We start from the raw sequence: 143031 nt of genomic DNA, 5'->3' as shown, positions 1-143031 counted from the left end.
GGGTATAGAAGGCTGAGCGGGGAGGGGGTCTGGGTGTTAGGGGAGTGGAGCTTGGTAGGGTGGGGATCTGAGTGTACCCAGTTGGGACTCAGGAGGTGGGGGTCCAGGTACAGGGGACTTCTCAGGGTGTTCCAGATGTAGGGGGTGTGGGGCTCATTGGGGTGGTGGTTTGAGTGCAGGGTGGTGGTCTGGGTGCAGGGGGAGGGGCTCAGTAGGGGGTTTGGGTGCAGGGTGTGTGGCTTGGTGGGGATTCTGGGTATGGGGGGGTCTGGATGTACGGTAGTTGGGCAGATGGGAGAGCAGCTCCCCATAGATTGGCTCCTCCCCCTGCAGCTGGGGAGTGATGGGGGCAGGAAGCAGGGGAGATATGCAGTGGGGGGGAAGATTCTGGGGGTGGGTCTGACCTTGCCCACATTGCTCCTTGCAGAGGAAGAAGTCCCATCCTCCCCTGCCCCCAGCCCAGCCCAGCCCAGCCGGCCAGGACTAGCAGCTGAGGGGACATGAATTCTGTGCACACGCAGTGGTGCAGAATTCCCCCAGGAGTAAATATCTTTTATATGTTGGACCAATAAAAGATATTACCTTGTCTCTCTAATATCCTGCAACCAACACGGCTATAACCCTGCAAACATAAATTATAGACGAATGCATCCGATGAAGTGAGCTGTAGCTCACGAAAGCTCATGCTCAAATAAATTGGTTAGTCTCTAAGGTGCCACAAGTCCTCCTTTTCTTTTTGCGAATACAGACTCACACGGCTGCTACTCTGAAACCTGTCATGAATTATAGAGACAGCCATGAAGAGTACAAATATTTGAACAGATCCACAACCCTAGTTCATGTCTTGTTTTATCAAGCTCAGGGGTTCCCATACTTGCTCAGTCTGGACTGCACTGCAATAGATTGTCTCATGGACGTTTCATCTCCCCTCCCCTTCAGAATCACATCCATCCCTGTGCTGGCTACAGCAATTACTTAAGTGCAAAAGCAATCTTCTTCTTCTCCTATGAATTTCTTTGGCAAAGTTTGACAGCTGGCTATCAAGCCTGATGTCAACCCCCCTCCTTTTTCAACTGGTGTTGGTACTAGCCATGATGAAGTTAACTGTGTGTGGTGGAAGCAATAACGTTATTAATGTATTTGGGCTTGAATTTTCAAAGGTGAAGGAGGAAGTCAGGTACCCAATTCTCATTGGCACCTTGCTCCTTGCTGATTTCCAGCCCAAATATCTTTAGCTATCCCTACAGAAGAAGCAACGTCAGCTTTCCATAGACTGCAGCTTGGGAACCATTGATCTTCCTGGTCTGTCTTAATAAATAATACAGTGTGGTTGATAGTAAAGAGGCTAGATGAACAATTTACCAATCATATTATTGACTGGAAATGACCTTACTGCCAACTTCAAAGTAGTTATCTATAGTATTTATAGAAGTGCCAGTCACTGTAATATCTAGGCATGGATTAATAACAATACTTCTCTCGTGCTTTCCATCTGGTGAGCTCGAAGCACCCTGTAACTATTAGTGAATTAAAGCCACACCATCAGAAAATGTACCTACTATTGTTACAAGAAGCCTCAAGGTAACTAGAACAGAAAGAGATCAGAGACAAGAATTATTTCACACAAACACCCCCCATCTCCATAGTTTACATATTCTGTGCATTTGACACACTTGATATATAGTCAGTATCACTCTCTTGTTGATGGTCAGTTGCACTTCCTGTCTCTTTTGCTAGCCTGATGACCTTGCTCCCATACTCTGCACTTGGAGTGAGTTCACATTCATACTCTTCTCCGAGAATATTTCCCACTAACAGCAGCAGGCAGCTGTGTGCACAGAGTAAGAGAAGTGGGGAGAAAGGACGAATCAAAGAATGGCCCTGCAGAGAAGGGCCCATCTTTTAAAGTGTTTGCAGGGTTGAGGCCTGTTTTGGTGGTGGTAAGCTCAGGGCCAGCCAGAAGAGCTTCACACTTCAACGGAGGAGGGGAAACCCCCCCCCCCCCCCGGAATTTGTTAAATTACTTTAAAAAATGTTATAAGACTACACTCATTAAAGAAAGCACTATCAGAAATTAAATTATCAGAAATAGAATTATTTCAGCTTAGTCTGTAATGATGCCTCTGGGTGGGTCATCTACGAGGATTGAATGCAGGATCTTTGGATCTAAGATCAAAAGCATCCATTGCGTGAGCTGAAGAACTAGGTCTGCTAGCCCAGAGGCAGTCACAGGATCATAAACTGCAGCGTGCTGTCATCCACTAGGAGACAAAGAGCTATGCTGTGTCAGCATGAGTTGCAAGTCCAAAATTCAAGATGACAACGTCCCTTTGAGGTTCACAGTTGTACTGGTGAGGCTCAGAGAAACTGAGGGTTTTGTCCCAGGCCACAGGACAAGAGTGTGGCTGGGCTGGAATGTCATATTGCTCATCCTAAGCATATAAAGAATATGAAATCTAATAATAATAATGATGATGATGAATAATAATTTCCATGGGATTTTTTTTGCCATCCTCCTGAGTTTTGAGTTTATTAAGTGGAAACCACCTGCCCCCAATTTGGGTCTGACCATTTTAGCCTTCAATACGCACAAAATGTGGGCTGCTCAGAGAGGATTCATCCCCTCCCACTAAGGCCATGTCTACGCTACCATTTTTGTCAGTATAACTTATGTCGCTCGGGGGGGGGTGTGAAAAAAACCACACCCCTGCGGGACATAAGTTCTCCTGACAGAAGCACTGGTGTGGAAGCTCTGCCGCCGACATAGCTACTGCCACTAGTGGAGGTGGTTTATTATGTCGATGGGGGACATAGAGCAGCTACCTGAGTGACCTCACGGTGATGCAGCTGCATCGGGACAGCCGTGCTGCCATAAGCTCACTAGTGTAGACTTGGTCTAAAACCCCTCTCTTTCCCCTTCTGCCCTTCTCCTCCTCAGCCTCCTCTGTGTCACACCCACTTTCCAGCTGCACTCAAATTCTTGCTCCAGTAATCTCCTGTTGCAGACTTGCCCCATTCTCTTCAGTCACCTGCCAGTCCCTGTCCCATTCTACTCCATCTCAACAGCCTGCCTTCTGGGCCCCCACATTTCCTTGCCCCTATTCTCTGCACTTCCTGTCCGACTCCTTCCTGTTCCCCATCTGCCTCGCAGTTTCCAAACCACGGAGTCCAAGGGGCAGCCTGGCTTCAGTCCCACAAGAAGCAGGGAGAAATGGTGGGCAGCTGCAGTAGGATATAAGCCCAGGCCTGCTTGGCAAAGGAGGTATGGAAGCAGCAGCCGCCTTAACTGAGGACACGATGGATGTGAGGTCATCATGCTAGCGAATGCCCTTAGTATGAGGGTAGCTTGGGCCTCCAGTCCCCTTGAAAGTAATGGAGCCTGTGGCCATTGTGAATCACCTGTGTAGGGAAGAGATCCCTCCCCCCAAAAAAGAGAGACAAGAGGAGAAACAGAAATCTGTGACCCAGCAGGAGACAGACGGCCAGGAAGAGGAGTAGAGGCCGGGCAGGGGTCTGTGGCCCAGCAGCAGAGGAGATAAGAGTGGGGGAGAAGAGACCTGGGGGGGGAGAAGAGACCTGTGGCTCAGCAAGGAAGAAGCACTAGAGTGGAGTAGAGGCCTGGGGTCTCAGGGGGATGGGGAGGGGGGGAAACAAAGGCTGTGGGGGGATTTGGAGGGGGGAAGTAGAGGTCGGGGTGGGATATAGAGGGTGGAAGTAGAGGCCTGGGGAGGTATGGAGGAGGGAAGTAGAGGCATGTGGGAGGGATATGGAGGGGGAGAGTAGAGCTTGTGATTGGGGGTGGGGGGAGAATATAGAGGGGTGAAGTAGAGGCCTGTGGGGGGGAATTTGGAGGGGGGAAGTAGAGCCTGGGGGGCAGGGAATATAGAGGGGGGAAGTAGAGGCATGGGGAGTGTCAAGTTTCCTTTCCCACTCTGAACTCTAGGGACCTGCATGAAAACCTCCTAAGCTTATTTTTACCAGCTAAGGTTAAAACTTCCCCAAGGTACAAACTATTTTCCCTTTTGCCCTTGGACTTTATTGCTGCCACCACCAAGCATCTAACAAATATATAACAGGGAAAGAGCCCTCTTGGAAATGTCTTTCCCCCCAAAATCCTCCCCAAACTCTACACCCCCTTTCCTGGGGAAGGCTTGATAAAAATCCTCACCAATTTGCATAGGTGAACACAGACCCAAACCCTTGGATCTTAAGAACAATGAAAAAGCAATCAGGTTCTTAAAAGAAGAATTTTAATTGAAGTAAAAGAATCACCTCTGTAAAATCAGGATGGTAAATACCTTACAGGGTAATCGGATTCAAAACATAGAGAATCCCTCTAGGCAAAACCTTAAGTTACAAAAAGACACAAAAGCAGGAATATCCATTCCATTCAGTACAGCTTATTTTCTCAGCCATTTAAACAAAACAGAATCTAACGCATATCTAGCTAGATTACTTACTAAGTTCTAAGACTCTATTCCTTTTCTGTTCCCGGCAAAAGCATCACACAGGTAGAGAGAGCCTTTGTTTCTCCCCCCTCCAGCTTTGAAAGTATCTTGTCTCCTCATTGGTCATTCTGGTCAGGTGCCAGCGAGGTTATCCTAGCTTCTTAACCCTTTACAGGTGAAAGGGTTTTTCCTTTGGCCAGGAGGGATTTTAAAGGTGTTTACCCTTCCCTTTATATTTATGACAGGGAGGTATGGAGGAGGGAAATAGAGGCCCGTGGGGGGGATTTGGAGGGAGAAGTAGAGCCTGTCTGAGGGTGGGGGAATATAGAGAGGAGAAGTAGAGACCTATAGGGGGGATTTGGAGGGGGGGAATAGAGCCTATGGTCTGTGGGGGGGAATATAGAGCGGGGAAGTAGAGGACTGGGGAGGGGATATGGAAGGGGGAAGTAGAGACTGTGGGAGGATATGAAGAGGGGGAGTAGAGCCTGTGGTCTGGGAGGGGTGGGAAGTAGGGTCCTGGGGAGGTAGGGAGGAGGAAAGTAGAGGCCTGTGGGGGAGATATAGAAGGGGAAAGTAGAGACTGTAGTCTGGGGTGGGGGGGAGTAGCTCCCTTTGATGGACACCCAGCTGGCCAGTTAGCTCTAAAATCCCTCGTGGTCTTTTCTCTGCTTGCTTTACCTGTAAAGGGTTAACAAGCCCACAGGTAAAAGAAAAGGAGTGGGCACCTGACCAAAAGAGCCAATGGGAAGGTAGAACTTTTTAAAATTGGGAAAGAAACTTTCCTTTTGTCTGTTGCTCTCCTGGCTGAAGAGAGAGGGCAGCAGGAATGCTGTGTAAAGTTTGAACCAGATATGAAAATCATCAGATCATATCTAGAACTACTTTTAACAACCCAAAGGTGTAAGTAGATCAGAATGTTTAGCTAGACGTGATCAGGTTTATTTCTGTGTATTTTTTAAGGCTTGTGGATCTCCTCTGTGCTAACCCCAGATGCTTTTGTTTGCTTGTAACCTTTAAGCTGAACCCCCAAGAAAGCTATTTTGGGTACTTGCTTTTTGGAATTGCTCTTTTAAAATCTAGGAAAAGCCTAAGTTCCAGATGTATTTTCTTTGTTTTTAAAAAAAATTACTTTTTTTTTAAGAACAGGATTGGATTTTTGGTGTCCTAAGAGGTTTGTGCATATGTTGTTTGATTAGCTGGTAGCCACAGCTAATTTCCTTTGTTTCTTTCTCAGCTCTTCCCTGGAGGGGTGGTGAAAGGGCTTGAGGGTACCCCACAGGGAGGAATTCCCAAGTGCTCTTTCCTGGGTTCAAAGGGTTTTTTTGCCTTTGGGTGGTGGCAGTGTTTACCACAACAAGGTCAGAGAGAAGCTGTAACCTTAGAAGTTTAATACAAGCCTGGAGTGGCAAGTATTAATTTTTAAAATCCTTGTGGGTCCCTACTTCCTGAACTCGGAGTGACAGAGTGGGGATTGAGCCTTGACATGGTGGCAGAGCAGTGGGATCATTTTGAACCAGAAGCACAGGCCTCAGGATTTTTTAAGGACACATTTTTCCTTTTGTCTGCTTGAAAGCCAGGGAGGTTTTTGCTTTGCTTTGCTCTGCTTCCTGTGGGGGAACAGGCACACCAAAGGAGCGAGGGAGTCCAACAAGCAGTTATTTTGTCTGTTTTCCAACTTTGTGGCAACGAAATAATTAGGCTAGAGTAGGGCAGTCTGTGCATGAGGTTGAGGTTAGGTACTGAAACCCTAGAGAAACCAGTCTTCCCAAAGCGGCACGCCACAGAGAAGACAGACCCAGCTCAAGCCCAGACATCCAGCCCCATGTCAGAAATGAAGGGTGGGGATGGGGGACTGGGAACTTCCGATGAGGGAAGGGTCAGCCCTCCCCCGACCAAGATCCAGGTGCCAAGCTGGAGGGATGCCCCTAACCCAGACCAAGTTCTGACTGTGGAAGACCGGGATTTCTTCCTACAGATGATGCGCTTAGAAGCGGAGGACAAAAGAGTGGCGAAGCGCTTGGAGTTGGAAGTGGAGGAGAGGAGAGAGGCAAAACGCTTGGAGGCGGAAATGCAGGCGAAGTGCTTGGAGGTGGAGTTAGAGATGACGCGCTTAGAGCTGGAAAAGGCTAAGCTGGGTCCACTAGGTAACTCTAACAGTCCTTCAACAGGTACCGCTCCCCATTCCAAGGTAGGCCATGATACAGAGGCCTTCTTAGAAAATTTAGAAAGGACCTGCCTTGGGTACAACACCCTTATAGATCAGTATATGGTGGAGCTGAGGTCGCAACTCAGTGGCCCCTTCGCAGGACACATGAACGTGTACGAACTTGTTAAACAAGAGGCCAGAATTAGAATGGGGCTAACACCCGAGCATGCCCGTCGGCGGTTTGGAGCCCTAAGGTGGAAACCAGACGTGGCATTTTCCCGACACGCTGACCACATTGTAAAAAATTGGGATGCCTGGATATCAGGAGCAAGCGTTAAATCTTGGGAAGATCTGTCTCTCCTAATGCAAATGGAGCAGTTCTCAGAGGGTGTCCCTGAGGAAATAGAAAGGTACATCCTAGATGGGAAGCCCAAAACTGTATTTGAGGCAGGGGAGATCGGACCCAAATGGGTGGAGGTGGCGGAGAATAAGAAAGCTAGTAGCAGTTGGAGTGGATACCAGAAGGGGCAACCTGAGACAACACCCCACCATTGGGCTCATCCCAAAGCACCACTTCGCAAGGAGGAGGCCTCCACACAGCCATGGAGACCCCAGATGCTCTCTCGTCCCACCACCCCACTCTCCAGCCACCCACCTCGCCACAGTCAGCTGGGCGATGCTTTAAATGTAATGAGCTGGGGCATGTGAAGGCCAACTGCCCCAAGAGCGCCAGCTGACTACAGCTCATTGCCTCGGAGTCCCACCAAGAGCCTTCAGGCCCAGATGTCTCGCAAATACCCCAGAGTGAAGGGAAACTGTGAATGTCGGTAGGAGGGAGATTACTGCTTGGAGAGGCATTGGGCACAGGTGTCAGCTATCCACCAATCCCTGGTGGACCCCAAATTCATTGATCCAGAGGCCCAAGTGATGGTGCAACCCGTTAAGTCCAACTCTTTTAATGTGCCTACAGCCAAGTTGCCTGTCCAGTACAGGGGCTGGTCAGGGATATGGACTTTTGCAGTCTATAATGATTATCCCATTCCCATGCTGCTGGGAGAAGACTTAGCCAACCATGTGAGGCTAACAAAAAGGGTGGGGTTGGTCACCTGCAGCCAGGCTAAACAGGCCTCCACACCGAACTCCATTCCTGAGCCTCCTACAGAAACCCAGCCAGAGGTGGTGGAATGAGACTCCACACCAGAGTCTATGGCAGCAGTTGTAGATCCAGTTCCTAGAACCCAGCCAGAACCAGCCCAAGGATCAGAACTGGTGGAGCAGTCAGCACCAGAGCCCATGCTTGCAACTCCACCAGAGTCAAGGGAGCCAGCACCAAAGGGCGCCACAGAGCCTGCACCTGCAGCAGCAGCTAGACTGGTGCAAAAGGCTTAGCTGGAGCCTGAAATACCACCTAGTGTACCAGCGGAGAGTGGTTCACAGTCAACAGAAACAACCCCATCACCTGCATCACTTCCAGTGGGACCAAGCCCAAGTCCACAATCCAACGAGGAACTAATGTCCCCAGCATCGAGGGAGAAGTTCCAGGCAGAGCAGGAAGTGGATGAGAGACTCAAGGGAGCTTGGATGGCAGCACAGAAGGACCCACCACCTCTCAGGTCTTCTAACAGGTCCAGGTTTGTTATAGAAGGAGGACTCTTATACAAGGAGACTCTTTCTGGTGGGCACAAGGAGGACTGGCATCCTCAGAGACACTTGGTAGTTCCAACTAAGTATAGGGAAAAGCTCTTGAGCTTAGCCCACGATCGCCCTAGTGGCCATGCTGGGGTGAACAGGACGAAGGACCGTTTGGGGAAGTCATTCCACTGGGAGGGGATGGGCAAGGACGTTTCTACCTATGTCCTGTGTCCAGTCTATCATTTTTGCCAGGGTAGGTTGGCCCTCCAACATCCTTACAGATTTGGGAACTAAATGCCTGGCAGGGACCATTAAAAGTCTTTGGGAAGCTCATGGGGTGAACCATTTGGTTGCCACCCCTTACCACCATCAAACAAATGGCCTAGTGGAAAAGTTTATTGGGACTTTGAGGGCCATGATATGCAAATTTGTGAATGAGCACTCCAGTGATTGGGACCTAGTGTTGCAGCAGTTGCTCTTTGCCTATGGGGCTGTACCACGTCCCAGTTTGGGATTTTCACCCTTTGAACTCATTTATGGCCACGAAGTTAAGGGGCCATTACAGTTGATGAAGCAGCAATGGGAGGGGGTTACATCTTCTCCAGGAACTAACATTTTGGACTTTGTAACCAACCTGCAAAAAACTCTCTAGCCCTTGCTCGAGAAAACCTACAGGATGCTCAACAAGAGCAAAAGGCCTAGTATGATAAACATGCTAGAGAGCATTCCTTCAGAGTAGGTGACCAAGTCATGGTCCTGAAAGCACTCCAGGCGAATAAGATGGAAGCATTGTGGGAGGGGCCATTTACGGTCCAAGAGCTCCTGGGAGCTGTTAATTACCTCATAGTGTTCCCAGACCCTACCCTCAAATCAAAAGCATACCATGTTAATTCTCTAAAGCAGTGTTTCCCAAACTTGAGACGCCACTTGTTCAAGGAAAGCCCCTGGCAGGTCAGGCCGGTTTGTTTACCTGTCGCATCCGCAGGTTCAGCCGATTGCGGCTCCCACTGGCTGCAGTTCGCCGCTCCTGGCCAATGGGGGCTGTGGGAAGCGGCGGCTGGTACGTCCCTCAGCCCGCACCACTTCCCTCAGCCCCCATTGGCCTGCAGCGGCGAACCGCGGCCAGTGGGAGCCGCGATCGGCCGAACCTGCAGATGCAGCAGGTAAACAAACTGGCCTGGCCCGCCAGGGGCTTTCCCTGAACAAGCGGCATCCCAAGTTTGGGAAACACTGCTCTAAAGCCCTTTTATTCCTGAGAAATCAAAGTTCTCCAGTTTACAGCCCAGGAGAGAGACGACGCTGAGTGGCCTGAAGGGGTCTACTATGATGGAAAAAGCAGTGGTGGCTTGGAAGAGGTGAGCTTTTCCGTGACTCTTGGGTGTAAGCACTGACAGCAAATTCAGGAGCTGTGCACCAGCTTTGCACCAATGTTTCCAGCCACCTCAGGATGGACAGAACAGGCATACCACTCCATTGACACAGGTGATGCTCGCCCAATTAGAGCCCAACCCTACCGGATGGCTCCTCAAGTATGGCAACACCCATTTTTTTCATGTTCTGTTTGTGTGTGTGTATATATCTATATCTATCTATCTTCCTCCTGTATTTTCCACTGCATGCATCCGATGAAGTGGGTTTTAGCTCACAAAAGCTTATGCCCAAATAAATTTGTTTGTCTCTAAGGTGCCACAAGTACTCCTTGTTCTTTTTGCTGATACAGACTAACTAGGCTACCACTCTGAAAAGGGAAGGTAGAACTTTTTAAAACTGGGGAAAAAAAAACTTTCCTTTTGTCTGTCTGTTGCTCTCCTGGCTGAAGAGATAGGGCAGCAGGAATACTGTGTAAAGTTTGAACCAGATATGAATATCATCAGATCATATCTAGAACTACTTTTAACAACCCAAAGGTGTAAGTAGATCAGAATGTTTAGCTAGACGCGATCAGGTTTATTTCTGTGTATTTTTTTAAGGCTTGTGGATCTCCTCTGTGCTAACCCCAGATGCTTTTGTTTGCTTGCAACCTTTAAGCTGATACCCAAGAAAGCTATTTTGGATGCTTGCTTTTTGGAATTACTCTTTTAAAATCTAGGAAAAGCCTAAGTTCCAGATGTATTTTCTTTGTTTTTAAAAAAAATTACTTTTTTTTTAAGAACAGGATTGGATTTTTGGTGTCCTAAGAGGTTTGTGCATATGTTTGATTAGCAAAAAGAAAAGGAGGACTTGTGGCACCTTAGAGACTAACCAATTTATTTGATCATGAGCTTTCGTGAGCTACAGCTCACTTCATCGGATGCATACCGTGGAAACTGCAGCAGACTTTATATATACACAGAGAATATGAAACAATACCTCCTCCCACCCCACTGTCCTGCTGGTAATCACTTTAGATAAGCTATTACCAGCAGGACAGTGGGGTGGGAGGAGGTATTGTTTCATATTCTCTGTGTATATATAAAGTCTGCTGCAGTTTCCACGGTATGCATCCGATGAAGTGAGCTGTAGCTCACGAAAGCTTATGCTCAAATAAATTGGTTAGTCTCTAAGGTGCCACAAGTACTCCTTTTCTTTTTGCGAATACAGACTAACACGGCTGTTACTCTGAAACATGTTTGCTTAGCTGGTAGCCACAGCTAATTTCCTTTGTTTCTTTCTCAGCTCTTCCCCAGAGGGCGGTTGCAAGGGCTTGAGGGTACCCCACAGGGAGGAATTCCCAAATGCTCTTTCCTGGGTTCAAAGGGGTTTTTTTGCCTTTGGGTGGTGGCAGCATTTACCACGCCAAGGTCAGAAAGAAGCTGTAACCTTGGGAGTTTAATACAAGCCTGGAGTGGTAAGTATTAATTTTTAAAATCCTTGTGGGTCCCTACTTCCTGAACTCAGAGTGACAGAGTGGGGATTCAGCCTCAAGGGGGAGGAATATAGAGGGGGAAAGTAGAGGCCTGGGGAGGCATGGAGGAGGGAAGTAGAGGCCTTGGGTGGGAGGGATATAGAGGGGGGGAAGTAGAGACTGTGGTTTGGGTGGGGATATAGAAGGGGGACATAGAGGACTGGGGAGGTATGGAGAGGGGGAAGTAGAGCTAGAGGGGGGATGTAGAGGCCTGGGGAGGTCTGGATGGGGGGAAGTAGAGCCTGTGGGGGGGAGGGGGATATGGAAGGGGGGAAGTAGAGCCTGTGTTCTGGGGGGGTGACGGGGATGTAGAGGCCTGGGGGGGGGATATGGAGGGGGGGACGTAGAGGCCAGGGGGGATATGGAAGGGGGAAAGCAGAGCCTGTGTTCTGGGGGGTGACGGGGATGTAGAGGCCTGGGGGGGGGATATGGAGGGGGGGACGTAGAGGCCGGGGGGGATATGGAAGGGGGAAAGCAGAGCCTGTGTTCTGGGGGGCTGACGGGGTTGTAGAGGCCTGGGGGGGATATGGAGGGGGGGACGTAGAGGCCAGGGGGGATATGGAAGGGGGAAAGCAGAGCCTGTGTTCTGGGGGCTGACGGGGATGTAGAGGCCTGGGGGGGGATATGGAGGGGGGGACGTAGAGGCCAGGGGGGATATGGAAGGGGGAAAGCAGAGCCTGTGTTCTGGGGGGTGACGGGGATGTAGAGGCCTGGGGGGGGGGGGATATGGAGGGGGGGACGTAGAGGCCGGGGGGGATATGGAAGGGGGAAAGCAGAGCCTGTGTTCTGGGGGGGTGACGGGGATGTAGAGGCCTGGGGGGGGGATATGGAGGGGGGGACGTAGAGGCCGGGGGGGATATGGAAGGGGGAAAGCAGAGCCTGTGTTCTGGGGGGGTGACGGGGATGTAGAGGCCTGGGGGGGGGATATGGAGGGGGGGACGTAGAGGCCGGGGGGGATATGGAAGGGGGAAAGCAGAGCCTGTGTTCTGGGGGCTGACGGGGATGTAGAGGCCTGGGGGGGATATGGAGGGGGGGACGTAGAGGCCGGGGGGGATATGGAAGGGGGAAAGCAGAGCCTGTGTTCTGGGGGCTGACGGGGATGTAGAGGCCTGGGGGGGATATGGAGGGGGGGACGTAGAGGCCAGGGGGGATATGGAAGGGGGAAAGCAGAGCCTGTGTTCTGGGGGCTGACGGGGATGTAGAGGCCTGGGGGGGGGATATGGAGGGAGGGACGTAGAGGCCAGGGGGGATATGGAAGGGGGAAAGCAGAGCCTGTGTTCTGGGGGGTGACGGGGATGTAGAGGCCTGGGGGGGGATATGGAGGGGGGGACGTAGAGGCCAGGGGGGATATGGAAGGGGGAAAGCAGAGCCTGTGTTCTGGGGGCTGACGGGGATGTAGAGGCCTGGGGGGGGATATGGAGGGGGGGACGTAGAGGCCAGGGGGGATATGGAAGGGGGAAAGCAGAGCCTGTGTTCTGGGGGGGTGACGGGGATGTAGAGGCCTGGGGGGGATATGGAGGGGGGGACGTAGAGGCCAGGGGGGATATGGAAGGGGGAAAGCAGAGCCTGTGTTCTGGGGGGTGACGGGGATGTAGAGGCCTGGGGGGGGGATATGGAGGGGGGGACGTAGAGGCCAGGGGGGATATGGAAGGGGGAAAGCAGAGCCTGTGTTCTGGGGGCTGACGGGGATGTAGAGGCCTGGGGGGGATATGGAGGGGGGGACGTAGAGGCCAGGGGGGATATGGAAGGGGGAAAGCAGAGCCTGTGTTCTGGGGGGTGACGGGGATGTAGAGGCCTGGGGGGGGGATATGGAGGGAGGGACGTAGAGGCCAGGGGGGATATGGAAGGGGGAAAGCAGAGCCTGTGTTCTGGGGGGTGACGGGGATGTAGAGGCCTGGGGGGGGGATATGGAGGGGGGGACGTAGAGGCCAGGGGGGATATGGAAGGGGGAAAGCAGAGCCTGTGTTCTGGGGGGTGACGGGGATGTAGAGGCCTGGGGGGGATATGGAGGGGGGGACGTAGAGGCCAGGGGGGATATGGAAGGGGGAAAGCAGAGCCTGTGTTCTGGGGGGTGACGGGGATGTAGAGGCCTGGGGGGGGATATGGAGGGGGGGACGTAGAGGCCAGGGGGGATATGGAAGGGGGAAAGCAGAGCCTGTGTTCTGGGGGGTGACGGGGATGTAGAGGCCTGGGGGGGGGATATGGAGGGGGGGACGTAGAGGCCTGGGGGGATATGGAAGGGGGAAAGCAGAGCCTGTGTTCTGGGGGGTGACGGGGATGTAGAGGCCTGGGGGGGGGGATATGGAGGGGGAAAGCAGAGCCGGGGGGGGGGAGATGGAAGGGGAAGCCGAGCCTGTGTTCTGGGGGGTGACGGGGATGTAGAGGCCTGGGGGGGGATATGGAGGGGGAAAGCAGAGCCGGGGGGGGGGAGATGGAAGGGGAAGCCGAGCCTGTGGTCCAGCAGGGGGAAGCCTTGAGGGGGGAGTAAGGGCCAGGGCTACAGCGGAGGAGGCGAGGGGAAGTGAATCGTGGCCGGTGGCCCAGGTCGAGGGGCCCCTGGGCCAGGAGGGAGGCGCGAGTCGAGGGCCTGTGGCCTTGCAGCGGGAGGGGGAGCAGGGGCCTGGCGGAGACCAGGAGGGGGCGTAGGGGATGAGGAGGGGCGGGGTCACTGCAGGCGAAGGGTGTCGGCCAAACGCGCTTTGCGCCTCCCCTTTAAGGGCCGGCGGTGACGTCACCGCCGCGGGCTCGGGGCGGGCAGTTGCTCCCGGAGCCCGGGTGCCGGACGGCGGCTGAGGTGCTGAACGGGCGCCCCGGGCACCTGCACCAGGAGCCCCCCCCCCCTTCTCCGCGCGCCCCGCTGCGCCTCGCGCCGCGCCCGGGGCTGTCGGGCTCCCGCCCCGAGCGGCTCTCGCTGCAGCGCTGCGCGGAGCCCGGCCGGCCGCGATGCCGTCGGACCGGCCCTTCAAGCAGCGGCGGAGCTTCGGTGAGTGCGGCGGGGGGCGCGGCCGCGGGGGGGACCGAGCCCCGGGGCCCCTCGGTCCGAGCCCCGCGCGGCTGCCCGCGCCGCGCCGCGCCCCGGCCCGCCGGTGGGAGCAGGGGGTGGATGAGGGGGCTCAGCCGCCGCTCGCCCGGGGAGCGACCCGCGCCAGGGGCGCTGGGACAGTTTGTGGGAGGGGCTGAGAGCCACTGACCCAAACTGTACCCCCGGGATAGGCTGGAAACCGCTTCAGCCCCCCAGGCCCAGCACCTGTGCGCCGCGACCCCCGCCCCTGCCGGTCCGGCCTGGGGCAAGATCCGCCCCCCCGGCCATGGGGCCGTCCGTGGGACCCAGAGCAGGGGCCCGAGAGCCAGCCAGCCAAGCTCCTGGGGTGCCCTGCCAGTGCGCGGGGGTGCGGGCGAGACCCTGCGCTGATCTGCCTCTACGGTGCAGCCCTGGTGTCGCTGAGTTTTCCACTTCGAAACCCGTGCAGAGCCGGTGCTCCATGGGCAGCCTGTCGCCTGTCCTAAGGGACCACCCTGTTCTCTCCCCCGCATCCCAGGCAGCTCCTCTCCACCTTTATTGTTATTAGAAGGCCACCTCCGATGAGCAGCCATTTATTTATAATTTTTTCTGGGCTGGTTCCTGCAGTGGTGGTTTAAGACAGGTTTTATTGTCTGTTTATCCTTTAAGAGCGCTGTGCGTTCAGGGGTTCAGCTCTTGGGGGGGCTGGGAGCTTGGCTGCGGCGTGGCTGTAGCAAGGTGGTGTGCCTCTTTGTTTTGTTTTCAAATTGAAGTTCAGTTGTGCAGAGAAGGGGATGAGAAGGGAGGAAGGAAGCCAGAGGTAATTAGCAGCTGCAGCCGTGCCCTAGTGGTGATGTAATCCCTGCAACAACAACAAAAAAAATGTTGATTTGCTCAAGTCACTGCAATGGTGGGGCATGGAGTGCCGGCTCCGAGTGCCAAGTTCATGAAGCAAGGAACCTAGAAGGAGCCAATATTTAATGGGTGGTCTCCAGCACATTTTTTCAGGGGAGGTAGTAATGATGCTATAAGCGGTTTGCTTTTCCTTCAGTGATAATCTTCCTGTTCCTGTTGGATCAGGGGGAGCAAACGTGGTTCCTTTTACTGTTTGTCATTTTTAAAGACTCTATGCTTTCCTTGATGTGCACTTAGAAATCTGTGTGCAGTGTAGGGAGTAATGTTTTTTTTTTTAAAATCCATTGTATTGTGTAGCTATTCCAGTTGTTGCTTCTTTTTAGAGGCTCACAAAAATACCCACAAATCTGCAGCAGTTATCTCTCTTAACAGTCGCTCTTGATGGATAATACTGTTCCTACGTCCTTAATACAGCACACGAGTATTGCTACATGTCCAGTAACTTGTTTTTTTTTTTCTCTGCCACCTCCTTTCAGAAAGAGAGGTTTTCTTAAGCAAAGATGATGTCAAGACCCCAGCCCATCTATTTATGATGTATTCCGAAAGCTTCCTTTCTAATCCCAGAAGGCAATCAGTTAAGGTCTAAAACAAGCTTTCCAAATCATGGAGTCTGTCCTATTCAAAAAAGAAGGGGATTGCTGCCTTGCGGTCTGTTGTGTCACTGATGTGGTTGGCAAAATGCGTGAGAAGCAGTAATACGTTCTTATGTTCCCTTGTGCACCATGTAATAAGTATAGGAAACAAATCTGTGATGTAAATGAGTATGCTGTAAATATATTGACAGTAATGGAAGGCATGCTTGGTTTTACATTTGAGTGAAATTTAACTTCATGTAACTTAGTGTTGTATTGTAAGAAATAAGTGATAGTCCTGATCTTATATTTCCATTCTTTTGAGGAAAATACTGATAAGGCGGGCTTACATTTCATCCTGTTTTCTCTGCTAGGGGATAAAGAATTGCTGATGTCAGATCAGTAATTTTTCTTTTACCTTAAATGTTCTGCTTCAGGGAGGAGAGAGTTAATAATTGCTGTACGTAGAGTTTTCATAAACCTCCATTTATGACCTTGTATTTCCCAATTCTGACAGATAAATGGAACCCAGGAATTTTGATGATGGGCACTTTAAAATGCAAGTAATAAATACAATGAGAGTATATGAAATGTAGGCCATGGTGAATGTACCAGGCCCCAACTGGCATAGTGAACGAGGCTTGAGAACACACTGGCCTGGAAAAATTTAGTTTTAAGATGGGCCTTAGTTGTAATTTTCAGCTCCAGCTCTTACTTAGCTCATGGGAGTTGTTCTGGCTTGGGGCCCATCGCTAATATATAAACAAGCCTTGGAGGACCAGACTTACAAAAATGTTGTGCAGAAATGCATTTTGGTACAATTATGACAGTTACGTGTGCAGAACAGGTATCTGCAAAAACAGATGACAACTGTGTGTTTGAAATTACACACATGCACCTACCTTATGTGTGAATATGGTGGGGGTAATTGCATGTGCAAATTAATCACACCCACATTCTTGTATACATGTTTTAAATGTGTGCCACTATTTTTAAATATCTGTTCCAAAAGGGTAAAGGTGGTTCTCTCTTTATGCAATATCTACGTATATATTTTATTTGAACTTAGCTCTTTGTATTTGTCCTTTTGAAAAACTTTACCATGCAAGTCCCAAATCGGGGGCTTGGGCGTGGTTTACCATGAGAAAAAGAGTCCTGTCTTGAAGTGTGTTCTAGTGGATAAGGCACTGGATTGGGACCTGAGACTTGCATTCTGTATTCAGCTGTACCAGCAACTTGCTGCATGACTTTTTCTTCAGTGCCTCAGTTTCCCAGTTGGCAAAATAGGACTAATGCTGCTTACTCCTCTTTATAAGGTTTTTTGAAATTTTTCCATCACTTTTCATCAATACATTTAGCCTTTATGACCTGGGTGCCTTTTCCAACCGTTCAACCCTAGTGAGATGAACAGAGCCTTCCCTTTACTTTTAGAGATCCTGTTGGTACTGTTCTTCCTGAAAATATTTTTGAAGTTCAGAATGTATATTGCTCAAACCATACAGCTGTTTTTTGTAACAATGCACAGAAGGCGCTGTGATGATGCAGATATTCAATAATAATAAGAAAATTAAAATAAAGCGATAGGCAGACTGAAGGAAGGCAGAAAGCAAGAGAACAGTAAAACTGCTATAAACGTGTAATGTTTGACCAGAATGTTATTTATGGGTATCAGTGGAAGCTGTTGAAACTGTCTCAAACGTCTTTTTCTTCAGCCTTTTTCCATAGGCAGAAATTTGTCATGCTGTAGGTTCACGGAAGTTTTCCATGCTGGCGTGCAATATCGACTGTTTGTTTTTATATTTTTATTATGATAATAGAGGCCTCTGTCAGGAGTCTTGTGCTAGGCACTGCAGAAACATGCATGAGGAGACAGCCCCACCTCATAGTTTACACAATAAACTCCCCCCTGCCCCCAGTCAAAATGCTGATCTGACTCTCAAATCACCAGACTCTTGGGAACTATAATTTTTTAAAAATAGCTTGTTATCACAAAACCTTATGTTCTTGGACACTTGCCTGCTCTTTGTATAATGCAGCTAATCAAAGGTGACTCTAAACAAACAAGAATAGCATACATGATATGTGCTTGGTTGGGCTGTTGCTGTATTTTATACTCTTTCTTTAATTGCATATCAAAAGCTGATAAAGTCCTTCAGAAAAACATGTTGATTCCTTTAGCAAATGCCTGCTTGTAATGTGTTGGGGGCAGCTGCTTATGCTTCAGAAACCATGGACAGACCTGATAACTATAGTTTGCTCAGCCTTAATGAAGGCCCCCCCAAAAAGGCTCCTTGTGTTTGAAAGAAAACAGGATTAAAATAGCCGGGTAGGGGTAGGGGTGGGGTAGGGAGGTTGGATCAGGCAGCTTCAAGTGCTGCTTGTTTCTGTGTACTTTCCATTTGCCCTTTTGCTCCCTCAGCTGACTGGCTGACTGAGCACTTTGGGAGAGGAGGATCGGGTGGCCCATGCATCTGCATTGGTTCAGGGCTGGAAGTGTCTGTTGGAGAAAGTAAATACAGCATGTTTTCTTCTTGGAATCCTTGCACAACTGGAGCAGGAAGCGATTGTTTACAGTGTAGGGGGGGAGGATGTTATGGAAAACATCTCCACCCAAGCTATATTCCCAGCATGTCTCTCTTCAGAAGACTCAAAGTTACAGAAGTCTACCAGTCTCAAAAAGTGAGGAGCAAAGTTATGAAAATAACTGATTACTAAACACACACACACTGTCCTTCTAATCTAGTGCTTTGCATGTGATTTTGCTTTTTGTGACATATCGCCCTTGCTTGTTGACATTGGTTGTATGATTCCTGGATGCGATCTTGTGGAGTATTCCACCGCCCCTTGGGTCATATACCGCTTTTCCTATAATTTATTTTCCCCCTTTTTAGTGTTCTTAAGATTAAGGTTTAATTTTTCCACAAATTTCCTCTTGTTCCTAACAGCTTGCCAGACTGTTTTCAACTATAACCCTGGGAGTGATTCTGCAGTTCTGGACTGATGGATTATGATGGGGAATCTTGAGTGACTGGACAGAGGTCCCCAAAGCCATTTTGGGGTAACCCTGAGAGACTTTTGGAAACTAACAGACGTTACATCTCTGCTATCAACTGGACTTACAAAGGCTGACTCACCTGTTATATACTTTACCTTCTCATATTTTTCTTAGCTAATAAATCTTTAGTTTAGTTTACTAGAGAAATTGGCTGTCAGCATTGTCTTTGGTGTGTGTGATCTGGAGCATCTGTTGATCTGGGGTGAGTGACTGAACCTTTGGGGTTGGAAGAACCTGAGGTGAGGTGATTTTTAGTTTTAGTAACCTTTTATAAAGAAGTCCAGTTTGTCTGAATGGCAAGATGTGCTGGAACGCCAAAGAGGACCCTCTGTGGTAAGGCTAATGTAGTAATCCAGGAGTGCATGCTTTTTACTGGTTTGATAAAATCTAATTATCGAATATACCACCAGTTTGGCTGTCTGCCGTTTTCTGCCAGCCTGACCTGAGTCTGGCATCTCAGTTCTGAGTCACATATCTGACTGCATGACAGAGGTAATGGACTAACTTCTCTTGGTGAGAGAGACAAGCTTTCAAGTTTACACAGAACTCTTCTTCAGGTCTGGAAAATGTACTCAGAGTGTCACAGCTAAATATAAGGTAGAACAGATTGTTTAGCATAAGTAGTTAAAACGTAAAAAGTGAAGTGGCCAGTTAACACCGTTCTAGTCATAGTAGGAGTGGCAGTTCATGGTATATCAGATCTTTCCTTTAGACTTACTTTTCTTTCCAGCTAGCAAATTCTTTAAGATATACACTCAGCTATTTTAATAAAATAAATTTAGTATTTTCTTTTCTTTCTGCCATTCTGCCTCCCTGCTATTCCTGCCTTCCTCCTGGAAGCTTGAAAACATCACTTTTTCTTATTTAGTTCATCAGTTTCCCTTTGGATGGCTGTGTCTTGAACAGAATGGCTCCCACTTAGAAAAGTGTTGAACTTGTCCCTGTATGCAGGCCTGGTCCTGCATGCCCTTTCACAGACTCCAGCAGGGTGTCTGCAGGTACAGGACTTGCAGAGCCAGGCCCTGAGAATTGTTTGCTTTGCTGGTGAAAGGTATTGGCGTCTGAAGGCCTCCAAGCCAAGGTACAGCAGCTGTGCAAGCTTCTCCCACTCCCACTGGCAGGGCAGCCTCAATCCTGGTCTGGAGGGACTATCCTTTGAATACTTTTGTCATTAATCTCCTTAGCCCATTGACTCCTTGGTACATCTGCTGAAGCAGCCAATGTAGGTGCCCTACAGGACCAGCTCTAGGCACTAGCAAAGCAAGCATGTGCTTGGGGTGGCACGATTCCAGGGGCGGCGTTCTGGCCATCCTTTTTTTTTTTTTTTTTGCTTGGGCAGTTGCGCTCTTGGAGCGGCAAATTTTTTGCTTGGGGTGGCAAAAAACCTAGAGGCGGCCCTGGTGCCATACGTAGGTGAGGTGGACGCTTGGAAGAAGGACCTGAAACTAGTCCGCCAAATTCAGTGTAGTAGTTTGGCCCAAACTTTGGTTACTTTTATTAGTTGTGTGGTTCTCTTATGTATGTAGCATAGTTGTAGCCGTGTTGGTCCCAGGATATTAACGACAAGGTGGGTGAAGTAATATATCTTTTATTGGACCAACTTTCAAGCATTCCAGCCGCACAGAGCTCTTCTTCAGGTCTGGAAAAGGTACTTCCAGTATCACCGCAAAATGCAAGATGGACAGATTGTTTATCACAAGTAGTTAGCACATATTGTAAGGGACCATTCAAGGTAGAGTGGCTCGTTAACGTCTCTGGACACAAAAAACGCATCACAGATAGTGAAATATGATCCCTCTCCCTCCCACCCCCGTAAAATCTACTCTTCTGTGTGTTTTTACCCTATACTGTACAAATTTCATGGGGGAGACCAGGGTTTATCAAATTGGGGGTCCTGACCCAACGGGGAGTTGCAAGGGGGGGTGTCGCAAATTTATTTTAGGGGGGTTGTGGTATTGCAACCCTTACTTCTGTGCTACCTTCAGGCCTGGGCAACTGGAGAGTGGCAGCTGTTGGCTGGGTGCCCAGCTCTGAAGGCAGCGCCCTGCCAGCAGCAGAGCAGAAGTAAGGGCGGCATTGCCATATGATGCCATCCTTACTGCCGCACTGTTACCTTCAGAGCTGGGTAGCTGGAGAGTGTCGGCTGCTGACTGGGCCCAGCTCTGCAGGCAGCAGCACAGAAGTAAAGGTGGCAATACCATACCATGTCATCCATACTTCTGTGCTGCTGGTGGTGGAAGCTCTGCCTTCATAGCTGGGCTCCTGGCCAGCAGTCGCCGCTCTCCAGTTGCCCAGCTCTGAAGGCAGCGCCGCCGCCAGCAGCAGCCCAGAAGTAAGGGTAGCAGTACCACAAAACTCTCCTACAACAACCTTGCAATGCCCCCCCCTCTCCCCCACACCTCTTTTTTGGGTCAGGACCCCTACAATTACAACACTGAAATTTCAGATTTAAATACCTATGACCATGAAATTGACCAAAAAGGACTGTGAATTTGGTAGGCCCCTAGTCATAGGACAAAAAGGGGGTGTTTGGGTGACAGATTGTTGAAATGGATTTATGGTTTATTACATCACATCCATTATTGCAACGATCTGTTGGTCTAATAAAAGATATTACCTCACCCACATCCTGCAGGGGGTAACCAGAGCAAGGTGATAGCCACATCAGCAAATCACATCAGACTACCTTAGCCATATTCCAGGCTGTGGGTCACATGTTCCCATCCCAGATCCATTTCTCTGGCTGATCATCAGCCTTTAGCACTGGGAATCCAAACCCTTCTTTTATTTTTGTTTGGTGAAAAGGTGGTAGTTGATACAGAAAACATGTAGGGTCAAATTCTGCCCTGTGTGGAGTGGTAAGGATCCTGCTAACTGGGACAGGTTTTCCCATGGTGAGGTTGAAGGAGGTGGCTGGGAGGAATGGTGAGAACTAAATGTAGCTCCCTGTCTTTGAATTAGCTTTCCCTTGCTTTATATGTTGCACATGCGCGCACACACTGAAAACTCTGCTATAGAGAAATAGCTTGATTAGTTGGAGCAAGGCTCACTGTTATTTTCAGTTTAGGCAGGACTTTAGTTGAGTGCAGAATTTTAAAGCCATGCTTGTTTATATAGATCTGTTAATAGCAATGACGATAGAGGTTATCTCCACCACAGTTTTATGTTGTATGATGCAAGGTTGATGATTAATGATGCTAAGAAAATACTGAGTACAAGAAAAACTAAACACATCTCTCTCGTTCCAGTTAAATCAATATCCATGTTCCAGAAGTCTGTCTGATAACAAGAGCACAGGACACAAACTACAAACTTGACAGACATTCAAGCCTTATTTTTCCTTGCAGTCATTTGTTCTTTGGAGGCGTATGTTGCGGTCAGACAGATCTATTGCTCCAGTGACTCAGCAACAGGAAAAGGGTGATCCAATGAATGGGGCTCCAGGCTAGGAGGCAGGAGACTTGGGAGCTGTTCCTGCCTCTGCTACTGGCTTTGTGTGCCATAGGGGAAGTGGCATCACTTCCTGTCTGTTTCTCCATCTTGGAGACACATTCCCACTTCTGAAAAGCATGGTCCGTGGATGAATGGTGCTGTATAAGGGTACTGATGATCATCAGTTGTGCAGAAATTATTTGATGCCTTTTGTGCTCAGTTAGATGGCTTGGAGATATGTTGGCAAAGGCAAAAAAGAAGAGTAAACTTGAGACTTTAAAGGCTGGATTTTTCAATAGGTTTACCCAGAACAGGCCCTGAAAATGTGAGCATGCAGTCTGGCATGTTTGTGTGCAAAGCAAATAGTTCAGATCCTCTCTAGTAATTACTAAATGTGAGTTTTTGCACATATGGATTTGAGCTGGTCTGTGCTTAAAATATTGCCCTAGAAATGAAACAGTTTCTTTGTCCATTAGGTTAGAAGCTGTCCTGGGCACTGGGCCTCTGTGCTACTGTTTGTTTTGCTCTTGATATTGGTAAGTTTTAAAGCTGTCTGTTTGGAAGTGGTTTTCTGCTTTGAAGAAGTAACCTTTAAGTTTATAAATATCTTGAAAATAAAGAGACAGAGGAGCAGTCCAGCAAAAGCTACAGAGAGGCACTTGCAGATGACAACCTTTTGTCTGTTTTTCAGGGAGGGAACTTGCTCTTCCCCTGTCTTTGAAATAGGAACAATGATATCGACTGAGTTAAAGCCCAGCTAATCTGTATCCAGAGCACTTTTGTAAATTATCCAAACCCAGTTCAAACACTGCAGAGACCATTAGCTCTTGCCATCCCTGCTTAGCAAGATGGGCTGGAGATAGTGCGTTCCAACTTTGGTTTTCCACACGTTTGTCGTCTTGTTCCACAGCCCATCCATGTCTTAAACTTCCTTTGCTCCCCACTTTTCATGAGAAAAGTCTGTGTTTGCCACGCAGATTAGTTCCATGCTGTCTCTTGTACTGAGGCATGTGGGGATTTGGTGAGAGGAATGAACATATATATTAGGAAAAATCATTTCTGGTTGAGAATCTAGTGGTTTTTTAACGTATCTGAGCACCACACACCCATCCTTTTCCTAGCATGAGCCTAGATGCTGCCAGCTCCACTTACCTAGAGTGGCTCCAGGGTGGCAGCAATATGCACCGAGGCCAGGGCAGACTCCCTGCCTGCTCTGGCCATGCTCCGCTCCAGGAAGCAGCCGGAACCAGATCCCAGGGGGAGGGGGCAGAGGGCTCCATGTTGCTCTCACTTCCAGGTACCTCCCCCGAAGCTCCCATTGGCCAAGGTTAACCGTTCCTGGCCAATGGGAGCTGCAGTTGGCGGTGCCTGGAAGCAAGAGCAATGCATGGAGTCCTCTGCACACCCCACCCCCCCCCCCGGTTGCAGGGACATGATTCCACACGGGGGTGATCCCATGGCTGGATTCGGCCCGTGGGCTGTAGTTTGCCCACCCCTGGCCTGGAGGTAGGCAGAGGAGCACTGGGAGGGGTGGGGGGCAGAGGGAGCTTGGCGGGCCGCACGAAAGAACCCTTTGGGCCGCATGTTTGAGACCCCTGATTTATTTCATTGCTGAGAATCCGGACTCGTGATGCTCCCACTACCACCACATGCCCTCCTGTTGTCTTCTGCTCTTTTACTCTTTCCTCTCCTTTCTACTTGCAGTCTAATCACTTTCCACTGAGAAAGGTAATAGCTACAAGACGATGATGGATTCAGTTCCAGTCTGTATCTGCTTCCCTTCATTCATCCCTCCTGATTTCAGGCTGCCTGACTCATGTGGCAGCATTTTGTAAATTGCCTTCTGCAAAGAGGCAGGTGAGCGTTTTCCTCTGCTCTCCAGTAACTTATGTAGGTTAAGCTTTTATATGGTCGTGTGAGAAAAATGGAGCAGTAAAGCTTCAACTACATTGAGCAGATGTCACTTAACCACAACTTGGTGCAGAACCCCCGAGGGATAGATTAAGAATCCTTTTCAGAGGTATATTAATAATGACTGATGTTTCTGTAATTCCTCACATCTAAATGGATCCAGAAGTGCTTTTCAGAATGTACTGTCTCGGTTCATATTTTAAAATGCATACTGGAACATACAATATTTATGTGGCTATAAATTAGTTATAGGGGTTCTGTGACACGCATACAGTAGTGTGTAGAACAACTATGTGAATTGTGTTGGTGTAAAAACACATACATGTATAGTGCCTGTGTGTATTCTCTATATAATGTTAGGGAGAATACGTGATGGAATGGTGTGGTACAATGGTTACAGTGACATGAGTTTGGGTTGCACGACTTATTTGTGAACTGGCTCATTATTTATGAGCAAAGCCACCAATGTAGGTTTGCCAATTCTAAACATTCAAAAATCATGTCTGGCCCCCAAAATAACAAGATTGGCTTAAAGTCCATGAGACTGTAAGACAGGGGTAGGCAACCTATGGCACACGTGCCAAAGGCGGCACGTGAGGTGATTTTCAGTGGCACTCATGCTGCCCGGGTCCTGGCCACCAGTCCAGGGGCTCTGCATTTTAATTGAGTTTTAAATGAAGCTTTTTAAACATTTTAAAAAACCTTATTTACTTTGCATACAACAATAGTTTAGTTATATATTAAAGTCTTATAGAAAGAGACCTTCTAAAAACATTGAAATGTATTACTGGCATGCGAAACCTTAAATTAGAGTGAATAAATGAAGACTCGGCACACCACTTGTGAAAGGTTGCCGACCCCTGCTCTAAGAAAATAATAAATTGGGGGTTCTTTATTTACATTCTGGTTTTTGAGCTCTTGGGGCACACACAAGTCATCTTTTTTTCCTCAGGCTTTTCTCCACAGCCTTGAGGGCTAGAAAGTTACCTATGTGTAAAAATGAAATTGCATGAGAATCTCAGTTCGCTTGACTCCAGGAGCTGATTTGACCAGTAACATGACACCCACTCTCTAAGTGCTTTTGCATTGATTGCGGGTGACAGAGACAGTCTGTGCATCCCATTGTAGCAATAGCTTTAAAATACTCACAGCTTAAAAATATCTGACCTCTTCCCAGTGTTTCTGACAGCCGTCAGCAAATTAAAATGGAAAGAAATTAAACAACCAGATTTGATGCTCCCTATTTCTGGATGGAGTGTTTACTTTTTTATTTTATACCTCAGTCAGTTTAGACAATGGAAGTACAGGTCACTTTAAACATTTGTTTTAGAATCAGTCTCCCTTCCCTTCCGTTAGCACAACGCAGCTGCTTTGGGATTCTCTGCAGAGGGAGCAACCTGCACTTTTTTCATTGAAATACAATCATTCCTTGAAAACTAACGCTTTTGTACTACCCCTGAATTCCAGCCCTGCCCTAAGTTGTCATTGTCCCCTTGCTTGTTCTCTGAATTACTTCATTTTGTGCACTCTGTAAATGCTGCTGTAGTGGCTGTAAACGCCCTAGTAGCTGAAGTGGCAGTTGGAAGAGAAATAAGCCGTTTTCCTTGTTTATGTAATGTTACAAGAATATTCCTGGCTTCCAAAGGGGTTTAGCAATAAAGTCTCACCTGGCAGAACCAATCAGAAGCTTATGTGTTCTTCTTGTTGCCATGTTGAACTCTTACACCATGGAGAGCTATCCGAAGGTCTAATCTCCTAATTATTAATGTATGTGTGAGCAAGGAAACAGGCTGCTTTCACTCAGCCTGTGTGCTCAGGATCTTACTGTTTCACTCAGGAGTCTCAGTGACATCTGAGTTTGGTGCTCCTCTTTGGTGGTCCCAGGAGCATTCCTGAGCTGCTGACATGCCCCTTCAGTGAGCAGGCCTCGGGAAGTGTGTGTAGCTGCAGCTCTGATAATGTAAAGGTTTCTGGTTTTGTGACATGTAGGTCAAGGATAAATTGTCTGGGATCCTTGCATTAATTAACTGCAATTAACAAACACTGCCACCTGTCTACAGAGGTCTGATGGCACTTGCTGCTTTTGCCCAGTAGCTGCTGTCCTTAGCATGCAGATCTTTCCACTATGCCATGTGAAAACTCATCCAAACGCCTGTTAAACAGATGTGTTTTATACTGTGCCCTGAAGCCGAGTGAATTTTCAGAAGAAAGGGTGCTGCACTGCACAGACCCTGAAGCGATCGGTCCCAGGAACTGACAGCAGTCAGGACGTGATGGGACACAAAGATAGAGGTGACTTCTTAACTAATCTGCAGCTAGACCTTGCAGACTCTGACCACCAGCCCTTGGAATTTCACCCCAAGGTGAAGGGACATCCAGAAAAGCCCAGCATGAGCGCGACGCAGAAGTCTGCTTGCTTAGTTGGAATGGGCAGCAGCTCCCAGTGCTAGCTGAAGCCTCTGTGTGGTGCCTGATGGGTAGCCCTTGGTATAGTGTATTATAGAGTGACAAAGGCAGGGCTGTGACAGATCTGGATTGGAGAGGAAAGGCTGCAGCCTCTTAGCCAGCTCTGTAATGTAGGTACTTACATGGTCCCCATCACCACAGTAGCTGAGCTTCTCATGGTCTTCGATGTTCTTATCCTCACAATACCCCTGGGAGGGAGGGCAGAGCTGTTGTTCCAATTCTGCAGATAGGATACTAAGGCAAAGAAAGACCCAGTGACTTGGCCAAGGTGCCATGCACAGTCTGTTGCGGAGTGGAGAATTGAACTTGAGTCTCCGATGGCCCAGGTTAGCACCCTAACCACTAGGCCATCCTTCTCTCTGGGCCACATGCAGAGAGAGCATCACTGTGGCATGCTGTTGCTACCTGATAAGAGCAGCAGCTGAGACACATCTTGGCAAAGGAAGGGCACTGCCCCCCTTCCCCGCTGCCAGGTAGAAGGGGCAGCCATAACACCTGCCTGCTTCTAGGGATAGGGTTCTCTGCCAATTAGCATTGCTTCAGGATTGAGTTGAAAGAGACTTTATTGTCTCCAGCCAATAAAGAGGGGGTCTGAAGTGCTCAGAAGACATGGTGTATGTGCTGAAGTTTCTGATGGACTTGGCGGTGGGAGCACCTATGTGCACTAGTCTGACACCATAATGAAATTATTTACATTGCTAGTCCTAAGGAATAATAAAATGCCGGTGTTCAGAATCTGCCGTAACAGAATGTTTCTCCTTCTGACTCTCTGATGATCTCTTAGCAACTGATTTCAAAGGGGGACTTAAGTCTTGCTAAATCGGCATATGCAGCTGCCTGGGGTTGTATGTAATTATCTGAATCTCACATTGAAATAGTGGCGGCTGTGGCACAAATACACTTCGGACTTGATCCTGTATGTTGACTTAGAGTGTGGCCAACAACTCTTGCTGGTGGCTGCTCTGAGAATTTTTCCTAAAATACTTTAGGAAAAACAAACAAATATGCACATATATATACCTGTCCATATCATTTAAATTTATTTAGGTAGGTTTTTTTGCAGACTCAATAATAAAAATAATGTACAGTTTCTCTATTCATTACTGGACCTACCCAGAATAGAAACAAAAATACGGTGCTTGCATGTTTTGATTTTTTTTTTTTTAGATTGCTAGTTAGTAAGTCTGCTACTGTGAAAAGTGATACTTGTTTAGTATCACTTTTCACAGCAGGCTTACTCGGCCCTGGCATGCTGGGGGACAAATTAAGCCTTGGATGAGAAGGAGGGGGGGGGCAGGGGCAATGGGGGTCTGGAGGAGGCAGCAGGGGTCAAGGTGATGGCTCCCAAAACCTTGCGGCTGGGGGACAGAGCCCTCTGCCACATGGCTAGAGTCTGCCGCCCACCACCCCAGGGCAGAAGCCTGAGCCACACCACCCCGGGAAGGTGGGGAACTCTCACTGGTTTCCTGCTCCTTTGTGTTTGTTTGTGGCTTCGGAAGGGAGCAGGGACCAACCCCTGAAGGCAGCCCCAGGGGAGGAGCTGCGGCTTTGCCAACACCGCCCCCCGCCCCTCCCCCCAGCTCAGGCGGCTGTGGCTGCAAGAAAAGCCCCTGGTGGCCGCATTTGAGAAACACTGCTCTAGGGTCTATGGAATGGGTGTGTTGCTAGGGTTGTGTCTTAGTGTTTGGATAAACATGAATAAACCCAAATATCTTGGTATTAACATTTGGCTTTTATGGATATAAAAGGGCTATTTTCCCCAAGGAGAGGCACTTTTGGGGTGAAATATCATGAGATCTGGTTGTCTTGTGATATTTTCACCATCCAGGAACTGGAATACCACCCTGCTTTATTTGGCCCCATAAATGGCTCTCAGAAGCATTAATAAAAGCTCCAAAAGATGAAAAACATAAAACAAACATTAGAAACATAACTGCTTTATCTTGTGCATACCTGCTGATTGGTATAGGATGGGCTGTTTAGCCTTTCCTAAGAATGGAGCAGGTGGTCACTCTGTTTTCTAAACTGATCGAGAGTCTGTGTTCTCCATTGATCGCTCCCCGCATTGTCCAGCAATGTGTTTGGTGGCTGTGTCTGGGGCATCCATTTTGGTAGTCCCATTGTTTCTAAAGGTACTGAAGGAATGGGGAACGTCCTGAGCCAAAGGCGGCTCTGAAATTCTCAAATAAATATGGAAAATCTGAATTTTTGCATGTTGCTTTCACTGGAATAAGAGCCACGCCTTGTGGGAAATCAGATTTTGAAGAGCACAGAACTGAAATGGAGAAGATGTTTGTGCAAAAATTTCCTCTCCTTCACCTCTTTCTCTCTCTCTGTTATGTCCTGCTTCAGTGGTAAGATTGGGAGTGAATTCTCTCATGGCCAACAGAAGGTGCTCGTAGCTGTAAATTGGTGATGGTGAGCCAAGTGGTTCTTGCCAAGAAGCATCATTTAGGATGCCAGATTGGGCTGTAAGTAGGCTGTGGCATCTAAAACCCTGCTAGCGGGTATCAAAGTTGAGGCCAGTTCTTCATTTGGGGAAGCAACATGGGTGTGTAGATGGAATGTGGGCCTGGGAGCCAGGAAGTTGAGGGTTGAAACCTTCATAAATTAGGACCCAGAAGTTTGGGCTGTTGCCTGACTTGGAAAAGGACTCGATGTTGGGTGCTCAGCACTCTTGGAAATCAGAGTGGTTGCTAGGTCTGGATTTAGGAGACTGACTTTATATTCCTGCTCCTGAAAATCCAGGTGCCCTGTGGAATATTTTAAATCACTTCACCTAGCTGTCTCTCCCCATTTTATGCAATGGGATAATGCGTCCCCATCTCTCAGAGGTGTTCAGTATTGTAGAAAGTTTTGGAGCTATGAAGGGCTGTGGAAGTGCTAAGTGGTCTTCTGTACATTTGGAGCTTGTCTGTCTGCCTGTCTTATGGTTCCGCTTGTTTGATCCCAGTATTAATAAATATTGCTTCCATTTCTGCTTCTGTCTGCAACATGTCCCTCTCTTTCGAGTTCAGCTCTTATGGATATTGTTTTGTTTTGGTCTGAAACACCCATCTGTGCTGGTTCAAACTCCCTTCTCAAAGCTTTGTTCTCTTTCCTTCCCAGCGGATCGTTCGAAAGAGGTGCAGCAGATCCGAGAGCAACATCCAAGCAAAATCCCGGTAAGTGCCAGACCGCCTCTTGTGTTTCTTGTTCAATTATTTTGACTGGGTATCTGAGCAGAGCTGTCTCTTAGACAGTGCTGGGTAGGGCACAGCCCTTGCAGCCAGTAGCTAAGGTTATAATGATTTGGCCCCCAAAGCCAACGCTCAACTGTTTAAATGACTTTTCTCTCGTCTTTTTTGTGTACATGAGCTGCTCAGTGCTAGAGAACCTCATTGTGAACAGAACAAACCAATGGCCATTACTGTTTCTGCTTCCTGCACCAGCCTTACTAAGGGATCTGATCTACAAACTATCTGAGAACAAGACTTTAAAATGCCCTGCTTGATTATTGCAGTAACTGACCCTTTAACCTGTCCTGGGTAATTTGGCCCCTCCTTTCAGCCTGATCAACTGAGGACAGGGGGAGGGTATCTTCTATTTAAGAGTTTTGTCTGGATAATTCTTTGCATCCTCTGCCCCCCATCAATTGCATAATTGGACATAACATGGCCTAATAGAACATACAGATGACACCCAGGATTGAATGGCATCGAAGCGAAGTGCTGGCCAAAAGCCTTGCTATTGACACACCAGAAGGTGTTCAAGAGCCTCCGTTGCTTTTTGACTGTCTAGACTTGTCCCTGTTAGATTATGTCCTGGCTTCCCGCACGTTTCTTAGGATATTGTCAGCAATTGAAGGATTCATGTGCACTCTCACTCCCTCACTTCCTTTTCTCTCTGGCCTGTCTGAACTTGTTCTAGCCCCTCAGTGGGAGGAATAGTCTCTGCTCAGGAGCTGCTTGCTTTTTGAACTCCACTAAAACAGGCCCAGGACTGGCTTGAATTGGCATGCGTGATGCTGTGGCACATGCCACATGAAAGTATAGGGTCTGCTTCTTGTCTGGTTGGCATCTGTCTTTGGACGGCCTCAGACTTGTGGTTCCATCTCATCTGGGTTCAGTTCCCAGCTCAGACTCTTTATGTGACCTTAGGCAAAGTCACTGAATCGCTGTCTCGGTTGGGGATACTACTGCTTCCCTCCTCCCACACGTTGTCTGTCTTGTCTACTTGCATGGTAAGCTCTTTAAGGCAGGAACTGCTTCTTGTTCTGTGTGTCCCATGCCTCCTGCCATGGGCAATTTCACCCCATTATTAATACAGGGATGGTACTTAGCTCATAGGCATAGCACCTTACGCTCAAGGATCTCCAAGTCAAAGCACTTCACAAATACTAATTTGTCCATCCTGCAAATAGGTAACTATCCGTTGTAGTGAGACTGATGTATAGGGAGGTTATGTGACTTGCCCAATGCCACAAAGTGGCAGAGCCAGGAATAGAGTCTGGGAAACCTTAATTGTCAATCTTGTGCTCTTGCCTTGAGTGAAAAAATCCATCTCTACAGTTAGAGTGCTTTGGGACCCATGTTATTGTAATTTGTATTACACTATCAACTGAAATCTTCAGCTGAAATGAGGGTCTCAGTTTCAAGTGGACAGGAGTTACTTGACATGGCAGGAAATCGAAGTACGTTTGCCTCAGCAAAACTTTTTGCTAATGGAAAGAATTAACAATATGATTCTCTATGAAGAGGAGAGTTAGGTTTGTATTAGCGTTGCTCCTGAAGGTCTAACCAAAACTAAAGGTAGGTAACACATCATGCAGATGGTTCCGATTTACCCTATCTAGTGAAGTGCTTGTAGGTTACTATGTGTTGTGTTTAGCCCTTGTAGAAGAAACCTTGGCATAGTGAGTGAACAGGCAGGGTGCTAGGGTCCCCCCCATCCACATTCAGTCCAAGATCTGGCTAAGACCCTTGTCACAAGTGGAGAGCGCTATTTACTGAATGGTCTGCTTCCCCAGAAAAGCATTTGAGATGAGCAAGGAGGATCAAATCCACTACCCTGGGAAATTTTCCTACCTCTTCCCGTGACTGCTTTGAACGACATCCCTCTTGCTGGAGTAGTTAAGATGATGTGATTTTCACTATCTGATAGTTGCTATCCTTCTCTAATTCCCCGTCTGAGATCTCTCTGGTAAAGTCGCCTTGGTATTTCCTTTTGCTTTTTAACAGCACCTGAAGGAGATGATGGAGCGTGTTTGATTTGTGGTTATACTCCTGGGACGATTCTGCACCAAAAAATTAAAAACTCTGCAAATTTTATTTGTCAAAATAGTGCAATATAATCACACCAGTTTTAATTGTTTTGGTAAGTTATTTAAACTACAATACAGAAAAAAGTCACAATAACTGTTCAGCATTTCCTAAACATATGGAAGTTTAGTTACAAACATTTGGTAACTAATACCCTGCATTCCGGTTATAATCCTGGATTTTCATTTAAATTACATTACAGAACAGTGCCAAAAAGAAAAAGTAGAATGTCATTTTAAATTGCTCAGACTTTTAAACATAAGTCATACAGTTTTGCTAATCATTGTCCTGGACCTGGCTGGGTACTTTGGGAAGTGCTTGGTCCTGATTGTCCTGACATTTTATTGACTGCTTGGTAAATGTTTTATTTGCCTTCAGTCTTTTTTTCAAATGGGTTAGTAAAACAAATCCTGAGCTTAATCTAACCCATTGTGCCACTTTGGCACAGAAAAAAAGTGAGAAAGCACATAAATCTTCCTAGTTGATTCCCTTACTGTCATTTTTAAGGCTTTACATCATTCTGACAATGTAGGGGCCTTAAAACTTTTACAGGTTTTATGCTCCTGGGGGAATAGACTGAGAATGGGAACAGTTAACTAACAATAGAAACATTAAAAATGTTACTGTGCAGGCAGGCTGCTACATTTCGGCCTCTGGAATGAGATTAATTAACCATTGACAGCAACGTTAACAAAATGTGGGGGTTATTTTACGAAAGCAATTTTTCTTTAATTTAAAAACAAACAATTTTCAGTAACATGATACTAATATTTAATTAAGTGTGTTTTTGATTCTCAAGAAGTAACAGACGTTACTAGGCAAGCAGGCTGCTATATTTCTGCCTCAGAGAATGATCAATTAGCTAGTAGGCAGGCTGCTACATTTCTGCCTCAGGGACAGAGCATTTCTTGTGCATAATAAATAGACCTCCCGCCCTCCATGCCCGGCGAGCTGCAGTAGCAAGCAAGAGTCCCCCTCGCTTGTTGGCCAGCCCCACCCCCTGACAGTGATCAATGTCTCCCCCACAGGCACGCACGCCCAGCCCCTTTCCCCCACAGTGATTTGCCTGTCTTAGGCTGCTCCAGGCACACTGGAACAGACGCGCTGACTGGGCTGCCAGGGAAGAGGCATGTATCCCCCGGCAGCTTTATTTTGCATTTTTCTGTGTTCCCCCCGCAGAAAATATGTAGTACATATGAATTCTGTCAGGAGTAGTGGTTTCAGGAAAGGTATTTCTCTCCTCCACACAGAGATTTCCCTGTGAGATGGGGAGGATTTTAGGTGTGTATTTCACTTGCTCTGCATTGTCTGATTGACGCTACTTCCTAGTTTGCAGGTCTGAGTTTCAAAGAATGCATTTTAATCACGCAGTTAAGGGCAATGACATTCTAAAATGTAGCTCTGCACAGATACTGAAGATCCCTTGGCACTTCTGATAAAAAGAGGCTTGAGCCAGGGTCTTTAGGCAATATTTTTCTTTCCCCTCACTCTTAATGTTGTGCCGGTTGGCTGTCTTGCTCCTCCCCAGAGGACTCTTCAGGTCCGCGACGAAAGTTCCATCTCTGACTATGTGAATGTAAAGGATATATGAATAAAGCAATAGAATTATTCTCAGAAATGCAGTTGGCATACTTAGTAAACTGAAAATAAATCCTAAATTGGCAATCCCAGTTAACTGTCTGATCACTGCTTATCAGATCTGCATGGAAAATGCAGAGTACAAAAGCATTTTGCATCCTTCGGACCTGGGAATCTCTTATCTAGCTCCTGAAGTATATCCTCCTTCAGTATGGAATACAATGACCTTTAAACAGTGTGCACCAGTGCTACACAACTGTTCCTAAAAGGGCAATTAACCCCTAGAACAGGGCTGTGGTGGATTCTCTGGCAATTTTAAAATCAGATTGGATCTTTTGCTATAAGACCTTGCTCTAGTGAGACTGGAATCAATTCAGGGAGGCCTATGATATACAGCAGTTCAAATGCAACCATCCATTCTGGCTTTATAATCTGTGGATGAAGTGTCCTATCGAAATTGCTGGCTGGAATTTAATTCCCTAAACAAAACTTGGTGGGACACTGAGGTTAGCAGTTAAGGTGCTAGGGGATCTTTCTGGGCAATAAGTTGTCAGCATGTCAACTTTTCTCATCCAGGAGCTGGTACCAGCCGCAAAGGCTCTCTCAACAGACCTGTGGAGAAGAGTGCCCGCCCCGAGTCACCAAACCCATTTCTTGCAGCTGCTTTTCTTTGGGCTCCCATCCAAATTCCGATAAGAAAACTCTACAGCCATGCATCTCTTCATGGCTGAGCCCCAGTTCCATCTCTGACTGTGCTTCCAGGCTGCTTATCTGTCCAAACTCTACTGCCAACCCAAAACATACTTCAGCACTTCTACTGATTGGGTAGAATCTTCTTCCTCTGGTCTCCTCCAATACTTTCCACATCAGGCTGCTCACTTACCCTGTCTTTCCTTTCCTTCTGGTTTTCCATACCCCCAGCGCCATCGCTACTTGCTGAACTGGCCATGGTTGCCGGCTTCCAAATATATAACCACGTGGAATTCTCTTGTGTAAATTCCCTGCAGTCTCATGGAGTCATGGCATGAAGGTAATCAGTGGCGGTTGACTTGAGTCCATCTCCCCTCCCTCCAGCTCCCCTGTGCACAGCTGGGTTCTAGTACCTGATTTATAGGCATAGTGTGGGGTGCTAATGGGATAGGATATCTTTCCTGCCGTTCCCAGAGAAATGTGAGCTGGTCACATGCTGCTTTCTCAGAAACAGCACAGAGAGCCCTTGTGGCTAGTGAACTCCAAAGACGCGTTAATGTGTTTTAACAAAGTACTGCCCGTTCACCGTTCAACTTTATCTGCGTGGCTCTTAGTGCAGTATGCAGGGAAATGACTAGCAAAGCTGAAAGTTGCTCTTGTTGTTTTTGAGGGGTGCTTAACATCAATTGTTCAAGTTTTTTTTAATGCCTGTAGTCACATCACTCTGGGCTGTGATCTTGTCACATCTCAAAAGCAAAGCATACTAAGGTCATTGTTTAGATGGGAAACCCAAGGAAATCCCCGATTTCTAAGCGGCTACCATCCTACTGGGCTCCTGCCCCAGTTTGGTATTAGGCAGTGCTTTTGTTGGGAAGTGCCAGTTCAGATGTAAGACAGAGCTCCTGTTCACACTGAGCCTGATTTTTAACTAGGCCTCAGCCCTTCTGCTATTGCACATGTTTTTTTTGTGCTTGCAAGTAGATTCAGGTGCAGTTATGTCGTCCAGTTTCTAAATGGGAGTGATTGTGGGCCCAGTTGATTCCAGTTTTTCACCTGCATTTAATTGTGGATACAAAATTGCTCCAGTAATGTTGGGGGGGGGTCTCTGAAAATTTAGGCATGTATCGATAATACTGCATCAACGCTATTGTAAGGTAGTGTTTGGGACCATTTAACTGATGATTCCTTGTGCCGAGTCCTTTTGCACTGCAGTGAACCTGGTACTTGAGCTTTGTGAGGTTTTGACTTCCTTGGGGGAGTACAACAGGCTTGTTTTCTGTCCAGCCTGAGCAGTAGATGGCTTCTAAGGAGTTGGCCAAGCTACTCTCCCTCTGCTCCAATTCATTGTTTTTCTCCATAGGCTCTTCCCTTGAGTCTGAGTCCATGCTCTTTAGGCAGCCACTCCAGATTCTAAGCCTGTTCATGGGAGGCTTGTGCGGCTTAAAATATCTTCTGAGCGAGCTGCTGTATTCCGCTCAGCATGCAAGTCTGTGGCTACAGTAGGAAACCTGCCTCCCAAAGGAATGTGATGTATATGCCCTGCATAATACACTGTCTTCATACAATGTATTTATGTGCTTCTGAGGGGTGCTCAGAGACTTGGGGGAAAAGGGCAATATCTGAACTGGAGTAGAGTGAAATAGGATGTTTACCCCTCTTCAGTACAGAGTGGGCTGGGACAAACCACCGTTAGAACAGAGAGGCCAAGGATTGGATGGGCCATGAAAATATTGGGTTTGTTTAGCCTGGAAAAGAAAAGGCTGAAAGGGGACATAAGTTTTCAAGTTTGTTACAAGGAGGAGGGAGAAAAATCTTTGTTCTTAACCTCTGAGGATAGGACAAGAAGCAATAGGCTTAAATTGCAGCCAGGGAGGTTTAGGTTGGCCATTAGGAAAAACTTCCTAACTGTTGGGGGGGGTTAAGCACTGGAATAAATTGCCTAGCGTGGTTGTGGAATCTCTTTCATTGGAGATTTTTAAGAGCAGGTTAGACAAACATCTGTCATGGATGATCCTGCCATGAGTGCAGTGGACTGGACTAGATGACCTCTCGAGGTCCCTTCCAGTCCTATGATTCTATGAAGATGGCAATATCCCCTCTTGCCCCCAAAACCAGGGCGAGGAGGTGTGAGGCTGCACCTGTTATTTGTAGTGTTGGCTCAGGGCTCTGCCCTTCAGGGGCTCTGTTCAGGGCCTTTCACCTGCACTTCATTCCCATTATTTCTAAGGTAACACCCCGATGCCTTGATCAGGATCTGGGCTGCTTTGTGCTAAGCACTATACAGAGTAGACACTGAGAAACGTGAAATCTAAGATGATGAGCAACGTGCAAAAGGAGGAAGGAGGCACTTTTATATGCTTCTTTTGTGGTCCTTTTAGGGTGTAAACTTTGGCTTTATAATTCCATCCGTAGCTGGTAAGGCATGTTCCAGTCGCCTCCCTTGAAACAAAATCCCTAGAAGTTGTTGCTTGTCATGTAAAACGACAGACCATAAGCTGGAGGCACTAACCAGCTGCTGCCCCAGCAGCCAGGCATCTTTCTCAGGCTGGTGTCATTGTAATCGAGATGCCAGTCTGTATCGGATGTAGTGGCTGATAATTAGAGATGTCTGACTCCATTCCAGTTGGACATGATTGAGAACCAAGCCACAGCCAGATGGATGGACCATGTCCATAAAGAAAAGTAATGCAGGCACTAGAGAGTGCAGAGTTGTGCTATTGTTCTCTGGTCTGTAGTCCTAGCATATGAATTACCTATGCCTGCAGGATCTGCTGCTGTTTGCATCTATTTGAATCCCAGACAATAACTAGAGCAGCATCCATACATGCAGATCCTCTTATTTTGGCTGCCACTTTCTAATAGCTTCTTCCCTGCAGTCAAAGAACTTGGCTGCCAAAGTCAAGTGCAGATGGAAAGGAAGGGAGGGAGCAGCCATAAAAAAGGGACCATTCTTTAGAGCCCACCCCCCTTTGCAATTCCAAGATTCTCCCTAAATTCTCTATTGGTTTGTCACAGAAAATCAGCCCATCAGAAAATCTTGTAACCTCAAGGGGACCCCAGGCCTGTCTTATGTAAGGGTCAGTGCTGTCATCAGACCTTGTAATAGAGCAGTCCTCTGCTAGATTCAGCATTCTGTTCAGCACCATAGTTCTGCCCCTCTATCCGTTATGGAGAGGCTCTGTGACGAGGGTGGAAATTGACTTGTCTCAGGGCTCATGTGGGAGGTTAGAGCCTATGACATGCCTGGTGAATAGTCAGTGATTGTCTCATGACCTATAACTTCACTCCCTTGGACACACTGATCTGGGGAATGTTTTCAAAGGTACAGAGGGCAGTCGGGCATGCAACTTCCTCTGGAAGCCTCTGAAAATCATCTCTGTTATTCAGATGTAAGCTCAGTCCACCCAGTGTGTGTCTGAGTGGAAGGTGGTGATGAAGTTCCAGTTGACCTGCTGGAGGGTTGGAGGCGGCCTGGCTGGCCAAGATGCTAGGTAGAAGTTACCAGCATGTTTGTAGTATTATAGTTTCATAATGAATTTGAGATGAGCCAGTTTTAGTGAGAACGGGGAGCAGTGCACCCAGTGGGACCCGAATGCATCCCACGATCATGCATGTGTCCTGTTCAGCTGAGTGTTGGTGGAGCAGGGGCTCTCAACCTTTTTCATATTGGGATCTGCCTAGCACCCTCCTCCCACTCCAGACTACATCTGTCTGGGGTCTGGCCAAGACCACCTCATCCTTTAGCAACCTCAGATGGGCAGGGTGGTTCTGACACCTGTCTGCACCTGCAGGTTCAGGACCCCAATCTAGAGTAACAGCAGGGTACGTGACGAACAGGCACAGGGTGAGAGAATGCCTTGATCTGGAGGCTGTACTGTCCTCTTGCCCAGGTATGGTACAGCTGGAAAAGTCCAGCCAGGATCTAAAGGCTCAGACAAGTCCGGAAGTGTAGAGAGTTCCAGACTCTACTGCCAACCATGTCTTCCATAGAGATGAGCTTGCGTGGGCTGTGCTGTGTGGGGGATTGGAGCCAGGATTGTCTTTTTGTTCTGTGTTTGTACAGTGCCTAACACACTGATCCTGATTCAGATCAGCACTCTTGCATGCTACAATAATGCAGATAACTAATAATCCTCCCACAGGCAGATAAGAACGGACGGACGGCCATACTGGATCAGACCAGTGGTCCATCTAGCCCAGTATCCTGTCTCTGGCAGTGACTGGTGATGGATGATTCAGAGGGAATGAACAGATCAAGGCAATTTACTGAGTGATCTATCCCGTCGTCCAGTCCCAGTTTCTGGCAATCAGAGACTTAGGGACACCCAGAGCATGGGGTTGCGTTGTTAAGTGAGGTGAACAGGAGTATTCCTGTGCACAGCGGTGTTCGGAAAGTTGCAATAAAGCTGTGGGTTAAGCTAAAAAGAGGGAAGCTTCAATCCCAGCTGAATGACTTCTCGGCCCTTGCTGAGGAGAAGTGAGTCGGACTCCGCTCTAGATTATCCAAAGTCCATCCTCTCCCTCTCGACCGGCCGTTCTGACTGACTGGTTTCGAGACTGTAATGCCCTGCACCCTCGTAGGACACTACAGCTGGCTGTCAGTAGGCATTATCTGAAAGATGCACACTGCTCTTTGTAACCTTTCCTCACAAAGCCCCTTAGCTGTTGCTACTGTCTGAATCCCTTCAAACTAAGGGGCACCCCTGAGCTGGGGTGAGTAGTCCTAGCTCCACTGACTTACACAGAGCTGTGACAATCTAGAACATAGTGAATTCCCTGGAGACTTGTCTTGCATGTCATGATCAGGAAGTCCTAGAATCCCACCAGTCAGGGATGGGAAAGACCCCGTTCGCTTCTCGTGTCTCTCACTTCAGGCCCGGATTTATTCCCTGGTGCAATGACTTGAGTGACAGGGATTCCTTCCATGATGGCCTTTGCGGGATTATTCCCCAGTTGAGTAAATCTCTTTCATGGCAAGTGTTCCCTGCTAGTCTGCTTTTTGCTCCATTTTCATCCCCTCTTGCTCCTAATTACATTTGAACTCCCCCAGGTTTTTGTACCATACATGTTGCTAGCGGGGTGTCTGAGTGCCTTTCTCTCCTGTATCAGCAAGGACAGCACGGGAAGCATGTCAGCGAGGCCCAGCCCGTGGGAGGGGGGAGCAGAGACCCTTTCTCAGCTTGCTGGATCTTGATCAGAGGTTCCAGGGAGTTTGTCTGCTTCCCTCTTCACTACATGTTAAGCTCAGCCAAAACCATCCTTCTGAACAGACCGAGAACAGTCACTTCTGCTGCACTAGTGTGTCTCTGTCCCTGTGCAGCTGTTATCTGCCTGTTTCCCTATACTGCTGACCCAATGACAAGAATGATGAAAGAGGGACCAGACCCTTGTGCTCCCCAAACATGGAGTGAGAGCTGATCCCCCCCCTTCATGAGCTAAAGGAACGAATGGCGAGGGGGTCAAACAGTCTTCTGTAAGATGAAACAAGTTAGTGTCTTTCTTTAGTCTTTCTGAATTGATGTTCATATTGAGCTAGTGCCATGCTGTCCTTGCATATTGCAGGATTACACAGATCATGCAACAAGGGGTAATAACTGTAAATGTTTTATTTCAGATTATTATAATGGGTGGCTTTACAAAAGCAGAATATAGTGTATGAATTAAAGTGCGTGTATCCTGGAGGGTGGGGGCAGAATTAAGGTGGTTGAAATTCTAAGGTGAATGTTAACGTATCAGTATTGTTAACTGAGAGTCTGGAGCTGTAGTGGTAATGGAATATTTATTTAAGTTACCTTGACTGGCTACAGCCATACTTCTTAAGGCCTAGGGTATTTGAATTATAAAGTTCTTGTTATGTGTGTTGTACAAGGGTCATATGTAGCATAGCAATCTCCGTTGTCAGCTAACCTGTATAATAATTAAAACCCCTTTGTTAAACATTTGACTGTAACTTGCAGTAAGTTTTAAAAAATAAACAATAAAATTAAAGGGACAAGATAGGTGAGGTAATATCTTTTATTGGAACAACTTCTGTTGATGAGAGACAAGCTTTCGAGCTACACAGAGCTCTTCAGGTCTGGGAAATGTACTCAGTGTTGCAGCTAAATACAAACTGGAACACATAGTTTAGAATAAGCAGTTAACACATTTCAAGGGATCACTCAAAGGTAAGTGGCCAGTTAACATCCCTCTGGGTGTGTGGTGGGGGAAGGGGAGGGAGATGTCAGTGGGTTATAGATGATTGTAATAAGCCATAAATCCAGTGTCTCTATTCAGTCCATGAGTTTTAGCGTCTAGCAAAATTAAGCTTTCGAGCCTGGGAGCTTAAATTCATTTCTCTCACCAACAGAAGTTGGTCCAATAAAAGATACTGCCTCCCCCACCTTGTGTGTCTAATATCCTGGGACCAACACTGCATGTTTGGTTTGATCACCATTAATTTTATTACAAGTTTGGGCTAGATGAGAACTTTTCCAAAATCGGGGTCTGTTGCATCCTGAGGGCTCGATAGGTTTGGACTCCTGTCTCAGTCATGCTATTATGAAGTAATTTCCTATCATGCAAAGGGAGTGGTTACTGAATGAACAAGCACTCTGCAAAACTGTCGTTGGGTTTTTGTGGAGGAATCTCTGCTAGGCAGCATGTTCTGTTTGTTGCATTTGTAATTAGCCAGAGGAATCTACCCCTAAACATTCATGACAACTTTTGTGGAGAACAAGAGTCTTCAGTTAAATTCAAAACTAATTTTTACTGCACAGACTATAAACATCTCATAAGAGATTTATAGCAGTAAGTAAAAACCGTGCTGTGGACACAACCCTAAGTAAGTTCTCCTGCACCCTCTAAATCTAGCCTTTCCCCCTGTGGCATGCCCCAGGAGCTTCAGAAGTGTCTCTTCAGAGCCCTCCTTGACACTATTTTGTGTGGCCCCAGTGGCCTAATGGATAAAGCATTGGCCTCCTAAGCCAGAGATTGTTGGTTTAAGTCCCATGTGGGGTGAACAGCTACTTTCTTTCTCTTTATTGCCACTCATCTTCCCTTTCATTTTTCTCTCTTCCTCAGAAGTGGGGATAAAGACTTATCCAGCCACACATTCATTTCCCCTTTGGATTGGGGATGAATGGGGAGGAGGGAATGACCAGCTCCTATCTGCCCAGGGGACTTAAGGAAGAATCTCCAGCTTCATTTTTGCTTTCGTTTGAGATACTGTGATGTGATTTTATTTTGAAATGCATGCAAAAAATTACTACTACAAAACAGCCTCTTACCACCAGCACCCTCCCCTTGCTTGCATCCTGTATCTGATCCCAGTTTTCCTCATCGTTTCTCTTTCTACAGTATTCATTTTCTTCCATGGTTTTATTTTTAAAGACATTTTGAAGTTGCTATTCTTGTGGATTTTTAAGTACATTTTTTTTTCTGGTGTGTGTTTCTGGCTACCTCATTTTAATTTATTTTTTCCTCAAAAGTCCTGGAATTCTTACAAGAGAGAGATTTTGAGACTAAAACATTTTTGTGCCTAGATGGAAAGATGCCCATTGGTTTGTAATTTTGTTGTTGTTTTGTTTTCCCTAATGTGCCCCACCTTCACATTCTCACTGTGCCTCTCCACTGGGGCTTGAGGATCCAACTGTGATTCTGCAATTTTATTCCTCTAGCACAAACGTATAACATGTGAGAATCCATACTGAGGATTGAGGTATTGAAATGCATGTTCAGTTTCATATAATATATGTAATCTAATATGCAAATATTCCCCTCTCGTTCCCAAATCACCTTTATGCATCCGATGAAGTGAGCTGTAGCTCACGAAAGCTTATGCTCAAATAAATTGGTTAGTCTCTAAGGTGCCACAAGTACTCTTTTTCTTTTTGCAGATACAGACTAACACGGCTGCTACTCTGAAACCTACAATAAAAGGTTACTGTGTGAGGCTTCCTGTTTGTAAGTGGGGAGAGGAGCAGAGGCCTGAGGCTGCAATGTGAAGGGGAGGAAACTGAAATTCTTCTCTTACCTCTGTTCTGTCAGTAAAATGGAGCTGGTTCTTTAGATTTCTTTAATTATTTTAAAGAGGAAGAATAAGTGATGAAGTTTTAAAGAAACAAATCTTGGCCTTTTTTCTTTACTGTTTTTTTGTTTGTTTGTTTATTTCAAAAATCTCTGTCTATAGTCTGTGATGCTTTAGAGGAAGCAGCTTTCATATAACTCTCTAAACTGAAATTAAGGTTTGTAGCATGACAGGGTGGAGGGAAATCGATGAATACTAACAGGGAAACACCCTGACGCTAGTTGCTGGGAAGAGGATCCATGAAAATATCAGCATGAACTTCCAAATACTTTCCTTCTTTTTAATAAACACCCTGCATGGTCCTAGCACTGAAAGGTGGGAGGAGACCTCAAGAAGGCAGCCAGTGCAGCCCCCTGTGCTGAAGCAGGATTTGGGAATTGCTGCAACATCAACAGGCATCAAAGACTCTTGGTGGCCTCTGCATCTTCTGGCCTTGGGAGATGGTACTAGGCTGGGGCAGTAGAAGGGAAGGGTCGCTTATATACACACTCTACTCTCAGACCACTGGGAAAAATTCCTGCTTCTCCTGGCTGCCTAAGCTACTTCCGGCTTTCCATCCTGGCCTTCTCCACCTCAGACGCTCTCCTCTGTGCTGCCATTTGCTGACTAGTTGGAATCCAGTGGCCCACTTCCAGTTTGCGGATGGAAATACTGAAACCAGGCCAGAAGGGAAAGAGTCCAGATGGCTGTACAAGGAGTGAGGAGACTATTGCAGAGATTTTGTGCCTGGAACGCTCTTGTATTATGCCCTTGCGGGGTCAGAAACCGTGACTCGCCCTTCAGGGTTTCAGCAGCATGGGCCCTGGTCCTAAATGCAGTGCTGGACAGAGCAACTCCCCACTGCCCATTTCTTAGTGCTCTCTGAACATCGCTGATCACTTGCATCTCAAACCACTCTTCTTCTGTGCACTGCATCCCTACTCTGTTCTCTTCCCATTGCCTGGCAGTTGTGGCTGGTGTCATCTGAAAGCGGGCAGGCACCCTACAGGTGGCTAGTCCTAGATCCTACTGTCTGCCTTGATAGAGGGTAAGCTAAAATCCCCACTTTGGCCCGGGGAGGCGTTTCTAGTGGGATATTTAATGCAGAGTTTGGTTGCTCCACGCCCGTTTGCTTGTTTTGCCCCATTGGGATGTGGGTACTGCTCTGTTCAGTAGGGAGTGAGGCTCCATGGGAAACGATACAGGTTGGGGCCTTCAGTCAGTTTTCCGTCTGCCCCAAGCCCCTTCCAGCTGCGTGCTGTAATATTTTACCTGTGCTCTTCCTGCCTGCTGACTGCAGGCTGCTAAACTCCGGTGTTCCCCATGGCTCTGCCAGGTGTGATGCTTGCTCTGCTCCCATGGAGGGGCCAGGAATGCCCCTCTGGGATTTGCAAAACAAAGTAACCTCATCAGAGAGTCAGGAAACTGATAGCAGGGATCAGACCAGAAAATAACGGGGTAGTACTTGATCTCTTCCTAAATCCCAGGCCCTGCCCTCAGGCCCAGAGTAGCTGGGTATTCTGCTAAAACAGTCAGTGAAATAGTTGTGTGGTGACATGTAGTCATTAGTAGCTTTCAGTATCAACCACACCCCATTTGTATAACTAGGGTAGCCAATGTCTGGTGTGCAGCTGTTTTTCCAGGCTATTTGCAGAGTCAGGAAAACAGCACTGCATTGCTTCACATTAGGGAGGGTTCCTTCACAGCCCTGTGAGCTAAAATCTTGCCTAACAGAAGCTCAGATTCTTCAGAAACTCTGGATCCTCCTTGAGCCGAGTGCTGGTTGCCCTAGAGCCAGTCCAGTCCAGCCCAGCCTGGGCTGCAGTGTGCTCTTTAGGGGAGAGATTTTTGTCTGAGCGTGATGGTAGACGGTCATCAGTCCATTGCATGGTTTGTATGCAGTGGGAAGGGCATGCCACAGATTCCCTGTAACTGGATTGTGTGATAAGAGACTAATAAGTCTCTAAACGGGGGGGCGTGTCCAGCTCTGTGCCTGGTGTGCCTTTTCTGCATCTCTTTGATTTCTAAGCTCTCTTCCATCTGCAGAACCGACAGCTGGTTGTGTTCATTCCAGTGCACACTCAACTGGGAGCCCCATCACATGCTCTCAGAGCAAATGTAAAGTTGCCACTTCTTGGTATTGATCTAAAATAAGTCATTCAGTGGAGGGGCGCTGGGGGGAGATTCTCAGTACCGTGGGGCTCAGGGACAAAACGTTCGGGAGGGAAACTTGCTGAAAAACTTTGTTGCTGGAGGAGCTGCTGCTCTTCTCCGGCTTTCAGAGGGTTAATGCAGGCACTTACCTTCATGGAGATGGTAGCACCCGTTATAGTGGCCTTTTGGCAGCTGCAGGTTGGGCCTGACTCTGCCCTTTTCTCTCACCAGGTCATCATTGAAAGATACAAGGGGGAAAAGCAGCTGCCTGTGCTGGATAAGACCAAATTTCTAGTCCCCGACCACGTCAATATGAGTGAATTGGTAAAAATTATCCGGTAAGTGAAACAGCCCAAAGTGAATGTGCCATGAACCCTCCTGTCCCGCCTTGGCAGTGTGACCTGTGCAGGATGGGGCGGCTGTGCTGGGTGGGGAAAACAGGTACTGGCTAGTAATGTTGGGGAAGGGAGCAATGGACAAGCTGGCTGGCTGTCACTAAGTGGTGGATGGATTCTAGGGCCTGGGAGGGGTTCAGAACCGAGGCCCTGCAGCCATCTCCTTACAAAAGGAAGCAATGTGTCTGCTGCCTGGTGTGATGGGCTTGGGCTATACTAAAGCACCAGCATCCTCCTCCCTCCATCCCCATCCTCCTGCTATGGGTGCCTGTGCTGAGCTTCCAATAGCTGAGCTAGGAGCAAAGCCACCTCCTCCTCTCCAATTCCTTGCCCTTTGCCGTGCACTGGGAGGCCAGAGTGTGATAGTCGTCATTCTTCTGGCTGGCAAGAGAGGGGTTCTTGGGAGGGCAGCATGGGGGTGGGAGAGCCTTATTCTGCAGCATGCCCTGCATTGATGGCACATGAGTTGGCTCCCTGGTAACGGAGGTGGGAGCAGAAAGGGAGGGCTGTGCCCCAGGCCACAGAGCGGGTTGATTTCCAAGCCAGGATTGGAGCTCGGGAGTTGCCGATTCCCCTTCCAGCGCTCAGATCCCTTGATGCTGCCTTGCTTGGAAAGCCCATTCAGCGAGCGTAGCTCTGAGGCCATAAGCATTGTGTGAGGATGCTGCTAGTCTCGTGGAGCTGCCCAGGGGAAGGGGTACAATGGGACAGGGTGCAGCAGGCTGGGATGGAGAGTCTTTCAGGAGGCAGTAAGGGCTGGCACCACAAAAGGACTTAGGCACCTAAGTTCCACTTTAGTGGGCAGGGAGTGCTCTGACCACGAGCTCAGCGTTGCTCTCTCTGGCCCAGGAATTGTATCCGCAGTGGAACAGCTTCAACACGGGGCCACAGAGAGAGTGAGCAGGAGAGTGACTGAATAGTCTGGTGGTTAGAGCCCTCACCTGGGAAGTGGGAGATCCCGGATCCACTTCCCCTGCTCCAGTAATTCTTTTCATGATCCACCATGAAGCGATTGAGGGAGTCCACATCACAATAGCCCAGGTGGCAGATCCCGCTTCAAATCCTTCCTGCCGTCCGGTGGAGGGGAGACTTGAACCAGACCTCTCCCACGGGCCAGGTCTGTGCCTGAACCACTGGGCTGAAAGGGAGATGTTCCTTTCAGAGCAGGGCGGGACACCCCCTTGATTTGGCATCTCCCATTGGCTAGCTGAGGTGAGGCACCCTGTTGCTCCCCGTTAGTTGTACTGGGAGGCCGGGCACCCGGCTCAGGCTTCGGGGATCCTTTGTGAATGCTGCCCTAAATACTGCATTACCAGGAGCCCTGGGAACGCGATGGGGCTGAGCGTGATGGCTCAAACCTGGAGAGAGCTCGGCCTGAGAGGGCAGCTGGTACCTTCCTGCCCCATGCCCTGCCAGAAGCTGTGGTGCTTGTGGGACCATGGCAGAAGGGGTCCCGAGTCCCTCGGTTGCACCAGCACCAGAGCAGCTCAGCCCTTCTCCCCCAGAAGCACGGGGAGCGCCATGTATCTGAGCAAGAGCCTTGGTAGAAGGTGGCCCTGGCTGGGCAAGCTGGAATGGGCCCAGCTTAGTGGGAAAAGGTTCCCTTCCCACAAGGGCAGTTCTGGGTCACACCAGGGAGGCTGAGTGCCCGGGCCTGGCCTTGTTGAACAGATGGGGGGCCTCCAGCCCGCCAGCTCCCCTGGGAGGTCACTGCTCCGTTGCCTTCCCTGCCATTCCTCGTTTGGTCTAACCACCCCTCCCTTGTCTGTCGCCCTCAGGCGCCGCCTGCAGCTGAACCCTACCCAGGCCTTCTTCCTGCTGGTGAACCAGCACAGCATGGTGAGTGTCTCCACCCCCATCTCGGAGATCTACGAGCAGGAGAAGGACGAGGACGGTTTCCTCTACATGGTCTATGCCTCGCAGGAGACCTTCGGCTACTGAGACAGATGCACAGCACGCGGGGACAAACTGAAACTGTTGCACACGGCCCCCACCCCCTCACCCTGGGAAGATGACGTGGCCAGAGGCTCACGGCGCAGGAGCTGTGCAGACACCCCTCTCCCCGCCCCCATTAACTTCACCCCTGTAGAGGCACAGACAAAGCTAGTGCGGTGTGTTTGACTCATGCCTCCCCTCCCTTTGTGTAGTTTGGCCCTATCCCCCTGCCCCATGTACAGCACTAATCCCTCACCTCCCCATCCCACCTCCTCCTCAGCAGGAACTTCAGCTGCTCTCACTGTGCTGTGTGTGTGTAATTGTTCTTAGTCTAATGCCAAATCAGCTGGGGCTGGTGATGGGGAGTTGAAGGAGGGGGCCCATCTCCTTGACCTGTAGTGCGGGGAGGGGCTTGTCCTCTGAAAATCTAATAAAGGACAGGAAGTCTGCAAAAAAAACAAGCCAACAAACAAACAAAATCATTGCTCTTGAGTTTTGATTGATTTTAATTACACGCATATCAAATTCTTGGTGCTACCGAGTAGGTGTAGGCGTCTGTAGGACTGTGGATAATGTATATCTGTTAGATTTATTTTATTATTGTTTTTTATTTTTTAACCAGGGGGTGGGAGGGAATAATTTGCCTGTATTCTGTAGATAAATAAACTGAGCTTCTTTGCACTTTAAAATGTAGCAGAGTGGAGTTAGCCTAATTTATACAGCTCTGACACATACAGCACTGCTTCTCTGGCAACTTTTGGACCTTGATTTCCTTTGTTCTTCTTTGAATAGTTCAAAAAAAAAAACAACCCTTCCCCTTCTCTCCATTGCATGGGGTGTTTTGGTCCCGTTGTGGCAGAGACCCTTTACTTGAGGAATGTACTGATTTACATTTTTTCCTTTTTTCATGTATTCTTCCAAAAGAAATGTATATGAAAAAACCCCACCCAGTTAAAGCGATACAAAAGTCTATATACATATACATACAAATAAATATGAATTCAAGTTGTGTCTTGCAGGAATGTTCTTTTCCCGTCTCATTCATTTTCACTGTGAGCATCCCCCAGCAGTTGGGGAGGGGGAGATCCAAAGCCCATGGTGATAGCTGAGCCATGCCAGCTGCACCTGGGTTTAAACAAGGCCTGTGTGGCCAAGGGCGGCAGTGTTGCCTAGGGGACAGAACACAGTGCTGGCATGCAGGAGTCCTGGATTCTATTCCTGACTCTGCCACTGCCATGCTGGATGACCTTGGACCAGACACTTCACCGGCTTGTGCCTCTGTTTCCCCATATATAAAATGGGATAATGATCCTGCCCTACTTTGTAAAGCGCCGACTTCTATTGCTGAAAAGTGCTCTGTAAACACTAAGGATTACATACTTCTCCTGTGCTCAGTTCTAGGGAGTCCACTTCTGAACCAAGCCATTAAGCTGCATTGGCATCTGCAGACCAGAGAAGGCCTGTGTGCAGTGGGGGAGGGAAATGAGGCTGCTCGCTTGCTAACTCATACTTTGTTTAAACCTGCTGGCAGATTCATGTAGGATCCCTGCTAATGACCTGACTTCCTCTACAACAAAGGGGCCTGATTCTTCTCTCCCACTGGTCTCAGGCAGAAGTAACCCCCCTGAATTCACTGGAATTACCCTAGTGCCAGAGGAAGATTGGGCCTAGGGGAGGAAGCCATTAGAATCCCCCACTTTTCTCCCAGGCAGGATTGGTCCTTATTCATATTCTTGTGCTCAATCACATGCTAGTTTTAGATGGGTCCCCCAAGCCAAGGGGTTTGCGTCCCTTGGCCAGCAGTTTCAGGTCGTGCTGCAGCTCACTGCTCAGAAGCCTCGCTTAATGCTGAGCCTAACTTATCCCCCTTTTTAAAAAATCTTCATCCAACCCCTGCTACTCCTCCCACTCCAAAGTCTGTGCTTGGAAAAGTTACCAGGTGTCTCCTCACTCCAAGCCAATAGGGAAGCTAAGGGCCAGGGAGAAGCTGGGGTAAGAATCTCCCATCCCCGGGGGGCTAAAATTCCTCTGAAGATGCTTCCCCTTGCTGCCATTCAGTCGCTTTGATGTAAGCTACTGGCTAGTGGGTGTCTGGTACGTTTGAAGCCTTACTCAGTCCTGGCTTCTGGAACAGAGAAGGCGCTTTATTCATGGCTCTTCCTTCAGAGCAGCTGTAAGGAGGAACAGGGGTGGAGGGGATCACACTGCTTTACTGGAGCTGTTCCCCCAACCTTTAATTTCTGGTCCCCTTTCCCTGTGACTAACGCCTGCCTTCCGTTGCTGCTGCTCCTACCTTCCATTGCAATGTCAGAGTAAAACCAACCCACGTCTTGTTCCTTTCACTGCTGGCTACAGCATTGCCTCAGTGCACTAAGTGGCGTTTTGTCCCAAAGCTCCAGGAGTCATATGATTATGTGAGAATCTCAATGGAAAATCAAAGTGTGTTTCTAGCCCTTGGGGCAGTGGAGAAAAACTTGGGGGGGGGGAGGGATGTGAGTTAGGCCCAAAGCAGAAGGCCAAGAACAGATGTGAGGTTCTGTCTGGCTTAGAAATCATGAGATTTTAAAGAACAATCTCATGCTTGTTCAGTGCTCAGGCCTGGCAACATTCACCTGGGGTCCTGCATGGTGGCACAGAGTAGCTGGGTGAGGGGGTGACTCTTACAATTGCACTGTGCTGTTAAGGGAAGCCCTGAGCAGGAGCAGTTGCCTTGTATCGGGGTTGTAGTTTGGAAAGTTTCCTCAAAACCACGTGGGCTAGCCACTTAAAACTGGAAGCTTAAATGCTGCCTACGCCACTGCTCTGGGCATGATTTCTCACCCGTTTGACCCCTCTCCTCCAGTGTTTTTCAAGCCCTGGCTTATATCAACCTAAATAATTCCTCTCCTGCCATCCTACTGTTAATATATTTGTAGAGACTGTCCTCACTGTCACTGCTTCACCCTGCTATACAGTCTTTTAAAAGGTACAGCCAGGCCCACGGCCACTTGAAAATACTGCAGCCGCACTGACCTTTTCACCGAGCCCTCAGCCCGCCCGCCCACACACTCTGTGTCTTGCTGAGAACCAGCAGCTCGTGATGGAGCATAGCATTGCAGCATAGGCCACTCTACCTGTGCAACCCCAAACTGTACTGGCCTCTTGCCACCATCTTGCATTACGGTGTCACGTAGGAGTTACCAGCAGACCCCCCCATGGGCTAGGTCTCACAACGCTGGTTATTCTTCCCCTCACATGTGGACCTGCAGCTTCCCAAACCAAATCATAGTTGTCTCTTGCTCCCTTGTGTTCTGTCTCTCCTCACGGGCACGTTGAGCCCTCTGCAGTCCATGTGGGCTTAGTGGTTCATTACCTTGCTGCTTATGCTCGCTGCCACATCTTTAATGATGACGTTAAAAAATCCTGGTCCTAACACCAATCCCTGCCATTCATATACGCACCTACTTTCCCCTCCCGCTCGCTCCCAGCCCCCGGGCCAATAGATCCACTGGCTTGCTTGTGCCCCGCTGTTTTGTGGCCTTCAGCCTCTTTTCAATTTATACCGGACTATGAGCCATACCAAACCCATCTGAACTGGCGTAAGGTTGCAATCTGGTGTAGCGTATGACTGCTCTACTGAGTTTAGTGTTTAGAGTTGTTGTAGCCATGGCCCCAAGGTATGAGGGACTGTTTATTGCACCAGCTGCTGTTGGTGCCAGGTCCAAGTGTTCAAACTCACAATGATGGGCAGCAGAGTGCTGTGTAAGCTTGAAAGGTGGGCCAATAACAATTATTACCTCACCCAGCCACTCTCTGCTCCAGCAGGGGCATTTACAGGCGACCCATCACCAGGCTCAGGCCGCGGTAGACCCGGCCGGTCCATTATCGCTGACCCTTTCATGGCCCTCGTCTTAATCAGTTCATGCACCAACCCCTAAAAGCAGCTTATTTGTTGGGCAAGCTGGTTACCCACCATCATGCACAGTTCAAGCTGCCATGCCCGAGTAAATCGCGCTGGGTGAAAAATTTGTATAGGGCCTTGTACATTTGCCTCCCTTGCCCCCTACAAAAAAAATGTGTGTGTGGGGGGGGGGGGTGTGCGTGCGTGCGTGCGTGCACAACTATTTGCATGATTGGGTCAAATTTGGTGACAAAGTTTGAAACAAAAATTTCAGAAGTGGCAAAAAAAACCGGTTGCGTGACTGTTACTTTGCTGGTGTAGCAGTCACACAAAAAATTGTTGGCTCATAGTCATGCAGCTCAATTGTCACACTTGCGCTCTCACAGACACCCCCCCACCCTGCCATTTGTTACCAAAGGGGTCGGCCTTGCCAGGCGCATGTTGTGTGCCACTTTGACACAGCCCTACCCATTTGCTGGCCTCTTTTCCTGTGCATGTCTGTCATTCTTCGTGAGCTCATTCTGGTAGCCCTCAAGGGTGCACCGGGGATACCCTGCTTGCTTCAGTCCCACTTCCGTATGCTGGACATAGCAGGCAGGTGAGCCCTTGGAGCATGGCTCCTGCTGGATAAGGGCTGAGCTCACGTTTTGTGGGAGGCGGGGGACAGGACGACACACACTTTGTGGCAGGTGCATGAGGCGAGTGCGGGCCCCGGAATTGGAAACCTGCTTGTGCCCATTGTGCTAAGCCATTGGGTCACACAGTACAGCCTGATCTGCAAGTTCAGCTCTGGCAGCCACCAGCCACAAAGCCCCGCCCGACCCCCGGCCCAACTCACCATCTGAGGGCACTGGGGGTGCAGCTCCGTGCACCACAGCCAGGGAACTGGCCAGCCAGGTGTGGTAGGGCGCTGCCCTTGTCCTGACACAGCCCCATCCACGACTCCCTGGCATAGTACAATCGCCCCTGCCTTGCTCTCCCCCGCCTGGCCAAGGAGCCTCCTGAGGGATTTTCCCACACTCTTACTTTTTGTTGTGTAGATTATTTTAGTGGTTTACTGTGACATTTAGTATTTTCTGCCCAATTGGCACCATTGAGTAAAATGGCTGGCCAGGGCCTCACCCTGCCTCATGCTTGGGCATCCGCCTTGGTGCTCTGCATCATGCCTGGCATGTGTGAAGGCCTGAGTGGCTCCTGCTAGCAGCCACCTCTGCCCCCAGGCCTGCCCCTTGAGTTGCCAGCACTTCTCCCATCCGACTCCTTGTGCCAGGGCAGTTGCTTCACACTTCTTTTTTTTTTTTTTTTTTGGGCGGGGGGCGGCAAGTTCCAGTAAAGCTCTATATTGTGAAAGCATCCAAAGGGCCCAGTCAGAGCCCTCCCCCAAGAGTGTCAGGTGCTGTATAAATACAGCACGGAACACAATCCCTGCTGTGACGGGCTCCACAGTCTAAAGCAGGGGTCGGCAACCTTTGAGAAGTGGCGTGCCAAGTCTTCATTTATTTACTGTAATTTAAGGTTTCGCGTGCCTGTAATACATTTACAGGGGGTGGCGGACGGAACCCCAGCCTGGCTGCTTTTATGAAGGGAGTTTGTCACTTTAGACCAGGGGTCAGCAACCTGCGGCACACGTGCGGCCCTCTGCCGGTCTCGGGTTCCATGTGCCGGCCCCTGCCAGCCGGGGTCCCGGCCGCCGGCCCCGCTCAGCCCGCTGCCAGGCTGGGGTTCTGTCCACTGGCCCCTGCCAGCCGGGGTCCCGGCCGCCGGCCCCGCTCAGCCCGCTGCCAGGCTGGGGTTCTGTCCACTGGCCCCTGCCAGCCGGGGTCCCGGCCGCCGGCCCCGCTCAGCCCGCTGCCAGGCTGGGGTTCTGTCCACTGGCCCCTGCCAGCCGGGGTCCCGGCCGCCGGCCCCGCTCAGCCCGCTGCCAGGCTGGGGTTCTGTCCACTGGCCCCTGCCAGCCGGGGTCCCGGCCGCCGGCCCCGCTCAGCCCGCTGCCAGGCTGGGGTTCTGTCCACTGGCCCCTGCCAGCCGGGGTCCCGCCCGCCGGCCCCGCTCAGCCCGCTGCCAGGCTGGGGTTCTGTCCACTGGCCCCTGCCAGCCGGGGTCCCGCCCGCCGGCCCCGCTCAGCCCGCTGCCAGGCTGGGGTTCTGTCCACTGGCCCCTGCCAGCCGGGGTCCCGCCTGCCGGCCCCGCTCAGCCCGCTGCCAGGCTGGGGTTCTGTCCACTGGCCCCTGCCAGCCGGGGTCCCGCCCGCCGGCCCCGCTCAGCCTGGGGTTCCGTTCATCGCAGTGGGCTGAGCGGGGCCAGCGGCCGGGACCCCAGCTGGCAGCAGAGAGCCACTAAAAATCAGCTCACGTGCTGCCTTGCGCATGTGTGCCGTAGGTTGCCGACCCCTGCTCTAAAGTGACAAACTCCCTTCATGGGAGCAGCCGATGGAGGCACCCTTCACCCAGGCCTGCGCCTCACTGAGCCTGAATGAGCTGCCAGGCAGCCCACATGGGGCATGCTTCTGGCCCCGCTAGGTTTCAGTGGAGGAAGAGCTCCTAGTGGGCGAGTAAAAGTCCCTGCCCCGAGCGGCCTGGGAAGCTGTGAAGGGAAATAAGCTTTAAGAACAGCAAGCCCCACGCGACCCTAGGAGCATTTAGACCACCCCCCGATAATGCACCTCTTTATTCCCAGCTGCCTAATGCTGCCCAGCTGACCTTTTCGCAGGGCCTAGTCCCCCTACGAGCTGTTTCGATGTGCCCCCCCCTGCTGTCTCCTCATTAAAACAACACAGTCCCACTAGTTAAGGGGTGCTGGGGGGAGAGGCAGAGAGTTTTACAGCAGTTTTTACAAAGGAGCATGTGTAGACCCTAAATGAGGGGGATTTACAGACTCTAATAGGAATAATGCTTTCATGCATTATTCCTATTAGAAACATACAGGTGTCAGCTAGGCAATCGCTTTCTGTTCAGACTCTCCCAGAAGAGCTGGAAACCTGAACATAAGAACAGCCATGCTGGGTCAGACCCAAGGTCCATTTAGCCCAGCGTCCTGTCTTCCGCCAGTGACCAATGTTAGGTGCTTCAGAAGAAACAAACAGAACAGGTAATCACTCAGTGTCCCATCCTGTCGGCCATGCCCTGGGGTTGCATCCCTGACCATCTTGGCAACAGCCAGTCATGGACCCATCCTCCGTTAACTGACCTAGTTCTTTTTTTAACCCAGTTATAGGTTTGGCCTTTACAGCATGCCCTGGCAACAAGTTCCACAGGTTGACTGCAGTGTGTGAAGAAATACTTCTTTTTGTGTATTTTAAATCTGCTGTCTATGAATTTTATCAGGTGACCCATGGCTCTTGTATTATGTGAACAAATAAACACCACTTCCCTAGTCACTTTTTTGTCACCAATCACGATTTTATAGCTCTCTATCATACACCCCCTTAGTTGTCTCTTTTCCAAGCTGAAAAGTCCCCATCTTTTTAATCTCTCTTCCGACAGAAGCTGGTCCACACTCTTAATAATTTTTGTTGCCCTTCTATGATGCATGGCTAGAAAGGGTTAAACATCCTGAAAAATAAAGAACCTTCAAAAGACATGGGGGAAGATGATGTTTGTGGTTTTGTGTATTTAAATATGTATGAGTAGGGTCAACAGTGTAATTAACAGTTCCTGCCTATGCTGTATTCTGATCATTCAGAGATCAAAAGAACATCCTAGCATTTAAATGAATTGTAAACACGGGATATCTCTGTGTTCATCTCTCTTTGAGATGTATAGCAAATAATCTGTGAATGGTGGAGGAACAAGCAAATTGCCTTATGTTAATTCTATAGCTAAGTACTGGTGATGGACCTCCTTCAAAGTCATCCTAATTACCTTTTGTTCCAAATGGAACTCCCAACTTGTCAAAGAGGACATGAAATTGTATAAAAGATCCTGGGGCCCTGATTCTGTCATCTCAAATCTGCTTAAGCTTCATCAGGGGAAGTCTGAGTGGCAAGGCTGAGGTCCCAGTTATGCTGTTACACCCTTGTCATAAATATAAAGGGAAGGGTAAACACCTTTAAAATCTCTCCTGGCCCGAGGAAAAACCCTTTCACTTGTAAAGGGTTAAGAAGTTAGGATAACCTCGCTGGCACCTGACCAAAATGACCAATGAGGAGACAAGATATTTTAAAAGCTGGAGGGGGGAGAAACGAAGGCTCTCTCTGTCTGTGTGATGCTTTTTGAGGATGATACTAAACTGGGAGGAGTGGTAGATACGCTGGAGGGCAGGGATAGGATACAGAGGGACCTAGACAAATTGGAGGATTGGGCCAAAAGAAATCTGATGAGGTTCAATAAGGATAAGTGCAGGGTCCTGCACTTAGGACGCAAGAACCTAATGCACAGCTACAGACTAGGGACCGAATGGCTAGGCAGCAGTTCTGTGGAAAAGGACCTAGGAGTGACAGTGGACGAGAGGCTGGATATGAGTCAGCAGTGTGCCCTTGTTGCCAAGAAGGCCAACGGCATTTTGGGATGTATAAGTAGGGGCATAGTGAGCAGATCGAGGGACGTGATCGTCCCCCTCTATTCGACATTGGTGAGGCCTCATCTGGAGTACTGTGTCCAGTTTTGGGCCCCGCACTACAAGAAGGATGTGGATAAATTGGAGAGAGTCCAGCGAAGGGCAACAAAAATGATTAGGGGTCTGGAACACATGACTTATGAGGAGAGGCTGAGGGAACTGGGATTGTTTAGTCTGCAGAAGAGAAGAATGAGGGGGGATTTGATAGCTGCTTTCAACTACCTGAGAGGTGGTTCCAGAGAGGATGGTTCTAGACTATTCTCAGTGGTAGAAGAGGACAGGACAAGGAGTAATGGTCTCAAGTTGCAGTGGGGGAGGTTTAGGTTGGATATTAGGAAAAACTTGTTCACTAGGAGGGTGGTGAAACACTGGAATGCGTTGCCTAGGGAGGTGGTGGAATCTCCTTCCTTAGAAGTTTTTAAGGTCAGGCTTGACAAAGCCCTGGCTGGGATGATTTAATTGGGGATTGGTCCTGCTTTTGAGCAGGGGATTGGACTAGATGACCTCCTGAGGTCCCTTCCAACCCTGATATTCTAGGATTCTATGATTTTGCTGGGAACAGAAAAGGAATGGAGTCTTAGAACTTAGTAAGTAATCTAGCTAGATATGCGTTAGATTCTGTTTTGTTTAAATGGCTGATAAAATAGCTGTGCTGAATGGAATGGATATTCCTGTTTTTGTGTCTTTTTGTAACTTAAGGTTTTGCCTAGAGGGATTCTCTATGTTTTGAATCCGATTACCCTGTAAGATATTTACCATCCTGCTTTTACAGAGGTGATTCTTTTACTTTTTCTTCTATTAAAATTCTTCTTTTAAGAACCTGATTGCTTTTTCATTTTTCTTAAGATCCAAGGGTTTGGGTCTGTGTTCACCTATGCAAATTGGTGAGGATTTTTATCAAGCCTTCCCCAGGAAAGGGGGTGTAGGGTTTGGGGAGGATTTTTCGGGGGAAGGACGTTTCCAAGTGGGCTTTCTCCCTGTTATATATTTGTTGGACTTTATTGCTGCCACCACCAAGTGTCTAAGGGGAAAAGGTAAAATAGTTTGTACCTTGGGGAAGTTTTAACCTAAGCTGGTAAAAATAAGCTTAGGGGGTTTTCATGCAGATCCCCCCCCCACATCTGTACCCTAGAGTTCAGAGAGGTGAAGGAACCTTGACAGCCATGAATATGATATTTGGACATTGGACTATAACCTATGAACTGAATTCTAAAGGCACTCTTTGCAACTACAAAGCTCACCATCTCTATGAATCTAAACCTCAATTAACTGAACTCTTGTCTGTATGTATATTGATCTTTTAACCATTCTCTCTCTCTTTTGTTGTTTAATAAATTTTAGTTTAGTTAATAAGAATTGGCTGCAGTGTGGTATTTTGGGTAAGATCCAAACCTATACTGATCTGGTGACATGGCTGACCCTTTGGGGTCAGAAGAACATTTTGTAGATGTGAGCAGAGTTTAAAATAACTTCTCAGTGTACTGGACCTAGGTGCTGATTGGGAGCCAGAGACTGGAAGGCAATAAAGGGGACGAGGTGGGTTTTTTTTTTTTTTTTTTGCTTTTGGATAACCAGTGTGGGGGATCAGAAGCAGTTTGTGACTGATTGGGAGGTTTAACTTCAGTGTTACCCACCAGCCTTGGGAGTATCTGCTCCCCCTTTTGCAGCCTGCCCTGACCTTGACATTACCAGTAAGGGCTGCCCAGGGCACCCCCAGTCACATTGGCATAGTCGGCAGGATCTACAAAACCAGATCACTTGGGTTTTGGATCAGAACCCCAAGTTATTCCAAATTTTAAATTTAAAACAGAGAGGGTTAAAGGTTAAAGTTAGTCACAATGAGTGATCCACAATCATATGAAGCTATGAATACAAAAGACCTTAAAACAACTGCAAGCCCCAGAAGATTTGTGCTCACAGAAGGCTTTATCCTTTAAGAAGAAAGCCACTGATCAAGAACTGAAAAATCTGCTAATGGACCTTGACCAGAAAGAGGTCAACCAAATATACCCCAACACTGCCACCTTTTATGTAAATGCTGTTACTGTGAGCTCAGGAGGAGGTAACCCCATAAATGGTGCCAATCCTATGTATGGGGGCGGTAATAGGAAATTCCTAAAGAGTGTAAAAATCAATGGTAAAAGCTTCTAACATCACTCTAGTTAAAGCAGATTTTGTCAGAGAGGACGATTATTTACCAGATAAGAGTGTGAATATTGTAATCCTCTACGAGTTTACTGCGAGTGTGCCTTTAGCCGAAATCCACATTGAATGGAATGGAATTAGTTATAGTTGGTGTAAGGAAGCTATTGCCTACAGATCTTTTTATTGGGAATGACATTAAAGTGATGTTTAATCAGAGTAAGGTCATAACCGAGTCCCAGAAAAAGTATAAATGTGAATCCTCTGTATTGTCTGTAACAGACAGGGAAATTTGTGAAAGGGGCGGGGGGAGGGGGGGTTTGACTCTAAGAAGTTGCATATGTTTAACCAGGTATGCTATAACTAGGAAGAGTTTCTCTAGCCTTGGGATTGTGGAAAATAGCTGTTTGTCCAGTCAGAAAAGCAGTTTATATGGTGAAGAAATTTCTGAATGTCTGTCTAGTGTCTCAGAAGTGAGTCTAGGACTAGATGATGCGCAGAAAGAATCTCCGGGAAACACTTCTTTGGAGCACATTAATGTTGATGGTCAGTTTGAAGCCCTAACTGAGGAAGGTAAGGGTAGATTTCTGGCAGGTGATGGATTGCTGGCAAGTGAAGTTTGTAAAAGTGAGCCTGAACCAGGTAAAAGTGATGTACTTAAAGTAGCTCTGTCTGATGAGCTACTGTTTGTGGAAAGCAAGAATTTATTTGTTGAAGGAAAAACTGTTTCCAATTGTGTGCCTAATGAAGGAGAATGCACCTCCAGCCCTTTGTCTGTGGAGCAGACAGAAGGTGCCTCAGCCTATGAAGGCTGAGGATATTTCAGTTGTCCCAGAGGTGGTTCTGGACTTAACTGAAACTGAGGAAGAAAGCGTTCCTAAGCTTGTATGTGGTAACCTGGTAATATTGCCAGTGAGGAAAGATTGGGTTACTGTTTTTTCAGAGCAGAACAGCCTTATAACTGAACCCACAAGGATGCAGGGGAGAGCAGGCAAACTCTCAGCTCTAGCTACTTTGGATATGACTTGTAGTTTCCTAGTGGACTTGACATCTGATCGCGGCTCCCACTGACCGCGGTTTGCTGCTCCAGGCCAATGGGGGCTGCGGGAAGGGCGGCCAGCATAATTCCTCAGCCCATGCTGCTTCCCACAGCCCCCCTTGGCCTGGAACGGAGAACTGCGGCCAGTGGGAGCCGCGATCAGCCGAACGTGCGGACACGGCAGGTAAACAAACCGTCCGGCCCACCAGGGGGCTTACCCCAGCGGGCCGCGTACCCAAGGTTGCCGATCCCTGGTTTAATAGGTTATTGATTTAACACAGAAGATGCCCAGAGATTATAGTGATGGGCATCAGTATAAAGCTCCAAGCTAGAAGGCAAATAGTGCCATGCCCCAAGCCAGCTCTCTGCAGGCCACTGGTGATCCCTAGAGCAGTTTGGGACCCTCAAGCACCAATGTTAAATCACTCACTTTCTGAAATTACACAAGATGTAGATGTGAGGACCAGATTACAAGTGAGATTCAAAATCCACCCTCCAATGCTGGAAGCTAATGTAGCTGCCCAGAATAAGACCTGCTAGTATAAGGCCATGGAGCTGAAAGCAGCAAAAATGTCATTGCAAGAGAAAATCCATTACACGTTCCATGATGGGGGAGTCCCAGCCAGAGGGCAGTTTGTGCCCCACACATTGGAGCTGCCACTCAAACATTCAGCTGGCCAGCTCCAGCATCCGACAGGCTGCATAGAGCCTTTTCTGCAACATGGTGGGGGTTTAAAGCAATCAAGCCAAGGCTGCGAAAACGTGACCCCAGCCGCAGGCCTGGAGAGATCTCAGTTAAGATTTCAGCCATTCTGAGGGGAAAAAGGTGGGTGTTTCTGATTTTGACCCCAATAGACACACATGTAAGCTCTGTTTCATACCCACAACTCACCCCTCCCTCCAGCCCAGATGGGGCCCAGTTCTTGGAGGAAACATGCCCATTCTGGGTAATCCGACAGAAAGAGATCGAGGCTGCTGGGCTTCCCTGTGTGTCTAATTCTGCAAACCTCAAGGATGTCCAAGATGGGCAGAAATGTTTTCTAAAAAAGCATCAACAAAGGGTCAGCCAATTACCCTAGGTTTTATATAATCCGCCAGAGCAGCTGGGTCTGAACTCAGGATCCTGCCTTCCACAGGTCAGGGGGAGGTGCCTCATGAGAAGAAGCCTGTGCCAGGCAATCCGCTTTGGAACAAAACAAACCTCCTTTATCCCACACTGAGACCCTGTAACACATGGGAGAGAAAGTGGCTGCTGCCATGACAACTGCCCATGGCAGGACACTGCAGCTCCAGGGCTCCCGTGTGCCAGCCGAGATTAGGATTAAGAGGATGAAAGGGGGAAGGGGGGGGAAGAGGGAGACCCATGGTAAAACTGGGACACATTTCAACTAGGCAGGGAAGCCAGACTGTCAGTTACATTAACGATTGGCTTTAGCAGAGCTCTGTGTGGCTTGAAAGCTTGTCTCCCCCTCCCCAGCAGAACTTGCTCCAATAAAGGCTATCCCCTCACTCAACTTGTCATTCTAATAGTGCCCAAGTCTCACCCCCAAAGAGCACTCTGGGACACCTTTTGCCACGGCAGTATCTCCTGCCGTCACTTGCTCTGACTTGGCCTTTGGAGGCTGCCATTTGGGCAGGACTAACCAGCTCGCCCTCGCAGAGCAGGAAAAGCTGATGACTTGGAAGGCCGAGTTTCAGACAACTTTCAAGGGTGCAAATTCAGTTGGCCTAAGCACCTGTGCTGGGACCATACCAGCCGGGAATCTAGCCCAAAGCCACCTGCTTGCCCCACTCCTGGAAGTTGGTCCTGCTCCCTTCCTGCCAGATAGGGCAGCCTCTGGGCTCCTTACCTAGAATTACATTAAGCACAATTTAAGGCAATTCAGACCTTGGAACAAGAAGAGTCCTGGATTTATTTAAACCGCGGGACCCTGAGGTTTCCTCCAAGCACAAGCCCAAAACAATGGCCTGGGGCAGAGGGTAAGGAGCCCCTCGTCCCCGCAGCATCACTGCTGCACAGAGCACTCGGGAAGCATTTGAAACTTGCATGATTTATTATCCACTTTGTGATGTGTCCCAAACACCTGAGAGCCGAGGGGAGAGCTGGTTCTGAGCGCCCTTCTGCAGCTGGGGCCAGGAGCCGGTCTCTTCCGGGGGAATTCCCACGCGGGAGTGGCTGGGTGTTGTGTACAGCAGGTTGGACTCGGCCCAAAACCGCCTACCCAAGTGCCAACAGTAGTGCAGTAAGGCAAGAGTTTGTAGTTTTCTTACAAAAAGCCATTTGAACACCGGCCTGACGAGACAGCAAATGTAGGAGAAAGGGCACCACGGCCAGCGGAGTGACTCTGTAAAAGGGGCCTGGGCAGGGGTGTGCATGACCATGTCTCAATCGTTCTCCGCTTAACGTGCTCGGTGTAAAACCAAAACGATGAAAGGGGGTTTCGAATGAGCAGCCCTTCGCGCCCCCTTGGGTTCTGAGAGGTGAGCTGGGTTCTCTCTGGCTTGTGTTGCCGGCACCAGTGCCAAGGACCCTGGCTCGGATCCTGCTTGGTTTCTTGGAGCTGTGTCAGGTCTGAAGAGTTAAGAGCAGCAGCAAAACTTATCTTGGTCCCTACAGCGGGTGGCTCTGGCACACAGGGACCAGCGCTGGGGAGTGAGATGCCGTTTTTGCATAGTCACTTTTCTGAGAGTAGCCCCATTTTAATGCTGCTCTAGGTGCGAGGGAATAACACTTTGGGTAAATGGCTCTCCTTGCTAAGAGGCTGCAGCCCATTTGGAGCCCAGGCACCCCAAAGTACTAAGAGGCGCCTTCTGGTTTGGATTTGTATTTCTAGAGAGAGGAATTCTCCCTCCTGGCCTCTCTCCCAAAATCCCAGAGCGGGGCAGCTCAAGGATCTAAACACAAGCCCCAAATAATAAAAGAGGGGGTGGGGTGACACTCTGTATTCCACATGCAGCCACGCTCTGCATGGATTCAATAAGTGATGTTATTTCTATTATTTTGTCTGTTCCCCTGAAACCTCCCAGTGCTGCTGTCCAGCTTCCAAAGGGATGGTCTCTCTTTTCCCTTAAAGGGAAACCCCCAGACTATCCCCAACCCTCCCTCTCCCTGCATTCACTTCCCTTCCCCCTCTTCCTGGTGGTTTGTGTTTCAGTTTGGTGATTTTACTGTAAATCCCTCCCAGATGGTTCATGCTATCACTTTCTCTCTGCTATGGAAAGCCAATAGGTTGTCCCCTGGATCCTCTATTCACTGCAGGAGCTGTCCACTGTTTAAGAGACACACTGATTTCCAGATGCAACGACAGAATGAAGAAACAAGTGTCTAAGTCAGTCAAAGCCAAGTCCCCAGAGCTTGCTGCACGCCAAGCAGGAGCATTACTGAGGAAAGCAATGAAGGAGGAGGAACAAAAGCAGTCTATGAAGAGATTTCCAGTGGCATTCAGTTCCAGAAAGAGAAACATACATCTCCAGTGACTTTCCCCACAAGTGATGATAATAAATTAAAGGGTTTATGGCCTTAACTCTCTGGGCCTGAGATGCAGCCCTGGGACTGCCCAGGACTGATGGTTGGTGTAGTAGCAGAAAGCACAGCTGAAGGAGGAAGGGAGGTGCTTCAACAGAGGCCACGTGGCCCTAGCAGCGCAGGTTTTGGCCAGTTATTATGGTCTTGGCTCTGAACTCAACGTCACTGCCAAAGAGGGTAATCCCATCCAAACCTCAGCCCTTTCTTCCTCCGCAGTAGGTAACATCCCACCAGTCAGACCACTCTCAGGGAACCCTCCCCACCCACCCCAAGCTTTGCGTGTTTTGTATAGAGGTCCATCCCCCAAGTCATGCAGGGCAGGGTGATTATTTCAGAACCAGCATGGCCTCCGTCCCGTCTTTCCTTGTCAAGTACAGGCCGTGAGTGAGGTAGTACTCTCGCCGGAGGAAGGCGTAGAAATAATCAGAGATGAGCAGGATCTGCAGAAGTGAAATGTACAGGGTGTAAGTGACACTTCATACCAAAGACTAGCTAGTTTTACAGACCACTGATGCAAAGCTCTCTTTCCCATATCATTCCCAACCTTGTCTCTCATTCAGGAGAGCAGTGACGACCCAATCCGACCTCTCCCAACTCAGAACCCCACGCTGATTACTTCTAATGGTCTTTAGTTTAAGGTCTGATCACTTCTGAGTTACTGTTTTATTCAGAGAGGACAAGAGCCTAGGAAGGACTAGAAGAAAAGCCACAAATGCTCAGGGTCTAATACAAAATGAAACGAGATAGAGGCTTTTGGAACTTCAATGTTTCCAATACACATTGTACTGACGGGTAAATTACAGGAAGACTAAGGCCCAGCTTTTTAAAGGTATTTAGGTGTCGCATACTGAGCAAAGCAATGCCTATACACCTTTCAAAATTTGGGCCTAAGTGACTTGCCCAGGTTAGTATAGCAAGTCAGTGGCAGAGTGGGAAAGAGACCACAGGAGTCCCAGCCACTAACAACTACCCTCTCTCCCCAATGAATCTATATTTTGCAGTGAGGCCCCATTGTGCTGGGTCCTGTACAAGTGTACTTTACAAGGCACCGTTGTTTGTGAAAACTCAAGAGCTGACTCAATGAACAGTTCCATGGGGAAGGCCTGAACTCCAGCATTTAGGGAGGGCTTGTTTTCTGTAACTGCCAACCCGGGCAGCTCCCACAACAGGGACTGGCTTTCGGTGAGTGCCAAAGTTTGGTCATTCTTAAAACACTATTTATTATTTACCCACTTGCCATTCATCCACTGATACCATTGTCCCCATATCTGCCCATCAGCGCTTGGATGCAGTCTGCCTGGGAACAAAGCAGTCACATTCACCAGTGACCCTGACCCATTCTGGAGCTGGAGGCCTTTATAGCACTGTACAGGGGTAGTAATCACTGTAACCACCGAACAACAGCGTGTCACAGCTGCAAAGCACTTCCCGAGCATTCATTATGCTACTCAGTGAATTCATTCAAGATGGAATTTCACCTGACAGCCCTTCTGGGTGCTGACTGGATCAAGGGAATGGGGTGATGGGCTGGGTGTGAGAGGTACGAAGGGAGCTGCACTGTCAGCAGGTGGCAGCTTGGTGGTGGGGCAGGTCATGTGGCTGCAGATGGGCGGGCTGGGGCGGGTCTGATGGAGTGGGAAGTGCAGGGGATTGCGGAAGTTTGGGTGGTCAGTGGGGCTGGCGGAGACGGAAGGGGAAAGCACAAGGCAGCAGAGAGCTAGGGCAAGGCTGGGAGAGAAGGAGCTGGGAGGCAGTGCCTGAAGTGGGGTGTGGAAGAAGGCTGGAGAAGGCTGGCTGTGCCCAAGGAGAAGAGAAAGCAGGAGCCAGGTGCAGCTGCTGTCAGACTGCAGTGCCAACAGGAGCACAGCTACTCTTTGATCCGAGGCCCTCAGCAGCCCCTCGCTGCAACGACATGTTGCAATCATGGACTTAACATTCCCCACACACCTACGGGAGGTGCATACTTTACACACGGCTGTATTTGAGGCACAGATGGCTTGTGTGTCTTGCCTATAGCCACAGACAGAAGCTGTGTCAAAGCTGCGTTCAGGAGTCTGTCAACAGCATTCACCCATCGCCATGGTATTTGAGCACAAGTTCCTGGCTTCTGGTCACAGGCTCAGATCTCCCACTCTCTCCCGCAGTGCTCACTTCACTAAGATGAGTCAACACTTCCCCGGAAGGCTGTAAAAGCCTTTTGATCTGAAAAAACAATTCGGCTTCTAGCTCCTACATCTCCTGCATCCCCTTCCCCACCCTGACTCTTTATCCCTGAAGAGATCTGCAGCTTAAGGATCTCATCTCTAACACCCTGCGACAACACAGCGGCTTGCTGACAAGGATGACGCTGCTCCCAGCCAAGGCCGATTCCTTCAAGCAGGGGCTAGGGCACGGCTCGTTGGACAGGCCGCTCTCACTAGTGAACAGCCACACAGGAGGTGTCAACAGCCTCAAGCAAAAGAGGTTCTAAGTCCCATGCGCGGCAGTGGCAAAGACACCCGTAGTTAATGTTATCTGCTTCCAGGGGAAATCAGTGTTCCCTTGCATGAAGGATGCTGACAACAGGTGATCCCCCAGGGCTGCAACACCTTCCAGGAAGGTAATCTACTCATTAGCTGCACCAGCACAAAGCTTCCACTAATCTTCCCTTCGACTGGCAGCCTTGCTTATGCATGGACATGCCAAGACACAAGCCCGGACCTTATGTGTAGTAAATACACACCCTCTTTCCAAGGGTTTCTTCCTGGAATATTTATTTTCTCTAGCACAGATGGGGAAATAATTCCCATCCATTGTCACCACAAACGACTCCAGCTGTATGGAACTTTTAGGAGCCCCATGTAGCTAACTAATTAAGTAATGAGTAATTAACTCCTGGAAGGAGGACTCATTTCTTGGAGGACAGAATTAAGGAGGTAAACGGATCATTAGGTTGAAACACACACTATGTCTGAGCCAGCGAAGATAAGAGGGAGAACACCCAGGGAACCATTTACTAACAATGGACAAGATTAGTTATGGATGTAAAGATGAGGTAAGGAGTAGGTCGAATGTGGACATGCATGGACAGACCATGCTGCACAGGGACTGGTTCCTGCAAAGTAAACACGCCAGTCCAAAAATGTATGATGTAATATATAGTAAATGCAATGAGATGTGTAAATGTATATGAAGGGAAAGGATTTCTGTGTAACTTTGGGTGTGTGGTACACTCTATACCCATTGATGGATAGGTCCATCAATGGCTATTAGCAGAATGGGCAGGGATGGTGTCCCTAGCCTTTGTTTGCCAGAAGCTGGGAATGGGCAACAGGGGATTGATCACTTGATGATTACCTGTTCTGATCATTCCCTCTGGGGCACCTGGCATTGGCCACTGTCAGAAGACAGGATACTGGGCTAGATGGACAATTGATCTGACGCAGCATGGCCGTTCTTATGTACTCATTATGCTTGAGTCTGATCATCTCAGAGCAGTTTTGCTGTATGCCAAATAAAGACACCTGAGTGATGAAATCTGGAGTCAAACTGAGTTTTTTTGGATCCCAGAGAACTGGATGAAGTTTTCTCCCGGTACTGGACAAGGTGTCTGAATAAGCTGAAAAAGATCTCGGAGGGAATCCCAACACGCCAGACTCGCTGCAGTGGAAGAAGCTAATGCTCCGTCTCATGTGGCATCCCATCTCTAATAATGGGCAAAGCTGGATGCTTCAGAAGAAAGTGTAAAACCCAAAATACCACCCTTCGCTCTGCAATGTCTTATGGGGGGGGAGTTTCTGTCAAACTCCACTTGTTTAAGCCTTGAGAGCTGGCGATTTTCAATTGGTTAAAGTCCTGAGCAGGGAAGCTACACGTGTTTAATTTAGGCCATTTCCCTCTCCTAGCATCTTGCTAAGAAATACCTGGGCAGAGGAAGGAAGAAAAGTGACTCAGGAAGGGTTTGCAGTCGTACTGGCCACAAGGGTGACCTGTCAGACACTGCAATATTCTAGTAAAAGAGAGACGCACACGACAGCTGGTCCCACTCTCTCCAGAGCTGCCAGTAACAGCCACCTCAGGTTTTCCCCACAGGGTAATTTCAGTGATGACAGGAATGCCTAGCACTTACATGATACTCTTCTTTTGCAGGGTGCTGTACAGACATTAATGAAGCCTCAGAACAGTCCCATTTCACAGTTGGGGAAACAGAAGTTAAGTGGCTTTCTCCAGACCCCACACCAAGCCATGGCAGTGCCAGGACTAGAACTCAGAACCTAGGCAAGTCACAGCCCCTGCGTTCCCCAGATTCTCCATATGAGGTTAAATCACCTCAGCCATGAGATTGTGAGGCTCAACTCATTAACATCTGGAAAACGCTTCAACAGCCTCATACAGAGGCACCACAGAAATGTATAATATTGTCTATAAATCTGCCTTGTCCTGAACTACCAGGTTAGTCCACAAATCACTCATTTGCTGCAAGACTTGTTTTGGCCCGTGACTGAAATATTCACATCTTCCAACTGTTAAAAGCACGAGCGCTCCTGTGAACACACAGCTCTGCTGCAGCCAAACAACTCTGAGAGCGGCATCATATGTGCAATGAGAAAACATCTCCGTGCTAGAGAGCTGAGAGTCCCTGGATGGCATTTCTACCTCTCAGCTATCCTTGGAAGTGTAACATGGGGCTCTATGGGGCAATACACCTCTCTGCCTGCAGCATCCTCTTGCTATTAATGACAGGGCAGACCGACTGTAAGGGCCAGTCTACACTGCGAAACAGAACGGGGACAATTGTGTTGTAACTGGTTTCCATCACAGGTTGTATGTGTAATTTTGCTGGCGCCCTAAGGAGTCCCAGAGGTGTGGCAGAATTGTTGGTGAGGGAGGCAGTGTTGCCTAGTGGCCAGAACTCTGGTCTGGGACTCAGGAGGCCTAGGATCTATTCCTGCCTCTGCCAAAGGGCAGTTGGGTGACCTCGGGCAAGTCATTTCACTGCTCTGTGCCTCAGTTTCCCCATCTGTAAAATACGGATAAGGAAACTGACCTCATTTGTAAAATGCTTTGCGATCTACTAACAAAAAGCGATACATCAGAGCTAGGTACTGTTACTAGTGACAGTGCATTTTAATGTGCACCAACCAGGCTGTCTGCTGAAATAAATACACAAGTGAGTGGGTGCTCTGATGAGCACACATTAAGTTCAAGGTCAGATTGTTCCGGGGCTGAATCTCCCATGTGTGACAGCACAGCGAATAGGCTGCCAGCCCCAAGGAGGGACTGGCACTGCAAAGCTCAGATGGGAGGGTGGGGGGGCACATGGCCACAGGGTGGGTAATCTTTCCCTCCAATAGCACAGTCCCCTATCACACAGGCACTTCTCACCTGCCTCCCTTCAGATTTCACCCCCTCATGGAGCATGCAGGGATACTTCCCACAGGAACAGCACAGCTATATTAAAAGCCCTAGAGTCACCACTACCTAGAATACAAATTTTATACAATGGCCATCTTAGAAAGTCGATAATCAGTTACCACACAGCAGTATACTTAGAACAGGAGGTAAGCGGGGTATCTTAGACACCATGGTACGGTGGGAAGTGTTGATTTTAATGGAACCTTTTTAATGCACAGAAGGGGTCTGAGTTATGACTGCTGCAGGGAACATAACTTTGATTTCTTGATTTCTGTGCCTTTATAATCTAAGCCACAGTGTTATATTAATACAGCTTTTTGCATGCAACAATAGCGCTAATCTGGCATTGATTAGCATGTGAGTAACGGTTAAAACAATACTGCTGCCCTGACAGAAGGACAGAACAGGTAGAGTCCCAGGGTGGACCAACTCCCTGCAACCCTCAACCCCAAGTAGGGGGGAGGGCTTCTCCCTGGAAAAGGCAGGCCCAAGAGGGGACTGAAGCTCACAAAATAATGGTAAAAGTAATCCAAGACCATGGCCAAGGCGCTGTCGGAATATCAGCCCTCACCATTCTCCAGTGAGGTGGGTGAGTGTTGTTATCCATCGTCTACAGATGAAGACTCTAAGGCACAAAGAGATGAAGCGATTTGGCTACAGTAACTCCTCAGTACACTGTGACTGTACAATGCCCTGACTGGGGCCGTTACATGTTGCTCTCACATAAATTCTTAAAAACGCCCATGACAGAGCCAAGGCTAGATCTCAGGGCTTCCTGAATCCCAACCTTTTGCTCCTTTGCCATTCCTCACAGCCCTTCGCCTTTCTGAGAAGCGAGGCCAGTCACTTCAGATAACCAGCTCTGGCCAAGTCAAGCTGCAGATGCCCTGGCTTCCCTGCCAGTGTGAATGAAGACATCACAAATGCCAAAAACAAAGGCACAAGAAACAACCCTTTGGGAATCCCTATTTTCATTCCTTCCCTTTATGGACCTCGGTGACATGTCGCTCTCACGGACAGTAACCAAAGCGCTAGTCACAGCTCCTTTTTGGGAAGGCTCCCAAAGAAGTCCGCCTGTGACATTACAGCAACATGTTAGCTCTTGTTAAAACAGCCAAGAGTTATGGGATCTTACAAAGAGGTGGTTTATTTCCCATACCCTTTAAACTTTGTGCTGATACGCTGCAGCTTGTGAAAAACTGCTGCACGCACCTTACACTAAAAGCCCACGGGTTAAAAGAGGACAGCACCCCGGGGAACAGATGTGATGTGAACGTGGGTAACAGGCAACTTCTAATGTATCTTGAGCAGGACAGCAAAAGCTTTAAACTGCTTCCTGTGTTTTGTTTGAATTTAGCCTTAGGGTTTTTGCTTAGAGATTGCTCTTGTTCTTCCTTTAGAAAATGAGTACAATCCAGTAGAGGTTTTAGGAGCCCGTATGATTCTGAGACACACAGCAACCAACCATTGCTCCTTCAACTAGACAGAGCGTGAGAGGCTGCTACTTGTGGGGAAGGTTCCAATCTCCCCCACATCCCAACTTTAGCCTAAAACTTGCTCTGGATATAAATAAATAATAATAAAAAAAATCCCGCCATCTTTTCTGGCTTCTCCTCAAAACTGAAATCTCCAAGCAATCTGCAGAGTTTGGATTAAAGTGGTCTAAGCCCTACTGTATTTCACTTTAAGGCATAAAATGCATTCAACTGATTGAAGAACCGTTAAAGAAATACAAACATAACTAAAGGAAAGTTGTGCAAATCTTGTCTTTACACAATCTTGCCACTGTTGACACAAGAGCCTTCTCCTGTGCAGCCCTTGGAGTCCTGTATCTGAACGTCTCATCCACTTATACTCTAACATAACTCATAACTCCTCCACTTTCATAACCTACCTGAAAATGGATCTTTTCTCCTTGTTTAATATATCTGATTTCTCTCTGTCTTTACTTGTTATTTACACTCTGAAAAGCATTTTAAGACACAGATGAAAGAATTTTCACAAAACAAAGGTTAACTTTGTATTCTATTTTGAATAATTTTGTGTTAAAATGCATTTGATCAATGGATTTAATGCAATATAAACTGAAGATCCTCCTTTGTTAAGGAAATAACTTTGTGAGATAGATGATTCTCATATGACAAACACATACTTCCTGGGTGATGAGATGACTAAGGAAACATTTTCAAAAGCGCCCAAGTCCTGTTGATCTTCTCTGAGACTCTGGCTCTTAAGTAACTTAGGTGCTTTTGAAATTGTACTTAAGTCTCATAAGGCCTGTACAAAAGTCTCATAATGGCCCTTTTGCCATTGACCTCAATGGATGCAGATATGTAGTATTTATAGCTTTATGACCACCCTAGGTATTATTTTTTATGTAACTGCTGTTATTCTTGGTAATGCATCTTGCTGAGGAGGGGGAAGTTACAAATGCAGCTGGCCAGTTTGGAAAGTCTACATGAAAACAACTCAAGATAACTGTTAAATGACAGAAAACCACTGCTCCCCCCAGACCACATCAGTGGGCAAATAATTAGTTGCCTTCAACTCAAGCTTTGCTGGCTTGCTGTATCACTGGCTAGGAAATCTGTGCACAAGGATCTCAAGAAAGGTTTACACAGCAACACTCTGGAGGGGTAAAAGGGTTTTTGGCAGTTCAGCAAACAAAGGTCGCACACAGACAATTCATGCTCTTGCATTACTATCACGTTATTTTTCACCCTGTTGGCTCCCCAGGCATGCTGCAAACTGAAATGGAGATGGAGACTATATACAAGGGAGAACTCCATCCACTAGTGAAGTGATGATAAGATGCAGGGTGAAACAAGGAAGCTGTTTAACAACATGCAGCAAAGCTATACAACCGGTTAGCAAGTGAAGAAGAATTCTTTGTCTTGCTGAAACTGCAAGGGAATTAAAGAGAGCAGAACATAATTACCCATGCTGGAATGTGGCCAAGTCACTTTTACGACCGTTCCCTCTCCAAAGATTTCCATGCAAACTTTAATGATCACAAGTGGCCAGGACCTCAACAGCACCTGCAACAGCCTAGTACCATGCCGATGTATTGGTTCTGCACTCACTCAGAAAGAAGCAGTGTCACCATGGCACACATCTCTAGCATCACTACCTGCAGCACCTAGGCATCCCTTGGAGGTCTCCTATTCAAGCACTGACCTGGCCTGACCTTCTAACAACATCACAGCACAAAGTGATATTGTCTGCTGCCTGACCCTACACAGTCACTTAATCAAACTGAAGGTGCCAGGCAGAAAAACGGATTCCAATTTGTTTTCTTGAATGTAATAGCAAAATAATTCTAGATACCTTGCAGACACAGCACCCTCCCAAAAATAAATAAAAGGATAGATGTCCAAGGAACTGCTCATTTCAGGAGAGCAATTATTTCTGTTTAAAGCTTTAATGGGTATTGTGTGTTTGTGTTTTGGAACTTTAAGATGATGGCTGGCCAGAATGCAGCTTGGTCAGTCATTAACAGCCCTCTGATGACTGCAACATACTATCTGCAGGACAGCACTGAAGGCCAGAATTATTAAAGCCCAGGGACGCGCCAGTTTTGAGAACCTGAAAGTCAAGACAGGAAGGGAATCCTTAAAAAGCCAACAGGAATGCTGAGGTCACAGACAAGACTGCTTTGGTGCTACCCTTCCTGCCTTTTAAAGCAGACCTGACAAGAAAAGCTGAGAGAGTAACTAATTTTTCAATTCGCTGTCAATTCCAGGAATAGGGTTGAACTCAAAACAAACTTTTTCAGAATTTTCAGAGAATTGAAAAAGTCAGAAAAATTCCATTTTGGATCAGACAAAAACGTTTTGGGTATTTTAAACTTTGTTTTTATAAAGGGAAAGGAAATGAAGGCCTAGATGGTGGTGACATCCCTTATGCCCAATAGCCCAGTAGGATTGGCACTCACTTGGGATGGGAGAGGGTACTCCCCTAGGGGAGTACCCTAACCACCAGGATATGGAGTCACTCTCTCCCCCTGTCTGGCACATTAGCCATTCAAGAATTTTATACAAAGTGGAACAGCTTCAACAGGACAGCCAGAGAGAATCCCACCCCAGGATACCCTAGAGTCTAGGGGTTAGGGCACTAACCTGGGGGAAGCCTGGGTTCAAGTCCCTACAACTCCAGAGCAGGTTTCAAACGTGGGTCTCCCACATCCCCAGTGAGAGCCCTAACTACAGGGCTAGTGGTAGGGGGGAAGTGATGGCAGCTCCTCCCCTCCTCCATTTTGTGAATAGCACCTTATTCCTCTTGTGAATCTAGCCCCACAAAATGAAATGTTTTGTTTTGATACAATTTGTTCTGACATTTCTGGAATTTTTCTTTTTTTAATTTCAGCTGAAACGAGCTGCCAATCTGACCTGAAACTGCATTCTTTGGGGAAAAAACAAGTTTTGTCTGAAGCATTTCACTCAGCTCTATTGAAAAGTGACAAGACTGAGGATGAGCACTGCAGAGGGTCTTCTGTTGACTGAGTCTCCCACCAGACTCTGCCAACAGGGAAAGAATCACAGAAAGGGGTGATGGTCATGCGAAGGGATACAACATTCAGGGATCTATGTGGGAGAAGGACTATGTGCCAATATGTGGCATGTGACACTGGGCAGTTCTCGCTAACAGCGGGGAAGCTGGTCTCTGTAGCTCTTATGCTATCTGCAACAGAAAATCCCCGCTCTTGATGTCAAGTCATAAAAGCAGCCAAGACTGTGGATGCCTCTCTAACAAGTTAGGGATGCTACACATCACATCACATTCTGCTGAACAGAATGCCAAGTGAAGATTCAAGGTACCCGACTGGTGAATGTTGTTGACTTGTAGGCAAGGCTCTCCCAGAGGCTTTATAGCATGTTTGTAAGCAAGAGTCTTATGATGCGTTGTAGTAACGTTAAGAGTGGAAAAGTACTGGCTTATGACAACCTTTGTCATATTTCCTAAGACTAATATGTATTTTTAAACATACTAACCACAATAACAGAGGTATGAGTTAGCCAAATGTGAAGGACAAATCACAGATGTTCAGTCATGTAGTTAGACATTTATAAATGTAATGAGTTAGGAAATATACTAAAATAAAATATTTGCAGGCTGGGGGAAAAAAACCTACAGTAATGAAACTTAAACAAGTTGGGTATAATAGACAAAACCAAGACAGTATTTAAAAAAATTGTCATCAGGTTGCAAGGCATGGTTCTACAAACTTGGTAATATATACTTCTCTTTTGTGTTAACCATCGCTTAATAAATCAAATCAAGCTAAGTTACTTAAGGTCCCCTTAATTATATTCAAACCTGTAATACTTAATTAAATTGATTAAAAATGTATAGGGCATTTATTATCTAGTAATACTCTATACATTCCAACTGAACCAACGTCATCAGTAAAGAGATCCCTGCTTTCAGCTTGCAATACTCATGCTATTGCATGGCAATTCCTGGAGATTAATGACCTGAGGGGAGCAGTTCACGTGACTATTAACCCCAGAAAAACCCTGAAGTTACTGCCAAGTCAGCATATTCCTGTCCCAAAAAGGGAGACATTGCAGCATTTCTTGAAGATTTCTAGGATGAACGGTTCACAGTGGCAGAAAGCTCAGCAAGCCCCACTGTGGATACCTTCCAGCTGCATGAGTAATACAGTGTAAAGAACCCAACGTTTAGAACCAAGAATAAAAATGGAAAAGTTACTGAGAGAATGAGAGTGAACTGAAAAGGGAAGCGAGCGTGCCTTTGCCATTATAAATAAGGCGACAGAGACAGGAAGGTACAACTCTCACTGGGGCAACTCCTACCCTATCATGAGTGCTTAGGGCTTGGGTGCAATGGAACTGATGTGGCTCTGTCTGCATGGAGGATCAGGGAGTTCACATACAGGGTTCCACACATTCTACCTTCCACTAAGCACAGAGGGTCCCTGGAGATTGCGGGGTAAGGTAGGTCAAATCAGATGGGGAGACTACAGGGATCCACTGGACATAAACATGTGTGGGAGGGGAAAAAAGGGAGGCACGCAGTAGGAGTGCCTACAGAACTCCGTCTGCAGCTCTGAGGGCTTAGTGACAGCTAGAGAACCACTCTATCATCTGTTTGTGACCTGAAGGGCAAAAGAAACATCTTGCTTTTAGAAAAGGAGTACTTGTGGCACCTTAGAGACTAACAAATTTATCTGAGCATGCTTGGGGGTCGCAAAGTTATGCGACCCCCGAGCATGCTCAAATAAATTTATTAGTCTCTAAGGTGCCACAAGTACTCCTTTTCTTTTTGTGAATACAGACTAACACAGCTGCTACTCTGAAATCTTGCTTTTAGTGAGTCATCACTTTTAATAATGCGCTAACTTGCTATGTCAGGTATTGGGAACATTGTTGAGGCAATCCAACTCCCTGACTCCAGCAGAGATATGGGTCTTTCCACAAACTAAACCCATCCCTTCCAGCAATAGGGACAATTTCTCTCATGGTGCTGTGTTACAAACAAGCAGAATCTCACTGGATGTGAGAAGATTGCTGCCTACCATTGTTTCATTGGAGGTCCCACTGGACCTGTAGGCTATACTTCAACAGCAGGAATGGTGGGCATGTTAACGTGCGCAGCTGGAGTCTGCCACTCAGCAGACAAATGTGCTTCCTACAGTGATCATCAGTCAACTGTTAATTTTCAGTCCCAGCTGGGACCGTTAAGACATCAGCACGATTAAATCACCATCCTTAGCATCACTAAGTGCTATCCACGTCTAACAGCAGTAAGTGGACACTGGTGCTGACTCAGACCACACACCTGTGTTTGGGCTTGTTTTTGGACAGAAGCACTAGTGGGAGCATAAGAAGGAGGCCTGCCAACCCTTCTGTTGTGTCTCCCCAGCCCACCAGAAAGAAAGATACATTAGTCAATGTGGGCCACTGATTCCTGTCTTAAACCTGATGATCCTTCCAGCTAGCAGGCAAATACTCCTGCTCTGTATGTCCACATCAACTTTCATCCAGGATCACAAAGTGCTTTCCAACTGTTAATTTAAGTCAGTCCCCGCAACACCCCTGTGAGACAGGTAAGTATTATTCCCATTTTACAGAGGGAGAAACGGAGGCAGAAAGAATGGAAATGACTTGCCTAAAGTTACAGACAGAGGAAGAATTGGGAACAAAATTCAGGAATTCATGACTTTCAACCTTGTGGTCCTCTCTCCAGACCAATCATCTCTGCTGATTTGGACAGCCTTTCCTTGCACACCTACTCCTCTGCACAAGAGGTGAAACTGCTTACTGCACTAGGGATTGGTTGTTTCTGACAGGTGTTCAGAAAAGTGTTTGGGAGAACAGACAGCCAAAATTTCTGAGCATAGAAATTGCACAAGAAACTATGGAAGTCTGAAGTGATCCAGTAAGACTGAGAACACAACCCTCTATGCATTCTCTTTCCATTTACAAAGCTACATGAAATTGCAATTTTACTGCTCCCCTCATACATTAGCAACGTGCATATTTAGAGGGCTAAAGAACCACCATCTGCCCCTGATTTCTCCTATGACCCACTGATTATGCTATTTTGATCAGTATCTTTATAGCCATTACCCCCACTCTTACCACTGTTTGCTTTCAGGTTTCAGAACTTTCACCCTTTATAAATCTACTGTGTTTCAACTGCACAAAAGGCTCATTTCTGGCCTCTCAGTAAGCTTGCCTGTCTAGTACAAGGTGACGCACACACACCCAGAGTGCCAAAATGTTAGAGGTGGTCTAATTTTTAACATGAAAAGAACATTCAGTTTCTTCAAAGGAGGAACAAAGTCTAATTGTTCTGCATGTGAAATTGACGCAAGGCTCGGTGAAGATCAGCAATATGAAATGGCTTAGTTACTCCTTTAAGTTTTCTGCACACAAGCTGTAAATGGGAGAAGTGTGGACGAAGTTTGGGGGATCTGTCTATTGCCGGCAAATACTAGTTTACAAAGAGGAAAAAGAAATTAGCAGGTTGCCGAAATTGTGGACAAGGGTCTCAATCCCATGAGGTGCTGAGCATGTTCAATCTCAGTGAAGTCAATGGGAACTGGGGATGACCAGCACCTTGCAGAACTTGAGCTCAAGAGGAGGAAAGAAGATTATCTGGGTGCTTTTGGGTATGAACTTTCCTTTTTAGGACGTTAACTTAAATAGAAGCTTTTACTGCTGTTTTACAAATCTGCCAGCTTCCAAACCAGGCACCTGGGATCCTTCCTCTGTTTCCAAGCTACAGGCTGTATATTTTGCAGCATAAACTGCACAGAACATTAAGATATGGTTCAAGTAATCAGACAGAACAGTTCTGCTTCTTCTTAATGTGTTAGAGCCTCGTGACTAAGCTCTTGGCAGTGACGATCTCAGCTTGACAAGAGAGCCAGGATGCTTGCTACAATCAGTGCAGGATGCACAAAATGGACCATATTCTGTAACAAAGGAGTTCTCAACCTTTTTCTTTCTGAGGCCCGCCCGCCCCCCAGCACGCTATAAAAGCCTCCATGGCCCACCTCTACCACAACTGTTTTTATGCATATACAGTAGATTAAAAGCCAGGGCTGGCACTAGAGGGTATCAAGCAGAGCAACACCCTGTGGCCCTGCACCACAGGACGCCCTGCAAAGCAGAGTTGCTCGGGCTTTGGCTTCAGCCCCCCACAGCTTGGGCTTCGGCTTTCTGCCCCGAGCCCCAGTGAGTCTAATGCTGGCCCTGTTTCTGGTTTATTTTGGAGGATCCCTTGAAACCTGCTCATGGCCCCCCAGGGGGCCCCGGACCCCTAGTTGAGAGCCAGATATCGCTTATTTGACAGTCACGTAACCAGGCACCCAGCTGTGCTGCACAAGTGTTGCCAATTGCCTCATTTTACTAACCTGCCCTACATTGAACGTCAACGTGATGGCATAATAAAAATTGGAATTGGCACTTCCTGCGTAAATCCAGAGATGCCAGAGCACTGGGAACAGCAGGGAGCAGACAATGAGCACGCAGGAGAGGATAAAGATGTTCCGAAGGACTGTAAGAAAAAACAAGGATATTATAACAGTGTAGTTGAGATACTAACAAGCAGCTGACCTCATGTCATCTGAGGATGGTGCTTAGCATGTCTACAGCACCACCCAGCAACTTGGAGGCACTAATTAGAGGGTGTTTCTCTCCACCAGCACAACCTTTCATAATGATAAATATTTGCTATAATAATCCCGCTATTGCGGATAATAAAACAACTGGGATTTTTCTTTAAAAGAAAATAATTTTGCCTGTTTAATTTTAGATTGAATCCCCCCTTTTGAGGCTCTTGCTTCTACTTCCTGGTTTCCAGCAAGTGCTGCTCTGATGACAGCAAAAGCGAGAGACCCCTCAACAGCAGCAGGGGCAGTGAGCCCCTGCTCACTGTTTAATGAGCCATTAAAGCTCATTCTCTGAGAGGGATATTACACCTCACCCCAGCATCCAATCAGGTTACTGTGCTTACCTACAGGAGAGCCGAAGTGATCAATTATTGAAGGTACCCAAATCACTTTGGATTAGCCTGGAACCCAGGGGAGCTTTCCAACTGGCTGCCAATGTTGTCATAAAGGATGCAGACTATTCTCCCCTTAATATATGAATTCCCTTTTCATAACTATAATAGGACATTGCAGGATAATAGAATCATAGAAGTGTAGGACTGGAAAAGACTTCAACAGGCCATGTAATCCACCCTTCTGCACTTAAGGCAGGACTACGTAATAACTAGACCATTCCTGACCAGTGTTTGTCTAACCTGTTCTTAAAAGCCTCCAGTGAGGTACTGAACCATGATTGTCCTTCTCGGGTAGCCATGGTCCCTTGGCTGTATGTGCCTGGAGCTCCCAGCTCACCCACGCTGAACCAAGATGTTTTGGAAACGTGCTGCCTTGGTCTATCAGGCCTGGCTGCCTAAGGGATCAAGTCTAACTGATGGAGTTACTGGGCTATATTATCAAGGCTGTTTTATCCTCTGCTATAGTAATTCCAAGACTGGAGGAGCAGCTGTCCTCAAAGGAGGTAAAAAGCCCCACCTACTAGTAGCTAGTGCTGCTACAGAGAACCAGCCATGGGTCACTATAATGAAGCCCTGACTACATAACCTTTCAATCCTCTTCATTCTTCTTCTTGTTCCTTTTTGAGGTTTTAGGATTAGCTTGGATTTTCAAACAACATGTAATGATTTCAAAAGCTTCATAGAAATAACCGGAGCGGAGAGGCGAGGGTGTGAGTCTTGTGAACCAAACCCCCCGTTTTGGATTACAAAAGCCAAAGGGAAACAAAGATGGGAGGTTTCACATTTCCAGGCCTAACTAGGCCCCTTTGTCTTAAGGCTGAAATTGCTTATTAAGGAGATTGAGGTCATGTTTGGGTTAGCAATGGATTGACACAATCCAAAGAACAGCCAGGCAGGGTTGGCTGGTACTGACTGCCATAGCCACCCCAAACCAGTCACTCCAGGAAGCAACACAAATTTTCCTGGAATGTTACACTGCCAGGCTCATTAGCTGCTGAAACATTATCTCAGCAGACATTGAAAGTCATCCTGAGGTGGTACGTCATGGAATAGGAGCCTGTGAAAATGAGCTGTAAGCTACCTGACAGTTATACCAAGTCCAATGCTCAGGGGCTAGAAACGGTCTTTGTGGTCTAAGAGAGGCCAATGGCTTGGCTAAATGGGGTGATCCAGTCAGCACACATTTTGAGTGTGATCTCTCTCACACAACAAACTGACAACTGTGAATTATCATTTGTATTACTGTAGCACCTAGGAGCCCTCATCCTGGACCAGGACACCAATGTTCCAGGCACTGTACAAAACACAGAACTAAGTGTTAGAATGGAGAGTTTAGTGACTGGATTAACTGTGGGACTGGTGCTCAGATTACCAGAGCCAGAAACTGAGATTAGAGACACTCCCAACCCAATTCAAAGGGTGCCTGTACTTTATATCAATGATATGATGATAAATACTTTGCACTCATGAAGCATCCTTCATGCAAGGATCTCAAAGAACTTTACAGACAAGCAATTAATCCTCAGAACAACCTGGGCAAGGAAGGAGGGAAAGTTGCTCACAGAAGTCAGAAACTCTCCCCACAAAGTTCATGGTTTGTATTGATCAGACTTGTTTCCTTCCAAGCAATGAACAGTCCAAGAGGGACAGTGCCCCCTGTGGCATGCAGTTGTATTGCATAGCCCCAGGCCTCTTCTGGTTTTCCTATCTTCATCCTGCAATGAAGAGTTTTGGGGCAGGTCTACTCTTAAAACACTTCACTGGCGCAGTTGCACTGCTGTAGCGCTTAAGTGAAGATGCTTCTACTCTGATGGGAGAGCTTCTCCCGTCGGCGTAGTTAACTCACCTCCATGAGAGCAGTAGTTATGTCAATGGGAGAAGCTCTCCTGCCGACATAGCACTCTCAACCCTGGGGGTTAGGTCGGTATAACTACATTGCTCAGGAGTGTGGATTTTGCATACTCCTGAGCAATGCTGTTATACCGATGTAAGTCTGGAGTGTAGAGCTGACCTAAGCCCCTCACCTCAGCCATGTCAACAAACCAAGGTTTGGATTGAGAGTGCCGCAGGGACTGTGGAAGAATGGAGGGAGGGAAGAATCAAACACAAAGAACTTACATCTGTAAAGGTGGCTCCAGAGCGGAAGGAAGGCCATGTATAGCGCTACGTCTCCCACGGTTGGGTAGGACTTGAAGATAGAAATGATGGCAAGCTGAACGAACAAGAAGAAGATGGGGTGCTCCCTAGAGAAAGGAAAAAGGCAGTGACTGGATATGACAGGTACTGGAGGAGCAGCAGCATTTGTCTCTGAAAGCTGGTGCCCAGGATTGGCAGGACACATGAACATACACGCTCTTGATCTGTTTCCCCAGCAAATCTCCCAGTGCGCTGGGCTGCAAGCATTGAGTCAACTTGCAGAGGAGTATTCCAAGGGCATTTGTGTACCTACACATGGATACTTTGGGCACACACATTGCACACATTTACACAATCATCCTGTTGTGTCCAGGCCTTTCAAGTGCTGCCTTCTGTTGTGGTAGGAAGAGCAACCAATGCTACTTCACTCGGAGATGCTTTTGCCCCACAAGGACTGTTTTGAGAAGCTCCCTGCCTGACAGATTCACCCTATGGCATATGAGAACAGCAGCTGAATACATTCCAAGTCATCATATAACAGTACCATCTGAAATCCAGACAGTTACTGGGCTGCTTTCAAACAGAATGGCACAGTTCTTATCACAACCCTTTAGTAACTTTCCTGAACCTTTTACTTTACTTTTGCAATGAAGGACTTTACAGAACTGGCTTTGAGTGTCCTGATGTCCAATCCACAGCATGATCCATCTTAACTGCCAGCTGTGATCAAGCATCCCCTCCAGCTGCCCCCCCACTCCCAAGTCCATGTTTTTGACTACTGTATGACATAACCCTACCTATGGGTCAATATGTATTAGGGTAAGAATTCAGCATCTCCTCAATCAGAAATATTCAGCCAGCTTCCTGCATAACTACTCCAACACAAGCATATGCATGGGTATTTTACAATTCACATTCCACAGATAGACCTCTTCCTCCAGGAATGAAAGTATGTGTCACAGACAAAGGCTGTAGGTGAAAATAATGACCTATATATTGAATTTATGACAGTGCAAGCATTTGGTACATGTGTAAGAGACATATTTACAAGGATCTCCACAGTGCAGCATTCTGCCTGTTTTACAAGCATAAGTAGTTGTAGCCGTGTCGGACCTGAAGAAGAGCACTGCGTGGTTCAAAAGCTTTTCTCTCTCATCAACAGCTTGTTCCAATAAGAGATATTACCTCACTCACCTGGTCTCCCTTACAAGCATGAGACAGAGGGCCAGAGTATGTAGAAAGCATCAGGCTCTAAAGCACAGTTTGTTTTTAATTAGGGCTGTTGATTAACTGCAGTTAACTCACATGATTAAAAATTAATCATGATTAATCGCTGTTTTAATCACACTGTTAAAACAACAGAATACCAATTGAAATTATTTAAATATTTTGCATATTATTCTACATACTTTATATATATTCTATTCTGTGTTGTAATTGAAATTAGTGTATATTATTTTTTAATACAAATATTTGCATTGTAAAAATGATAAACAAAAGAAACAGTATTTTTCAATTCACCTCATACAAGTTCTGTAGTGCAATCTCTTTGTCGTGAAAGTGGAACTTAAAAATGCAGATTTTTTTGTTGTTACATAACTGCACTCAAAAACAAAACAATGTAAAACTTCAGAGCCTACAAGTCCACTCAGTCCTACTTCTGTTCATCCAATCGCTCAGACAAAAGTTTGTTTACATTTACAGGCGAAAATGTTGCCCTCGTCTTATTTACAAATAAGTCACCACAAAGTGAGAACAGACATTTGGCATGGCACATTTGTAGCCAGCATTCCAAGGTATTTATGTGCCAGATATGCTAAACATTCATATGCTCCTTCATGCTTCGGCCACCATTCCAGAGGACATGTTTCCATGCTGATGATGCTCATTAAAAAAAAAAATAGCGTTAATGAAATTTGTGACTGAACTCCTTGAGGGAGAATTGTACGTCCCCTGTTCTGTTTTACCTGCATTTTGCCATACAGTTCATGTTACAGCAGTCTCGGATGATGACCCAGCACATGTTCGTTTTAAGAACATGTTCACAGCAGAGTTGACAAAACGCAAAGAAGGTACCAATGTGAGATTTCTAAGGATAGACACAGCACTTGACACAAGGTTTAAGAATCTGAAGTGCCTTTCAAAATCTGAGAGGGACAAGGTGTGGAGCTTGCTTTCAGAAGTCTTAAAAGAGCAACACTCCGATGTGGAAACTACAGAACCCGAACCACCAAAAAAGAAAATCAACCTTCTACTGGTGGCATCTGACTCAGATAATGAAAATGAACATGCGTTGGTCCACACTGCTTTGGACTGTTATCCAGCAAAACCCGTCACCAGCATGGATACATGTCCTCTGGAATGGTTGTTGAAGCAGGAAGGGATATGAATATTTAGTGCATCTGGCAAGTAAATATCTTACAATGCTGGCTACAACAGTGCCATGAGAATGCCTGTTCTCACTTTCAGGTGACACTGTAAACAAGACCTGGGCAGCATTATCTCCTGCAAATGTAAACAATCTTGTTTGTCTGAGCAATTGGCTGAACAAGAAATAGGACTGAGTGGGTTTGCAGGCTCTAAAATTTTACATCGTTTTATTTTTGAATGCAGTTTTTTTTTGGTACACAATTCTACATTTGTAAGTTCAACTTTCATGATAAAGAGATTGCACTACAGTACTTGTATTAGGTGAATTGAAAAAATACTATTTCTTTTGTTTTTTTACAGTGCAAATACTTGTAATAAAAAAATATAAAGTGAGCACTGTACACTTTGTATTCCATGTTGTAATTGAAATCAATATATTTGAAAACGTACAAAACATCCAAAAATATTCAAATAAATGGTATTCTATTATTGTTTAACAGTGCGATTAATTGCACGATTAATTTTTAATTGTGCCATTAATCACAATTATATTTTTAATCTCATGACAGCCCTATTTTTAATTCAAACGAACTGGCTTTGCAGTACTGAAAAAAAATTAAAATAAAGAAGAGACACTGAATGTTCCAGAATGACCTTCATATTTGACTTTCAGACTATGGCACTGGAACCTTGCATGCTTTAGGCACAATGAGAGCTTTTTTTTTTTTTTTTGGTCTTTAGAGCTGTTTATACAACATTCAAAAAGCAAGGCTGAAACTGGACTGACATGTTCTTAAAAAGAGAGGACTCCTAAAGCACAGACAGCAGCCAGTTCCCAGACAGCTGTAAGAACGGGCCCAGCACAGCTATTCTTGGTACTGGTGAAGAAGGGGAGAGGATGCTGTGAAATATCCTGGAGAAGTGGTTCACCGCAGCAGCCTCTTGGGCAGGGGCAGGCAAACTTTTTGGCCTGAGGGCCACATCAGGAAATTGTATGGAGGGCCGGTTAGGGGAGGCTGTGTCGTTCCAAACAGCCAGGCATGACCTGGCCCCTGCCCCCATCCCCCGCTTCTCACCCCCTGATGCCCCCTCCCCCAGACTCCTGCCCCATCCAACCCCCCTGTTCCCTGATGGCCCCCCCAGGACTCCTGCCCCATCCCCCCCTCCGTTCCCTGATGGCCCCCCCCAGGACTCCTGCCCCATCCCCCCCTCCGTTCCCTGATGGCCCCCCCCAGGACTCCTGCCCCATCCACCCCCCCGTTCCCTGATGGCCCCCCGACCCCTGCCCCATCCACACACCCCAGCTCCCTGTACCCTGACTGCCCCCAGAACCCCTGCCCCTGACTGCTCCCTGCTGCCCCATCCTCTCCTCCTCTCATTCCTGACTGCCCCCCTGGGATCCCTGCCCCATCCAACCACCCCTTCTCCCTGTCCCCTGACTGTTCCTGGAACCCCTGCCCCTGACTGCCCCCATTCATTCAACCTCCCTGTTCCCCGCCCTCTGACCGCCCCGACCCCATCCACACCCCATGCCCCCTGACCACACACCCCCACTCCCTGCTCCTTACAGCGCTGCCTGGAGCACCGGTGGCTGGTGGTGCAGCTGCACCAGGACAGGCAGCAGCCAGCCACGCACGGCGCAGCACGGAGCACCGGCTCAGGCCACGGCTCTGCAGCTGCGCTGCCCCAGGAGCTCACAGCCCTGCCGCCCAGAGCATCGCGCCGGCGGTGCAGTGAGCTGAGGCTGCGGGGGAGAGGGGACAGCAGGGGAGGGGCCGGGGGCTAGCCTCCTGGACCAGGAGCTCAGGGGGCCAGGCAGGAGGGTCCCACTGGCCAGATGTGGCCCGTGGGCCATATAGTTTGCCCACCTCTGGTCTTGGGAAACGCTGGTCCTGGGAAGCCCTGCATAGGGATGCTGGAAAGACTGCAAAAGTGGGGGGGAACAACTGGAGTTGTGACTCTTATGCGTCAGGTCACAACGCCACTCACTCTAATTTGGCCCAGCTGCCCTCTGTCATGCCAGCAGGGAAGGGACTTTGCCATTACGCCACCCAGCTCTGATCCAGGGCCAAGTGGGGGGCCTGGACCCTCAGGGTCCCCACTCGTGCCCCTGCCAAGCCTAAGTTCTCAAAAGTGGAGGGGCACCGGCACTCCCCACTCCTCCCCCCCGGCTCCAGCACCTATGGCCCCACAGTGATGCTAATGCCTTACAGCCAAGAGATACAAAGATGTTTCCTCACCCTGAATTCGCAGGGCACGGTTGTGTTTGCCTGTCACCACCCATGATCACACACTATTCTTAGCCTTCCAGACTGGCAGACAGGGAGGGAATGGCATGGCTCCAACGGAGGCAGGAAACACACATCAGCTATTACCTCAGAAAACTGCCTGCACGTCTAGGGCAATCTGCAATGAAACAATCTTCATAGCTCCATAGCAGAAGAGGACAGTGCATGCTAGGAGGGGAGAAGTGTGGGAGCTTCCACGATTCCCCATACAGGAGCAGCAACAGTCTCAAGCCTTGACACAGGCAACGAGGGCAGCACCTTCTTCAGAAAACTAGGTATTAAGACGATCTTGTCCTTGCACAGAGAATTTCATGAAAGCACTTTACAAACATTAATGGACTGAGCCGCACACAGCTTCTGCCTTGAAGGTGGTATATTCTTATCCCCATTTTATCAATGGGGAAACTAAGGCACGGGACGAGGTAGCAGAATTGTTCCAGGCCACAGAGCTGATTCAGAGCCAGGAACAGAATCCATGAAGTCCTGGCAACCAGTCCCTTGCTCTAACCATTCTGCAGTATTACCTCCCTGGAAAGTTTGAGTATCTTGTACATCCCAGTGTTACATGAAGCAATGTGCTTCTCTACAGAAAAGGCTGCATCCCACTATTCTAGGGAACAAGTAAAAAGGTTCTTAAAGGATATGCAGGGTTCTTAAAGGATATGAGGTACATTTTCAGTACACCAAAGACTTAACACCCTTCCCTCCTTGAGAGAAGAGCACCATCACTTTAGGAAGTGAGAAGGAAAGAGCTGATATAAAACCTAATTCTGCTCTTTTTCATTTCACAGCTCCAGATGTCCGACACTGACCTACACGGGTCTTTACTGGACAGTGACATAACAGCGGGCTTTGTGGGCCGAAATCATTTTTGGTGTAGGAAGTATATCAAGAAGAGAAAGCCTCTATCATTCCCACTCCTGCCAACAGAGACAGAATAGTAGCGACTCCTTAGGTTGGCAGATCACAGAGACAAAAGGGATAGCAAATAAATACACTTACTTTAGCTTTACTGCTAAAGGAATGGTGTAGAAGAAGACATTGATCTGAAATACACACACGAAGAACAGACTGAAGTGTTCAAACATCTCTGCAAAGAAGTACCAGAAGAGGCCAATGTTGGGAGTCAGATCTGGAACGGAAAGGCTGAAATTTAAAGAGAAAAATCAAGGTAACATTTTAAAGCAGTTGGTATTTGACTTACTTGCTTCTATGAAATTACTGAATCATTGTGTGCCACTGGAAGGAGACGTAGTGGTGGGGTGCTATGTCTAACAACGCATTGTGAGGAAACCAAAGGGGAGAAAACTCAGGGAGGGAAATCACCCTCCATAATTGGCGTCAGTCCTTCTAACTGTCAGCACTAGTTGCATCTTTAACTAGTCGGAGAAAGTTCATCGCAGCAGTACAAAACTGAAGGTGACACATGAAACTGAGGCAGAGTGTACAAGAAAAAGGCTGTATCCACTTATTGAACATCTATGATCCCCAAGATATTTAAACATCAGCATCTAACTTTTTCCTTAATGTCTCTTTAAGGCCATTTTATACAGTTAAACACACTTACAGTTTTACTCCTGTGGAGTCCACCAACAGTGACACCTACTGGTCAATTTGGCTAATCCAAAGCACATGCCAAGAAACTTCTAGTTAATTAAAGGGAGACTGAAGAAACTCAGTACCTTCTCTCCACCTAGTTAGTCTTCTCTAGTTCAGTGGCTCTCAACCTTTCCAGACGACTGTACCCCTTGCAGGAGTCTGATTTGTCTTGTGTACCCCAAGTTTCACCTCACTTAAAAACTACTTGCTTACAAAATCAGACAACAAAATACAGAAGTGTCACAGCACACGGTTACTGAAAAATTGTTTACTCTCATTTTTACCATATAATGATAAAATAAATCAACTGGAATATAAATATTGTACTTATATTTCAGTATATAGTACATAGAGCAGTATAAACAAGTCACTGTCTGTATGAAATTTTAGTTTGAACTGACTTTGCTAGGGCTTTTTATGTAGCCTGTTGTAAAATTAGGCAAATATCTAGATGAGTTGACGTCCCCTTGGAAGACCGCTGCACACTCAGGGGTACACGTACCCCTCGTTAAGTGCCACTGCTTTAGTTCTTGCTGTGATGGTTTAATGGAACTTGGGTTATATATTTTTGTTCTTAGTGTGTGGGTTTGTTTCCCCTGCATTGCTGGTACATTTTTCCTGAGACTGAAAACTCTTTGGGACAGGGAATGGGTCTCTGGTATGCATGAATAATGCCTATCATAATATGGGCATTCCCAGAAAACAAATTACAACTACTTACATGAAACCATACACAGATGGGATAAAGTCCCAGGAGTTGAGGAGGAAGAACGAGAGGCAGACAATCACCACCAAGCTACAGAGATACAGCGCTGCATATTGCGTGGTGTACAACCAGAAGCCTTTGCTTTTCAGTTTCACTGGTATGAACTGACTCTGGAAACAAAACACAAACAAGGAAAATAAGAGGACATCCTGTGGCTTTCTATTAACAAGACCTGCCCTGCTGACAGAAAGCAGCAAATACTGGCCCTGCTACAATGGGAGTAGCAGCATTCAGCACACTCTGCTCCAGTGTGCTCTGCCTTGGCCAATCAAATCACACACTCTACCTAGTACTTTCAGAACTGTGCCTGAAAAGTCAGGTAATTTCGCATTCAAGTAACCATAAGGGACCATGTGGTGTGTGTGATTCCCTGATGTATGTGCAGAATTTTGGTAACTCTGCAGCCAAGCAGGCACGCCAGGTTTGGAAATCTGGGTCACCTCTGACAGAAGCTCTACCAGAATTCAGCAGCTCTAAATCAGTGAAGCTGCTTTGCCATTTGGCACCCACATTTGTACTGTACATGCCTTGCCAGGGTCCTGAGAGGCTATTCTGACTCATGGCTGTAAAGGGCTCTGATGGAAGGGTGCTCTGTTCCTCTGAACCATGGCAGATTTAACATCAGAAAACTTTCCGGAACATCTCAAGCCAATTTACACAGACTTCTTGGCAGGATAGACAGAAAGTGCAGGAGAGCACCCATTTAATTCTGCACTGCCTCCCTTGTGAGGTTTGTAAAGTTCAACAAGAAATCCTGATAAACAGAACATCCTTTGGCAGCTCTGAATGCTTTTGAAAGTCCCCTTATAAACCCAAAGTCATTAGATGTTCGCGTATCATCCCAGGTAACCATCTCTGGAAACACTACGCTTATGCTCTGCCACTGCCATGCAGATGTTTTGCTTAAAATAAAGAGAAGTGCATAACTGGGACCATATGCAGGGAACTCACAGCTCCCCAAAGAACAGCAGGGTCTCTTTTCAGATTTAACAAATAGTTTTGACTTTGTAGATGCTCCATTACAGCAAAGATTTAAAACAACAATGAAATTTTCTGGATGTTTTGGAGAAAACTGAAAGACATTTACACGGGGGAAGGAGGAAGAGTCTGTAAGTGACTCTTCTCCATTTTCTTTCAGAGTTAAAGAAATTGAAAATGGGCTTCAGGGAAATCTGTAATGAACATCCACTGTAAAATCACAGAGGGAGTCATGTCAGTAGAAAAGTATGACGGACAGTCATCTGGGACCTGGCAAGATTTTTTCAGACACTACTGATAAATCTCTGTACAGATGCTGGGTAAGAGTCCTTTCACTAGCATCCAAAGCCTTTCCTTGGAGCATCCCCTTGCTTTCCCAGCTAGATGAAATGAGCAACTGATCAGTTTCCATATGGCCCTTTATGATTTAGGCTCTTGGTCAAGTCACCTCTCACAACATCAGCAGAAGACTTAAGACAGGTATAAAGCCACCTGAAACCCCAGACACAGGGAAAGGAAAGGGAGATACTGAATACCATGGTGATGGGTACGGTAGGAGCACCTAGAGCAGAGGTGGGCAAACTGTGGCCCGCAGGACCCTCCTGCCCGGCCCCTGAGCTCCTGGCCTGGGAGACTAGCCCCGCCCCACCCCGCGCAGCCTCAGCTCACTGCGCCGCCGGCGCGATGCTCTGGGCGGCGGGGCTGTGAGCTCCTGGGACAGCGCAGCTGCAGAGCCGTGGCCTGAGCCGGTGCTCCGTGCTGCGCCGTGCGTGGCTGGCTGCTGCCTGTCCTGGTGCAGCTGCGCCACCAGCCACCGGTGCTCCAGGCAGCGCGGTAAGGGGGCGGGGGGGTTGAATAGAGGGCAGGGGAGTTCGGGGGGGTGGTCAGGGGGCATGGGTGTGGATGGGGTTGGGGCGGTCAGGGAACAGGGGGGTTGAATGGGGGCAGTCAGGAATGAGAGGAGGGGTTGGATGGGGCAGTGGGGGCAGTCAGGGGACAGGGAGCGGGTGGGGTGTGTGTGTGTGGATGGGTCAGGGGTTCCGGGGGGGGGTGGCAGTCAGGAATGAGAGGAGGGGTTGGATGGGGAGGCATGGGGCAGTCAAGGGTGGGGGCAGTCAGGGGACAGGGAGCGGGTGGGGTGTGTGTGTGTGGATGGGGCAGGAGTCTCGGGAGGGGGAGGGGGGGCCAGGCCACGCCTGGCTGTTTGCGGACCAGCCCTCCATACAATTTCCAAAACCTGATGCGGCCGTAAGGCCAAAAAGTTTGCCTGCCGCTGACCTAGAGAAACAGATTAGATTAGTAGGGAGACACCCATTTCCAGTGAATTATCATTTCTTCCAGTGAACATGAATAGTCTCTTTACATCATCCTCTCTATTCCACAGCTTCGTGCTCTCTGCAGTAGCTATCAGCATGCATTTTCTTTTACATCATTACCAAAGAGTTGCCTTCGCTTTAATACCCCTTTCCAGTCTTGGGAAGGTGGCTCTTGGCCTATTGATGAATTAATCTGCTTTGCGGCTCAGTGTTCGTCTTGCAGTACTTTGGGCATCCATGAATAATTAAGGATACCATCTTCTTCAGAATCCCTGGTGCAATCTGATCAACATTCTGTTAATGGAGGAGGAATGAGGCTGGGGAAAGCAGATATTTGCAAGTACCGCAAGTGTATGCCTGGCACTGTGGGGCAAGTTAGACATTATCACTGCCTTTTGCAGTGCATTGTTGGGCCTGGATAATTCAGGCAAAAGGACTGTCACTATACCTCATGGCACTGAGGCGGAGTCACTATAGAAGAAACTCTGCTGCTCCAAAATTCTCTTTGGTGGTCACGTAACACCAAACACAGCTTTGTGTTTCAGTAAGGAGAACTGCCTGCAAATTTGCAGGCAGGGAGTAAATGAGTTTCTGCTTTCCTCCTCCTATCCATGTGACTCCTGCAAGATGTTAAACCTCCACTGGCCTGGGGAAGGATGAGATTTTTTTTTTCCTTCCAGATTTTGAGAACTGGCCACTGAATCTCACAGCAACCATCTCCTCCCACCACCTAGACACAGGACCACCATTGCTGGCTGATAGGAATTGGCCCTGCATAGGATGTCAGAGGTTACAGCCAATACAGTTACTCTTAAGAGACTATTTACCTGTAGAAGATACAGCAATGCTGGTGCAAACAAGGTGAGAGGATACAATGACTGATATGTTGCTAAAGCCAGGAATATAGCACTGAGGAGGTTACTACCTGCAGGGAAGAAACAAACCTCAGTTAACAAACCATGATCATAAAGAGGGTCATATTCAAAGAGTCCTTTAAATATCGAGTCACTGCTCAAATTGGAGGAAGTACTGCACAGTACCAGCTGTGATCATCGGAACATCACAACCAATTAGAAGGGGTAAAAATAACTATTTCAGCATGTTCTGGAGCTTGTCCCTCTCTATATTACAGGGACATTGAGACAAGAAGAATGGCTCTGACAAACAGCCAATAGCACGAAACAATAATTGATGCAAGTGGTTTATATCCCTATAATCTACCTAGAGAGATTCATATAACCCAAGTCTCATACATAGAGGTCAGTCACTATTTATGTGGGAGAATGTGTAGTCTGGAGTCATTTCTGCATGAAGCAGCTGTTCTACTAACACTGTGCACTTGAGAGCCCGTTTTCACTGGAATGTCTCAGAGTGCTCTGCGAACATTACTTGAGCCTCACAAGTCAGGGTAGGGAAGTAGCATTAGCCCTATTTTACAGATGTGGAAATTTAGGCACAGAGCTGAATTAAAAATGTTAAAAGTGACCTCTAATTTTGAATGCCTACATTTTTGGTTGCCCAATTTCAGACACCTTTGGGCTGAGCTAACTGCTGAGTACCTGCACTGCTCATCAACTTCAACTGAAATTGTGGGTGCTCAGATCAGGCCCAAGGCATCTCCAGTTGGACACCAATAAAAGAAAGCACCCCTGACCAGGAGCTACTTCTGAACATTTTGGCCTAATTAATTTGTTCAAAGTTAGTGGCAAAGAAAGGACTGGAAAGCAGGAGTCGTGGCTCAGTCCAAAGGGCTAACTAGTCTATCACACTAGTTCACTCCGCATCACAAACAGAAATAAGCTTCTCTCCTTCACTTCCATCCTCTTTAAGAGAATGAGCAGCACAGACCCTTCACTGGGATTTCTAAAATGAAGAATCCTCTCCCTTTCACAACTACATTCTCCTAGACAGAAACCTACATGTCCTCTGCTTCAGCGAGTATTAGATTAGAGATATCTATGTGCAAAGGCTTGCTATGCAGAAATCTATTGTTATATCAAAAACTTCCAAGAAAATCTTTTACCCATAATCTGAGTCTCCCCCTGAACACACTTTCAACACTAGAGGTTGCCACATACTGATTCAGGAAACAAGCACATGGGACAATTACTACAGAGCAGTGTTTCTTAACCTTTTGATACTGGGGACTGGCTTGTTGTCTTTCTAAAATATGTCAGGGAGCTCTGAAGGACTGGCATCAGTTCATCGACCAGTCGTTGGGAAACACTGCTATAGAGCAGCTCACTGGGAATTATTCGACTTTGTGTATCAATAAGTAGGTGAACAATTATAGAGCAATACACCAAAGTGGATCTTGTTCACTTATTTTTGCAAATGTAGTTTCAAATATAAACGCTCCTGCTTCAATGGCATAGTCCAACCACTAACCAAATAGGGGTGTAGGAAGAACCTTCCCTTACAGGTATATTAGCTTGTAATTGTTTATTCTGAAGTTTGTCCCTTCTTCCTCTGAGGCATCTGGTACTGGCCACTATTGGACACAAGATAACAGAATAGACTGACCACTGGTCTGGGCCACTAGAGAAATCCCTATCTTCTTATGCAAATATTACAGAGCCGCCCAGATGCTCTGCTGATGCTGACTTAGACTAGAAAGAGAAATTTAGCTTTAACTATGAGATTAAAGGAACATTATGCCAGTGTCCCTAATTTTTTTAAATAGTAGAAGATATAGAATAGATTACACTAGGCTGGCAGCTACCTTAGAGTTCATCTGCTCCTGCTGCTTCTCTCTCCTCTGAAGCTACAGATGTCTGTAACACCACAATTTGCCGATATCAAACAAGGTTATGATTGCAGGTGAGAGTTAAACAATAGAAACAGGTGAACTCTCATGCAAATATCCTTAAGAAGAAGAAGAAGAAGAAAAAAAAGGAAGTAACAGTGCCCCACCTCCTCCCCAAAATATAAAAGACAGAGGCAGACTGGTTTCTAAATAGAAAAATAATCAAAGTTGTCCAAGAGAGGGCACCATCCATAAGAATCAATCAATATTTAGGGAACGTCTTCACTGCATTGTGAACTTGTGTCACTGAGATCCAGGCTTGTGGACTCATTTCCCAGGCTGCGCTCGAGCGGCCACACTGATTGTAAATAACTGCAATTGCTGGACTTGAATCTAATAGCTGTTCCAATGGGTCCACAGTGCACCATGCAGACCTTTTGACTGGGGACTGTGGCTTGAGCTGTGTCCACACTGCAAAATGACAGGGGTTGGACTCGAGTCACTGCAGGACTCGGACTCTGACCCTCCCACACCTACCAGGGTGTTAGGACCCAGGGTCCCAAGTCCTTGCTGACCCGATTCAGACTGTGTGTGTCTGTGTGGATGGAAGGATGGCTTCAGCTCAAACGTGAGTCCGAGCCTGAGCTGAGCGTGTAGTGTAGACACACCTCACAAGACCAGAGACTTTTACACATATTGGGATGACAGACCTTGTACTTAACTATGCATTTGCCTTTTGCTTCAGTGATTCAAAGCAGACCTTTGACATTGCCTTGACCCAGTCTGTGATGTGTCTAGTATTAACTGCATTTCCAATAGCTCACAGTTCAAATATTTATAGAAAGATGTGAGCCGGGGCAAGATTGTCCCAGTGCATTACCTTTTATTGTAGCCAAAATGAAGAATGCAATGACAGTATTGTTGATGGCACAGGTGGACTTTGCAACACAAGACATCACTGTGTACGGATTTAAGAGATAACTGAAAAAGAATAAAAACTCAATTACACTCATGCCATTAAACAAAAAAAAAAAAAAAGAAAAAAGAAAAATACCAAAGCAAAGGGAGAAATATCAAAGGAAAATGGAAACGATGTGCTGTTTCTTTTTGATTATTTAAAACGTTTACATTGTATGGTTTCCTCTCAACCTCAAAGGGATGCAGCTGAATTGATGCCTTTCAAATGGTGCAAAATCAGATGCTGCACTTGTATGTAAACAGGACTTCATGTCATGGCTAAGGATGGGATGATTGTGGGAGAGCAGAGTGGGAAGCAGGAGATGACAGAAGGAAAAGAGCTCATTTAAAATGCAATTCTGTTCTGAAACGTGATCAAATAAAAATGGCCCTCGTTACTCAGCTGGTCTGCTCCCCCTTTGTATTCGAAGTCACATATGCTGACTTTAGTGACTGAAATAAGTTCCTGCTGCATTTTTTACTCCTGTTAGCCCTGAGGAGCCAACATGGCTAAACAGACAGCAAGATGGATTCTATTCCTTCTTGTGCATAAACAGAACTGTTTCCTATGTCCAAGTCCGTTACACCTGTGCAACCCCACTGAAGGCAATGTGACTGCATAGGTGCCCAGCAGGGCCTAATTTGGTCTGACAAACCTTTATTGCAGGTGGGATGTGCAAGAAGCAGAGAACCCAGGCTGATGCTCAGATCCCAGGGTAACTCTGCAGGGCTAGCAGTTTAAAATTTTTACTTGTAAACTGAGCACATCTGAGCTGTAATCACTGAGAGATAGCAAACACAGAACCCCACAATGCTCTTTGAGAGTCACTCTTCAGAATGCAACCATATTTTAAAGATACCAGCTCCTCTCTGAAAATTTGAAATGAATGATGCAGCGGTCTAATTTATCTGGGCTCCAAGGAGCAAAGAAACGCTCTGATAGTTTATTGATTCAATAAACAAGACAGCAGATCAACCAACCTCCATTGTAACAAGTCAGTCCTTGGAGACAGGAGAGGGGATTATGATTTGCCAGCTGTTCTCTCCTATGAATATTTATCATACTACTGGGTTCTCACAGTCCAAGGTTGGCCTTTTCATAGGCCTGAAATTAATGGCTACTTCAAATACCAGAGAGATATTACATGCAGCAGGTTATGCTAAGATGCAGTTCCAGTATTCCTTTGTGATATTGTGCACCAAGTGTAATAAAAAGGAGAAATAGTCTACCTTGTTAAGAAAAAAAAGAGGAAAGTTTCAGCTTTCTCACCCTGGGGGAGTTGGTGGTTTACTAACCTATACAATTCATATCAGGACAGGAAAGAATCATTAATGTTTCTTTTATGAAAAACCTTCTTCTGATCAAAGGACATCAATGGTAAGGGAAAGCCAAGAGGCAGATCCCTTTTGATTAATTCCAGACTCCAGGTTTATCTGATTTATTCAGATCAAGAAAGATAGATTTGTTTCTTTTCATTTTAAGTACCTGTCTCCTATACTGTGTTTTAATTAGAGCTTTACTTACTCCAAAAACTTAGAGCATGTGGTCTGAATAATGGGGTTTTTTATAATGTCTCAGAGGAATGTTATTAAAGATGACTAGGTGAAAACCGAGTACCCCAGACCCTTAAAAATAATTTCTGGGTTTTCAAAATAGTCATGTCCTGGGAATACCTTGCCCAATTACCCCTAAACTTTCACCAAAAAAAAAAAAAAAAAAAGAGCTCTCTTCTGGAAGGGGAACACAACAGACATTTTGGATGCACTGGTTTAGTTTTGAAGAAGTTAGAAGATGGGAAAAATTGGGCTTTTAACACAAACCTAAACAACAGAGACACTACAATCTCTCCATATTAGAGACTGTACATTGTCAACCCCAAAAGAAAGGGGTTGAAAAAAAATGTATTTTACTATGTGAAACAAATTTGGAGAAGCATTAGCGGTCTGTTGCTCGACTATGGAGACACAGTGCTTGGCACATTTTTTCTGTGTACCTAGAAAGAGAAAGCAACTAAAGAGAATACTTAACTAAAATGCTGAAACCCCTACACAGAAAAATTAAAACATGGGATGATTTGGAATCTAAGTTTCTTGCATCTGCTTACAAGAAGCAATACTTACAACAGTGCTACCTTGAGGGGGATGTAGTGCATTTCCATCGGGGTCCGGATGAGTTCAGCCACATCTGATGCATACCGATCCAGTTCTATTAGAAGTTTCTGTTTTTTAAACTGAACAAGAGAGAGAGACCGAAAGCTGTCAGACATGGAAATACACTGTATCTATCTAGGGTCTTCAACCATGTCCATCACCATGATGTCTATATAGAGATGCTAGTCACCTGATACTTAGGACAAAGGTATGCTTAACAAGCCCAATTTTGACTCCCCTCCCTACTGACTTTGCCTGACCCAAACCATTCTGCTTGAAATTGCAGAGACATGATTGAATGCCAGACTTGGATTTTTCTGTCAAGTCAGGGAAATCAGAAGAGGTACTGGGGAGATATAGGAGCTCGAATAAAAACAAAGTGTTTGCACTTCCTGGACAATTTCCTAATGCTTTTTCAGCTCATAGTTCCAAAATAGCTTCCAGTTTAGTTTATTTTGTTGCCCTAAGTAACGGTAATAGTGATATTTGCTCGATTTGCGTGTGCAACGAGGGAGTTATTGAATCAGTTATTAAGAGTCATTTCGATGTACATTTTGAATGCACAGTGTGTTTTCAAATGCAACATGGCAGCTTTCGTGCACTCTCTAAAGCCTGCATTGTCACCAAAGAATGGTGAACTTTACAAACCCCCCAATGTAACATCTAAGTTCTACACAAACAAAGCCATTCACTACGCTACACTCAGGATTGTGCATCTCTGTGTATGCCCGTTGCTTCAGAGCATCTGTCAGAGATCTCCTCTGGGCACCCAAAATATATTTCATATCTCCCCCACTAAAAATATATGTTCTCCAGAGAAGTGAAGAAGGTGATCTGTAAATCTACTGAAACTTCCCACAGAGAGTCTGAAGAACTGCTGTACTGGTAAGGATTTTTAGACACCAGGAACCATATCACCTTGTGCTATTATTTCTTCAGCTCTCCCAAGCTAAGCAAGGTTAGGCCAGGTCCCTGCTTAGATGAGAGACCTCCAATGAACACATAGGTGCCGCAGAAAATGGTAATACCCTTCCTTTAAATTGGTAATGAATCAATGTCCCAGCATGATACTAGGGAACACTGTACTGCCGTTACAGACACAGAGTCTCCTATTTGCAAAGATTGCCTCAATTAAATTATTTATGAAAGAAAGCACTCCTTCCTCAGGGAGAGCCACTAGCTTCAAATTCCATATATTAATATTTTGAAGGGAACGATAGGGATTAAATCACTCCGGTGTCAGATTTCTTGCCCAGTGCAGCAGAATTATCGGTCCTCCACCATTCTGGATTATGTGAACTCAAACTACAACCTTCTTTACAGCTAATAAATCTTATAGTTACTGTTAGGTACTTTTTGGTCTGTAAATTAACCATGCTGCGTGTGGAGACAAAGCCAACCATGTGAGTAACTGGTTAAAAGCTGTAGTGGGAACAGGCCTAAGACTGAGAGCTCCACTGTCCTGCCAAATCCCTACAGCAGTAATTAGTTTTGCACACCTAAAATTCTCACTACAACTGAAAAGGAGTCCTCAATTCCTGTCTTAAACTTAAACTTAAATTCCTGTCATACCATCACTGTGTACGGTCAACCAGCTACCATGTTTCACCCCAGAAGAGGCTGCATTTCACTTATGGTTGACCTGATCCCAAGGTATACTTTCAATATCAGTTTCTCAAATGCTTGAAGATCCTTTCAGATGAAAGGAGGTATGCATGTGAGAGATAGTCATTAAAACTATGAGTGCACAGCCATTACGTTAACTTGAGTAACACCACAATACCTACATCATGCTTAGAAGCCACCCCCGTGAAACACATGTAACAGCAGAAGTTAACAGGGTCAATGGTGACTCATCCACATTCTGCATCCATGTTTGCTGACCTTTTTGCTGATTTCGTAGCTATTGCTAATCAGTAGATATTGATAAGCGCATTGTCTGAGTAGACCTGGACTTGCTTCACATTTTCATTTAATGAAATACACTTGCACTGGTCGAGAGAACAAAGATCGGCAGATTCTGCAAGTCTGCTTACCACAACTTTGTTGAAGTCCTGGACGGCCAAGTAGAGGGCAACAGCAGTTAGCACATCAGTTATCTAAAGAAAGGAAAGCAAGCAAAGACTGACTGGTCACTCAAACAAGGAAAACAGTAGCAAATGCAACCACCACATGCCATATTGCACCAATACTCTGAATTGAACATTCACCATAGTTACTATTGGTAATAGTTCAGGGTGTGAGATGGAAACATCTCTGCAGATTCTAGCCCTGTGGGTCTTAAGCTATGGCCAATGAAGTAGCAGTGTTTCTTTAAGCCCTTCCTGGTGGGTACAGAGAAGTGAATATTTTGAGAAGCAAGAAGTGCTTCCTCCGGAAGAGGAGAAATTGTTCACAAAATAGGAGGTCTCTCATCAAGTGGCCCAAAAGATAAGAGAGTTACAGAACCACTGATCTAGCCACAGCAGAGACAGCATGTTAGACACTGCACATATGGCTAAGAACACATTCACCAATGAACCAGAAGAGCAGCCTCCTGAATTGACCCACTGCTCACCAGATAACAGTATCAATTGTCTAGGGCTCATAGCAAATAATTTGAAATGGTTGCCATACATGTGTTATAATCAATTTTTAGCCCTTGTGAGAGGTGTTAGATTGCCTTTGTCATCAGAGCTGCAGAGAATAGATGCAATTAGCTGGGTGATTTTTGTTTATTTGTATTATGGAATAGACAAAATAATTTACCGTTACACATGAGTGTTTTTAACTCTAATGTGCTCAGACAGAACCTGCTCCTACTCCCACTAAACTCCCCAGAGCATTGCCATTGATTTCTATAAGAAGCTCACAATTTGAAAATATAATCTCTACATACTTCACTAAAAGTCACTTGCAGTGGAAAACCAGAGTTTGTACCCTATTTATTTAGGACAGTGGTTTTCAGCCTGGGAGTCTGCAGACCATATCTAAAATTTCCAAAGGGATCCAAACCTCCATTTGAAATTTTTTTAGGGATCTGCAAATGAAAAAAATGTTGAAAACCACTGCTATAGGGCACAAAACTCTCCCTCCCCTACCTTTTCAGGTCAGCGTTAGGGGTTTGTGTCAAGTCCCTGTTTTTCCCCTTGATGACATTTATCCAGGCAGGAAGTTCTAATGAAGATTAGTATTTGGAGGGAGAGGGAGGTGCAAACTGAGCATGCTTATGTATAGACATGTCTTTCTTTCTAAATAGCTCTTGGGCTCATTAGGGGCCTAATCCACATAGCTGCTGATTGCCCTTAATTCTCACTGACGTGAATGGTGGAAGCTTTGGGAACTGCGCACTCTCAACACTTCACTGATCTCAATGATCCCTCAGCTGGGCTAGGATTTGGTGGATAAAAATCAATAATTTTAAAAAATTAAATATATTTTTGCTTTTAAAAAGAAGGGCATTCCTCCTGGAACAGGTTATTTTGTTTTTTAAAATAAGATTGAAGCAACACTTACCATGAACACCAATTCAGAATATTCAATCAGGAAATGAAACAAGTATATTATTAACGGGGTCTAAGAGAGAGTGAAAGAGAAAGACACAGTCAAATTTTATCAATCCCCTACAAACTCAGGCCCCAAGCCTGCAAACTCTTAGTACCATGAGAAGTATGAATTACTTCACTGAGACTATTCACAACATTAAGAGCTATACTCAGTAGCATTCACAAAATCAGGCCATTAAAAAGGAAAGAAAATGTTTGCCCCAAGAAGGCAATGAATTAATCAGTTTATAGGGTGTCACTACACTGATGCTGGCACCACAGGTTTATTTCTGAACCCTTCTCCTCCAGCTGACCATAGCCTTGATCTTGCAAGCATTTACACTTTTATGCATATGAGCTTTGCTGGCGTATATACACTGCAGCTGGGATCTGTGATTCCCAGCATGGGTAGACAGACTTGCGCTAGCTCACCCTGAGCTAGCATGCTAAAAATAGCAGCGTGGATGTTGTTGCGTAGGTAGCAGCTCAGACTAGCTGCCCGCATCCAAGCCCACCCAATCCACTGGTCCAAGTTCAAGCAGCTAGCTCAAGCTGCTGCCCATGCCACAACATCTACAATGCTATGTTTAGCATGTTAGCTCGAGCTGAGCTAGCGTGAGTCTGTCTGCCCATGCTAGGAATCATACCTCCCAGCTGCAATGTCCACATACAACTACCCATGTGAACAAATTTTCTCAGATGCATAAGTGCTTGAAGGATAAAGGCCCTCACATGGAGGAGCAGGAAGAGCACCAGGATGTCAAAGGTGGCATTGATATTACTGCAAAATATAGGAGGGACATGCAGGAGCACACCACCCAATAACCGTACCAGTGTTACTAGTGCTAGCCTGGATGACACACAGCACATGCATGATCACGGATAACCCAACACCGATATGTTGATGACGCCTGTGAATTGAGTCATAACCTGATGTTTGTTTCTTATCTTGATACACTAGTGCATTACGTTTAGAAAATGAAAATAATTCTGTCCAAAACAATTCTGTTCAGACTGCCAATAACACCGATATCTGCATTTCTATGATCTCTTTTCTACTAGGAAAATTTGCATGTGAACAGAATATTTGCAGCTAATGAAGTCCCCTGGTCTTAATTTTGCATATGCAGTAATAATCACCAGTTACAATGTCAATCAATTTTGCAGCAGCCAGCTGTGCTGTCATGAACGGTACTTTGTAGCAGGGCTACTCAATGCATATATTTGTTACACAGACAACTACATGATTCTGAAGTTTATAAATCAAGTTATTTATTTTTTGAAATTCACACAGTAGTACACACACACACATAGCTGGACATTTAAAGGCACTGTGTATGTATATAAGATAAAATAATATGAATTATTATCCTAGAAAAATGAAACACGTTCACTTACTTCATGGAAGACATCTCCAGAATAGGGTGAGACACCCAAATCCAGCAAAGCTAGCCCTTCAACAACTGAAACACACAAGATATCCACGTTAGGATTCTGTGGACTGGAGATATAGCAAATCTCACAAATGGCAGAATTATAGCTTTTAAAATATCTGTGATCATAAGAATTTCAAAATGAATCTCTGTCTGAACAGATCACACAAAATCATACAAAACTGACAGAGCAACTAGAATTAGGTGTTTTCTGGTTTATTTCTACCATGCAAATTTGTCAAAACTGACACCACCTGCTATGATGTAATGATTTGTTTCAGGCAGTTAAAAATATTACAGTTGGAATGTTTTTCAATTAACTGTACACAGAATTCTCATGTGTCTGATTGATAAGGCATGCTACTGTCTCTGATTTTCTCACATTACATTTCTGAAATAACAGCCACACCCACAAAACTAATACCTAGTCCATGCTGATAAAAGCTTCCATTCCCTAAGCAGGCATCAAGCCATTAGTAAGTTGCACATCTTGAAGGGAAACTACATTTTGAATGGAACTACTGTGTTTGGCTAGAGAGACATGGGACAGCCTTGAAAGTCACTTTTACAGTCCTGAACCAGATGCACACAATACAAAAAAATATTATATTAATAATTATTATAGGTTGGGCTGGTAGCACTGCCTATTTTTAAGGCTGCCCACCACTTCCAATTATAAGACCGTTTCCAGTTGCTTACAATTCGGACAAACTTCAAGCATTCAGGCTGAAATTTTCCTTAATAGGTGCATACCTCAGGCTGAATGTTTTAAGGAAATTTCAGCTAAAATGGTTCAGCTGTTTCCAAGAATGGGGCTTCTGAAAAAAATATGTAGTTTTGCCCACATTAAAAAATTCTGGCGACCTTTTCTTTGAGAAACTCTGTGTTCTTATCAATGGCTATTAGCAAAGATAATCAAGGATGAAATTCCATTTTCCGGGTGTCCCTACACCTCCAACTTGCAGAAGCTGGGACTGGATGAGAGGGGAAGGAATCACTCAAAATGGCCCTATTCTGTTCATTCTCTCTAAAGCGCCTGGCACTGGCCACTTTTAGAAGACAGGATACTGGGCTAGATGGATCACTGGTTTGACTCAGTGTGGCTGTTCTTATCCCCATGCTTTAGTGCACGGTCTTGAAATTTGGCAGCAGAGCCTTAGTGTCAGGGATGTGTCTTTTGTTGAACCAGTGAAAGTTTGGCCAAGTTATAAGCCTTTGAAAGATCATAGATCACACATGTTCAGTAAGGACTTGCTAGAGCTTCACAGTTAAATTTCTCAAAGACTCCATCTGCACTGAGCATGCTCCAGCATGGAGCTGAGCACAACCTTCCTTGTAATTGCAGCTCAGGGATGCTGCAACATGGGCACTGGAATTGAGACGGTTTCTCCTGTGCTCTCAATGACCTCCATGCTGGGCTCAGGACATGGTGGATGAAAAAAAAAATTAGTAATTAAAAAACTGACTTTTTTATATAAAAGTAAATATATTTTTGCTTTGAAAAATAAAGCAATTTAAAATTAAATATGAAGTTAAGACAACTTGTTAAGGCCTAAACTTACTGTACTCTTAAAATTAAAGAAAAATAATATTAAGCTGTACATGATTGCTGCTGATGCTTTAAAGAAAGTCAAACCACTGAACTGGTGGAAGTCACACCAGTGCTAAACCAGCTTTGGATAGCATTGGTCTCCACAAAGCCTGAGTTAGGCACCTAGGCTCCGAATGGGAAGAGACAGGCACCTATAGAATGCAATCCATAAAAGCCAGCAAGCTTTGTGGCTTCCCACCTTGGCTAGCCAATGGAAGAGGACAAGAAGAGGGGCATATACTAAAACTCTCCTCTCTCAGCCAGAGTTAGCTACCTCTTTCTGCTAGTGATCCACAACTAGGAACCTCTCTCCTGGAGTCAGGCGGCTTAGGTGTCTAAGCCGTTTCTTCCGACAACAAGCCATGGCCGACGCTGTAGAGTTAGGTCAACAACTCTGTAAGCGTCTACGCTACAACGTTGCTCCCACTGATGTGGGTCACCCACTACACCAAACTAATAACTCCACCTCCGCAAGAGGCATAGTGCTTAGGTCAACGTAGTGAGGTCGATGCAGCATCAGCGTAGACACTGTGTTGTTTACATCACCCCAGGCTCCGGCTGTCAGCCCACGGTGACCATATATCAATGTAACTTAAATCAACTTAATTTTGTAATATAGGCTTTCCCTGAGTTAGGCACCTATCATGCACCACACAAAATAGCAGGAGGTGGTGGTGCTGCCCACCTTATCACTTTAAGCCTAGTGGGATGTGGGAGACCCAGGTTCAATTTGCCTCCCCTCCCTGTAGCCAAAGAGAGAGAAAAGACTTGAACAGGGTCTCCCACCTCCAGGAGAACTCGCTAAACAGGGGCCTATTCTGGGGTGGGGCTCACAAGCTGTTCCAGACCAGAAAAGAAGAGATGGCATCAAGCCTCTTTTGGCCACTGAATCGGGTTTTATAAGAAGAACCAGAAACAGTGAAATTACTCTGAGATTTCTTGTCTCCCCCCACCCCCGCGACTGCCAGCCCCAGTCCAAGGGCTTCTGCAAAGAGCCTCGGCCTCCTGCCTACAGGGGGTACTTTGATCCCGTCTCTACTCTCACGCCCAGGGTTTGCACCCAGCGACAAACACACGCGCCGGTTTCCAGCTCGAGAGAGCCGCATCTTGCCGGGCTCTAGCCCCTCGCAGCTTAGCCCCAACGCCCCCGGCCCAGGAAGTCCTGCTGGCAGGGGCCTGTCACGCTGCTTGTCTGCAAAGCGCTGCACGCTCGGGACCGCGTGTTAACCGACACTCCTGTCAGCGAGGCTCACGGCCCTGCAGGGCTCGCCTCCGGCCGGGGCAGCCTCTCGCAGCCCATTCATCCAGCCCGGGGCGGTGCCGGGTGCTGGGGGGGCGCGGTGCTCCCCCGGGGCCGGGGGGGAGGAGGGGTGCGGGGGGGCGCGGTGCTCCCCCGGGGCCGGGGGGGAGGAGGGGTGCGGGGGGGCGCGGTGCTCCCTAGGGGGCGGGGGGGGCGCGGTGCTCCGCCGGGGCCGGGGGAAGGAGGAGGGGGGGGGGGCCGGGGCGGTGCTCCGCCGGGGCCGGGGGAAGGAGGGGGGGGGGGCCGGGGCGGTTCTCCGCCGGGGCCGGGGGAAGGAGGGGGGCGGGGGGGGCCGGGGCGGTGCTCCGCCGGGGCCGGGGGAAGGAGGGGGGCGGGGGGGCCGGGGCGGTGCTCCCCCGGGGCCGGGGGAAGGAGGGGGGCGGGGGGGGGCCGGGGCGGTGCTCCCCCGGGGCCGGGGGAAGGAGGGGGGCGGGGGGGGGCCGGGGCGGTGCTCCCCCGGGGCCGGGGGAAGGAGGGGGGCGGGGGGGGGCCGGGGCGGTGCTCCCCCGGGGCCGGGGGAAGGAGGGGGCGGGGGGGGGCCGGGGCGGTGCTCCCCCGGGGCCGGGGGAAGGAGGGGGGCGGGGGGGGCGGTGCTCCCCCGGGGCCGGGGGAAGGAGGGGGGCGGGGGGGGCGGTGCTCCCCCGGGGCCGGGGGAAGGAGGGGGGCGGGGGGGGCGGTGCTCCCCCGGGGCCGGGGGAAGGAGGGGGGCGGGGGGGGCGGTGCTCCCCCGGGGCCGGGGGAAGGAGGGGGGCGGGGGGGGCGGTGCTCCCCCGGGGCCGGGGGAAGGAGGGGGGCGGGGGGGGCGGTGCTCCCCCGGGGCCGGGGGAAGGAGGGGGGCGGGGGGGGCGGTGCTCCCCCGGGGCCGGGGGAAGGAGGGGGGCGGGGGGGGCGGTGCTCCCCCGGGGCCGGGGGAAGGAGGGGGGCGGGGAGGTGCGGGGGGGGGCGGTGCTCCCTCGGGACCGGGAGGAGGAGGGGGGTGGTGCTCCCCCGGGGCCGGGGGAAGGAGGGGGGCGGGGGGGGGCCGGGGCGGTGCTCCCCCGGGGCCGGGGGAAGGAGGGGGGCGGGGGGGGCCGGGGCGGTGCTCCCTCGGGACCGGGAGGAGGAGGGGGGTGGTGCTCCGCCGGGGCCGGGAGGAGGAGGGGGGCTGCTGCCCCGCAGGTCTCACCTCGCTTCCAGGCGTTTAAAGGGGACGCCACCTCGACCCGCTCGGAGATGAACCCGGCCAGGCTGGAGCGATACAGCACGGCACGGACCGTGACGGCCACCACAATCCCCAGCACCAAGGGAGCTGCCATCTTAGCGGGGGAACAACGACCTCGGCGCGGGTTGTAGTTCCCAGCTTGGGCTAAGGAGCGGGGCGCCTATGGGTCAGTCTCGTACAAAAGACTACAACTCCCAAGATCCTCTGCTACTCAGTCGCCTTCCGCTTCCCGAGACATCGCTCAAGCTACGGGCAGTGCAATGGGACAAGCCTAGGAGGGATGCGAATTAGTGGGTGGGTCCCCAGACCAGCTGCTTCCAATCCCTGCTGAGTGCGGTTGCAACACTTAGGGCAGAGAGGAGCCCTTCAGCCTCAAGGGGCTTCCAGGGAGAGTGCCCCTGGTTAGAGCCCTGCAAATCTATCTGTGGACTGTGCTTGCAGATCGGATGCAGATACACATTTCGTATCCATGGAGGGGTCTACCCATGGTTCTGCTCTCTTCTAGCCCTCTTCCTGGCTTCTCATTGCAGCAGCCTGGTGGGTGGCTCTCCCCTCTGCCATGGCCACAACCCCTGCTCCCCCTCTCTGGATGAAGCACTCTCAGTAGGGTTGCCAACTTTCTGTTTGCAGAAAACCAAACACCATTGCCCCAACCCCTGCCCTGAGCCCCCGTCCCGTCTCCAAGGTCCCTCCCCCTGCTTGCCCCATCCCTCTGTCGCTCACTTTCCCCTACCTTCACTCACTTGCTCATTTTCACGGGGCTGGGGCAGAGGAACGGGAGGAGACAAGCGCTCCGGCTGGGGATGCAAGCTCTGGGGTAGGACCAGAAATAAGAGGATCAGGGTATAGGAGGGGGCTCTGGGCTGGAGCAGGAGATTGGGATGGGGGGGTGAGGGCTCTGCGGTAGGGAGGGGGATGAGACATTTAGGGCGAAGGAGGGGGCTCAGGGCTGGGGCAGGTGTGCTGGCTCTGGTGTGGGGCCAGAGATGAGGGGTTCAAAGTGCAGGAGGGGGTTCCAAATGCAGGAGGGGGTTGCAGGCTGGGGCAGGTGGTTGGGGTGCAGGAGGGGTTGCAGGAGGGGGTGTGGGCTCTGGGAGGGAGTTTGGGTGTGGGAGGGGTCTCAGGTAGGCAGTTGGGGTGCAGGCTCCAGGAGGGAGTTGGAGTGCGAGCGGGGGTTTGTGGTGCGGGGCGGGCTCCAGGTGGCACTTACCTGAGGTGGCTCCTGGAAGTGGCGACGTCCTCTGGCTCCTAGGCCCAGGGGCTGTCAGGGAGGCTCTGCGCCCTGCCCTTGGCCCACAGGCGGCGCCCCCGCAGCTCCCATTGGCTGTGGTTCCTGATCAATGGGAGCTGGCAAGCTGTGGAGCTGGCTCTCAGGGCGGGGGCAGCACCAGGAACCCCCTGACCGCTCCTACACCTAGGGACATGTCGCCGCTTCTGGGTACTGCGCGGATCCAAGGAGCCTGCCTTAGCCCCTCTGTGCCTCTGACCAGACTTTGAATGTGCCGGTTAGCGGCCACCAGGGTCCCTTTTCGACCAGATGTTCTGGTCAAAAACTGGACACCTGGCAACCCTAAGGCCTGGTCTACACTATGAATCTAGGTCAAATTTAGCAGCGTTACCTCAATTTAACACTGCACCTGTCCACACGATGAAGCCCTTTTTTTCGACTTAAAGGGCTCTTACAATCGATTTCTTTACTCCACGCCGTCGAGGGGATTAGCGCTGAAATGGGCCTTGCTGGGTCGAATTTGGGGTACTCTGGATGCAATTCAACAGTATTGGCCTCCGGGAGCTATCCCAGAGTGCTCACTTGTGACCGCTCTGGACAGCGCTCTCAACTCAGATGCGCTGGCCAGGTAGACAGGAAAAGGCCCGCGAACTTTTGAATCTCATTTCCTGTTTGGCCAGAGTGGCGAGCTCACCTGCACAGGTGACCATGCAGTCCCAGAATAGCTGAAGAGCTCCAGCATGGTCCGACCGGGAGATACGGGATCTGATCACTGTATGGGGAGACGAATCTGTGCTGGCAGAATGCCGTTTGAAAAGACGAAATGCCAAAATATTTGAAAAAATCTCCAGTGGCATGAAGGACAGAGGCTATAACAGGGACCCGCAGCAGTGCTGCGTGAAAATTAAGGAGCTCAGGCAAGCCTACCAAAAAACCAGAGAGGCAAATGGCCGCTCCGATTCAGAGCCCCAGACATGCCGCTTCTATGATGAGCTGCATGCCATTCTAGGGAGTGCAGCTACCACTACCCCAACCCTGTGCTTTGACTCTGTCCAAGGCAACACGGAAGCGGGTTTTGAGGGTGAGGAAGATAACTCACAGCAAGGAAGCGGAGAAACCGGTTTCCCCAACAGCCAGGATCTGTTTGTCACCCTGACCTGGAGCCTGTACCCCCCAAACCCACCCAAGGCGGGCTCCCGGACCCTGAAGGCGGAGAAGGGACCTCTGGTGAGTGTACCTTTGTAAATATTATACATGGTTTAAAAGCAAGTGTGTTTAATGATTAATTTGCCCTGGCATTTGCGGCCAGTAAAGCTACTGGAAAAGTCTGCTAACGTGTCTGGGGATGAAGCGGAAATCCTCCAGGGTCATCTCCATAAAGCTCTCCTGGATGTACTCCCAAAGCCTTTGCAAAAGGTTTCTGGGGAGGGCAGTCTTATTCCATCCTCCTCGGTAGGACACTTTACCACGCCAGGCCAGTAGCACGTAGTCGGGAATAATTGCAGAACAAAGCATTGCAGCGTATGGTCCCGGTGTTTGCTGGCATTCAAAAAACATCCATTCTTTATCTCTCTGTGTTACCCTCAGAAGAGTGATATCATTCATGGCCACCTGGTTGAAATAGGGTGGTTTTAGTAAGCAGACATTCAGAGGTGCCCGTTCCTGCTGGGCTGTTTGCCTGTGGCTGAACAGAAATCTTCCCCACTGTTAGCCACATGGTGGGGGGAGGGGTGAAGCCATCATCCAAGAGAATTGGGTGTGGGGAAGGGGGTTAGTTGGGTTTCTGCTGCACGTTAACCCGGAAACCGCAGCCCCTCCTTTTAAAATGCCAACCCATTTTAAATGGCCAACCCAACAGCTACTTCGTATGAGAAATGAGGGTGCTGCTGTTTGAAACCATTTCCACATGTTATGAAAGTTAAAGAAGCCAAAAGACTGTGGCTTACCATGGCTGCCTGCAAGCTGAATTCTGTTGCCCGGCCCTGCGGGAGTGATCTCTCACACCAAACCGGCATACCCTCAATAAGAGGCAAAATGCAACCTTGTAATGAAAGCACATGTGCTATGTAATGTTAACAGTAAGGTTTACCATGAAAGTGTACCCATTGTTCTATAAAATGTGTCTTTTTAACTACCACTCTCCCTTTTTTTCCCTCCACCAGCTGCATATGTTTCTCCTTCCCAGAGGCTAGCGAAGATTAGAAGGCAAAAAAACCGCACTCATGATGAAATATTCTCTGACCTCATGCTGTCCTCCCACACTGACAGAGCACAGCAAAATACGTGGAGGCAGACAATCTCAGAGTGCAGGAAAACACAATATGACTGCGAGGAGAGGTGGCGGGCTGAAGATGGTAGGTGGCGTCAGCTTGCTGAAAGAAGGCAGAAGTCAATGCTCAGGCTTCTGGAGGATCAAACTCATATACTCCAGCATATCGTTGAGCTGCAGGAAGGGCAGCAGGACCACAGACCGCCGCTACAGCCCCTGTGTATCCAACCGCCCTCCTCCCCAAGTTCCATAGCCTCCTTACCCAGATACCCAAGAATGCAGTGGGGGGGGCCCCCTCTGGCCACCCAGCCACTCCACCCCAGAGGATTGCCCAAGCAACAGAAGGCTGGCATTCAATAAGTTTTAAAGTGCTGTGTGGCCTTGTCCTTCCCTCCTCCCCCACCCCTCCCGAGCTACCTTGGCAGTTATCCCCCTATTTGTGTGATGAATAAATAAAGAATGCATGAATGTGAAGCAACAATGACTTTATTGCCTCTGCAAGCGGTGATTGAAGCGGGGAGGGGAGGGCGCTTAGCTTACAGGAAAGTAGAGTGAACCTGGGAGTGTGGGGGGGGCGGTTTCCGTCAAGGAGAAACAAACAGAACTTTCACACCATAGCCTGGCCATTCCTGAAACTGGTTCTCAAAGCTTCTCTGATGTGCATCGCACCCTCCTGTACTCTTCTAACCGCCCCGGTGTAAGGCTGCGCATAATCAGCAGCCAGGCGATTTGCCTCAACCTCCCACCCGCCATAAACGTTTCCCCCTTACTGTCACAGATATTGTGGAGCGCACAGCAAGCAGTAATAATGGGAATATTGGTTTCGCTGAGGTCTAAACGACTCAGTAAACTGCACCAGCGCACTTTTAAACGCCCAAATGCACATTCTACCACCATTCTGCACTTGCTCAGCCTATAGTTGAACAGCTCCTGACTACTGTCCAGGCTGCTTGTGTATGGCTTTATGAGCCATGGCATTAAGGGGTAGGCTGGGTCCCCAAGGATAACTATAGGCATTTCAACATCCCCAATGGTTATTTTCTGGTCTGGAAAGTAAGTCCTTTGCTGCAGCTGTTGAAACAGACCAGAGTTCCTGAAGATGTGAGCATCCTGTACCTTTCCTGGCCATCCCACATTGATGTTGGTGAAATGTCCCTTGTGATCCACCAGTGCTTGCAGCACCATTGAAAAGTACCCCTTTCGGTTTATGAACTCGCTGCCTTGGTGCTCTGGTGCCAAGATAGGGATATGGGTTCCGTCTATCGCCCCACCACAGTTAGAGAATCCCATTGCAGCAAAGCCATCCACTATGACCTGCACATTTCCCAGGGTCACTACCCTTGATATCAGCAGATCTTTGATTGCGTGGGCTACTTGCATCACAGCAGCCCCCACAGTAGATTTGCCCACTCCAAATTGATTCCCGACTGACTGGTAGCTGTCTGGCATTGCAAGCTTCCACAGGGCTATCGCCACTCGCTTCTCAACTGTGAGGGCTGCTCTCATCTTGGTATTCTTGCGTTTCAGGGCAGGGGAAAGTAAGTCACAAAGTTCCATGAAAGTGCCCTTATGCATGCGAAAGTTTTGCAGCCACTGGGAATCGTCCCAGACCTGTAACACTATGCGGTCCCACCAGTCTGTGCTTGTTTCCTGGGCCCAGAATCGGTGTTCCAGGCCATGAACCTGCCCAACTGACAACATGATGGGCACATTGCAGGGGCCCGTACTTTGTGAGAAGTCTATGTCCATGTCCTCATCACTCTCGTCACCGCGCTGCAGTTGCCTCCTCCTCTCCTGGTTTTCCTTTTCTTGCAGGTTATGGTTCTGCATATCCTTCTGAATAATGCGTACGGTGTTTGCAGTGCTCATAATTGCCGCGGTGATCTGAGCGGGTTCCATATTCCCAGTGCTATGGCATCTGCGCTGAAAAAAGGCGCAAAACGATTGTCTGCCGTTGCTCTGATCAAGGGAGGGGCGACTGACAACATTGCTTACAGGGTTGGCTTACAGGGAATTAAAATCAACAAAGGGAGTGGTTTTGCATCAAGGAGAAACAGAATGCCCCCCCCCCCCAAGGATAGAACTCAAAACCCTGGGTTTAGCAGGCCGTTGATTTCACAGAGGGAGGAGAAAATGAATACAAATGAATAAAAAACAAATCTGGTCTATTTCTTGTTTTGATCCACTTCATCTATCTTTATACATCTTGCTGGCAGCAGACGGTGCAGTACAACTGCTAGCCATCATCATCTCCTGGATGCTCGGCAGAAGACAGTGCAGTACGACTGCCAGCAGGACTGAATCTCCATGAGACGAAACTTAAAAGGGAAATGACCTGGCTGAGTCACTCCCATGTCTGCCCAGGCGCCCCTGACTGACTTCACCGAGATCGGCTAAAAGAGCACCGTGGAGTACAGCGGCGATGGCTACCAGTCATACTGCACTGTCTGCTGCCAAAAGGCAATGAGCTGCTGCTGCGTAGCAATGCAGTACCGCGTCTGCCAGCACCCAGGAGACATACGGTGACAGTGAGCTGAGCGGGATCCATGCTTGCCGTGGTATGGCGTCTGCAGGGGTAACCCAGGAAAAAAGGTGTGAAACGATTGTCTACCATTGCTTTCACGGAGGGAGGGAGGGAAGGGGGAGCCTGATGATATGTACCCAGACCCACCCACGACAACGTTTTTGCCCCATCAGGCATGGGGATTTCTACCCAGAATTCAAATGAGTGGCAGAGACTGCGGGAATTGTGGGATAGCTACCCACAGTGCAATGCTCTGGAAGTCGACGGTTGCCTCAGTACTGTGGACGCACTCCGCCGACTAAATGCACTTAGAGCATTTGTGTGGGGACACACAGAATTGACTTTATAAAAACGCTTTCTACAAAACTGACTTCTATAAATTCGACCTAATTTCGTAGTGTAGACATACCCTCCCTATTCTTAATGTTCAACAAGATTCTCAGAGGAATCAACTTCCAGCTGCCATCTGTCTGCCTCCTGGCCCCATTGCACCCAACAAGACTCTGGGGCATATACCTCTGGTGGGATAAGAGCACTGAACTGCTCTCTGCACAGGTTGAGAGACCATTGCAGACTAGGTGCCCTTCAGAGGTCCCAGAAAGGAGGAAAAGTATTGAGGTCAACAAGAGATGAGTGGCTGGTCACACAGACAAACAAAACCTCTTTGGCTGAGTTTCCCTTTTCACCCTGGGCATGAAAGCTCATTCCAGTAAGGACATAGCTTCCCTCAGCTCAGGACAAGGCCATCTCAGGGTTCACCTCTGCCAGGCAGCAACCATGGATCTCCATCCAGCCCTTCATTCACCAGTATGTGAGTGCCTCTGGAACTGTGGCCTTTGGGCTTAGAGTCTTGGGAACCATTGTCCAAGAGGTTCCATGGTCTGCTGTCCAGGTGCTGGTATGGGTACTGCTAGGCATAGCCCATTGTGTTTCTCTCTCACACATCCAGAAACATTTTGGTCTTACTTGTAAATACAGTTTCTGAGTGGGATACCCCCCCCCCCCCCCAGTCTGTAAACCCATCTGAGTCTCCGTCCAGGTAGTGTTGGGTTAGATTGGTAAAAGCAGTGCAAATTCTTTCCAGGGGCACCAAAATCTCAACAAGGAAGTGGGGGAAAAAAAACAGTTCATTCCAAAATTGGTGGAGGGGCCTCACGCAGAAAATGAATCTACAAGGGTAAAAACCCAAATCCCACCTTTTCTAGTTTATCCTTCAGATGCTGATAAACAACCTGCCTGTAGGATAAACCTGGGCTGAAAGAGCTTTGTGTATGGCTGCTGCTTTGACGACAGGTGGCATCGTGTCCTTATTCTGCAGACCTTCCATAGAGGAGATCTCTAAGCCACAGCCAGCCAGCTAGCCAGCCACTGTAATCCATTTAATTCCTGTCATCTCTAGGTTGCAGAGACAGTATGGGGTTTGGAAATTATGTCCTTTATTTCTTTGCTGAATCAAGGTACTCAAGCCCTTTCATGTTTGAAGGAAATGATTCTAAAGAGCACAATTTTTATTCAGATCTCCTCAAAACCCAAGCACTGTTACATCCTTCCACAGACCACTGGTGATTTAGGATTGGATCTCAGTGTTTTGTGAAGCGATGTATAAAGGTGGGTAGTTTGCCCTTTATTAATAAGTAAGATATATTTTCTTAATTTAGAGGCTTATAACTAGCAAATGGAAAACTCTGATGTTAGATATTCCTGGATATTTGTTAAGAAAGCTCTTTGGATTACATTTTCTGGTACTTTTGCCAAAACTAGGAGATCAATCATTTAGTCCGGAAACAAGAAGAAGGGACTTAAGTAATCTGTTAAAAAAACTTGAAAGACAGGGTAAAAACCTCAGCCCCTCTGTTCTACTCAGATGTTAGAAAACAGAGACATACTTCACATGGTGGTAAATACTAAATCAGCCAAAGAAAATACTTATTTTCATAGCATCCAGTCGTCCTGTGGAATTCTCGGTCAAATAATGTGGCCACATTTATAAATCCTGACCACAATATTCGTACTGTAGTTATACAATCTTAGATCTAGATTGTAGAACTGTGGCCACTTGTGGGGATGGAGAGGGAGAAATGCACCATTTCTGCGCCTCTGCAGTTGCTGAGAAAGGCAGAATGCTTCTGGGACAAAGTCAGCACAGGTAAGAGCCTTTAAAAGGGTGCTGCATGCTTTCTCCCCACCACCAGCTGACAAGCGTTAATGGGTGTAGAAAGTAGATTGTTAGCCCTTTGGGGCAGGGGCCATCTCTTTGTTCTGTGTTTGTACAGCGCCTAGAACAGAGAGGCCCTCATTCATGATCAGAGCCCCTAGATGCTACCACAATACAAACAGTAATAATAATATGGTAGGCAGGGACCTGCAAACCTCCAGCCACTCCCCATTTGGGGCATGGAGCACTTCTAACGGAGCTCACCCATCTGCCCCATAGTCCGTCTGCTTCCCACATGGGTGTACAAAGAGCAGATGGCTCCCTGCATCCTGGTTACATTCCCCCTTTTGTGCCTGTACAATGGCAGATACAATCTGGCCAGAAAATAATAAGGATTATCCATTGTCATGCTTCAGGGGAACACCGTTCACTCAGTCAAGCAGGAAACGTTCCTCCCAAGGACCAGAGAGGGCTTGGTGCATCATGATGGCGGTGGAAGCAATTTGTAGAGTTTGCCTCCTATTAGCATTGGGTATTGCATGGGCACTGCTGGAAGCAGCATACTGGACTAAATGGCCCCAAGGATGGATCAGGGCTGACAAATCCTAGGAGTCAGATTTGATTTATTCTGTAAAGAGCGAGTAGAAAATGCTGACTGTTTTGTTTGCAGCACAGCACCGTGCTCACATTTGTGAACCATGTTCCCCTGAGATTTCTGATCAGACTCACATTTGTCCTTTCTAGAACTGGTCGCTAACTGAATAACACAATTCTGAACCAGCTTCCTGGATAGCAATCCCCAAAGAACCCTACTTTGCTGGATAGCCAGAATACAGCGTCATGATTAAACCCACCACATCGATGTTGATTTTGACAGCCTCAGATATACCATGTGCACTGCGCAGAAGCAGGGACTGACTCGCCCCTGAGAGATGAGGGGGAATAGAAATAACCCAGAGACGAGCCCGTGAGTCAGATGGAAAATCATGCCCCTAGCAGTTTTTCCTTAATTGGAGCACAAAAGCCAACTATAGATAAAGGTCAAAATAGTAATTCATGACAAATGCAGCCATTATTTCTGGAGCATAGGTTTGCTCAGATACTCCTCCAGTAGGAGATCCCAGGGCTAATCAACACCTTGGTCCCTTGCAGTTATTAAAGACCCATGGTTCTTTTCACAAGACTTTGGGAATTGCCCCAGTTTCCTGCCACAGGTGTACAGGAAAGATCAATTTCTTCCTCCTTAAAACTCCCTCATTTGGAGACGTTATTTTGTGCTTCATCTCCTGAAGAACCTGTTGTGTACCTTGCTGATGCAGAAAGTTTGCTACCTATGAATGTTACAGTATTATTAAAAATGGACATTAAAATGGCGCCTTTCATCCCAAGGTCCCAAAGCATTTGAGGAGTTTCACAGATTGGCTAGGTATGTACTGAGCTTTTTGTTAAAATCATTTTACTACTATCAGTGGCTGGAATGCTGGAAGTGCTTGCAGGCCCAGACAAAATGCCAGTGGCTGGTCTACATTTGGGCTCCCCCTAACTCTACCACCAATGGAAGATCTCAGTTTAAAGCTCCTGGAGGCAAGGCTATTCACTATAGCCTCGTTAGGAATTAGTTAGTTAATCCAATAGCCTTGTGTAAACGAGAGTACTCTGGTATTGCCAGCAGTGGTGAACACTGCTGAGCATGCCTGTAACGCACCACACAACCACACACAAAAGTGCCCGCAGTGGTGCACAGGGCTTCACATCACCATTGTGAATGCAGTTGGGCTGTGTTTACGCTGAACTTTTTAGCATAGGTGCCAACTCTGTGGGTGCTCCGGGGCTGGAGCAACCACAGGGAAAAAATGGTGGGTGCTGAGCACCCATTGGCAGCCCCCCATCAGCTCCCTCCCACCCCCCTCAGCGCTTCATGCCTGCTGGGGGGCCCTGCAGATCAGCACCTCCCCATCCCAGCCTGTACCGCCCACTCACCGCGATCAGTTGTTTTGCTGCGTGCAGGAGGTTGGGAGGGAGGGGGAGAAGTGAGGACCCGTTGCGCTCCGGGGAAGGGGGTGGAGCAGGGGTGAGAAGAGGCAGGGTGGCACCAGGGCCTGGAGCAGAGCCGGAAGGTCAAGCACTCCCCAGCACATTGGAAAGTCGGTGGCCTGTACTTTTTAGCTTTGTCCTTGTAGGTTGTAACCTGCCATCTGCCTTGGGTAGTCCCTCCATTGTTTGTAGCTGTCTCATCTTCATAAAGGGGCTTGATTGCTCCTTCTGTGTGGTATGTGAACACTTTGGGCTGGAGGTGTGATTTCCAGCTAAAGGAGACATACTGGCTGTGACCCTGAGGGCACCCTAATGCCAGAAGGCAAGGAGTTCCCTGGTATGTAGCAGCGAGTCTCAGCTGGTCTGACCATCTCAGTGCACCTCACACACTGCGGTCATGATATTTATCCGAAACGCGACGTGTAATATAGCATTGGAAAACCAGTAACTCACTGATCATTCATATTCTTGCATGGTGTGTGTACAGTTAACCTACAAAGAATGATACAGAGGTGCTGGAAATATGTGACTAAAATGTGTTTAAACTAGGCAAAGGAAAAGGGCTGACACCCCAAGTGAGATGTGGCCAAGAACAGTGGGCTATTCATTTGTATTGGAGATTGGAGGAAGGTCATCTGCATTGATGACCAATCTCCCCAATCACCAGTGGAGGAGAAGCCAGCATGGTGTCTACACCCAGCAGAGGAAAGGAACCTTCTTCTGAAGTGTATCCCAGATAACACATTTCTAAGGTTTACTGGACTATACAGAGATGGGGAGAGAACCTCAAAGTTATCCATCACCTAAGGAGACAAAAAAACCCAAGAACTGTGAACTCTACCTTTGGATCCTGGCTAAGGACTACCCAGCCATGCTGGAAGATTGACTATGGTGAGGAAACGTCTGTGAATAAAAGACACTAATTCTTTTGGTTGAGTTTCAGCCTTAGTAGCATATTTTCACTTTTGTTTGTTTGTAACCATCTCTATCCTTATTCCTTCTACTTGGTACCAGTTAAACCTATGCCCTTTTGTTAACAAACATCTTTGACTTTTACGGTAAGCCAGCTCAGTGCTATGATTGAAGGGGCGGGTGTTTTAACCCCCAGTTAAGCTAAAAGGCTGCTGTGTACCGTCTCTTTAAAGGAGCTGTGAACTGGATAAGGTTTTGGGAGCTCTACAGTGAGAGAGGATGTGCACCGCAGAAGGACATGTTGTGGGAACAACTCGGGGATGGAAGGGTTGTTGAGGTCCCCCTGCAAAGAGCAACTGGGCAGTGGAAGCCTTGCTGAGAGCTCCATGCGTGTCAGATAGCAATAGGTGTCAGGGCGGAGAGCCACAGCAGTGTAGCACTCTAGGCACCCAGAGTTACAAGGCCACTGTTGATTGAACCCCTTAATGGCCCAGGTGAATCTCAAATGTCACACCAGGGTTAGCTCTAGTGCACTAAAAATAGAGCACAGCATGGGCGGTGGTGGCTGCCCAGAGTACATCCCCATCTGAGACACCAGGCAAGCGTTTGGGACCCGCTGATTTTCGACGCTTACAGTGCACTGTTTTTAGCACGCTAGCTCCATCAGAGCTAGCGCAGACCTGTCTCCTCGAGCTGGAAATTACACCCCCCATCTCAAAGTGTGGATGTACCCTTAGGATTTGTCAGAGCCCGGGGCACATTCACTGAGTAAGTCTGTGAGTGTCTCTGAATCAAAGACTCACCTGAGGACAGCCATGGGCACCTTTCCATGTAAAGAAGTCACACACACACACACACACGCGCGTGCCAGTTGAGGTAGTAATGCTGTACTGACCCTACCAGTTCCACAAGTGAAGGGTAAACGAGAGCAAGAGCTGTAAGGCACGTGTCCGAGGTAGACGCAATCAGCTCAGGGTAAAGCTGCAAGTTACAGCACACACTCATGTTCCGTTTCAGAGTAACAGCCGTGTTAGTCTGTATTCGCAAAAAGAAAAGGAGGACTTGTGGCACCTTAGAGACTAACCAATTTATTTGAGCATGAGCTTTCGTGAGCTACAGCTCACTTCATCGGATGCATGCCGTGGAAACTGCAGCAGACTTTATTTATACACAGAGAATATGAAAAAATACCTCCTCCCACCCCACTGTCCTGCTGGTAATAGCTTATCTAAAGTGATCATCAGGTGGGCCATTTCCAGCACAAATCCAGGTTCTCTCACCCTCCACCCCCCCACACAAATTCACTCTCCTGCTGGTGATAGCCCATCCAAAGTGACAACTCTTTACACAATGTGCATGATAATAAAGTTGGGCCAATCATGCACATTGTGTAAAGAGTTGTCACTTTGGATGGGCTATCACCAGCAGGAGAGTGAATTTGTGTGGGGGGGTGGAGGGTGAGAGAACCTGGATTTGTGCTGGAAATGGCCCACCTGATGATCACTTTAGATAAGCTATTACCAGCAGGACAGTGGGGTGGGAGGAGGTATTTTTTCATATTCTCTGTGTATAAATAAAGTCTGCTGCAGTTTCCACGGCATGCATCCGATGAAGTGAGCTGTAGCTCACGAAAGCTCATGCTCAAAAAAATTGGTTAGTCTCTAAGGTGCCACAAGTATTCCTTTTCTTTTTACTCATGTTCCGGAATCCCACTGGTAATCAGATTGGAACAGGATGAGTTTTCATTTCTATTACATTCTTGCTCCAGGGTTTTCGAAAAAACATTTTGCAAGATGGTCATGGTGTTGTGATCCCAGGGCACGACTCAGTGTTTGAATCTGAATCTTTCCAAAAAGTTACGTTTCGTTACTCTTCTGTTCCAAATGAAAATACACTGTTACTGTGCAGTCCTTGTATGCAGTATGGGCAGTTATAGTGTTCTGCTATCAAAGTCGTGCATTCCCTGCATTGTGCGTGTGTGCAGTGTGGCAGAGCTCCGACCTTGTCCCCGTGGGTCCCGTGCTTCCAGGCAATTTACGCTAGCCTCAGAGGCTCACTGTGACCCTCCACGTAGCCCTTCTCTCTCTAGGGCCAGGGTACAGTCTACTGAGCCCTTTTCATCATAAGCCAGCAAGAAGGTTGGTGAGAGAACTCCCACAGTCTCTGTTGTCCCTACGAGCTATATTCAAGAACAGTTTAGCTTCCTGTCCTGACAGGGGCCTGTCTTCCCCTCCCAGATGGTGTTTCTGTAGTGGCAGGTTGGGGGGAACCTGGGCCCATCCTCTACTCCGGGTTCCGGCCCAGGGACCCTACTGGTAGCAGCTGTTGGCAGCCGACCTTTCACTGCCAGAGTTGTTACATTTCCCTTGGCCACTTCCCCACAGCTCCCCCACTTCTCTCTCTTAACACCTTCTTCACCCTTACCTTAGGGCTCCCTTTCCAGTGCTTTGAGGGTGTCTTCATTACCCAGCCCTTCAGCTGCACTTCCTCTCTTCTGGTTCCCCGGCTCTCTTCGGCCTGACTGGAGTGAGCCCTTTTATAGTATCAGAGGGGCCTTAATTAGAGTCAGGTGTTCACATTAGCCTAACTGCTTCAACTGACTCTTTGCAGGCTAATTGGAGTCATGTGTCCACCATAGCCTGAAGCAGCCCCTGCTCTGGTCAGTCAGGGAACAGAAAACTGCTTATCCAGTGTCCAGTATATCTGCCTTCGAATACTCTGCTGTACCCAACTGGCCTGAGTCTATCACAGTAGGGGTTATATTATTCTGCTATGAAGGACTAATTAATCAGCCCATTATTTAGGTCCTGATCTTACACCATTAAAGTCAATGAACAGAGCATCAAGATATTCTTCAACGATTAGCAAAATGTAATTAGTTTTTCAGGCATTACGTGAGTGGAAGGGATGGATGGAAAAAGAAATATATTGAGCAGAGTACTGAAGTATGAGTAATCTAGATAGCCTGCAAACACAAATACACCTTTTCAATATGCTATTCATCTCTCTCTCGCTTCTTAACCACACTACCCAGTGCATGAATAATTCTCTTTCAGGTCAGTATTGTGCAATCCATTTACATAATAGGCAGTTTATTCAGAGTGTAACTTTTTTTTTTTAACAAAAGCATAAAAAACTGGGTTAGTGCTTTTGTTGTGTGGTGTGTAGTTGCTGGTGAGTATTTGCTTCAGGTTGGGGGGCTGCCTGTAAGCGAGGACTGGCCTTTCTCCCACTGTCTGTGAGAGTAAGGGATCGTCCTTCAGGATAGGTTGTAGATCCTTGATGATGCGCTGGAGAGGTTTTAGTTGGGGGCTGAAGGTGATGGCTAGTGGCTTTCTGTTACTTTCTTTGTTGGACCTCTCCTGTAGTAGGTGACTTCTGGGTACCCTTCTGGGGTACCTCACCAGCAACTACACACCACGCAACAAAAACACTAACTCAGGAACCAATCCCTGCAACAAACCCTGTGGCCAACTCTGTCCACATATCTATTCAGGGGACACCATCATAGTACCTAACCACATCAGCCACACCATCAGGGGCTCATTCACCTGCACATCTACCAATGTGATATATGCCATCATGTGCCAGCAATGCCCCTCTGCCATGGATGTTGGCCAAACCGGACAGTCTCTACGCAGAAGAATAAATGGACACAAATCAGACATCAAGAATTGTAACATTCAAAAACCAGTAGGAGAGCACTTCAATCTCCCTGGACATTCAATAACAGACTTAAACATGGCAATTCTTCAACAACAAAAAAACAAAAACAGACTTCAACGAGAAATTGCAGAGCTGGAATTAATTTGCAAACTGGACACCATCAAATTAGGCCTGAATAAAGACAGAGTGGATGGGTCACTACAAAAAGTAATTTTCCCTCTGCTGATACTCACACCTTCTTGTCAACTGTTGGAAATGAGCGATATTCACCTTGATTGCATTGGCCTCGTTAGCACTATAGAAGTAATTTTCCCTCTCTTGATATTCACCCCTTCTTGCCAACTGTTGAGAATAGGCTACTTTCACCTTAATTGAATTGGCCTGGTTAGCACTGACCCCCCACACTTGGTAAGGCAACTTCCATCTTTTCGTGTGCTGTATATATATACTGATTACTGTATTTTTCACTCCATGCATCTGATGAAGTGGGTTTTAGCCCACAAAAGCTTATGCCCAAATAAATTTGCTAGTCTCTAAGGTGCCACAAGGACTCCTTGTTATTTATAGGACTGTCATCCCAGTGTTGTAACAATACTTTATCTTCCCATAGCATCTTTCATCCAGAAGTTTCCCAGAACTGTTTGTCTGTCTGTCTATTTGATCTCCCAGCAGCACGGTACCTGAGTGCAGATTACCATGCATGGCAACTACTATGCTCACCACTGATATACAGCCCCCGGGTTGTAGAAACCTTTATTCAGGTGGAGGGTCATCCACTGCACGGCACTGGATGTAGGGAGCAGAAACGGAAGGGAAGGTTAAGATGTACGTCTGGGATGTGTGTGCCATTCCACCATAAATGAAGGTTTTAAGCTACATAGGATCTTTTTCTTCTACAGAAGGAATTCAGCGTTGGCCGCAGTGGGGCTCTTATTTGATGCCAAGGGAAGTTGACTGATGGAAGAGAAACAGGCACTGCATCTGTTAAAACTGAAAGTTCCTTTTCCTTAGTGTTCACAAGCCAGGATGGGAACACGTGGCTGAGACAGACAGAGCTGTATCTCCCATGGGAAGGAAAAGAAATGCGGAGGGAAATCAGAACGCCTCTGGAACCATGTACCCAGTTGAAGGCTAACAAAACTTCAAGCTGCCTCAATGCCACACAGGCTCATCCTCAGCCCACCCACACATCTTGAATGTGTTCTCGGTGTTCTGCTCTGACAAGCGCTCACATCACAATACCAGCCTCTCTGCCATCTTTCAAATTCTCACCTAGTCACTTAATTAGCACCCTGCTACTTCTCCAGCTGCAGTGCATCCTCAGTGCTCCCACAACGGCACCGTGGTGTTTAATGAACCCTTGGTTGCGGTAAATTCTTATTCATAGCCTAGTGGTCAGTATGCCTGAGCCCTGCCTGTTCTACAGTTTCCCCTACTGCTCCCACAGGGTGGGCTGCAATGCTGAATTTTGGGTCCAGTGTTCATCAGCATAGACAAGGCATCCACCTGTTGAAAGCTGCAACTTGATCCCTCATGCAGAGTGCTTGAGCGTTATTGTGATCTCCATCCAGCCTCCGTACAGCCTGCTCCTCATCCAGCCTGGAGGAAGCTGTTACCTGCTATGAAAGGGAATCAGATTTTTGAAAATTGGCTGGTTGCCACTGGGGAAAAAAGGCTTCCTGGCAGCAGTAATAGCCAAGGACAGCCCCTTTGAATGCCCTGCTATGGCTTTGGAGTGCTGCCTTCCCATCACAAGGGGCTTTTATCTCATCTGGACCTTTCAATGATGACCCACTACCTTGGTGGGACCACAGCACTGATGAATGCTTCAAGCCCTGCTGAGTTGGAGTGGACAAAACAGCTCCTCGGAAAACCGTTAGAGTTACTGGTACATCTTCTCTTTGTGTAGAGCCATATCAAGTCCCTGATCAATAAGCCTGATTGACTGGCCCAGGTCTCTCTCTAGATACCAGACATCTTTGCCATTGAGAGCACTGTGGAGGCCATGTGGACCCCAGGTGGATGCACAATTGGCAATTACATTAATACAGAGAGAAACTCCAGGAGCCAACGATTTTCTTTGAAATGATGCAGTACAATAGGTCTTCAGGGCCGAGCCTGCAAGCCGTACGTGTGTTGCTTTCAGCCCCAAGCTGAGCAATGGCTGCTTGCTTTGCAGGATCTGGCCCTTATTTTGCATAGTGTCTAAACTATAGCCCAAAATTGAAGAGGTGCAGGGGGAGAGGAGAGAGAGACCAGGGCTATGAGCGTGGGGAGGAGGTCCAAAAACAGCAAGGGAAATTTTGAATGGAGCCATATCTCCTGCCACGGAGAAAAGGCAGAAACAGTAGCTGATCCTTTTTAGTGGGCCCAGATGTGGCCTCCAAGCTTTCATGCCGTCCTGGCTGGAAGACAGATGCATGGCAGCGAAAACCCCTTTGTCAGAAACGCAATTCCTTCCAGTCCCCCTAAGGGAATGGGCTGATGCAGAGAGCACGCTAAGAGACTTCTATAACAAAAAGACTCAGTCCTAGCTCCGCTGAGCTGTGCGCCCCTCCTCACCTCACCTCAGCAACCAGAGAAAGCGCAGCTCTTCTTCTTACCGGCCGCCAGACCAGAACCACGGTGCCACCTTGAGAGAGAAATCTTCCTCTAATTGTCCCGCCTCAAAGAATACAATGCAGAGAGATGCCAAATCCCACAGGTCTTAGTCTCATCTTAAAACCACCAGAGTGCAGCCCAAAGCATAGCCAAGCTTAAGCCAAGAGATCCAATTCTGACCGAACTGGAGGACGGACAATATGGGACACTTCCAGCTATCGTCATTGGGGATAGCAGCCCCCTGGTCCAAGCCAGAGCGGATATAGAATGGTTGAAGTAGCAGCCATCCATGGATGCGGCTGATCAAAGTGATCAGTAGAGCAGGAGTAGGAAGCTCCTTCAGCTGCTTCCAAACCCAGCTGCCATGAGCTTTCACTAGCAATGGTACTCACCCCACAGCCATAGCGAGGGGACCCTTCCAAACTGAACTAAACCTACAGAATGGGAGGCTACACCTTTGAGAGCCGAGACCAACCCTTCTGAAGGTCACAAAATGCCCAGACATAGAGGAGCGAGGAAGCTGGTGATTTGTCTGGATCTATCATTTGGTGTTAAGTATGCATTCATCTTTTAAAAGGAAAATAAGTGGAGGGCATAAGATGGGAGGATGTGTGGGCTGTTTATTTAATACTCCAGCAGGAAACTTCCAGGCATGAGGAAGAGGGGGAGCTCTACAGCAAAGCAAAGAGAGACAGGGGGCTTGTCTACATGGCAAGTTGCTGCGCTGCGAGCCAGGGTGTGAATCTACTGTGGGCCAGCTTCCTGCCCAGTGACGTCCTGCGTAGACCCTGCTCCAGCACAGTGAAAGTCCCGGAGAGCAGCTCAGGTGTAGCAGGCATGTTGGTGTGTTGTGGAGTCACACCCTGGCTCGCAGAACAGTAACTGAGAGTTTGCCAGGAAGGTGGGGTGGGAGGGGTTAATCCACATCTTGTCCAAATTAATACACTTTGAAAATATTTGCGTTCACATGACCCAATTCATTGCAGTGCACTGACCCCACATTTATCGCAAGCTCTAGAGGCCTCTTTCAAAGTGAACTAACTTGGCTGTGAAGTGAGTTAATCTGGTCTATAGTTTGTGTGCATCTGAGGCTGCCGAGCACTGCTTTGGCAGTCCTCCAATGGCTATCCCACGCAGCTCTGCAGGCAGCTATTACAGATGTGTCTATTTACCTCTGCGTCCTCCCTTGCTCTGGGGTCAAGTTGACCAGATGTCCCCTCTCCTGTTTATAAGATGGTGCAGAGCCAGATTTTTGTCCATCTGCTCCTGGATTCTAGTTTTATCACGATTTCTGTGATAATACTCCAGAAGCTCAGCAACATGCCTCGAGCAGCCACCTTGAGCCGCACTGAGACCCCGAGAAGAAGCATAGGTGCAGGACACTTTTGTGGCCAGCCCCCTCAATAAAGATCTTTGTGGGCATACCTAGGCAGACATCCATGAGGGGCCACAGCCGGGCTGCTCCACATGGCTGGATGACGAGCAAACAGTTCAGCAGCACCAACATGAAAACGAGGGCTAACTGGGAGATGTCCAGCAGGGAACGTGTCACCCGTCTATTTTGGGGGGAGCTGCACCAGATTTTACACAACTGGACCACCCACGCCGCTCGTGGAGCCTTGTGGTTACCTTCCCCCATCAGAGGATGACCAACAAGACTCATTGGGGCATACACACTAGGGGGCCAGTGAAGAGATCTCCCTGGAAAGCCAGGCTCTGTTTGGGACTCAGGACCCTGATGCCAGCCAGGTAGAAGGTGAGCCCAATCCCTGCCTCATAACAACCAGCCCCAATTCCCAGGTAGGAAACCAGATGTGGACTGAGGATGCTGATCCTATGGAGCGACCCCCGGCATGAAAGATTTTAATAATTTACTATTTACGTTTTAATTTATTATGATGATGCAGCACTGGTTTGCTAGCTTCTGTCCCAGGTGCTCCCCCAGCTGCAGCCATTGTAGATGGGTATGAGCTAGAAGGTTTCTGAGTCCAAGATCCCTGCCTCCCTCCTTCAGCCCACGCTGTCCATTCTCCCATCCATGCCCCTTTCTTAAATGGTGTCTACTCATGGCCAGGCAATCGACCTCTGTCTCAAGCTAAAGCCCCATCTACCGACTGTTTTCAGGCCCATGCCGTGGAAGGCACATGCCCATGATGTACCTATTTGCCTTTTGCATTTCCACAGCTGTCCTGTCCGACGTATGCCACCCACTCCCTGAGCCCCGTTCGCCACCTTAAAATGGCAGCTGGCAAGCATGATGCAGCCCTTGCCTCTACCCCACCCCATCCCGTGGCAGAGTTGAAGAAGAAAACATTCTTTTGTGTATACTGCCAAGTTTACTGAGACAGGGGTTACAGGAAAGGAAGTTTGGTTGGTGTTCTCGCTGCACATGAGGCAGACAGGGACATTGTGGCCCTGTGAAGCCACACAGAGTACAGCTCCCCGTAAGTGTCCTGGAACATGCATTCTTTCAGACTGGTAACAAGGAATGCTTCCGGCAATCGCTGCAGAACCCTAGCTGTTTTCTCTGCACTTTCAACATGGCTGCAGGGGAGAGAACGCAAAATTTCAGACTGAGAAATGTTTCTGTTTTTGTTTGGCGATTATGAGGAATAGCTGCCTGGCCAGCCGCATCGGCAGAGCTCGTGACTCCCTTCCACTCCTGCAACACTTCTGGAGGGACCCACCTTGGGGAAAGACTTGGCAGAGTAGCCATTCTCTGCCTCCCAGTCTCCTGCCTCAGTGCAGTGTCATGAAGAGTCAGGAGAGCCCAAAAGGAACATAGAAGGGATTGACCTCCAGCTCGCCCCAGATTCATTCCACTAACCTCTCCGACCCCGTACAGGAACCTCCAAGGCACAGCAAAACTGCAAAGCCAGGCCAGGAACGTAATTCCCAACCCCTTCCCCACCCCTGCGCGCCAAGGCACAATGGCAAAGCTGTACAGCACGGACACAAAATCCCAGCGCACGCACCACTTTCCATCTCCCAGGTTCCCCCAAGCCGGGGAAGAATCTCAGGGAGGTAAAGGCAGAAATGGATGTAAAAAAAAATGTTATTACGGCCTCTCTAACAGTTTGGCATTTTTGGTAATACTCTCCACAGCTATGGCCCCTCCACTGGCCAGACCCTCAAGGGCAGGGCCCTTTTCAATGGCAGACAGGAGACCCTGGAAGACTCCTGATGAAGTGTTTGCAGACATCACCACAGAGCCCTCCCCAGAACACCTGAAGAACCCAGAGCGATGGTGGCAGCATCTGCGGACTGAGGGGGAATCCGACAAGGAGGCTTCCAGGGAGATGGCTGCAGTGGCAAAGGACAGTGGGTGGCAGTTGCCAGGGAAAGCATTGCCATGGCCAAAGATAGTATGGAAAGAGGCAGGGAGATGCAGAGCCAATACAAAGCCAGACTTCCCTGCTGCGGCACATGGTATTATCAGGGAAGCAGGCGCTACCCTACCTGCAAACCCACACCTAGCCATGTTATGCAGCCTTGGGACAACACAGGCTTCTGGGAACAGCTACAGCTCCTCCCTGTTGTACCCACGCTGCATTGCTCCCAGAGGCTGCACCCCTCCCAGACACCGAGAACGGTGATGACTGGGACCCCAGCTCTTTTGAAACCTTTACTACCCCTGGTAACGTCAAGCCTTAGCACTTCAGGCCAGAAGGCCCATGAACCAGAAGAGGCAGACACGAGACAAAGTCACAGGTGAGTTTAAGCCTGGTATTATGCCCTGCCCTGTCGCAGTTTACTGTTCTGTTTCACTTCTGGTGCAATGGAAGGGTTCTTTGGAGGCAGAGAATTGGCAGATTTTAATACGTTGTGTCATACTTAAAAGCTGTTTCATTTTCATTTCCTTTGAAGGTTGGTTTCTGTTCACTACTTAATCGATTGTTACGTAATAACAACCTACAAACTGTCATTCATAAGGAGTATTTTACATGGAAGATCATTACTTTACCACTAATTGATAAGGTTTTACACATACATGCAGACAGACACAAAGTACAACTGGGATTGCCACAATGCTGCATTTCCACAGCCCACAAAACACGGAACTGTCCAAAAAGACTTCCAAACTCTGCTCTCCCCCTCCCAGTTTAACAGCTGGAGGTTCAGCTGCACCGTTTCAGGCCTGAGACTCAGCACAAGAGCAATAGGCATCCTGGACAATATTTGCCCCAGTCATTTGCATTTTGTACTGGACGCTTTGCTGGCCACTCAAACGGCTGAGCAAGTCTCTGCGCCTCAGCATCTCACCTATCGCTAAGGATTTCTCCCTCACTCTCACAAATATTGTGCAAAATACAACATGCTGCTATGATCATTGGCACTTTTTCCCTGCTGCTGCCACCCTAGCCCACAAACAGCACCAGCTCCCTTTCAAATGGCCAAACGTACATGCCCCTGTCATTCTGCAGCTGGTAGTTCAATTCCTTCCTTCTGTCCAATGGGCCTGTGAATGGCTTCCTTAGCTAGGGAAGCATGGGGTAAACCAGGTGTCCCAGGATAACTGGAGCAGTGTCCATTATTGTGCATAGTGTTTCTGGGGGCAAATAGCCCATTTTCCACTAATTTAAATAGAGCTGAGGTCCAAAACATCCTGGCATCATGGACCTTCCCAGACCACCCAGCATTTATGCCCATGCACCTGCCACAGTGGTTGACAAGCAGCCCTTTGAGCACCACGGAGAAATACCCCTTTCTGTTTACAAATTCTGAGCCTGATGGGCGGGGACAAATAATAGGCTTGTGGCTCCCGTTTGCCCCAGTACCGTTTGGAGATCCCATGTGTGCAAAGCCATCAATAACCTCTGGACACCGCATGCTGGTACACTGCCACTGTAGCTCCGGGATCAGTACTGTACATAGCTCCAGAAACGTTGCCATCCGCATCCTGGAAATTCTCTCGCTGCTGCTGGTCATCCCAGATCTGCAGAATGATTCTTTCCCACCAATCTGTACTGGTCTCCCCAGCCCAGAAATGGCTCTGCAGGCCATGAAGCTGCTCCGGAAACCAGTCCTGTACTGTCAGTGGCTCAAGACGTTCCTCTTCTACTTCGTCTGCATCCTGGTTCTGCCACCACGGAAGACTGTCCTGCTGCTGGAGGAGATGCTGCTGCATATTACCCGCTCAGTGGTGCGGCTGGCCAAGTCCCAAGCTGAATTCATAGGCGCCGACTCCGTGGGTGCTCCAGGGCTGAAATACCCCGGGAACTGAGGAAGCCGGCACTTATGGCTGAATTCATCGGGCTTGGAGGGCTGAAATACAGCCCAGGCAGCCCCTGCATATTGGAGGCTGCCAGGATAACAGCGTGGCGCATGGTTGGGTCCATGCTGGCCGACCACAACTTGAAAATGGCGCTAGCCTGCCCACAAAGAGCACCAGGCAGGGACAGATGAATCATGGGAACTTTTAAAAAATTTAAACTCTCCTGGCTTCTGCTCTGCAGCCCACAATGCCCAGAAAGAAAAATCCCAGAATGCACCCTGCTCAACTGCGAAGCAAAGGAGCATGGGATACCCGCTGAGAACACCATGCTTTCAGGTCGCCGCAAACTGCCACATGTCTACAGTGATGTGCAGTGAATGAGGGTGCACCGTCCCGTGGGCCGGCTGTTAGTGCGGCTTGCAGAATGCATGTTACTTGACACGCAGAGAAAAGCTGTGGATTAGTCGCCCTCCCCGCTGCCCTGTGTAGACAAGCCCCAAGTTCTGCATCTCTAAGGAGAATGCTGTTTTCTTTGTTGTCAGAAAGTTCCTTGTTCAGAATGAGAACCGGGCACCTCTCCTTGTGATTCTTTGCCTTGGTCAGATGACAGCTCCAGCCCGTTTGAGCATGATCTCTGTGCCAATGGTGCCAGCCTCTCCCTCCCCACTCCCCAGCCCTCTCCACACCCGGCACCTCCTCCTCCCCTGCCCCATGCAGTGCCCAGCCCCCGCTCCAGCCATGCCCCACGCTGGGGAAGCAGGGCGCTGGTAGTGCTCCCCCCGCCGTGGGGGTGTCAGCCCCTCTGCCCCACGCCTTGCCGCCAGGCGGGACTTTTGACCGATGAGACGGCCGAGTCGCCGGCTGGCTTTGTCTCTCTTGGGGATCCTGTGGATCACTGCTCTCCTCTTCTTGGGGGCGAGGAGGAGACTGGAGGTGGCAGGACTCGAAGGGCAGATGCCAAAGGTAACGAGCACCTGCTTCTCTTCGGGGACTGATGGCTGGGGTCCAGCCTGGATCGGCGTGAGGGGGCTTTGCAACAGCACTGTGGTGTGCCCAGCTGTCCCGCAGGCTAGAGCCCCTGCAAGTGGCCGCGGGGAAATGCCCCGAGCACACATGCAGCTTTGAGAACAGTCACGTGTGGGAGAACCGCTTGGTTCGGTGCCCTCCCTCCCCCTGTGCTCATGCTGTACACCAGGCTTGGGGAACTGAGTGCCAACTTCTTTGCAACAGTTTCCCAGTGAAGTCCCTTAGGCGCTTACTTCCCGTAGAGAAGGCAACCAAACCAGGGCATGATGCACTGAGAGCATCATCACCAGTGCCTTACATTTCTCCATTAAACTCCTGCCACCATCTCTTCCTGTCCCCCCCGCCAAGGGTTTTTAATGTAGGGCTGGAGGAGTGAACAGGATTGCACGGCAGCCTAGCGATAGCCCAAAGGCCAGCCGCGTTTGCTGTGATGGGGCTGGAGATTAGCTCGCTGGGTTCCTTGCAATCTGCGGGAGTTTTGCCTGAGTAAGACCTGAAGTGCTCAGCATCTCTGAAAATCAAGCCCAGAATAACACTGACGCCCCTGTCCTGGGCCAGACGCTCTGAGTAAGGGGCTTCAGCAGCGATTGGCGGTGGGCAGAGTAAAGCAACCAGGACGGTCATGACGGAGGCTGGAACTCTGTCCTCACCTCACACCTGTGGGGAAGACAGGCCTTCAGACACCCCCTCCCGCCTGCATTGCACTGTCCAGCCCAGGAGCAAGGAACCATTTCACACCTTAATGCTGGGGGGAGCTGAAGCCCAGAACAGGGAAGTAACTTACCTGAAATCATCCAGTGAGTTGGCGCCAGGGTGGAGAATAGAAGTCAGATCCTGACTCCCAGCTCTGTGCTCTGATCCCCGAAACAGCCCTTTCCAGATCCATGGCGGGGGGAGGCGGGGGGCAGGAGGGACTCTAGCCTCCTGCAGGAGACCCAAGGCCATTTATTTTCATTAAATATGTAAACTAAATAATGAAATTAATAAATTTTCAAGCCGAACATACATTAATTTTAATGAACAATGCCACATTATGCAGTATTCATTTTTGAAAGTTTATAATAAGCGATGCTCTGGGGGGAGGGGACAGGGAGCACAAGGTAGAAGTTTCGCCTTGAGCGCAAAATATCCTTGCACCGACCCTGGCTGGAAGGGACCTCAAGGAGCATTTAGATCATTGTCCTGCTCTGAGACAGGATTAAGGATACTTGTCCAACCTGTTCTTAAAAACCTCCAGTGACAGGGGTTCCAAAACCTCCCTAGGTCACCTGTTCCTGTGCTTAACTATCCTCAACTTTCCTAGTATCAAATCAAAATCTCCCTTGCTGCAAACTAAGTGGACTGCTTCTTGTCCGACCCTCAGTGGACATGGAGAGCAAACGATCCCTGTCCTCTTTATAACTCCTTTTTACATATTTGAGGTTTTATCCATGTAGACTTTTTTAATACTTCTCTACCTATAGGGAGGGTTGTGAGGATTGTGACATGTCCAGGCACTATGGCAACAGGGCCATACAAGCACCCAAGGTGGCTCGGGTCACAGCTAGGATTAGACCACTGGAATCTCTGCTTTGCAGAGCTGTGCTAAAACCACCATGTCCTTGTGGAAGGGCTGGAAGAATGACCCTATTTTGTGAATAAGTGATTATGTGGCTTTGGCATTCCAGCAGGTCTCTTAGCCTTAGGTGGATCACTCTCCTCCTCCTCCTCCCTGCCCCGCTCTCTAACCCTCCGAACAGTTCCACAAATTCCATCCCACTTCCATGGGACTCTCACGTCCCCAGGGTAGTGAATCTACACCAAAATAACCAACTCTCCCCACCGACTAAGGCTGTGTCTACACTTGTGTGCGTGGCCCAATACTGGCTCATGTAAATGCTCCCTGGGGCTCCCCACACCTGTGCCTGAGAGTCCACATATGCTGTGCTGGATGCAGGTATAAAGCTGCTTAGAGGCGTATACCTGTGTCCACACTGCCACTATAGGTATGAGACATTAGTTCTACCATTACAGGGGTGGTATCTCAGGGTTCTGTGTATCACAGGGAGACACTCTAGGAACTGTTTTGTTGTGGGTTGTTGGTCCTGTCCCCACCTTGATGCAGTTGCTGATAGTAGTTCCTGATGGCAGTTCCTGACCACGTCACCCCTCCTTGTTATTCCCTACAAAACTGTGTAGAAGACATGGAGCAATGGGATGACGATGTGGTTCTACTCCTGCTCCTCATTGTGGGATAAATGGTCATGCAGTACAACAGGTGCTCAGTGTGGTGCTGGATAGAACTTGGGCAGCATTTACTGATCTGTCAAAGATGGCGGACCTTGAGGGTCAATGACAATTCATTTGGATTATACCGGACAGATAAGGTGAATGCCAATATAGCCACAGTAGGCCCTCGTGTGGAGCACTTAAACTTTTAACATGAGCTTATGACGGTTTGCTTTTGCAGTGGAGGGGATAGTATTGCAGCTATGGTGGTTTTGGACTTTTATTGTCAGCAGAGCTAGATGCAATCAATGGCTGTTACAGAGCACTGATCCCTGGTACAGTTTAAACTGCTTAAACTCTTGGGGGCAGAAGGGAGATGCTTCTGTACAAGGTACTGGCAGATGTTGTTATTGACAGTATATTCCCCCTCTTGCTTGGTTACTCTTCTTGGGGTTTGATTTTCAACATGTTTGATAAAGCCACTAAGAGACTGATCAACCCCTTTTCTGTGTTTTAGGCATCTGCTATGTTGAAAAATAGTAGTATTTTTTAACGCACATAATGGCTACGCTGCACTACCCCATCCCTCCCATGTATCCGTAGGACTTCAGAAAGATTTTAACACGGGGAAGAAGAGACTCAAATCGTATTTGCATGATCATGGTGCCAGATTTTTACACACCATTCCATTGTGTAGGAAGCTTGCAGCCCATTCCAGAACCCAGACACCTTCAGTTCGTCATCATTGGGAAGGAGGCCGCACACCCAGCGAAACAAAGCACAATTATTAGAAGTCTAAGGTAGAAGTTGTCATGGAAAGATCAACATATTTATAAACAAATTCACTGGTCACAATGGAGAACACTGCAGCTTGCGCCTGTCTCCTTCCCCTCCTCATCAGAAGGGGTGAGCAACAGAGGAAGAGGACTCAGTGAAACCTGGGGACTTCTCTTGCAAGGAGCATCAGAGGCTGATTTTTGGTGGTATTCCAGGACTCCTGCAGGCTCAGTGTTCGCCTCCTGATTGGCCAGTTGGTTAATGCTCCAGTGCTCTACTCACACAGTGGTGAGTGAGGGGAGAACTGGGTTTCAGAGAGGCTTGTCCAGAGGGCGTGTACTGAAGGAAAAGGCACAATGTGCCACCGTAATAAAGAATTGACCACATGGGGCAGGTTGTTACAAATTGGCAATTCAGAAACATACTCAGAGGCACAGATAGCTTTGCTGAAAAGTGCCACATGGCAATACGTTCTCCTGCTGATCCTAAGCAAATTTTATCTTGTTCTGTCTGCAGCAAACAAGCTGAGTTTGGACAGATGCCGTTGGCCACAATGCCCTCCTCCCAACAGAGCAGGAAACTGCCACAATAACTTAAACCTTCAAACACTGGGCCAGCCCTGGCATCTCCTTGATGCCTCCTGAGTTTTGGAACGCGGAGCCAAACTCCCTCCTCAACATTAATAACTTTATCATGGCAAGGGAGCCTCTCCACAGCTAAGGTTGCAACCACTTTTGATTGTAAGCTCTTAATTTATACCCGCTGTAACTTGGGCTTGGAAAATTACTTTGGCTGGAAATTGCCTGGTTTACTGTCAAGGTAAAGGAGATTCCTTCAGACTTTGCAGAAACAGACTCAGCTCAGGTGGTCTGAGTTACCAGTCATTGCAGAAACATACTTCTCTCTATTGTTTCCTTAGTCTATATATTGCAGTATGGCCCAGAAGCCCAAATTAGGCTCAAGGTCTCACTGTTTCAAGTTGCAGTGGGGGAGGTTTAGATTGGATATTAGGAAAAACTTTTTCAGTAAGAGGGTGGTGAAACACTGGAATGCGTTACCTAGGGAGGTGGTAGAATCTCCTTCCTTAGAGGTTTTTAAGGTCAGGCTTGACAAAGCCCTGGCTGGGATGATTTAACTGGGAATTGGTCCTGCTTTGAGCAGGGGGTTGGACTAGATGACCTTCTGGGGTCCCTTCCAACCCTGATATTCTATGATTCTATGATTCTATGATTCTAGGTGCAGCACAAATACAGATGAAGAGACAAAGCCACCATGCCAAGGGGGCTGCCATCTTCATTCCCTCCCCAAAGGGGACAAATGAGGCACAGAGGAAAGTTGTGGCAGACTCAGGAATAGAACTGGCACCTCAGCAGACCCCTTGCTATCCACTAGACAATGATGCTTCTCATTCCCTTTGGTTTAAATCTCTATACTTGGTTATAACTAACTATAAAACATGGCTAGTGATCCATGCTCACTTTGTTAACATGCTCTGAGGACTGCAGATGACAGAGCTCTGTGCAAGGGCAAACTAGTATTGCTAGTCACATTCGGCAGTCACTAACAGATGCTTACCTGCAATGGCAGTCAAGGTAAGATGGGCTGTGCTCATATGCATGGTTGGTTTTGCTGTTTATTGACATGATGGTGCATTTATCTTTTCAGGGGCAGATAGGAGACAGTGAGCACAGCAAAGATAGTGGGAAGAGGTGTTCCTTGTTCCCAGTACACTTTGCAGATGTGTGTATAATCCTGCGGCCAGTCACCAGCTAGCATGACATCAAAGGGTTGTGGACCACAACATGACTACCAGGGGAAGGCGAAGGGGCTGGAGGAGCAAGCAGCAGTCTCACTGTGGCCTGGCTAAGCAGATAATACCACGTTTTGCACAGCTTCCTGAATCATAGAACCATGATACAATTAGATAGAACTGGATACAATTAACTTAGGCTTGATAGAAATGGGGAGTGGATGGGTCATTACACAAAGTAAAACTATTTCCCCATGTTTATTCCACCCCCACTCCCCACCATTCCTCAGACGTTCTTGTCAACTGCTGGAAATGGCCCACCTTGTTTATCACTACAAAAGTTACAAAAGGTTTTCCCACCCCCACCCCCACCCCTGCTCCGCTCTCCTGCTGGTAATAGCTCACCTTAAGTGATCACTCTGGTTACAGTGTGTATGGTAACACCCATTGTTTCATGTTCTCTACGTATATAAATCTCCCCACTGTATTTTCCACTGAATGCATCTGATGAAGTGAGCTGTAGCTCACGAAAGCTTATGCTCAAATAAATTGTTAGTCTCTAAGGTGCCACAAGTACTCCTCTTCTTTTTGCGAATACAGACTCACACGGCTGCTACTGTGAAACCTGTCATTATGCAAGGCTCTGCATTTAGCCGTATGGAGTGGAAATCTATCAACTTCATGAAAAAACTCGTACAGATACAGACAGACATCATCTTCCTTTCCAAATGCAAACAGATGGACATCGTACCAAAAGGACTGAAGGTAAAAAATCCATTACAATCTACATACCACACAGACTATGCTGACAGCTTGTGCCACATGCTCTCAAAGAAACTGCGGAACCACCTGATCAACATCCTCTATAGCAAACAGGGAAAGATTAAGAATGAGCTCTCAAAACTGGATACTCTCATAAAAAACCAACCTTCCACACAAACTTCCTCGTGGCTGGACTTTACTAAAACTAGACAAGCCATTTACAACACACTTTGCTTCTCTACAAAAGAAAAACGACACTAAACTCTCTAAACTACTATATGCCACAAGGGGCTACAACAGTGGTTCCCTTAACCCACCCAGCAATATTGTTAATCTATCCAACTATACTCTTAGCCCAGCAGAAGAATCTGTCCTATCTCAGGGCCTCTCCTTCTGCCCCTCCACCTCCATGAACATGATACAGTTCTGTGGTGACCTAGAATCCTATTTTCGACGTCTCCGACTCAAGGAATATTTCCAACACACCTCTGAACAACATACTAACCCACAGAGACCTTCCTACCAAGACTACAAAAAGAAGGATTCTGGGTGGACTCCTCCTGAAGGTCGAAACAACAGACTGGACTGCTACATAGAGTGCTTCCGCCGACGTGCACGGGCTGAAATTGTGGAAAAGCAACATCACTTGCCCCATAACCTCAGCCGTGCTGAACACAATGCCATCCACAGCCTCAGAAACAACTCTGACATCATAATCAAAAAGGCTGACAAAGGAGGTGCTGTCGTCATCATGAATAGATCGGAATATGAACAAGAGGCTGCTAGGCAGCTCTCCAACACCACTTTCTACAAGCCATTACCCTCTGATCCCACCGAGGGTTACCAAAAGAAACTACATCATTTGCTCAAGAAACTCCCTGAAAAAGCACAAGTACAAATTAACACAGACACACCCCTGGAACCCCGAGCAGGGGTATTCTATCTGCTACCCAAGATCCATAAACCTGGAAATCCTGGACGCCCCATCGTCTCAGGCATTGGCACCCTGACAGCAGGATTGTCTGGCTATGTAGACTCCCTCCTCAGGCCCTACGCTACCAGCACTCCCAGCTATCTTCGAGACACCACTGACTTCCTGAGGAAACTACAATCCATCGGTGATCTTCCTGATAACACCATCCTGGCCACTATGGATGTAGAAGCCCTCTACACCAACATTCCACCCAAAGATGGACTACAAGCCGTCAGGAACAGTATCCCTGATAATTTCACAGCAAACCTGGTGGCTGAACTTTGTGACTTTGTCCTCACCCATAACTATTTCACATTTGGGGACAGTGTATACCTTCAGATCAGCGGCACTGCTCTGGGTACCCGCATGGCCCCACAGTATGCCAACATTTTTATGGCTGACTTAGAACAACGCTTCCTCAGCTCTCGTCCCCTAATGCCCCTACTCTACTTGCGCTATATTGATGACATCTTCATCATCTGGACCCATGGAAAAGAAGCCCCTGAGGAATTCCACCATGATTTCAACAATTTCAATCCCACCATCAACCTCAGCCTGGTCCAGTCCACACAAGAGATCCACTTCCTGGACACTACAGTGCTAATAAGCGATGGTCACATAAACACCACCCTATACCGGAAACCTTCTGACCGCTATTCCTACCTAAATGCCTCCAGCTTTCATCCAGACCACACCACATGATCCATTGTCTACAGCCAAGCTCTACTTCTTTTTTCATAGAACCATAGAATCAGATGGGACCACAAGGGTCATCTCATCTAACTACCTGGCAAGATGCAGGATTTGAAGCTATCAAATGGACTAGTACACAGTGATTTCCCACTACAGTTCATCAATTGCTGGTACAGCTCTCAGAGTAGCAGCCGTGTGAGTCTGTATTCGAAAAAAGAAAAGGAGGAATTGTGGCACCTTAGAGACTAACAAATGTATTTGAGCATAAGCTTTTGTGAGCTACAGCTCACTTCATCGGATGCATTCAGTGGAAAATACAGTGGGGAGATTTATATACACAGAGAACACGAAACAATGGGTGTTACCATACACACTGTAACCAGAGTGATCACTTAAGATGAGCTATTACCAGCAGGAGAGCTGGGGGCGGGGTGGGTGACCAGAGAGATTGAAGTGTTCTCCGACTGGTTTTTGAATGTTATAATTCTTGACGTCTGATTTGTGTCCATTTATTCTTTTACGTAGAGACTGTCCAGTTTGACCAATGTACATGGCAGAGGGGCATTGCTGGCACATGATGCCATATATCACATTGGTAGATGTGCAGGTGAACAAGCCTCTGATATTGTGGCTGATGTGGCTTGATTATCACTACAAAAAGCCCCCCCCCACCCTCCCACACCCCCCCCCCGCTCTCCTGCTGGTAATAGCTCACCTTAAGTGATCACTCTGGTTACAGTGTGTATGGTAACACCCATTGTTTCATGTTCTCTATGTATATAAATCTCCCCACTGTATTTTCCACTGAATGCATCCGATGAAGTGAGCTGTAGCTCACAAAAGCTTATGCTTAAATACATGTGTCAGTCTCTAAGGTGCCACAAGTCCTCCTTTTCTTTTTGGTACAGCTCTGACTTCAGTGGAGTTGCAGCCACTTACACAAGGTCTGAATTTGACCTTGAAAGGCTGAAGCTCAGCTACTCATATCTAAGGAGCAAACTGTTTCATGACCACTCCAAGAGGAGACACTTTGATCTAGAAAAGATGATAAAACGTTTAAGTAGCAGCTGCCCTTAATTATTTGAAAGATAAAAATTAAATTAAAAGAGAATATTTCAACTGGTAGTCATCATGAGGTAAAATAGTGTATAATAATATACAAATAAAAATATAAAAATGAAACAACGTTGAAGCAAATTTCAGAATTCTGAAATACGTTTTTTCCCCCCAAAACCTAATTTTTTCTGAAATTCCAACTCATGGGAAATTTCTAGAATATTCATTTTGGTTCTGATTCAAACCGAAGATGAATTTTTTTGAAGTGTCAATATTTCCCACAAACTGAAAATTCCAAATTTTGACCAGGTACACACGAGTTCCTGTCCAGGGCTTTGACACCAGACAGTCTTCTTCCCTTTCCATGTGGCTATTGGGTAATTGTTGTATTAGGTAACTGAGCAAGTCTGTCAAGTAAAATCAAAGAGGTCACTGAGGTAGATGCACCTGTTGACTGAGGCAGCTAACTGTAATAAGCCTGCTTCCATAGATTAGGAAATAACAGGGCAGGCTGATAAGACAAGGAGACCCTGCAGAGAGGGTGAATGATCTGGAAGGGAGTGGAGGAGCTCTGCATTACATTGCCATTGTTTCCCTGATCTCAGTGCAATTACTGAACCCTTTGGAAACTAAAGCAAATCTTGAGTTTGTGGAAAAGCAATTTGCTTTTCTTAACTGTCCAGATTCCCAATTCTGGCCTTTTTATGAATGGTCTCGAGAGCTTTACTTACACAGACACACTGGATGTATTTGATGGGATTGCAAGCACCAGAAACACAGGCAAGCTGGAAGGTCACATGCCGCATGAGAAGGGTTGAAAGCGGAGAGCCACGGTGAATGTTGCTGCTGTACCTATGTGCTGTGTGGACGCTCTGTGCTGTGTTTGTGAGTGGCGTCCTTTCCTGTAACTAACCCTTAGAAATACATTGGGGGGTTGGGGGGGGACTGAAAAGCGAAGATGGGGGAGGGGGGATTTTCCCTGTGTTACAGGAGACTGAGGTAAGACGGTGAAGCACTGAACAAGCCCGCCCCATCCTGCTTGCATGGCCGTATGAACTGCACCCTCTGACCTGGTGTCCCCCTGGAGGGAAGAGCTCTCTGACCCCAGTAGGCAACAGGTTAGCCCACGCTGTTGTGAGGCAGCGTGACATCGTCAGCCATCTATGACGTCACATCCCTTGCACACACAGACGCTAAAATGAGCTTCTTTACTCCCACCCACTGGGCTTCCCTGAGTGCAAGGGCTGCTCTGAGAGTGAGGCAGAGTCCAGGCCATGGGCTGGCTCCACCCCAACTGCACTGGCCAGTAGAAGAACAAATGTTGAACACCTTCCTATACACCATCCCTTGTGCCTTCTCCTGGGGAGATAGAGCTCCATGCCGCCTCCAAAATGGGCTGATGCCATGCAAACCCTAGAGGCCTTCCTCAGCATAGAGGAGATCCATATTCACCTTCTTGCCAAGCCGTATGGTTAAGGACCCTGGGCAAGACAATTGTGTTATTTGTGTTGCCCTCCAGCCGTAGGGTCCCATCTCACAGCACATGGGAAGGGCCATCGTGGGAGCCACAGGTGCTGACTCCGTGAGTGCTCCAGGGCTGAAGCACCCACCAAAAAAAAAAAATAGTGAGTGCTCAGCACCCACTAGCCACAGCTGGTTGGCGGCTTGGGGAGGGCGGACAGCAGCGAGGGGCAGGCAGGGGTCCTCAGGGGAGAAGGTGCAGCAAGAGTGGAGCACCCCTGGGGAAAAATAAAGTCAGCACCTATGGTGGGAGTGATGCCTTTTCCGCAGTTGCAGATGGGGTAGTGGAAGTGGTGATGTGATAACTAGGCCTACAGATTTACCCTAATTAGGAGCTCACTTGTGAAGAGTGAGTGAAAGTTCACAAAGTGGCACAAGAAAGGGTCAGAAGGGCTTCAGAGTACAACAAGGCCTCCTGCTAGAACTCAAGGACTGTGTTAAGATCTCACATCTTGAACAAAAGAAGTGTGGAACTGGAAATCAATTAGTGTGTCAGAAATTAAGCCTAATTGGTGGACAAAATAATGAGCGTGGTGGGCTATTCTGTCCATCACTCCCTTTGGGGGTCCTTAAAAAGAGCCTTTTGGGGGGAAAGGCTGGCTACTGTGACGCTGGCTAACTAGAAGAAGGGGAAGGAACCACCACTGAATCCTGGGACTCAGCCTGACACATTGTGCTGATCCTGAGAGATATCCTGACCAGACCAGGCCAAAGAGAGGGGCCTAGATGACATGGTCACCTCCCCCAGCTCTGGGCTGAATCCTGACCACCAGTGGTCTGAGAGACTTTGTCACTCCCCACCCCCAATGTGTCCTTCTCTTTCCTATCGTTCTCCTTTTGCCTTCTCTCTAATAAAAGTCTGGCTCAGCTGGTGAAAACTGTATATTTTGCAACATTGCTGTAAGTCCATAACCGGAAAGAGGCAGCTGAATGAAAATCCCCTAAACAGCCCCATGTTTGCCAGATATCGGAATGACTTATAAGTCTGTGGCTGTGTTTTTCCACCAGTAAAACTGCAAGTAAGTCAACACCAAAGACAGAAGCTGCATTTTCTCTTTGCTGTTCTTTCCTCTCCCCTTTTGTGTATATTAGTCTTGTTTTATTTTCCAGAAAACAGGATCTAACTTCAAAAGCAATAACAACAGCTCCAGCTCAGCCAATGTCTCTTTTTGCCAAAAAATTTGGTAGTCAGAGGTCTCTGCATGCCAAACGCTAAGCCTTGTTTAAAACTGTTTAATGTTGGGCCGTTTCAGGGTCATGGTAACACCTTTGCCTCTTTGGTTCCCTTTATTCCATCTAAGTTGATGCAACAGTGGATCTGCTCTGTAATTCAGGAGTACAGTTTGTAGGAATACATTGGTTTAATTTAATAAGGGGCTGCAAGAAAAAACAAGCATAAGGAAAAACAGCTCCAGCTAAGCCACTTCACTGTAAACACTGGAGGGCTGTTAAGGGGCAATGCCCCAACTGTTCGCTTTTCAGATTTTATGCCTCCCCAGCCAACCTTCAAAATGAGCTTTGTATGGAAGGGTCAAAACCCAGGAACACAGAAGAAAAAGAAGAAGAGGACTATAGCAACTTAAAGACAAACGGAAAGAGAATCATACAGAGGAACCCAGAGTAAGATCCAGGAACCCACTGGGGTGTTGGAAGAAGCTTGGCCTGACTGTGTTACCATCAGTGATGGTAAGCTGTTGGGGAAGATAGGCATGTTTGTAGATGGTTAAAACCCTTCTCTCTCTAAATGCTTTGTTCCTACTGTGAAAACAAGCAATACTTTGGTGTAAGAGCAGGCTGTCTGGTCACGATACTCACCACTAATCACAAACTCCCAGAGGGAAGGACTGCAGAGGTCTGAACTCAGTGGACCTGCTGGGTAAGCATGGCAGATAGGCAGCATCTTGTAGCCCAGGGTCCTGTCTAATAGTGAGGAAATTGTGGAATTTCACCCTTGAGGTATAAAAGCACAAGGCCAATGGTAATGCCCAAAGAGGTGCACTCCTAGAGAGCAGAAAGGGGACAGATGGTGCTAGCCCTGCAACTGTGACAATCATTTTTATTTGTACTGTGGTATCCCCAATCAGGGATCACGGCCCTATTATGCTAGGCGCTGTACAAATGCAGACCAAAAAGCACAGTCCCTAATCCAAGCTCCAGTGTGGCCTTACTGGAACTTTCTTGCACTGTAATCTTTAAAATGTTTTAAATGTAACAATATGCCCAACTCCTACAACAATCGATTTCTATGCATCTATTGTCTGGCTGCACCTGAGAAAACACATTACAGTTGTCATCCTGATTCTGTGCTTTTGTTATGCCAAAAGCAAATTATAGTATTGGCTCCTGCTTTTTTAAATTTAAGTGCCATTGTTCACAACACCAGAAGAACAAAGCACAAGGCGGCAGAAGTTAATGTTCCCTTCAGACAGAAGTTCACTGTGCAATGCTTTTCGAGAACAGCTATCTACTTCTACAAGAGCGTTTAAATATTATCATGGTGATTTTAAGGGGACAGCAACTTAAAAAATAATCAGACCGCTGTCGGAAAATGGTGTAATCACTTTCACTGTGTCTCCTGAACAGCCATTTTGTTTTCCCTTGTTGTTTGTGTGGATCTTTCCCCACAGCAACAAGCGACAGAAGAGCATAGGAAGAGGGGACTGTGAAACCATAATAATCCCTTGTAGAGACACAGATGCAGGTGCCAGACTTGCAACTACATTTGACTCAGTGTTTGAAACTGACTAGATTTCAAGCAGATGGTGCCATCAGGATGCATCTTTCAAAGTGTTATGTTCATGGCATACACAGTGAGAAGTTAGCATGTAACACTTTGTGGTTCAACCCAGACCAGTAAGGGAGTTGTCATAACCTGCCCTGTAACTCTGGTTCCCTCTGTGCTGTGCAACAGCGGCTTAGAGCCCTTATAATGTAACATTGATTTTTTTTTTTAAATGTCTCCAGAGGCAATCCTGGCAATTACAGGCCAGTACTCCTAGCTTCAGTACCAGGTAAACTGGTTGAAATGATAGTAAAGAACAGAATTATTAGATACACAGATGAACACAATTTGTCAGGGAAGAGTCAACATGGCTTTAGTAAAGGGAAATCATGCCACACCAATTAGAATTCTGTGAGGGGACCAACAAATGTGGACAAGGGTGATCCAATGGATATAGTGTACTTAGACCTTCCAAAAGCCTTTGACAAGGTCCTCATAAAAGGATCTTAAGAAAATTAAAGTAGTCATGAGAGAAGATGGAAGGTCCTCTCATGGATCAGTAAATGGTTAAAAGATAGGAAACAAAAGGGTAGGAATAAATGGTCAGTTTTCACAATGGAGAGAGGTAAATAGCGGGGACCCCCAAGGATCCGTATTGGGACCTGAGCTGTTCAACCTATTCATAAATGGTCTGGAAAAAGGGGTAAACAGTGAGGTTGCAAAATTTGCCAATGATCCAAAATTATTACCCAAGATATTAAGTGATAATACCTCATCAAAAAAATGAAACCTGGTTTCTTTGTGGGACCTATTTTCCATAAAACTATGTTGAGCGGCATTGATTATATCCCTATCCTTTAGTTCTTTATAGATTGAATCCTGTAGCAGCTTTTCCATTATTTTGCCTGGGGTTGATGTCAAGCCAAACAGCCTATAATTACTGGAGTCATCCTGCTTGGCCATTTTGAATACTAGCATGACATTATCACTCTGCCAAGCTTCTGGAATTACCCTGCTACTCCAAGATGTATTAAAAACTAACATAAATGGGCAAGAGATCTCCTCAAACAACTCTTTGGCTGTTCTCTCAGGTAAAGACGACAACTGGAAGAAGAGCTCCGTGTGAGCTTGAAAGATTGCCAAGAAACAATATTATCCCCTGGGACCAACATGGCTACCACAACACTGCATACAGAGATTATTCTAGAAATTAATGGTGCAAGTTCTACTGATTCAGAAAAAATTGGAAAACCACAATGGGGAAAATGGTGGACTGGGGGCTTGTCTAATATGGAGAGTTAGTGTACAGTAAGTTAGGCTGTAAATCTACAATGCATTAGTCTGTTGCACGCTAACTGGCCATGACAGAGTCCGTGACATGGAGAGGAAGGTGCAAATGGGGGCAGGGAAAGAATGAAAGCCCCTGAAATGGGGTGAGGCAGGAATGGGGGGGAATACTAAGAACTCCGAGTCCTGGTGAGGGGTCAATTGAGGGAACCAAACAGAACCCCCGCATGGGGAAAATGGGGTTGCACACAGAGCTGCTTGTATGAGGAAAAATGGAGGACCATGGTAGGGAAAAACAGAGAGGAGCTGCAGGGAGTCCCTGAAATATAGGGGCATAGGAAGATAGCCCACAGGGAGCTCCCAATGTGAGCAAGGAGCTCAGCCTATACAAGCTATAAAGTGCGTGACCCTTTAGTAGGGATCTTGGGTACAAGTTACCAGGGCCTGCTGATTTAAAAATGTTTATCCTTAGTAGATATATAACATCCGCCATAGTCACTAATGAACTGGAAAGTACTTCATTGTCTTGCAACCAGTATACCATCCTGTTTCTTTCCAAATACAGCACAGCAATATTTACTGAACACTTTCACCTCTTCTGCATCATTAACAAATTTACCATCTCCCACTAGTAAGATGGTATAATGGGCCTATATCAGTTAGAATTTCTTTTGTTCCTGACATACTTAAACTGCTTTCTATTATCCTTAGTCATCAATATAAGTTAGAAAATGTAGAAAATTGATAAGGGAAGCTAAAGACAGGGAAATATCCATAAGGCTGACTTCCCTCTTTTTCCAAATCTCATATATTTTATATATATTATCTATAATTATTTTTAATTGCTGCCTTCACTTCCCCCCTGAACAGGATGGGACAATGGCTACATTGCAGCACCATAGAATTTAAACCTGAAACTATGGGCTGTCTATCTGCCTCCAATCATGGAGACAATTAATCAGTTGAATAACAGCCCCATTGAATTCAAAGGGATTATTCATGTGAGTAAGGTTACTCACATGCATGAGTGTTGGGATCAGGCCCAGTACTAGTATAAAAAACCCCCCCAAAACATTAGAGAACATGGGTTCTAGATATCAAAGACAGACATTGGCTGACAGTCCTATGCCAAGCCAGTGGCAGGTAAACACTGAATGAAACATTTGTAAGGCACCCATTCAGTGTGTTTCTCGTTGTCTGTAACTGGAAAAGCATCATTTTGAATAATGGTGCAGTGATTGGAGCTGCGTGGAGAGTTCAGCGATTAACAAGAAACTGCAAAAGCATATTTTAAAAGAGACTGTCTTTCTACTGAATGATTCATTGATTTCCAGTGCTATTAAAATCTCGTAAATATCAGCGATTTCTGAACATCCCTGTGATAATCTTCTCTTACCACTGATGTTACATAAATGCTACTTTCCATTCACTCTCCAAAGTGAAGCTCTTGGCTGTGACCATGTACAGAGTCAATCATTTTTCTGTCTGTTTTCAAGTGAAGATCTATTTTTAGTCTGGCCACACAATGACTGTCGCATGCTACTGTAGCCTCTTAAACACGTCTTCACTGATGTTATCTCCAGCACTCCACAAAAGGAGTAAGAAGCCTGTTCCTAGGGGCATTGGACCAGGATGGGGTGTGTGTGTGGGAGCACGCCCCCCCCACTTTTTCACAGGCCATAAGGGTGAGTGACAGAGGGAGAGGACAGAGAGGAGTGAGCGGGGAGGGGGCAGGGTCTTGTCGGGAGAATGGACGGTGGGGGCAGGGCCTTGGTTCGGGCACCTGTGGGCCCCCTCCTCCCCAATTTTAAGGCGCTTCCTCTGCTCCTAGTAGAGCAGCATTTTTAAAGCAGAAGGTTTGGTATTTTTGTTTGTTCAGGACAAGATTTTTATTTGCCCAACATGCCCATGCAGGGTGGTAAATCAGCACAAAGTGCCTGGTTATCTTTACCTGTGAGGCACAGCACAGCTCACAAAGGAGGAGAGCAGGAAGAATGAAGCCGCTACGCCCCTGACATGCAGATAGCAAAAAGCGGTGGGCAGGCAAGGGAAAGGAATGTACAGAGCCTAGCCCCCACATGTTGCAAAGCAGCGATGAGCAGTGCTTCAAGTGGTCTGAAAAAAGTGTGTGTGTGGGGCGTGGGGGAAGGTCTTTCACAATGTGGGAGCAGTAGCTTTAGAAGACAGTCCTTCAAGTGCAACCCTCAGCAAGTCAGTTCCATTACATTTTTTCCCCTGGGTTTGCAATCCACTTTAAGCATTCGTGACCAGCAGAGCTGCCTGATGTGGAAAGGGAAGTAACCCATCACTGGATGAGCAGCAGATCAGGGAAAGAGGGCAACCAGGGAAGAAACTGTGAATACTTTAGTGTTTGCCAGTTTGAGACATTGGCACAATAAAAAGCACAACATGGAGAAAGCAATTCTGTGGAGGCCTTCCAAATTATAGCACAGTTTGTGCTGTGGCTGCTCCTATGTAAATATCCCACCCCAAACAGTGAGGGTCCCAGAAGCTTATAGACCTCAGCAGCAGCATTTAGTACATGGTGTCATATGTTCATTCAGATATTCCCATAAATCACCTACTACCTAGTGGGGTTGGTTCCAAAGTAACCACTGCCATGGGCATTACGTGGTCATGTTGTGGCATTTGCTATGGACAAG

The 143031-nt window shown here is 47.7% G+C and overlaps 2 protein-coding genes and 1 long non-coding RNA gene across 8 annotated transcripts; 2 read left to right on the top strand and 1 right to left on the bottom strand.

Moving 5' to 3' along the window:
* Positions 1-10071: 10071 nt before the first annotated feature.
* MAP1LC3A (microtubule associated protein 1 light chain 3 alpha) lies at positions 10072-47566 on the top strand. 2 transcript variants are annotated; one of them, XM_073309873.1, is made up of 4 exons: positions 10072-10135; positions 29571-29626; positions 44463-44569; positions 46405-47566. In XM_073309873.1, exons 1-4 carry the CDS (start codon positions 10087-10089, stop codon positions 46565-46567), a joined length of 375 nt encoding a protein of 124 aa, XP_073165974.1. In that variant the 5' UTR covers positions 10072-10086; the 3' UTR covers positions 46568-47566. The 2 variants fall into 2 exon arrangements, with proteins under 2 accessions (XP_073165974.1, XP_073165975.1); XM_073309874.1 differs by lacking the exon at positions 10072-10135 and adding an exon at positions 13834-14093.
* Positions 47567-61592: 14026 nt separating this feature from the next.
* Positions 61593-103183, bottom strand: PIGU (phosphatidylinositol glycan anchor biosynthesis class U). 4 transcript variants are annotated; one of them, XM_073309869.1, is made up of 12 exons: positions 102954-103182; positions 98863-98927; positions 97436-97495; positions 95977-96039; positions 93911-94020; positions 91713-91813; positions 88914-89011; positions 85748-85902; positions 84430-84573; positions 78752-78876; positions 75981-76123; positions 61593-62142 (listed from the first exon to the last, which is right to left on the bottom strand). In XM_073309869.1, exons 1-12 carry the CDS (start codon positions 103081-103083, stop codon positions 62029-62031), a joined length of 1308 nt encoding a protein of 435 aa, XP_073165970.1. In that variant the 5' UTR covers positions 103084-103182; the 3' UTR covers positions 61593-62028. The 4 variants fall into 4 exon arrangements, with proteins under 4 accessions (XP_073165970.1, XP_073165972.1, XP_073165973.1 ...); XM_073309871.1 differs by lacking the exon at positions 102954-103182 and adding an exon at positions 100763-101817; XM_073309872.1 differs by lacking the exon at positions 102954-103182 and adding an exon at positions 99322-100729.
* Positions 103184-103271: 88 nt separating this feature from the next.
* Positions 103272-106960, top strand: LOC140896943 (uncharacterized). Of its 2 annotated transcripts, XR_012154648.1 has the most exons (3): positions 103272-103526; positions 105275-105444; positions 106380-106960. It is a non-coding gene; the product is annotated as an uncharacterized lncRNA (long non-coding RNA). The 2 variants fall into 2 exon arrangements; XR_012154647.1 differs by lacking the exon at positions 103272-103526 and having other exon boundaries at positions 104226-105444.
* The last annotated feature ends 36071 nt before the right edge of the window (positions 106961-143031 follow it).

Source organism: Lepidochelys kempii, chromosome 13 (genome assembly GCF_965140265.1).
Source record: "Lepidochelys kempii isolate rLepKem1 chromosome 13, rLepKem1.hap2, whole genome shotgun sequence".
In the NCBI taxonomy this organism is placed as follows: Eukaryota; Metazoa; Chordata; order Testudines; family Cheloniidae; genus Lepidochelys; species Lepidochelys kempii.
Note: the sequence above shows the minus strand (reverse complement) of the source record. Positions and strands in the feature narration are given on the sequence as shown.

What these genes read in the sequence shown, in the direction of transcription:
- MAP1LC3A (XM_073309873.1), top strand. Translation starts at nt 10,087, where the DNA reads ATGAATATCATCAGATCATATCTAGAACTACTTTTAACAACCCAAAGG. An exon ending in AACATCCAAGCAAAATCCCG is followed by an intron (nt 29,627 to 44,462) that starts GTAAGTGCCAGA and finishes TTCTCTCACCAG; the next exon opens with GTCATCATTGAAAGATACAA. An exon ending in GAATTGGTAAAAATTATCCG is followed by an intron (nt 44,570 to 46,404) that starts GTAAGTGAAACA and finishes TGTCGCCCTCAG; the next exon opens with GCGCCGCCTGCAGCTGAACC.
- PIGU (XM_073309869.1), bottom strand. Translation starts at nt 103,083, where the DNA reads ATGGCAGCTCCCTTGGTGCTGGGGATTGTGGTGGCCGTCACGGTCCGT. An exon ending in CTGGAGATGTCTTCCATGAA is followed by an intron (nt 97,496 to 98,862) that starts GTAAGTGAACGT and finishes ACTCTCTCTTAG; the next exon opens with ACCCCGTTAATAATATACTT. An exon ending in AGGACTTCAACAAAGTTGTG is followed by an intron (nt 94,021 to 95,976) that starts GTAAGCAGACTT and finishes TCTCTTGTTCAG; the next exon opens with TTTAAAAAACAGAAACTTCT.